General features: G+C 40.9%; 1 protein-coding gene across 2 annotated transcripts; it reads right to left on the minus strand.

Moving 5' to 3' along the window:
* Positions 1-12,712: 12,712 nt before the first annotated feature.
* Positions 12,713-62,770, minus strand: CASR (calcium sensing receptor). 2 transcript variants are annotated; one of them, XM_035000046.1, is made up of 7 exons: positions 62,743-62,770; positions 42,169-42,595; positions 39,594-39,900; positions 35,397-36,281; positions 19,722-19,952; positions 16,462-16,585; positions 12,713-15,146 (listed from the first exon to the last, which is right to left on the minus strand). In XM_035000046.1, the coding sequence occupies exons 2-7, from the start codon at positions 42,351-42,353 to the stop codon at positions 13,654-13,656; spliced, it is 3,225 nt and encodes a 1,074-aa protein (XP_034855937.1). In that variant the 5' UTR covers positions 42,354-42,595; positions 62,743-62,770; the 3' UTR covers positions 12,713-13,653. The 2 variants fall into 2 exon arrangements, with proteins under 2 accessions (XP_034855937.1, XP_034855934.1); XM_035000043.1 differs by lacking the exon at positions 62,743-62,770 and having other exon boundaries at positions 16,462-16,615; positions 42,169-42,794.
* Between the last annotated feature and the right edge of the window lie 39,970 nt (positions 62,771-102,740).

The raw sequence follows: 102,740 nt of genomic DNA on the forward strand, positions 1-102,740 counted from the left end.
TTTATTTATTTATTTATTTATTTATTTATTTATTTATTTATTTATTTTAGAGCATGTAGGAGGGAGGAGCAGAGGGAGAGGGAGAGAGAGAGAATTCCAAGCAGAGTGTAGAATCCTATGGGGGGCTTGATTTCATGACCCTGAGATCATGACCTGTGCCGAAATCAAGAGTCAGATGCTTAACCGACTAGGCCACCTAGGTGCCCCTGTAGTCAGATTGTACTTATCACAAAGACTATTTAAAAAGGGCAGTGGTACCAACAAGTTGGGAGACCTGGGGACTCAGCCTCACTCTATGGGTGGTATGACCTTGAATGAACCACCAGCTCTCTTAAATTTCTGACTCCTCTTTACCTAGGCAGGGGTAAAGACAATGGCCTGAGAACAGCTGATGACTGTATATGCTATTGGTATATACTACCCACTTACTGGGCACTGACAATCAGTCTAGCCAGAAGAGTAAAGGCAGCCAAGAGAGGATGATAAGAGTGGCCAGATAAGTTAGAGACACTTATTCCTTTTCACCTTTCCAGATCAAGAAGAGGGAGAGGGGTAGGAGTGAAAGAACAGACCATAGCCATTTCTCATTCTGAGTCTCTCAAGCCAAAGTTGGCCTGCTGATGGGATGAGGAGAAGGTGTGATCATTAAACTGGATTTGAAATTCAAATTTTACTAATAGTAGAATTTTTAATAAATAAAAGTGACTGGAAAGACATAAATTCTGCCCAAAATGTTGTTTAGGGGTGGGAAAAAAAGATTCAGCAAAGCCTGGTCAAAGACAGTGAGGGATGGCAGAAAAGCAAACTATTTGAGTACATAGCCCATTGTGTTCAGAATGTGCGGTAAACTGGGTGTATTTGGTAATCAGAATGGGAGAACTTAAATTTTTTTGTGTACATCAATAGAAGAAACAGAGATTCAGAAATGGAAAATTTAGAAGGAGTTTCTGTACTTTATTTTTATTATTTTTATTATGTTCAGTTAGCCAGCATATAGTACATTGTAAGTTTTTGTTGTAGTGTTCAACGATTCATTAGTTGTGTATAACACCTAGTGTTCATACCAACACATGCCCTCCTTAATACCCATCACCTGGTCACCCCAACCTCCCAGCCCTCTCCCTTCTGTAACCCTCCATTTGTTTCCTGGAGTCCAGAGTCTCTTATGGTTTGTCTGCCTCTCTGATTTCTTCCCATTCAGTTTTCTCTCCCTTCCCCTGTGGTCCTTCGCACTATTCCTAATGTTCCACATATGAGTGAAACCATATGGTAATTGTCTTTCTCTGCTTGACTTATTTTGCTTAGCATAATCCCCTCCAGTTCCATCCATGTCGATGCAAATGGTGGGTATTCATCCTGAGATACCACCTTACACCAAGCTAGAATGGCCAAAATTAATAAGACAGGAAAAAACAAGTGTTGGCGAGGTTGTGGAGAAAGGGGAACCTTCTTACACTGTTGGTGGGAATGCAAGCTGGTACAGCCACTCTGGGAAACAGTATGGAGGTTCCAAGATGTTAAAAATAGAGCTACGCTATGACCCAGTGATTGCACTACTAGGTATTTGCCCCAAAGATACAGATGTAGTAAAAAGAATGGACACATGTACCCCAATGTTCATAGCAGCAATGTCCACAATAGCCAAACTGTGGAAGGAACTGAGATGCCCTTCAACAGATGAATGGACAAAGAAGATGTGGTACATATATACAATGGAATATTAGCCATCAGAAAGGATTTTCTGTACTTTAAACTAGAGATTGATAATCTCCCCTACCTCTAGGCTTTTCCTGTAATTCAGTCATTCTCCACTAGGTGGCAGGAGATATCTTGGTTATGCTATCCACAAGCTCAAATTTTAATTTTCTGCTCAGATTTCATTGTAGATTTTAGCTGTATATTTTTCAAATAAAAACTAACATCATTTGAGTATTTTTTTAAGGAAAGATCTTTTCTTTTTTTTTTTTTTTTTTAAAGATTTTAGTCATTTATTTGAGAGAGAGTGCGCACATGAGAGAGCAGGAGAGGGAGAGGGAGAAGCCGACTCTCCACTGAGTAGGGAGAGCTGGATATGGGACTCTGATACCTGGAGGCCGGGATCATGACCTAAGCTGAGGGGAAGGCAGCCCTTTAACCCTCATTTGAGTACTTTAATAAAAACTTTAAGTATTGCTTTAATACAAATAGGAAATTTTGATCAATCTTTTTTAAAAGTCTAGGAGGCAAACTACATAGAAGTGTTTTTCATTGTATTGCTAACTAATTCTTTTCTTATCTCTAGACTGACTAGAATGATATTAATTCCCTCTGATGTCGTTTTATAGTAATATGTCAGTGGGAAATGGCTGGCACAGTTCTGAGACCAGTTAAATTGGATAACACAAATTTATTGCAGTTTCCCTCTGCTACTGGTTCTAGGATGTTGGGGTTTAGGGAATAATTTTTGTGTCTTTTTTTTTTTTAACTTGTCCATAAGTTTCCATTTCTTATTTTCAGAGTTTCATTTTTATCCCTTCCCTTGGCAAAAGCAAGAAATGAAAATCTCTGACCTGTTGAGACCAAAAATCCCCATTCTACCAGGTTACTTTCTTCAATTAGAGGGCAGTAATTTTCCACTGATTCATAGAGTGACATCACTTTTTTTCCCATCAGCTTTCTAACTGGAAACTCATTTAAACTACTTTACATATGATAGTACTTATCTTGCCATATCCTAGCCACAACTCTGAGTTCCTACAAATAATTTTAGAATGTTCTATACACAAAGGACATTTTAAGCCAAAATGTAAAGTTTCTGAGCAATAGTTCAACAAACATTTATAAACAGTTCTAAAAAATAAATTCCCAGCTTTTTATTACAAAGTTTCTAAACATTCAGAAAAATTGTGCAGTAAATTATTCTATACCACCACGCAGATTAAATAATATTTTGCCACATATTTAAATATATATCTTTTTTTGGTGAAACATTTTAAAATTGCAGATACTGTGACCATTTACCCCTAAAGAGTAGATACACATCCCCCTATGTAAGAGGACATTCTCTTACATAACTGTATTATTACCCCTAAGAAAATTAACAGTACTTCCTTAATTTTATCTTATAACCAGTCCATATTTACATTTCCCAAATTACCCTCAAGTTCAAATTTAACACATTACTTTTGGTTGCTGTTTAGAATATTATAATTTAGAAAGGTTTAAAAAATTTAAAATAACGATACTGATGTTTTGAAGAGACCAGGACAATTGTCTTATAGAATGTCCAATATTTTGGATTTGTCTAACTTTTCTTTATAGTGTCACTTGATTCTTTTTTTTTTTTTTAAAGATTTTATTTATTTATTTATTTGAGAGAGAGAATGAGAGAGAGCATGAGAGGGAAGAGGGTCAGAGGGAGAAGCAGACTCCCCGCCGAGCAGGGAGCCCGATGCGGGACTCGATCCCGGGACTCCAGGATCATGACCTGAGCCGAAGGCAGTCGCCCAACCAACTGAGCCACCCAGGCGCCCCTATAGTGTCACTTGATTCTAAGAGTATCTAGTCATATTAATTTGATGACAACCAATTCCTATTATCATGTGAAAGTTTTCAGAAGTTGCAGTGGTTTGAAGCCCCAAAATGATTTTACCTACTCTTCTGTCGTTCTGGAAGACTTGCAACCAGCGAATGTCAGAGCAGGAAAGCCAGCCCCAACTGACTCAGTATAATAGGTTCCTGTAACTGCTGTATGGCCGCTGTAACAATTTACCACAGATATGGTGGCTTAAAACAGTGCAGATTTTTTCTTGTCATGTTCTTAGGTCCCAACTAACAGGGCCACTTGCATGAGCAAACAGAGAAACCAGAAATACTGCAGAATGTTTGGGAGTGAGGAGAGTGCATCACCCACATTAAGAAACCTGCAGGAGAGAGGTCCCCAGCAATGGAGGGGGTCTCTAAGGAACTAGAAATACTCATGAGCGAGAGTAATCTGAAAACATCTGCTGGGTACCGATCAGTGTGGGGACTTCCCTGCCCAGTTTACTTTTTCTTCCTCTCTGTGCCCCATCGTTGGAGAGGATAGCCATGTGTGTAAGGAGGAAAGGGCATAGCACCTGTGGGATAAATAGGGAAATGGCTGACCATAGCCCCTTCCCTACTAATGGCTTCTCTCTCTGCAGGAGACCTGAGCTGAGGAAAAGGGAGGGGGACTAAATTAAGCCAAGAGCTTGACTCTAACAAGAAACTAGACATTTGAATTACTGATTAGGACCTCATACCACGTAACAGTTACCAGAAAAGTCATTCTCAAGTTTTTCACTTAGAGAAAAGAGACCTAGCTCCATGGAGCAGATTTAGGTGGATAGGGAAACAAAAATAGTTACTTTCGGATTATATCCTGTGAGTTTTGGGTTTTTTTGATGTGATTGTTACAGTTGTAAAGGTTCAGGACATAGATGTCTGGTGCCTTAATTAGCATGCCAGGGGAGAGGGGAAACGTCAGGAGACTGGAAAAGAGATTGAGGGATGCTAATAATATTGTTTGTTTTATATTTGGGTTAAAATTTACTTACCCACATCTGTATAACAAAGAAAGTGTGTTTTAAAATTATTTTTGGAATGTTTTACCTTCCACCTTATTTTTTAAAGTTTTTTTCTTTTTTTTTAAAAGATTTATTTATCTTGAGAGAGAGAGAGTGTGCACACAAGTGGGAGGGTCAGAGGGAGAAGGAGAGAGAACCCCAAGCAGACTCTGCAATGAGCGATGAGCCTAACATGGGGCTCGATCCCATGATCCTGAGATCAGGACCCAAGCTGAAACTAGGAGTCGGCTGCTTGACCGACTATGCCACCCAGGCGCCCCTAAGTTTTTTTTTTTTCTTAAAGAGCATGCAAGACAGCATAAGCATGGGGGGAGGGGCAGAGGCAGAGTGAGAGAATCCCAAGCAGACTCCTTGAGTGGCTCCATGCCAGGCTCCACGCAGGGTTCAACCCCATGACCCTGAGATCATGACCTGAGCCGAAATCAAGAGTCTGATGCTTAACTGACTGAGTCACCCAGGCACCCCAACCTTCCACCTTATTTAAGGTCACTTAATATTGGCCAGGATGTAGGGAAATGAATTAACACTCTTTTGTAGCTTATCCAATCAAGAATTCTGATGGATTTAGCTCAAGAGCCCACAAGTGATTTCTTCTCATCTACTGTCCACTATAATCTTGGCTTTATCAGTCCTTAAGTTGTAGCTAAAATACCACAGGTAAGGCTATGTTTCTCTTTCCCTCCCTCCCTCCTCCTTTTCTTCCTTCCCTCCTTTCAGTGATGTTATACAGCATTGCAAAAGAAAGAAGCAAGTAGACAATACTCTATTTTCCTTCCCTGTGTTTCCTCTTCTTCCTTTTCAATGAAACTTGAAACTTCATTTGTGTTATTCTGTGTGGACCCGGATTCTGTGTCCTGCTCTCCCCCTTAACATTGCTTCTAAACTTGATGATGGGTTTTGATATAGTACACACACTTGCCATATCTGTTGTTTGTGGGCTCTCCCACAATAGGATTATAGTGTAATTTCCTTAGCCGTGCCCTGGATGTTGGGCATCTGGATTCTTTCCTGTTTGTATCCCAGAACCTCAGCAATGTGTCAGTGCTCCCTTGGGTGCAGGCTCTGGGCATGTGGCTCAGGTGTGTTCTCATGTAGCTGGAACATGGTGCTGCTAATTAATTAATTGGATTATTTCCTTGGGAGTGTATACATAAAAGAGAAATTATTGCCACAAAGGCTGAGAAAGACCTTTGTAAAAACTTTTAAACCTTTTGCCAAAGGACAGTCCAGAAAATGAACCAGCCAGAAGTTAGTTCACCAAAGGGTAGATCCTAATAGAAGATGTTGGAAGATCTAGAGGGACTGGTCTTTCATCAACCTCCAAGAAGGCCTTTCTGATATGCTTCAAGGAATTACCCTTTGAACTTTGTTGTAAAGGTCTTAATTTTATTTAAATATTTTTGCTTTTCAACTAAGATTTTAGCTGGTTGGCAGACTTTCAGGTTCTTTTTGTTTGAATGTTTGATGGACTGACTTCTCTTGTGATGAACTGGGGCCGGTCAAATCACTGAAATTCTGTTGTGTGATTTTTTTGGCTGATGAATTCTTTCTTATTTTTTTGGCTGATTTTTTAACATTTTCTATTATGGAAATTTTAAAAACTTAACAAAAGTAGAAGGAGTAGAAATATGGAGCCCCATGTACTCATTACCCAGCTTCACAACGATTAACTTTCTGTTGTTCTTTCTTTTCTCCCTATATACTTATTTCTTCCTCACGTTGTGATATTTTATCCTATTTATTTATTTTTAAAGACTTGTTTTATTAGAGAACAAGAGCACATGAGTGCAGGGGTGAGGAGGGGCAGAGGGAGAGAGTCTTAAGCAGACTCCATGCTGAGTGTGGAACTCAACGTGGGGGCTCGATCTCATGACCCTGAGATCACAAACTGAGCTGAAAACGAGGGTCGGATGCTTAACCAACTGCACCACCCGGTACCCGAACACATTGTGATATTTTAAAGCAAATCCCAGACATCATATGATTTCACCCATAAGTACTTCACCCTACATCACATCTTATTAAATGACCACAGTGCTTATGGCAAAGCAGGAGAGTTAACAGTAAGCAAATTTGGGTAAAGGGATATGCGTGGTCTTTATAGTACTTATTTTTATAAATTTTCTGTAAGTTTGAAATTATTTCTAAGTAAAAAGTAAAACAAAACAAAAAACCACCCAACCAAACAAAAAACATGACCATGATGATATCACATCGGATAATCCAAGAACAGTTTTTTCTTGTTTTACTCTAAACCATGCTCTTGGAAAGAAAGTAAGGGAAAAAACTCAGATAAATATTAAAAAGAAAATAAAAATCACTCATAATTCTAACACCCAGATACAATCACTGTTTAATGATTATGTATTTTTCTCCAGGCTATTAAACAGACACAGATACACCCAAAATATGCCTATCATTTAGAAAGTCAAATAGTCTGATGGGCTTATAATCAAGCACATAATTCCTATCATCCCGTTCCCTCCAGTCTCCCCACCGGAAGTACTTCTTGCGTGCTCGCTCTTCTCTAATGGCAAAATACCAGCTGCAGCTCTGTTTTCAGAGTAGTACCTCCTTATCTGTCACAGCTGTTAAGATGAAAGGGAATCCTGTTTCTCTTGCTTTTTCTCAGGAGAATGTGTTTTTCGTTTTGTGTTTGATCTTAAAAATGCTTTGTTTGTGGGCACTGTGTACTGCAGATTGGCTTGTCCATCATCCGCTTTGACCTCCTCCTAGCAGGTCTTCCTATACTGTAGAGGCTGGACAGCAAAAGCCACACTTCCAGACTCCCTTGCAGCTTGGGTTTTGCACATAGCCAGTGGGAGGCCTGGAAGGTTGATGTGAATGGAGCCAAGCACAGTGGCAGAAGGGTTTGGTTCCTCCAGCTGCAGTGAAGAGTCCAGTGTCAGGTCCCCTGTGGCCTGGTTGCTAAGTGGAAGGCAGGAGAAGGAGTGAGGTTTTTGCCAGAAGAACCCCATGGAAGGATTAGATATTTCTTCTGGCTGCATTGTTCCTGATTGTGTAGCATCCCAAGCTTGGATTATCCTAAGTTTATAAGCATCTTAATATCCTATAACAGATCTTTTTTTTTGCTTAAACTAGCTAGAATGAATTTTATTGTGTCCAACTAAGAAACTTGATAGAAGAAATTATTGAATTCTATGATACTTCTTGAGATTCTAAAAGCAAAACCTCCAAACTTTAGTCATCTGTGGTTTTAATGATTTTCTATATTTTTCCTATACCCCTGAAAAGGGGGATACTCAGTTATTTTATTTGGCAAATAACCAATTATGGCAGGTAATATTGTATCCTCTTTACATAAGAAACTGAGACAAATGAATTTGGACATTAACTACTTCACCTAAGGACATATATAGCTTATCTGTTATGCTGTTTAGAATCCCACACCTGGTGTTTCACTACTCCAGTACTTGACCTTATTAATGACTAACAATGAAAAATAGTCCCTAAGAGTCCTGGAACCAATTATAGCACTAGCAAAACTTTATAGGAGTGGCAACTGACCTAACTGGGTAATTCTTATCTAATACAGTTTGCTTATCTGTTTAAAACGTCACTCATGGCAATTTTAAATTATTTTCTTAATTTTTCTGATACAATTTTGTGCTTAATGTACAAAATGTGGGAACTATAGATAATTCTAAAGAAGAAATGATTAGTCCACCACAAGCAGCAATGTCTATTATTTGAATGTTTTTCATAGGTCAGATAGAAACAAAACATTTAAAGAAAATTGGGAGGTTTTGAGCAATAACCACATCTTTGGGTTGATGTGAAGAACAACACATTCTTCCAAAAACATTTTCTGATATTTCTGTTAGGGATCAAATCCTGTACTGACCCTGAGGGTTATTCTTGGGCTTTGATCTCTTACCTATTTCCATTATACTCACAAACATTTGCACTCCTTGTGCTGGGAACTCAGTCCTAGAGTTAATTGTTTTATTGGTTCTAGCCTCCTACTCTAGCTAGTTATCCAGGTAGCTAGTGCCCCAATTTCAGAGGAAGACAGCTGGTAATAATCTCTATTGCTCCTCCACCCACTTCCTCTAAGCCAGCTCTTGGTATATATAGGTATCCTTACCTCCACTCCAAACTCCCCCCACTCTTGTGCATGATTCAGGGGAGGGGACGGATGGTCATTCTAGCACAGGAGGTGGTTCCCCTTGCCCACTTGATGCCGGGGTCACAGTTGTCCTGCTAGTCCCTAAATACACCTTCTGCTGGTTCTGCCCAGTCTCCTGCCCCTACTTGGCTTCTTCTAGTAATTTTCCACTTACACCCCTAGCTGAGTAGCTCCCCTCAAGGCGAAAACTTTTCTCCCTGTCCTTGGAATGCACCTTTGTTCCCGTGACTCATCCTACCCTGTACTTGTTGTATTCCTGACCCCTCCCTCACTCCTTGCATGATAGCAAAGTTCTCATCCAACTGCTGGTATTTCCCCATGATCCAGGACAAGAAAGCTAGGGTTTCCTGGACACCAGTGATCTCATTACAACAACTTTCTTCCACCTTCAAGATACACCTTTATCTCCAATGGACTCCTAAAATGACCATCCAGGCTCAGACCAGGGGTGATTAACCAGCACGCCCTATTAATGTTCTATTGCTCTGCTAGCTCAGATGTGTACAAATGCAGCAGATAACAGAGGAAAACTGGCTCTGTGCAGCGCTAGCCCACAGCTTCTAGGACTTTAGCCAGGCCCAGAGGGTAAATAACATTGCCTGGAAATGCAACTTCGGGAGAAAGACGGAGGGAAGTCTGATTTCCCCAGAATTGAAACTAAGGCAGTTAGACAAGTTCTGGTGATCATAGGGACTTTCAGAGTGATAATGTTACCTGCTGATTGTTACCTGTGAAGTTCTCATGTAAATTCTTAAAATCTTCTAGGTAACACTTTCATTTGAGTGAAAATCCTTCATAACTATATGATTCATTTTTATTTTCAAAAGAAAGATAAACAGTTTCCCATTGCTAGTGGACTCTAAAGAATCTTTTAAAAAACTCTTCTTTTTTTTTTCTAAAGATTTTATTTGTTTATTTGACAGAGGGAGACACAGCGAGAGAGGGAACACAAGCAGAGGGAGTGGGAGAGGGAGAAACAAGCTTCCCGCCAAGCAGGGAGCCGGATGTGGGGCTCAATCCCAGGACCCTGGGACCATGACCTGAGCTGAAGGCAGAGGCTTAACGACTGAGCCACCCAGGTGCCCCTCTTATAAAAAACTCTTGACTGACTTTATACAAGAGAGAAAACAAGCCCTTTTTTGTTGAAGCTACTGTTTTTCCAGTTTCTGCTACTAACAGATAATAGATTGAGAGCAAATGGCTGTTAATTATCTAAAACTGAAACCCAGAAAGACTAAGAACACAAGGTTTATACTTCCCCAAATAGATTTGAAGGAATAGAATATAGGACAGAACTTTCTTTGGGGAGGAGAGAGACAGAGCTAGTTGGTGGGGAGAGCACTAGAGTGAGAGCAGGTGGATCTCTGAGAAAGGACTTGGCCTGTTCCCTGAGCCGAAAAAGCTCAGGAAAGGGAGGACAGTAAAAATGGATTAGTTTTGCGTTGCTTCTGTAACAGTACCACAGACTTAATGGCTTAAAACAACATACATTTATTATCTTACAGTTCTGAAGACCAGCAGTCCAAAAAGGCTCCCATTGGGCTAAAATCAACATTTTGACAGGGCTGGTTCTATCTGGAAGCTCTGGGGAGAATTTGTTTTCTTGCCTTTCCCAGCTTCTAGAAGCTGCCTGCGTCTCTTGGCTCATGGTTCGCTTTCATATTCAAAAGCAGCAATCACCTGTGGAGTCTTTCTCACATCACATTATTCTGACACTGATTCTCTGCTTTCCTCTTCCACTTTGGAGGAGCTGGTGATGATATTGGGCCCCCCTGCATAATTCAAAATAATCTCCCCATCAGGGTCAGTAAGGTAAGCAACTTTAATCCCATCTGGAACCTTAATTCACTCTTGCCACATAATTTATCATCATAGGTTCTGGAGATGAGGATGTGGACATCTTTGGGGGACTGTTAGTCAGCCCTCAACAGATTCCTGTACAGATTTGGAGACACGTGCTCTGTTTTCCCTCTGGCGCCTTGAAAGCCAGTCACCATGAATTCTCCACACCAGCATAGGGAGGCAGCAGTGAAGTAGAGGTCAGGAGGGAAGGGCCTGGGAGCTGCCTGGCAGTCCCCAGGCCCCAGTGTTCTCTATTCAGGAGAAAGCTGGCAGGCCTGGGAGGAGCCTAGCGGTTGGCACAAAGTAATGCAGCTGTGAAAATCACCGTGGATCCCATGACTGGGGACCATATGGGGATGCCAGGCCTCAGAGGATGCCAGTGGAGAGGTGTAACAATTACTGAGGGCCCGATAAGAATGTTCTCAGAGATGTCAGTTGGAGTTGCTGATGTTTGAGGAACACCACCTCCCTTTTCACTAAAAGCCCTCATGGAAGGAGGGAAGAAACCTCTGAACTGACCCCCAGAAATGTGAGTTGATTCAGAAAACTCTGAAGTTACTGAGAAAACCCCAATCTAATTAAGATGAATTTCCTGTCACTAGGCTGAATGGGAATTTGAGATAGAGACTAAATTGTTACAGAAAAATAAAGTTCATGTTTTACACCCCTGATTTTGTCTGAGAGCTGTGCCTGCAGCATGTAAATGAGGACAATGATGTCGAGCCTCCCATTCTGACAAGAATATTGGGAAATACTACCTTATTTGTAAGCACGTGGTGAAATGGAGCTTAATGTAAATGTTGCACGTGTTCCTTGATGAGCCTCCTCCAGATCAGCAACATGGGTGAGCTGCATGTTGAAGGATGAGCCTGTGACATTGTGCACAGCGAAGTAACTGTGTTTCTACGTGGCTGTTTTGACAACATAAAAACCAAGCCCTCAAACTTTTCAACTTCCTTTTTTTTGTTTGTTTTTGTTTTAAGGTGAAGTAAAATGTCAAATTTAAGTCTTCACTCAGCTCTGTGCCTTGCTCAGAGGCATGACGAGGGCAGGAGGAGCAGGTGGGGCCTGTGGCCGGTGCCCTCCCTGGCTCAGGGAGCAGGTACCTCACCAACATCTTCCTGGGTGAGCCCTCCTTGGTGTCTTACAGTCACGCACCCACATGGTGCCCTTGAATGCCTTTTCATCCAAATGAACAACCCTCACATCAACAAGTTACTTTAAAAATCATGGAAAGGCAGCCCTTTGGAAGAAAGTGGTCAGAGGAAGCAGTCATCAAGAGCTGTGAAGTTGAGGCCTCACACAGACTTACTTGCTATATTTTGGCTTTGCTTAAGAGCAGCATTTAGAGCGATCCGGGAAACTGCTGCCAAACTGGTGACAGTCTTCCCTTGGTGCTGGAACCAGAGAAGCAGAGCATGGAGACCTCTGGGGGTCTGATTGTTTGGCTTTGTCACCAGGAGCCAGTGTTGCTAGGACTGACCCCTTGAACCGGGTCCCAGAGTTCTTGGGGTTATTATGAAGAAAGTTTTTGTCATCAGTGGGCTTGTCATTAAAATCTGGGTAAACAAATAAGGTTTGTTTTATATTCTAAGCAAGTGAAAAAAATAATCGCAGTATCAGTAATAATATTAACTAATATTTATTGAGTGTTTACTATGTGCTAGGCACCATGCTAAAGTACTTTACATACATTATCTCATTTAATTCACGTAAGCGCTCTGAGGGAAAAGAATGATTATTACCTCTATGTTAGAGACAAAGAAACTGGGGCTTAGCAAAGTTAAGGTTCCCTGCCTATGGTCACCCAACTTGTAAGTGACTGGCTTGAACTCAGGTCTCTCTGGCCTCACAGCCTGAACGCTCAGAAGTATGCCATTCAACCACTTTAACCACCCATGGGCAGATTCCCACTGCTGGAGGGAATACGTGTCTGGCATTTGGGGTGTGTGTGTGTGTGTGGCGGGGGGAGTGCCAGGCTAAGGTCCTGCGAGAGCTCTCTTGGAATCACATTTTCTGACCCCAGCAGCTGGTAGAGGCTAACGATTGGAAGCTTATTCTCCACAGGGTCAGGTGTGGATCTGGCTTCAGAAAGCCTTGGGGGCAGGATGGGGGCAACTTCTGGATTCCTGGGACTCACTTGGGCTTAGCTCATGGAGGTGAGGGTGGTGGGGTGGGCAAAGTTGGGGAAGGCGCTAAATAATACTGCCTTATATTAATCAGACTGTGACATTTTTTTTTCAGTTTGTATTATCCACGAACTATTATAACAGAAGCATTTTCTTAAAGATAAAACTACATATTAGCAATATTAATTACAGATACAACTCATTGGATTCATGCAGTCCCTTGCCAACAATCTGAGGTGATTCTTGTGCTCCTGGAATCTAAACATGGCGTCGTTATCACACTCTTGACCAAATGCAGTTGGTACAGGAGGGATGCTAACCTTCTAGATGTCACATGATAGCAGCAGCAAGTAGGAGACCAAATATCTTATGGTTTTCATAAATAGGAGGAGACATGTTCACCTTACGGTTTTGAACATTTGAAGTTCTTCCCATTGTCAGGGTACTGGGCAGCACTGGTGACATTCTGTCTTTCAGACTCTTAAATCTGGTGGTGGCCAGTCTGATGTTTTGTCACTCTGCACACTTCTGTCTCTGGGCCAGGGTGTCTGCAATGTTCAGAGCAGGCATTTCAGTGCTGAGAACAAAAGGAGGGAACAGGTGGGTTGCTTACAGCCTTGGTTTCATCTCTGGGCTGTTGGGTGGGATAGAACAGAGGAAGAGAACAGAGAAGGGACAAGAATGGCAAATCTTGTTATGGTGTTCTCAGTACTCTGACGTATCCAACCACAGCATCACGTGGCTCTCTCTTTTTTTTTTAATTTTAAAGGCAACATTAGTCAATTCACTGTTCTTTCCAACAGTGCAACTGAGTTTGAGGTGTTTGGTGTGTCTTATGCCTCCTTCCACAGAAGAAAGGAGTCGGGGGCAATTCCTCATCCCTGTCAGAGGACGCATTCCCAGGAAACCTGTGTGGCTCCTCCCTGACTGGCCACCTTCTTCCATTTTACGAACGCAGCATGTTTTCTGTGACGGTGCTGCCTGCGCTGCTGATGACAAAGCTTTGGGAACTGGACACGACGAGCGCCGGGGCCATGTCTTCAGGCTCTTCCGTCTCTGGTCGGCGGTCCCCCCCCACAGGCCCTTGCAGGCCCGTGTCCTGCACAGTCAGTTCTGAGGCCGCCTCCCCGCACTGCAGCGGGAGCAGTGCCTGGTGTCTGGTCAGGGTCTCGTTGCCTCTCTGGGCCTCCAGGGAGTGCTGGTGCGTGGAATTCCTGGGAGCCATGGCACCCTTCCGAGGCTCGTCAAAGCTCAGTGAGAAGGTGACGGTGCCACTGCCGAAGATGACCTTCTGCTTGCATCTGGGCTGCGGCCGTAGGGTCAGGGGTTGCCGTGGCGGCGGCTCTTGCTGGGGCAGGGCCAGTGGTGGCTGCTGCAGCTTCTGCCTCTCGGGCTGTGGGAAGGGGTCCTCGCTGTTGCTCTTGCTGCTGATGGAGGAGGAGGGCGTGGAGCCCGTGGAGCCCCCGAGGCTGCTGGACCGCTTGCGGGAGACGTTGCTGCGGCGCAGCGTGGCCCGGGCTGCCACCTTGAAAGCATGAGCAGCGGTGCTGCAGCGCACCTCCTCGATGGTGTTACGGGACGGCTTGAAGAGGATGATGTAGACCTTGTTGAAGAAGATGCAGGCCAGCAAGCCAAAGCTGGCTGCCAGGATGGCGATCACTTCCACGGCAGAGACAAACTTGCCGTAGGTGCTGGCGTAGGCTGGAATGAAGGAGATCCAGACGATGAAGAAGATGAGCATGCTGAAGGTGATGAACTTGGCTTCATTGAAGTTCTCTGGCAGCTTCCGGGACTTGAAGGCAAAGAAGAAGCAGATGGCCGCCAGCAGACAGGTGTAGCCAATCAAGAAGCCCAATGCCATAAGGGAGCCCTCATGGCATGTGATAAAGATGATCTCATCCTCCAGCTCATGGTTGCGGTAGCTTGAGGGTGGGGCGGTGTAGAGCCAGATCACGCAGATGACAATCTGCATGAAGGTGCAGAGGAAGACCAGCAGGAACTGCAGGTTGAGCCCCCACCATTTGCGGTGGAAGCTCGTGGGGATCTTGGCCTCAAACACCAGGAGGACACGGTTGGTTTTCACCAGGATGCATGATATGCAGAGCACGAAGCTGATACCAAAGGCTGGCTGGCGCAGGCGGCATGTCCAGTCCTGGGGCTCACCAATGAAGAACAGGGAGCTGGAGAAGCAGCAGAGCAGGGAGAAGAGGAGGAGGTAGGAGAGCTCTCGGTTGGTGGCCTTGACGATGGGTGTGTTACGGAATTTGATGAAAACACCAAGCACGAAGGCTGTCAGGAAAATGCCCAGCACGGCAAAGAGGGTGAGTGCAATCCCAAAGGGCTCTGTCCAGGACAGAAACTCAATCTCTTTGGCAATGCAGGAAGTGTGGTTTTCATTGGACCAGAAGTCATCGGGGCACTTGTCACAGGCACTTGCATCTGTAAATTATTCCAGGGAAGAGTGTTACTGTGTGGCATAGACTATAATTTGTGAGTGTGAATGTGGTGGTAAGGGTATACAGATTATTGGATGTGGTCACTTTAAATTTTCTTTGTTGATGAAATAATTGTGATTTTTACATTACAAACACATTGAACTTTGACTTATGTTTAATAGTATACTTATTTAATTTTACATAATTATAATAGTTCTCTTATTTCTTTCCTTCGTACACGGTGAGGGGTGGTGCTGCATGTTTCCTTTAGCACTACTTGCTGATGGCTTATAGCAGAGAATGATCAATCTTGCTGGACAGGTTGCTTCCTACACACTAGGGGTCTAGCATCATTCATCACCTTTCCATAGTGATTCGCACTCAGCCTGACTCATTTTGGATATATGGATGGGCTTTGTGGATATGCCAGAGCAGACTTCCTCTTAGATCAAGGCAGAGTACCCCGCACAAATGACCTGTGCCTTCCTTACTCCACATCGTGGCTTTCCAATGAGGGAGGCTGCAGACTCATTCAGTCAATAGATATTTATTAAGTCTCTGCTATGTCCCAAACAGCATGCAGTTTTGGGGAGTGAAAGGAGCATGGGCTTTCAGTCAGAGATTTGAATGGGAATCCTGGCTCTGCCATTTACTAGCTGTGTGACTTTGGTCAGGCTTCTTAACCTCTCTGAGCCTCAGTTTCAATCATCTCTGTAATGGAAGCCATAATCCTTTTATTGTGGTGAGGATGTTAGAGAATAACAATAATAACAATTATAGTTAATATTTATAGGGTGCCTCCAATATGTCAGGTAAGGTTTTTATTTAACATTTATCTAGAACTTACCACGTGCTATACCAATATTAACTCATTTAATTCCCCAAACTCTATAAAATAGATTTTTTATTCCCATGTTATAGTTGAAGAAACTGAGGCACAGGAAAAGCGTAAGTAAGACAGCAAATACAATGCCAGGCACCCAGCAGGCAATATATCATGGCCTATTAACTCTGTAGTCTGGAACAGACAGGACTTTGTCTATTCAGGGTTACTGAGCTGTAAGAAAAGGATTACAATATTGGAGAGTGGTATCAAAGTAAAAGAAAGATGTCTAAGCTTTTATAGTATTAGAAGACATCTAATATTTCTTTTCTGTCCCCCTCAGTGTCCGGCCCAGTGTGACTCTCATACATACCTTGTTAAATGAGAAACTGTGCTAAGTACCTTCTCAGCCTAGCCCTTTCAGGGACTTCGCTGACCCCAGGGCCCCCAAGTGGACCAAGCCTTGCATTGTGTCCATGAGAGCATGTTCCTTTACCTGTTTCATCACTGTACTCCCCATCAGGACACTCCACACACTCAAAGCAGCAGGTGGGCTCCCCCTCAATGATTCCTTTCCTGGTCCCTGCCAGGCAGTCTCGGCTGCAGTTGGAAAATGGCACCTGGAGAACCGAGAGCACAAAAGTGAAGGGCTGCAGCTGTGGGATCAGTTTCACAGCTCCTTTGACGTAAGTACAGGGAAGGAGTTTGTACACAAGGACCAGTACAACAGACTTCAGGCCCATTCCAGACAGAGGAAGCTCCAGAGATCCGTGTTCCTGTTATCTATGAAGGGAGAGATGTCCATGGGCAAGTGGCTGCACATGCGGATGCACACACACACACACACATTCATGGGATTCTGGGAAGATGAGTTGTTGTGACTCTGCACAGTGACCAAAATCCTCCTTAAATAATCCCCCGTTCCATTCCCTCCAAGTCCCAGAGTGGCACACCTGTTTACTTTCCATGGAAACAGAAGTTTAAGACAAACTAAAAGATACGGGGACATGGACCTACACACAGGACATTACAAGGGGAGATGCTGAGATGAGGAGAAGTTTGTTTGAAATAAGACTTTGAACTTTGCAGTGAATTGCAATTCCTGCAATTTTATTTTAGGCTTTATAGGGAGACTTCTGAGATACTTGCCACCATTCAGCAAGGCAGGCAGGACAGGCATAAAGGGGTCAAAAGTAAATGGATCAGAAAGATATGTCAGGCAATTACTATCCAAAAGAAATCTGCAATAGCTACATTAATTCAGATAACAGAGATTTTATTTGTTTGTTTGTTTGTTTACTTATTTCCTTAGTGGACTTCAGATGCATGGAATTTGATTGATCATAATCCTTGGTTTTTTCCCATCATTATTTATTCATGTTTCAATCACTTTTAGCCAGTCATTTTTAATGATTACCATCCAAAACAAAAGCTAGGACCAGAATAACCTACATGTAACTGTATGCTTTCCTCCATCCCTTGCTCCCCACCCCCCACCACATATTCATACCCGAGATGACCACTATTCTGTGTTTACCACAGCAAATAACACTAAACTTTCAAGGAACAGATGAATTTAATCTTATGTGACCTCTACCAAAGGTTTAAAGAAAAAGAAGGAACACCCTCTAACTCATTCTTATAAGGCCAATGTAACCCTGATTCCAAAACCAGACAAGAACAGTATGAAAAAGAAAAAAAAATTACAGGCTGATCTCCACTACTTTGTCTTCAGAGGCATACCTGAGTTGAGGATCTGTGTACAAGTAGTTTATAAAGAAAGTTCTCTCAAGGGAACCAGGAAGAGAATGGAGCAAGTCAGACACAGAAGGGAACAGGACAGCAGGGTGTAATCTTGAGCAAAGACCCTCAGAGAGTAGCTTCTGCCTGATCCCACAGGAGAACTCTGGACTGTAAGTTGTTCCTCAGAGCTGTCCTGACCTGAGGAAAAGGGAGCAGGAGATTTCATACTTCCACACCCCCACTCATTGTTAAGGGTCATCTTAGGGAAATGTAAATTCCTAGGCTTTTTTGCCTCTCTGAGCCTGTGAGCAAAGTGGGTTCCATTAGCCTGCTGGTAGTCTCCTGAAAAAGAGTGGTGAGTTTTGGTTATTGGAAGCAAAAATATATAGAAGTCCTGGAGGTATATATAAAGTATAGGAATCTGAAAGGACCTGGAAAGAGTACAACTATTTTTTACCACTTGAAAAAAGATGAAAAATCCTAAAACAATTAACAAACTCAAAGGACATAAGAAACAATATATACCATGATCATGTTGGGTTTATGCCAGGAATGCAAACAAGTTTATCATTAGGAAATCTATAAATGTCATCCCCTGCATTAATAAATTAATGCAGAAAAGCCATATATGATCATCAGTAGATGAAGAAAAAGCATTTGATGAAATTCAACACAAACTGATGATTAAAAACTGAACTGAAAAAGGAGTTAGGAAGAAATATCTTTAACTTGCAAAGGGTAATATAAAAAATTCTTAAACATCATTCTATATGAGAAAATATAAAAGTATTTCTTTTAAAACAAGAATGCCCACTATCGCCACTGTTATTAAACATTGAGTTCATAGCTAGTGGAATAAGACAAGAAAAATAAGGGCATAAATATTGGAAAGAACTCAATAAAACTATTTTTATTTGTAGATGATATATGATTGTCCACATAGAAAACTTACAAGAAACAGCAACCAAATTATTAGAAATAATTGGGGAGCTGCCCCAAGCTAAAATGCCACGGACTTTTCTTACCCAAATTTCATTAGTCTTTCTTAAAAAGACACTTCACCTTTTGTTTGCTTTTGGTTGATTGCCAGATCCTTAAATGGTTGTTTTTGACAGTTTTGTCCAGTTTATTGCTTCACCATTTCAGAAGCTCTACTTATGTCTCATTCCATATGATCATGTCAGATAACATGGAAGGGCTCATACTATTTCCAAAATGTCTCTTTAATGAGACTCTTCCCTTCTCTTCCCATCTACCTGCTTGGTTTGGAGACATCTTACAGAGTTAAGTGCATGGAAAACAATAAAATTTCTTTGCTCTAACAGAAAAGAAATAACTGGTGTGACAAGAAGTTTTTTAAAAATCTTGAAGATGATTGGCATTATCTTCTAATGAAAAAGGGATAGAAAGGGCAGTATTGAACCTGATGATCTCTAAGTTTCTTGGGGCCCTGGGGCCCAGGGAAAGGAAGGAAAAGAAATAGTGAAGGACAGTACACATTAGCGCTCTGAACCATAGTAACACAGTACTCTCAGAGATTTTATCTTTCCTAGGTTATCAACCCATTTGATCTAAGAAATTGTCCTTTTGATTTATAAGTCAATTGTTTTTGATTCATAAGTCCTTGAGCTATTTGGATGACAGGGAACTAACTCTGTGTGAATTGTCCAGGCCCTGCCTTGAATGATGTTTATGTTTGCTTAAGTATTTTGCTCTAGTTGGGGAAAGCTCTAAGTGAGGAAATTGTTAGTCATTTAGTCAAGGAGTCAGATTTATAAAGAATAACAAATTTTCCAATATAGTAAGTATGGGGCTCAGGTTCTGAGGATTCTCCTCTGTACACTAAACACTGATGGATTTCACAGAGCAACTTGGCAGTGCAGAGTTAGTGAGTTGAGGGAAGTGAACTTACCATTTTTCAAGTCCAGTGGTGAAGCCCAAGGCCCTCCCAAAGCCCAGCACAATTTCTTCCCCATGGTGGAGGCATCTGTTGTTCTGAGGGACAGCACATACCTCCCTGGAGAACCCACTCCACAGGATTTTCTCCTCATTGATGAAGAGCCTTTCTCCTTTCTTGGCATAGACGTTGTAATATCCAACTTCCTTAAACACTATGGAGCCATCCTCTGGGGAGAGGTGCCAGTTGATGATGGAGTAGTTCCCCATCAGGTCACCACATTCATCGAAAGTCACCTGCTCCCCCATATTGTTGGTAAAGTTTAGGTGCCGTAGGTGCTTCAGGACCTAAAGAGGAACAGAGATTCTGAGAACAAGCCACAGGGCTTCCATGTATGGTTGAATGTGTTGGGTACTGCACAAGGACAGTAAACTATCTTGTTCTAACAAAGTGGAAGGAACATAACTTTTAGGAAGAGGCACCTTTTTCTTTTTCTTTTTTTTGAAAGATTTTATTTATTTATTTGAGAGAGAGAATGAGATAGAGAGCATGAGACGGAGGAGGGTCAGAGAGAGAGGCAGACTCCCTGCTGAGCAGGGAGCCCGACGTGGGACTCGATCCCGGGACTCCAGGATCATGACCTGAGCCGAAGGCAGTCGCTTAACCAATTGAGCCACCCAGGCGCCCCGAGGCACCTTTTTCTAATTTACACTAAGGTACTTGCATGTGTTAGCGGCAGCCCTGGTAAGTCTTGGGCTTTACTTGGTATTCAGATGGTAACTGGGGTAAGAAACACTTTCTTGAAGTCAGGAAAGTAAAATGGGTACATCTCACTATGGCCCCTGGCCAAATCAAGTCTTCTGCAGGAACATCATCAACTGGTGGTGCCCCAGGAGGGGCAGGGTTTGTAAGCCAGAGCCATCTGTGGTGTATTCTAAGATGGGTTTTGGGAAAGGAGTGGAGGCATGAAGTACTCTTATGATTTGCACCATCTTTATGCTACTGCCTCTGTGGAAGTGTCTTGCTGCCAAAGATCACAGAGGTGGTGGGTGGAAGGAAGAAAGAAATGAGGCTGTGGGTGGAGCCCTTACTATATATGTCACATAGCTCTTGTGCAAAAAAATAATGATAATAATTATTATATCTTAGTAGTCATTTTACTACATTTTAGGCACAAATGCTAAATACTTTATATTCATTATCTAATCTTTACAACAAATAGTACTATCACCCCCATTTTATTGATGGGGAAAGTGAGGCATAGAAATGGACGTATCTTGTTTAGGGTCACACAGTTAGCAAGTGGTGCAAAGCCTGCGCTCTTAATGGCTGTGCTTTGTTGTAGCATCATTAGGTTCCTGGCTTTGCTTCCTGTGTGCCCCTGACATGGATCAGGAGGAGGCAGGGGACACTCAGCTCCTTTCATGTGGGACGTGCCAGGGGTCACCGAGCCACCAAGAGAGATTAAGACACGGTCCAGCCTGTGAATGTAGGGATGCTTGCTTCTGCTGCACCTCCCAAGTCCCTGGGCTTTATCACTTTCCAGCTCTGAGCATGTTTCCTCACTTTTGTAAGGAGAGTGTTGGGCCAGAGAGGCAGCAGGGTCTCTGCAAATTCTACCATGGACTTCTGTTCTGTGGTTTGGTGGTCCCAGAAGTACATCTAGAGGCACCTCTCCCTTTTATCATTATTTTTAAGGTACCTAAAAAACCAATATCTAATCTGACACTGGGAACAAGTTTGGGTTGAGTCTCTCTAATGGATGGCCTTACTGAGGCCTAGCACCCATTATCCATATTAATATGCATGACAAACTGAGCTGACTGAGCTAGACCTTTAATGTTCCACTCCTTGAGGGCACCTTTAATAATCCACTCCATTCCAGAACTGACACTGCTTTTTAACAATATATATCGGTCTTGAGTTTATTTTCAAATAAACATTTATTATAAGGAAAATTAAATGGGGAAAAGGAGTTAACTGAATTTGCTCATAAACAACTCTGGGACAAGTTTAGGGACAGAGTCTATGGGAGACCACATATGCACACAAACACACCACCCTGGGTGCCTCACCTAACCTTCTGTGTGTGATTTACTCCCTTAGCGTCCTCTTTGCTACCCTGGTAGACTCTGGCTGCCCTGACTTTTGCCCAGACCTATGGTGGAAGAGGGAGTGCCTCACTCCTTGCTATCTGTTCTTCTGTTCTGCAACCAGAACTGCCTGGCTATCCTAAAAAAAGATTGAGAATGAATCCTACTAAGGATTAATGCCACCTGTGCTCTCCAGAGCCTTCCTCAGTGGTCATCAGTCTTCTATTTTTTCCTTTATTTTTACTGAGCTCTTAAACCTGTCTGCAGAAGGGTGCCCCATATATGCTCCTTCTTTATACCTCCAGCTCTCCTTCCTTTTCCTCCTTGCTCTTGGAATGATCTGGCCTCTTCCTATACAGAGTGATGTCTGTGGTGTCACTTTTGCCTCTACCCCAATGCATCCCTGTCCTGACACAGCTTTCTTTCCCTGAGAGGAACATACAGTCCTTCTACTCTGTAAGGCTGACCCTCTCTTGCAGCACTTAGAACCTCATTCCTCCCGTCCACTCTGGAACCTTTCTGACATCGTCAATCTACCCTTCTCCATTCCATAATCATACTCTTCCCACATCCTGCTGGAGACCTATCATGGCTCAGATGAAATATGCTTCAAACTTCTCTAGGTAGCTTCCAAAACCTTCCATACTTTGGTCCCACATACCCACCATTACTTTTCAGTGCAAGGGTTTTATCCTAATCGTACAGTTTCCATGGTCCTTTCCACAATTGTGCTAACTCTGTCTTTGCTCTGATGTGTGTAAAAGGAGATGAAAAGAGTGGAGAGGCAGGGAACTACCTCTTAGTTATACTTCTATGTGCCAGGCATTGTACTAATGCTTTACACAGTATCTCATTTAATCCTCACAACAACTCTATTATTATCTTTATTTTATAGATGAGGAAATGGAGGAATAGAGAGGTCAAGAAACTTGCCAGTCATAAGCTGGGAAGTTCTTGAGCTTTGATTGAAACATGAGCTTTTCCTACTGCACCATCCTGCATCCAATATAAATTGTTTAGAGTGTCCATGGCAAGTATTTGTCAGTAATATTTCCTCATTAAATATATTTTTAAAAAGCATCACTCTTACTTGAAGAACAATTTTAAAAGCACATATGGCAGTAAAACTAGAGTATCTAGTATAAATTTACTTTTTATTCAGCTTTGATTCCTTGGTTCTCAATATGCCAGGCATCAAGCTTCCTCTCTCCTTTTTTCTGTCTATAGGTTCTCTGCAGTGAAACTCTGTAGGCATCCGTGGGTGAATAGAGAAGGGAACAGGGACAGTCATTTTATAATTCTTCTGCATTGATCAGATTGGGCAGAATAGTGATTCAAAGATCACCAATGGCTATAATCCTTTTGCATTCCATTGCTATTGACATGGGAATGGAGATTTCTACCATAATCTTGATTTGAATGAAGAAGGAGTTAATCAAAAACCATTTTCTTAAAGTTTCCATTAAAAAACTCATTGTAAATACAAGGTGAGATTTGTATGCTGTTAGAATCAATCAACAAGTAAATATAGACTATCCACTATGTTCTGAACTAGGCTGCAGTAGTATAAGGCATAGTAATATAGTCCTCATGGAGTTTACAAATGGGTTAGGGATATAAGGAATAAGATATAAATATTGGATGAAGTAACAAACCATGTGAGATAAAATATAGTTAAGTGCTAACTTATGGGGTATCAGCTCTAAATACAGCTAAAGTTAGGAGAGATGGAAATTAAAAAGGACTGAAAAGGTCAATACAGGCTTGAGGCATGGTAGAAGTTTGGATTGGCAAAGGACAGAAGGAAGGATGGTGTTAAGAACAGTGGGAATAGTATGGACAAAGATCAAGTTAGGAATAAACATGAAGTGTTATGGGGGCAGTAAAGAAACCAGCTTCTTAAAATTCGTGTATGTGCTAGAGAACAAGGGGAAATAAAGTAGATAGGTAAAGAGGAGCCAAGGCAAAGAGGCTAGATTTCATAATAAAAGGCACAGGACTAGATAATAATGGGTTGATGAGAATGTAGAGAAATCAGAATCTTTCATACACTGCTGGTGGGGATGTAAAATGGTGCAAACACTTCGGAAAACATTCAGACACTTCTTCAAAAAGTTAAAAATAGAGTTACCACTCAACCCAGCAATTCTACTCTTATGTGTCATCCCAAGAAAAATGAAAACATATATCCACACAAAAACTTGCACTCGGCTGCAACAATTTCTTGCAAGACACGTCTCTAAAGGCAAGGGAAACAAAACCAAAAATGAACTATTGGGACTTCATCAAGATAAAAAGCTTCTGCACAGCAAAAGAAACAGTCAACAAAACTAAAAGGCAACTTATTAAATGGGAGAAGATATTTGCAAATGACGTATCAGATAAAGGGCTGGTATCCAAGATCTATAAAGAACTTACCAAGCTCAACACCCCAAAATAAATAATCCAGTCAAGAAATGGGCAGAAGAGATGGACAGCATTTTTCCAAAGAAGACATACAAATGGCCAACAGACACATGAAAAAATGCTCCACATCTCTTGTCATCAGGGAAATAGAAATTAAAACCACAATGAGATACCACCCAACACCAGTTAGAATGGCTAAAAGTAACAAGGCAGGAAACAACAAGTATTGGCAAGGATGTGGAAAAAGGGGAACCCTCTTACACTGTTGGTGGGAATGCAAACTGGTACAGTCACTCTGGAAAACATTATGGACGTTCCTCAAGAAGTTAAAAATAGAGCTACCCTACGACCCATCAATTGCACTACTGGGTATTTACCACAAAGATACAGATGTAGTGATCCGAAGGGGCACTTGCACCCCAGTGTTCATAGCAGCAATGTCCACAATAGCCAAACTGTGGCAAGAGCCAAGATGTCCTTCAACAGATGAACAGATGTGGTTTATATATACAATGGAATATTACTCAGCCATCAGAAAGGATGAATACCTACCATTTACACTGACCTGGATGGAACTGGAGGGTATTATGCTAAGTGAAATAAGTCAAGCAGAGAAAGATAATCGTTATACGGTTTCACTCATATGTGGAATACAAGAAATAGTGCAGAGGATCATAGGGGAAGGGAGGGAAAACTGGGAAGAAATCAGAGAGACAGAGACAAACCACGAGAGACTCTTGACTCTGAGAAACAAACTGATGGTTGCAGAAGGGGAGGTGGGTGGGAGATGGGGTAACTGGGTGATAGGCATTAAGGAGGGCGTGTGATGTGATGAGCACTGGGTGTTATATGCAACTGATGAATCATTTAACACTACATCTGAAACTAGTGATGTACTATATGTTGGATAATTGAATTAAAAAAACTTGAACACAAATATTTATAGTAGCATTATTCATAATAATCAAAAAGTGGGAACAAGCTAAATGTCCATCAATTGGATTAATGGATAAACAAAGTGTTATATCCATATAATGGTATACTATTCAGCCATAAAAAGGAATGAAGTACTGATACATGCTCAACATGGATGAACCTTGAAAACACGGTAAGTGGAAGAAGTCAGTCACACAGACCACATATTTTATGATTCCATTTATATGAAATGTCCAGAAATATCCAAATATATAAGACAGAAAGTAGATTTGTTGTTATTTAGTAATGGGGGGGTGAGGGGGGGAAGGAGTGATACCTAAAGGGTATGAAGTTTCTTTTTGATGTGGTAAAAATGTTCTAAATTGATTGTGGTTATGGTTGCACAGCTCTGCAAATAATATCAAAAACCACTTTAATAGGTGAACTGTATGGTATGTGAATTATATCTCAATAAAGCTGTTTAAAAAAGGAGGTATGGAAAGGGATTTCAAATATCCAAATACGACTTCATTGGTGGAGCTGATATTTAGCAGTTATAGAGACCTTGACAACAAGGTAACCTTGAACATACTTGGTGTTGAGAATTTACTAATGAGACAGCAATTCTAGCCTCAAATGGGACAGGGAGATAAGGATAGGCAGAAAGTAAGAGCAGTACAAATATCTTATCCAGAAGAGGAAGCACCCAGAATCTTTGTGGCTAGAAATTTTATACCTAAGATTAGACAAATTTCCTCTAAAGAAGATTTATTCCTTTCTGTATCCCCAATGATTTGTAGAGGGCCTGAATTTTAATGGATACTCAAACTATGTTGAATGTTTGGTTAATAGTGTGGGCATTAAACTAATACTGTTGCATTTGTGAGGTAATGTCATACCATGATGAGGTTTTCACCAGTCTGAGGATAAATAAGAAAAATAAGGTCAACATGGTTTCTGTATTAGTTAAAAGAGCAAGTAAGTAGAAAATCAATAAAGATATAAAAGACCTGAATGATACTTGATCAATAGAATTGACTTAATTGCTATTTATAGAACACTCAACTCAATAGAATACACATTCTGTTCAAGGGCACATAGAATATTTACCAAGATAAACCATATTCTGGATCATAAAACAAGTTTCCATAAATTTAAAAATATTCATACAAAGTATGTTTTTTGACTCCAGAGGATTTAAGTTAGAAATGAATAACAGAAAGATATTTGGAAAATCTCCAGGTACTTGGAAACCAGTAACACACTTCTAAATAACCTATAGGTTAAAGAAGGAATGAAAAGGAAAGTTAGAATGTATTTTGAATTAAGTGAAAATGAAAACATAACATATAAAAATTTAGGGGATACAGCTAATGCAACATTTAGAGGAAAATTTGTAACACTAAAATTACTAAAGTTCTCAAATCAATGACCCACTTTCTAAGTTAAGAAACTAGAAAAAGAAGAGCAAAGTAAATTCAAATAAAGCAGGAGAAAGGAAATAATAAAGATCAGAGCAAAAATCAGTGAAATAGAAAACAGAAAAATAGAAAGTCACTAAAACAAAAGCTGGTTCTTTGGGAAGATCAATAAAATCAGTGGATCTCTCCCCAGATTGATCAGAAAAAAAAGAAAAGATGCATATTTCCAAAAAAGGAATGAGAGAAGTGACATCACTAAAGATCTTTCAGACATTATAAGGATAGTCTGAGAATGTTATAAATAATTTAATAAACAATATCCTAAACAAATTTATGCCAACAAATTTGACAACTTAGACACAGTCTTTGAAAGACACAAACTATCAAAGCTGTCTTCAAAGGTAACTAGAATAGCCCTGTATTTTTTTTTTTTTTTTTTGAGAGAGCGAGTGTGTGTGTGCCTATGGAGAGCTGTGGGGGAGGGACAGAGAGGGAGGGAGAGGGAGAGAACTTAAGCAGGCTCCACACCCAGTGGGAGCCTGACACAGGGCTTAATCTCACAACCCGGAGATCATGACCTGAGCCAAAATCAAGAGTCGGATGCTTAAATGACTGAACCACCCAGGTACCCCAGCCCTGTAAGTATTAAAGAAATAATTTGCAGCTCAGAATTTTCCCACAAAGAAAACTGGGCCAAGCTGGCTTTACTGACAAATTCTGCCACTTATTTAAGGATGAAGTAATACCAATTCCACACAAACTCTTTCAGAACATTGAAAAGGAGACAGTACTTGCTAACTCATTCTTTGGAGCCAGTATTACTCAGATACCAAAACCAGAACATAGAAGCAAATTTCCTAAACGAATGTTAACTGTCTACAAGAAGGTTACACTGTGACCAAGTAGAGTTTATCATAGGAATGCAAGGTTGGTTTATTTTTTTTATTTTTTTATTTTTTAAAGATTTTATTTGTTTATTTGAGAGAGAGAGAGAGAGAGAGAGAGAGAGAGAGAGAGAGAGAGAAACAGCATGAGAAGGGAGAGGGTCAGAGGGAGAAGCAGGCTCCCCGCTGAGCCGGGAGCTGGATGTGGGACTCGATCCGAGGACTCCGGGATCATGACCTGAGCCGAAGGCAGTCATTTAATCAACTGAGCCACCCAGGCGCCCTGCAAGGTTGGTTTAACATTTAGCTACATTAACATACTACAAAAGGGAAACCATATGATCATCTCAATAAATAGAGAAAAAGTAGTTGATAACATTCAATCTCCATTCCTGATAAAAACTCTCCATAATCTAGGAGTAAAAAGGAACTTTCTGAATCCTATAAAGGACATCTATGAAAACCCTACAGTTAACATTATGCTTAGTGGTGAGAGACTGAATGTTTTTCCCCCAAGATCAGGATGAAGACAAGAATGTCCATTCTCACTGTGGCTATACACTGTTGCTACAGAATGGAGGTTCTAGCCAGTACAGTTGGGCTGAATTCAGCTGATTCAGACTGAAAAGATGTAGTTCTAAGTTCTATACACAAACAAAAACAAATAAATAAACAAACAAAAGAACTTTCAAATAAGGTGAAAAGACTTAAGATTCACTTTTTGAAAAACTTCATTGAAGACCATAAAAATTAAGGCTTTTGTATAATCAGTTGTAACTTAAACCTGTTTTTAAAAGCAAAATACTTAAAATTATACTACAGGATAAAGGGCCAACACATTTTTCCCTTTGAGATATAACTGTAACTTAAGTTCTTACATTCTGAATTAAAAAGAAAAACATTCCAGATTTAAAGAAGCAAACAAAAAATTGCACACAAGTGAATAGGGAAATACTAGAATTTGTTTTAAAATGTGCTAGAAGATTTTACTTAAGAGTGGTAGGGAAGTCGTATTAGAAGAATTATAGTTTTCAGAGAATCAAATGTCAACCTCTTCATAGAGGGAAAAGATCCTTTTTTTTCCCCCATGGGGGAATATGTCTTTTTAGAAGGCTGCAGCTAGATATTATATTTTGCATGTAATGTTTTTGGTTACAGGCATATATTTAATTCTAAGTAAACATTCAAAACATGGGAAAAATGGATTCAAAAACTTCCACCACTTTCTTGAGGAAAAAGAAAGTTGGAATCACCATAATGTAGTAATGTTGGTGTAACAGCTGGGAGTGTCCTGAAGACAAGGGTCAGTCCCGCAAACAGCTGTTCCATGTAAGACTGATGACAGAGTATGCCAGAAGGCGAGGGGAGCAGCCAACACCTGAATGTAGGGCTGACAGTCCCTTAATAGAGAGACAACCAAAAATGCCAAAAGAGATTTTTTTAAAAAGCTTCTTTCCTCCTTTTAGGAATATTCATTGGTACAAATTAGGCTAAAAATTGTTCCTGATCAGATTCTTAGGAAGCCTGTGTCAATTAAAAATAAGAATAAAATTTAATGGTTTCCGTATCTTCATGTCTCAATAATCCTATTTACGCTCTTTTTTAATACTCTTAAAATACTTATTGAAGTGGTATTTTCCCCATCATTTATCTCATTGATAATGAGGAGGTAAGTTTCAGCCCAAATTTATGAAGTCAGAATTTTTTTTAAAGATTTTATTATTTATTTGACAGAGAGAGAGAGAGAGCACAAGTAGGCAGAATGGTAGGCAGAGGGAGAAGGAGAAGTAGGCTCCCCACTGAGCAGAGAGCCTGACATGGCGCTCAATCCCAGGACCTGGGATCATGACCTGAGCTGAAGGCAGATGCTTAACTGACTGAGCACCCCTGAAGTCAGAATTACTGTGGGTCTTTTTTACACGAGCGTTTTCTGCTGACTTCTTTCAGAGCACTCACCTTCTCTTTTATCTGTGCCTATGTCTCTCTACTGTTTTGTTGTTACCCACTTAACCCCTGCCTTCTCTCAGTATTTATGATTGTCCCATTCTCTCTCTTTCTTTTTTCATTCAACAAGTATTTATTAAGTGCCTAATATGGGCCAAACAGGCACTTTTAGTGACAAGAGATAACAATTATATTCAAGATGGACGGAGGGATGTTTGGTATACTCTAATTTGGTCAGTTGTGTCCACTCTTATTTGCACACTGTACTTTGTCTTTGTGTCTATATATGAATCAGTTTCAGGACGGTTGGTTTCCTCAGGTGATCACCCAGGTTGAAGGTAGAGACCACTTTCTTCACTGTGAAACCATTGGCTGACCCAGCAGCCGCTTAGGAGCTAGAAAGCATATGCCCAGAGGGACAGTTGGGTACTGGTTCTCTTAACAGTAATCTTGGTGTTATCAGGGGAACAGACTGCCTGGGGCAGATGTGGGCTTTCATACTGGCTAGATATATGACTTTGGGCAAATCATTTTGGCTTCTTTGGGTGAGAAGACAATCAAAAATGCCAAAAGAGATTTTTTTAAAAAGTTTCTTTCCTCACCTACAAAAGAATAATACTCAAGACTAATATTTATTGAGCACTTATTATGTATAGACAGTATCCTAAGCACTTTATACATATTAACTAATGTCATCCTTATAATGAATTTATACATTTCATTATCTCCACTTTTCAGGTTAGGAAGGTGAGGCACAGGCCCATTAAGTGACTGCCCAAGGTCATACAGCTGTTAAGTAGCAATTGGGATTTAGATCTAGTTAGTTTGGCTCTAGGGTCCAAGCTGTCAACCATTACACTATATACTATCTACTCAGGTGTAGGAGTCAGACTAGACGTCTACCTATTACATTGTCTATTGCTAGTTACAACAGGTTAACTAGTGTAATATTTAGGTTGAGATTATGGGCTTATTTTTAAAATGGGATCATGGAGACATGGTATAATGCTTGTGGCAACACAAGAGGCCTTAATCGGAAAACTGGTCCATACTGAACAACATCTATCTCCATGCATGGCCTGAACTTTCCCATTCCAGGGAATTTTCATTGTTCTATATTTTTAATCAACTATATTGAAGTATAGTTTACATAGGGTAAAATATGCCTATTTTAAGAGGATAGTTCTGACTTTTGGAAAATATGCCTGTGTAACCACCACTACTATCATCCCAAAAGGTTCCCAGATGTCCCTTCCAAGTTAGTCCCCACCCCGACTTGGAACCCTAGGCTACTGTGGATCTGTTTTCTTTCCACCATTAGACTAAGTGGATCTGTTTTCTTTCTATCATTAGAGAAAGGATATCATATAAGTGTAGTAATAAAAGAGTATGACTTTTTTTTTTTTTAAGTCTGGATTTTTTCGCTCAGCATGATGTTTTGGGGGTTTACCTACATTGTTGTGTATTTGCCTTTGCATTTGACATTTTCTCCAAGGAATAGACCTTTTCCAAAAATCTTGTCTGTCCATCCTTCAAGGCCCATCTCAGATGATATCATTTGTTTTCATCCTTACTTCAAATCCTAACCTGTATAGTATTGTTCTGTTTCACCCTCACAGCAGGTATATAAATAAAATCATGAGTATTGAATTTTTCTAGTCAAAATTTATACCTTGTCCATTAATAATCAATTATTTGTTTTCTAAGTCATATCTTTAAGTCATCTTTCTAGATATTTTTAATGTTTCTTTTGGCATGTTGACTTTCAAGTTTTGCCTTTGAACACTTAATTTTCTACATTAATACCTTGCATAGCAGGGAAGGTTGGGATGGAAACTGTTTCACCCTTAAAAGCAATGATAGGGAATCTTTAAATTGATAATCATTGACCCACAAAAGAACAACATACATTACAAAATAGTTTAAATATTTTCCCCAGAGAGAACACTCTTCTTTTGGAATTTTAAAAGAAGGCACTAATAGTTCTGTTAAAAAAAGAAAATATAAAATCTTACTTGAAATTACAATCCAGTATAATATGCCTCTAAACTATTTTACTTGGGGAGAAATGTGAGAAAAATAAGAATAAATGAAGGGGAAGAGAAAGGAAAATGGATAATGGAAAGACTTAAACATAAAAGATAATATACAGACAGAAACTAGCTCATGAAGAAAACTAAATACTGCGAAAGATGTAGTAAAAGAGGGACAGGTACTTACAACGTGCACACATTGAGATGGTCACATACTGTGTTTTATGTGGTACTATTTCCATCTTGTGGCCTTTTAGGGTATTTTCTCCAAAGGATTTTAAAGTCAAACTGTTGCTCATTATAAGCGTAAATGGGAACCACCTCTTGGCACATACTCTAATGTTTAATTGAAATAAACCAAAGATTAGAAGAGACTAGAAACCCCCCACTGTTGTCTAGGATTTCCAACTCTTACACATGGCATCATAGCACAGAGGGAAAATGTGATGGGATGTACAAAGCACCCCATCCACACAGGGGTGAATGAGGGATGGTTTACACAGGTAAGGAGACTATTATTTCTTGCCCACTTCTTGTACTAAGAGTGTTGGGAAGATCCAGGACTAATTCCCTTCTCTAACCTCAACCATATTTCCTTATCTACCCTCCATCTCTTCTGGTTTTCACCCCAATTCACCCCTCTCTCCAAATCCCAACAGTACTAGCAATTCCTGGAAAGATCAATTCCATCTGATTTCTGTTACCACCATGGTTCTGTCATTATGCATACCATTTTTTGACTAGTGAGTGGTTGGTATAAGGTAGGGGAAAGTAGGAAGCATGCCTTATGTACAATCATCCTGAGAGAAGGAAGAAGGTGGTTCCACACTTCCTTACGTGAGGTTCCATACAAATTTGATTGTTGGGCATGTGACACAGGCTTATCTAATCAGAGTCTAGAGTACTTGGACCAGAGTGATTGATTCAAGGATGGGTTGTTGGGTTGAACACTTTCCTGAAAGGACTCTAGTTGTCAGGCCAAATCAACTAGATTTCGATTCTTTCTTTCACTTATTCTACACATACGCAGGTGTCAAATGTTCTGGAATAGTGCTGAACAGTACAGTGGAGGAGTCAGAGTGAAGAGAGAGCTAAGGAGCAGTGAGAAGGACTTGGGTTCTCTGAGGAGGTCAGGAGGGAATTGTGTGTTGTGTGCTCATAAATTATCTGTTAGTGATACTTTAAGGCATATGAATTGATGGACAAATTTTAGGGGGAGCAAAGGTCAACAAAAGAAAAAACTTGTGATTGACCTAATTTAACCAGAAGTTTAATTAATAGGAACCTATTTCAGTCAACTGAAGAGTTACAGAAGCTTAAGTTGAGTATGTAAATGGCAAAAATGAGGAAGAAAGAGTGGCCATAAAAAGTGTGTGTGGGAGTATGACTTGCAAAGACTTCTAGGAGAAAGTCAGTTTTGAGAAAGAGTTAAAACTTTGTGGTAGACAGTGGATACAGGAAACAAAAATTGATGGCCTTTCAGGTGTGGGATATGATCTAAGCAAAAATACTATGCCAAAATCTCATAGATACTTTTGTGGGGGAGGTGTTAGGCAGGTTGGCTTAAAGGAGAATTGAGAGAGATGGGGGTGGAATTCCAGGCTGAGATCTTTGGATTAGATTATATATAATGTAAGGTGATAGGTTTCCACGTAGGTCTTCATAATGAGAGTGAATAATTGTCGGTCCATCTCCTGATAGATAGAGACAAGGCTTAAAGGAGACTTACAGCAAGTACACAGGACGTTTTGGCCAAAGACTACATATTATTCCTCCCTAGAGCTGTGACCCTATTTTCCTATCTGTCTCCTCTCCTGGAGGACTTGTGCCAGACTTTGTGTGAGCCAGGATGGCACATCTTAACCTGTACTTAACCTGTCAGCTGAGGTGTCTGTGTTGGATCTTAATTTTGCCTGCTTTGCCTCTCTTTTTTCCTCCTTTTGGTAACAGCATCCTGATTTCCCTTTGGGGATCCACTCCTCTTCTTACTCTCAGTCTATATAGTTTAAAAGGATTCCACTCCTAGCTTCAGGGATGGATATGTGATCCTGGACTGGTCAATCAATGTGGTTTCTGGGACTTTTACAGGAGATCATGGGAAGTAAGAGCCTAACAGTAAAGATTTTATGAGCCTGAAGCTACTATAGAGGCTGAAAACTACTAACCATGAGGAATAAAGAACAGAGATGGAGATGAAAGCATCTACTTGTATCTGGAATACTTCTCCAATTTTCAATATTATGAGCTGCTAATAATATGAGTTTCTTCTGCTTATGCCAATTTGGTTTGGGTTTTCCACTGTATGGAACTAAAAGTCCCAGTCTTGACTATAGCCTCCTTCTTACAGCTTTTTTCACATATGCCCAAGCTTTGGTCTTGACCATCTGGATCTTACTTCCGTGTTTGGAGAGGAGCCACTGAAGAACAGAACTGTCAAATTATGTACTGGAAGCCTCTTTCCCCTTCAACCTCACCCTCATCCTGTAGGCTTTTCAAGAGCTGGAGTCTTCCTTTCAGGGGACATGGAAGGAAAGGGAGGAAAGACAACAGTATTTACTAAAATATTGTCCTTTTATTCCTCCCTCTTAAAACCACTCTTTATCATTATGGCTCCTGAAGTCTTTTTTGTTTTTGACTATCATTGGAACTCCCCCCCCCGCTTTGTTTTTTGCTAGGGTGCAGGAAGGGGGTGGTGCAGTGCAAGGAAAGAAACTTTAAGTACCTCATAGAGATGAGAAGCTTCAGCCAACAATAACATCTGAATGAGATTTTCTCTACACAAGAAGGGTTAAGAAGTACTTGTGGTCCTGGCTCATTGTACCACCCTAGGCAGTCACTTCTGATCCCATGAGAGTCTCTAAAATGACTGACATAGGTTGTACGTTCTTTGTTTCTTGGTATCTTTTCCCAAGGGTCTGTGGTAGTTGGTTTCTACATACACAGTTGTTGTAGTTACCATTTTTTAACCTAACTGATAGCTTAATTAGAGGCATATTGAAATACTACTATAATAATCACCATCTATTTAAAGCTTGAAAATTTATAAATTGCTTTCACATATGTCATCACATTTCATCTTCAAAAGAACCTTGGGTGAAAAAGTAGGCTAGATATTAGGGCCATTTTACAGATGAAGAGACTGCTCAAAGCAGTGGCTTGCCAGGGGTGATGTAGCTAGTATATGGGGAAGCTGGAGCTGAAGCTGGAGGCTGGGTCATTCAACTCATGTTCAGGAATGTGCCCTTCCCCTCTCCCTAACGATCATGCACTCTCTGATAGGTCAGTCTAGAACTGAGGAAAATACAAAGGGAGTGTCAAACAAGGTTTGGTTGAAAAATCATGGTATGCAAGACATGGGCAGCTATGTAGGATTTAAGTCAGGCAGACTTTTATCTTCAGAAGTTCTATGAAATGAAAAAGATTATGATGTCTCTTTTATGTGTAATTCAAATCAAAAATACAAAATAAGACTAAACCATAAAATGAGGGTAGGAGTTCCACCTTCATCTAATCATTTTCTATGATAACTACTTCAGTATTTCTTTTTGAAATATCCAATATCAAATCTTTTTAAGAAGAGTTTTTTTTTTTTTCCCCTATGCCCTTGATTTGCTAGTGTCTTAAGCTTAGTTGGCTTACTGGGTGGTCCAGCACATTATATTGTAAATAATATTATGGTAATAGTGGCTAAACACAATAACACTAGTTTTATGCCCCTTAGTGCATGGAATATAATAGGTACTCAACAAATACTTGTTATAAGGGAACAATATCTGTAATTTAAGCATTGTAAAAATACTCCACACAGTATTAAATCTGTTCCAGGATATTTAAAAGCTTTTAGGGGCTATACTCTAGGTATTCTGAACCACTGGGCTAAAGATCCAAGGCTTTAAACAGATAATCAAATTAAATGACTATTAATTTTGCAGAAGTCAGTTGCTCAGATGTTTGAAAAGGCAATTTGAATCCAAAGTTATGTATAGCAATGTCATTTAGATACTGCCTTTTTGAGGTACCACTTTATCTGTCTTGCCTGAATCCGCCCAACTCTGCCAAAATACAAGTGAACTGCTATCTAAGTGAAGGATGTACCTGCCAAGCCTCAACCTTCTTGATATCTGCACAGGAACCGTTGGTGAAGAGCCCTCTTCCAGGTAAGCATGTGTATATATCTTGCAGGGCATGAGCAATGGAATAGACCGCTAAGTAGACATTGTAGGAAATTCGTAAGTGTGTATAATCCATATAAGGGGTCTCCACGCTGCTGATGTTCTCATCCCCTGTACAAAGAGGTCGGAAGGCAGTGGAGCTGTTGCTTATCCTGCCACCACCTTCTTCGTGACCTCTCAGGAAAGTGTCCATGGACAAAGGCCCTTTAGCACCTTCTTGGAGGTGGCAGTTAAATGTTTCTTCCCAAAACTCCTTGGCAAAACCATTGTGGATAGACTTCCTGGGATGGACTTTCTGCAGGAATTCCCGGAACCCTGGGATCTGCCCAGCCTTCAGAGCGAATCCAATGGTGCCTCCAACCACATGGAAGTACTCGGGCATAGCGATCAAGGAAGAACTGGCCCAAGCCTCACTGGCCAGCCAGATCCTCCCTGTGATATTGCGCCGGACGATCTCCTTGATGAGGGGTTCGAGGTCTGGGCCACTGGAGAAAACAACAATGACTTTGGCTGTGGAATTCTGGATCACCTCCACCACTTGCTGGATCTCTTCCTCATCAGAATACTGGGAGATGAGTTCACTGAAGTCAATGCAGATGTCCCTCTCCTCTGCTTCCTCACGAAACTTCTCAATCCCTGGCCGTCCGTAGTCATCATCAGCTGCAATTGTGCCCACCCAGTTCCAGCGGAAATACTCAATAATGTCTGCCATGGCGGTGGCCTGGTGTTCATCATTGGGGATGGTACGGAGGAATGACTTGAACTGATTCTTGTTGCTGAGGAGTCTGCTGGAGGAGGCATAGCTGACCTGGAAAGAACACAGGATGAATGAGTGAGTGAGGTACCACTGAGGGAGGCTGTGCGGGGTGGTTTTTTGAGCATTCATGAATTTAACTTATCAAACATGCTGTTCATGGCAGTTGGGATGAAAAGGTGAAGACAGCCAGAATCTGTTATCTCCAGGGTGGGTGTGAGCACTCAAGCATCTGTCATTTAGGGAGCACCATAATTCCCAGTGGGTGATTCTTCACAATGCTACCTTCAGAAATGGGTCTGGCCATAAAGTCAACCCAACAATAATGGAATCTACTTATACTTTCAAGGAGAGTCTTTATACACTGTTCCATAGTCGCTCCTAACTTCCTCTGTGCTGCCTCATTGGTTATAATATATCCATGTACACATCTTTTTCCTGTTAGGTCCGGGTTCTGACCTAAACGTTTTAGCTTCCCCTTCACTATGACGAACACTTTGTCCATGACTTACTTCTGGAAGGAATGAGGTTCCCTGTGGGTTATAAACCCAAGGCTCTTCAGAGGAGCCCCAAGGGTCCTCTTTCCTATTCTGCCTAATTTCTCTCTCCCAGTTTCCAGTTGTTCCCTCTCTTGGTAATGCCAGAGTGTTTAATATCTCTTGTTCTCCAGTTTTCTACAGAGATTTTAAAGGAAACCAAGTTGAAAAATTGGGGGGAATGTCCTTTTAATATTTCTCACCAGTTGAAATAGTTTTCTATGTTCAATGTTTTAAAATGAATTTTCCTTTTTTAGATCTTTTTTTAAAATTTAAATTCAATTAGCCAACATATAGCACCATTAGTTTTTGACGTAGTGTTCAATGATTCATTAGTTGCATATAACACCCAGTGCTCATCACATCATGTGCCCTCCCTGAATTTTCCAATATATTCCTTCTTACCAATGAATAGTTTCTACATCAAAAATATGAAAGACATTGGTGTATGAAAGTTCAGGACCAGGGCACCTGGGTGGGCTCAGTTGAATGTGTGACTCTTGATTTTGGCTCAGGTAATGATCTCAAGGTTGTGAGATCTTGCCCTGCATCGGGCTCCATGCTGGCCATGGAACCTGCTTAAGATTCTCTCTCACCCTCTCCCTCTACCCTCCCCTCTCCACCGCCTCTAAAAAACAAAACAAAACAAAACAAAACAAAAAAACCCACCAGGGCCAACTTTGCTAAGGGGGCATGATTTTTCTGATAAGAGCTTTGATTTTGGAAGTCATAATATGAAATTGACAATTTTTTCTTTTATCAGAATAAGCCCCTTCTTGCTGTTATGAGAGTTCATGAGGTGTAGGTAGTTAGATTAACTAATTTGTTGAGATGTTATTGTTTTTCAGAGCTCTACTTGCAGACCCAAACAGCAGGCTTCTGAATCAGATGTTTGCAAATGAAAAACCTACTCAGACGTTTTGTAAATTCATCAATTATTGCTTACTTCTTTTGAAAAGTGGGCTGAAAAGCACTTTAAAAGGATTAACATTACAAACAAATATATCTACTATGGATATGTTTCTCTTAAAATGCATTTATAATATTTGTCCAGTTTTTAAAAAGAAACCATAAAAATGGGGATAAGTACTACTTCATTACCTGTTCTCCCCACCAAAAAACAAAACAGAACAGAACAAAACAAAAAACCCTCAAAAGCACACAAAACTTTTTTTATTGTGAGAGCGGAGAATTTCATGAATGATTCAGAGAACTTCTAACCACAACTGTTCTAGCTGGTCTGCTTATTCCATCCACTTGGTGGCATGAGTGGCATAAGAAATACCTCTGGGCCTCTGCCCCCACCCAAGAAAACAGTGATTCCCAACTCTGCTGCAAATTAGGATTACCTCAGGAGCTTTCCAAAACTCCTGCCACCCAGGCTGCATCTCATATCAATTAAACCCAGATCTCTGGGGTGTGAAACCCAAGCATCGGTATTTTTAAAGCTCCCTGTATGATTCCAACATGCAGTCACAGCAGAGAACCACTGCTGTAGATACACGTGACATTGTTTTGACTGAGAATTATTATAGTCTTCACTTTTATAATTCAAATTTAGCTCAACCTCATCTTTCATCCAAACCACAAAGAATTAAAACCTTTACTTTGGGTTCTTTACTTGGTGGCAATTACATCTTATGCCTATTGGCTACAACAACTCACTTTAACTGTGTATTTAAAAAAAATTCTGTACAATATGCCAAAATTATAAGGTGTGTATTTGCATATTGCCCAGCACATTTACTGATAAGGGCATTGTTAGATCATTTTGCGAAAAAGTTATAGAGTCAGGGCTTCCCCATGGGAAACACCTTTAATTCCCTGAAGTAAGGATTCGGGAAATGATGACAAGACTTTTTTTAGTTGCCATATGTATATAAAATGATAATGTCTATCACCAAAGAAATGGAGACTCCCAACATATAAATGTGAATTTATGAAAGGTACTCTTACAAATTTTAAATATTAAACATCAAAAATGATAAATCAATTATCATTTATAATTGAATTTTAAAATTGTTATAAAGGACGTTCACAATTGAGCTGATTGTCCCATCCGTGGACATTTAGGTTGTTTCCAATTTTTCACTATTATAAAATGATGTCATAAATCTATGAATATTAACATGCAAAAAGGTTTACTTCACGGGGGGAAATATGCAAACTTGAATAAATGTTTATGATAGCACTTGTTTTAGTGAACTGTTTTCTAGAATTTGAAAATACAGACATCTCCTCACCGAGGTTGAGTTCCTGCAAAGTGGACACTATTTATTCATATATGGTCTATAAGTATTTGTTGAATGAAATAGAGTATTTTCCATTTCTAGAATGTGCAAGACAATGATTAAGTTCTTGTTCTGTGAGAAAGTATACTCTGCTTCCCCCTGAGCTAAACTCTCAGCCAGAAGGTAGAGAGGTAGACTTTTAAGGGAATAGGATTAGGGACAGATATTTTGAGTTTGAAAGGTGGGATTTACATCACATGGTCTCATTTCTTTTAGTAAAGGCAGAAGAATGGCATTTACCAAAGGAAGGGGATGAAAAATAAATAACTGAACACTTTGATAAAAAAGACAAAGTTTTGTACATGGTATGTTTAAAAGAATTTTGGAAGAGTCTTGAAGGTTTAGTTGACATGGTTGGTGTTGGGGTCTCAGAAATCCCAAATGGTCATGGTACAGTGCCCCGACTAATTGAAAGGTCTTCTGTGCTAATGTAAAGCCAGAGGTAGGAAAATAGCAAGCTGTATGGACAGTGGGCACAACAGCCCTTTGAGTCCTGATCCCTGCTTACACTGCTGCCCCATCTAAGAAGGCACATGTACCTGGGGGATGTAGAAGAGGCCCAGCAGGTTTGCCACTGCTGTGGAGATGCCTGAGCCAGTTGCTCCCACCACAGCGATGGTAGAGGGGATATGCTCTGAGCAGTTGCAGAACTCGTCAAGGTTCAGAGAATCAATTTTATTCTGTGCCACAAAACTCAGGGTGGCCTCCAAGGCTTTAGAAACGGTGTTGCAAGTGTCAAATATTCTGTATCCCAGTGTCATGTTGGGAAGAAGGGCTGGGCTGCTGTTGATTTCCTCGATGGCAAATATCATTGCTTGTAACCAACGAAACCCACGGAAATTGTACCTGGAAGAAAGAAGAAATGGAAGAAAATGGGAGGCTTTCTGGTCAATCGCTTGAGAGTAGGGACTGGGCAAAGCTGGGTTTGAATCATGGTTCTGTTACTCTGGTTTCATGATGTGTCTCTCTCTGTCAAATGGGGACAGTGCCTACCTCATATGGTGGCTGTGAAATGAGATAATTATGCAAAATTTTCAGAATGGTGCCTTACACAGAGGGAGTGATGATAGCAAAGATTGTTATTAGTAATAGAATGAATAATTTGTATCTGCTTCATCCAGCAAAGAGTTTGAAGTTGCTGATGTGAAGTATTAAAAATAATACAGAGATTAAAAGAAAGGATTAGGGAAAATATAAGTAAGATTAGAATTTTAGTAGGTGGGAGCCTAAAAATAACTTCAGGTTGGCCGAGTCACAAATTTAGATTATGACATTACTGGAGGTCAAAGGGGAAAGGGAAATGATGGGCCTCATCTTCGTAAATTAACAAACATATATAGGAGGGCTGTTTACAAACAGTGGTTATTTCTGGATGGGGGAGCAATGCGTTTTAAAATTGTGAGCTTTTGCTTTATGTATTCTGTTTTAAAAAATGAGCATGTATTGCTTTTCAAAGAACATTATTTTAAATAAATATTGAGCAAATTTAACAAAGAGAAGTAGGGTCAGTGACATAGTTTTCAGTCTCCCAGAATTAGGCTAGATAAGTGTGAGGGCTAGATAAGTGGCTGAATCAGTGCATTAGTGCCCAAAGGAAGAAATGGAATAACTCTGCAGGTTACCTCTCCACCTGGTAGGTTACAGTGACTCAATGACAGGAGGTAAGGAATACAGTTTGCTATACTCCACTGCATTGTTTAGGTTCCTAACTTTAATGTGACATTTTCTCCTAGTCATTTTCTTTATGTTTCCATCTTTTTTTGTTTGTTTAGCTATTTGTTTTAAACCTGCAAAGTTAAGAGAGATTATAGAATATTTCTTTACATAAAACACTTATACTGCTTTTGCTGTCTTTCTTTAATATAATTTAAAATATAGTGTATTTCAGGGCTTCTTGCTTGATCTTACATATATACGTAGCACACGCACAACTCTGTCCAGTAGAGCACAACAAAAGGATATTTGTCCACATGGGTTATATGAGGGATATAATCAGCATAATTGAAATTCTGTACTTAGTTTTTCTGTATTCATGAGAAAAATGTGAAAATGTTATCTAATTTTCCAGCTTTCATTAGAAACATGAACAGAAGTCAGTTTTGTTGGTACAATTGTAGTTTTCATTTTCATTTTACAGCAATCAGGAAGAGCAGGAAAAAAATGCTGGATCCCTTCTGAACATTGCAAGTCTTAGAGAGAAAGTGGTATTTTCTCTTGGAAATTGGGTAAAAACTTGGGGTGCAGTCATGGTCTCCAATATCCTGGTGATGGGAGGTGATATACAGTCCATTCTACTCTGCAGAAGTCAGATCTTCTTTGAAGGAATTGTGCCTAATTCTAGATGCCGTATCATAGTCATGATAAATTAGGGAGCATTAGATGGAGGGCGATGAGAATGGTGAGGGGTCTAGAAATCATGTCATGAAGTAATTGTTCAGAAAACCTTGACTCAGGCCTGGAAAAGAAGTGATTCAGTGGGACGTGTTAGCTGTCTTCCAATGGCTGAAGAGAGAGTTCAGTGAGACACTTAGATAGATTCTGTGTTTTCTTCACTGGTGTTAGGCGTATCTGTGTTAAGCAGCAGGATTTCAGCCTTCTATAAGAAGGACTTCCACAATCCTGTGGGCTGCATTTTGAAGATGCCTGGATCATGCCAACCACTGAGGTTTCTTTCAACTTTAAAATCCTTTTTTAAAAATAGTGAGAGTGAGGCAACCAACACTCAGGTATTACTGACCTTAATACCTAGGGCACTTAAGGTAAATGGGAGATTTTACTACTTAGGTTTGCAAGACCTATAATAAATTTCCTTCTGGGTACTTAGTCTTTCATTCAGCAACACTGCTGCCAGATGAACAATGACAATTCAGTTACCAAGTGACTGGACACATACCCCCAACAGGCCATGGATTTTTTTTACTCAACATTTTTGACATTTTACTATTTGAAAAATTTCTTTTAAAAAGGGCTGGTGGTGGAATAATTTCAGCATGACTACTAATCACCATTTTTGAAAAGAGAGAGCCAAGTTTGAAAAAATTACTTTGGGTTTGGTACAGTTTTTCTACAACGACCAGAAGAGAAGAGACTCTTGCACATGGCTCCTTTCCTTACCTGATACATTCCACAGATTCCGGCCTTGACTTTAGATCTTGATCTTTGGCTGCTACTCCAAAATGAATAGGAAAGAGCCCCCCGAGGATAATGTCCCCTTTCTTCTGGGCTCGTTGGTCAGGCCCATAGGCAGAAGTGCACCAGGTAATTGCCAAGAAGATCAAACAACATCTATTAAACGCCATAGTTCTGCTTTTTCTCCAGGGGGAGAGACAAGAGTGTTGGTGGTTTGGGGGCCCCTGGAACTTTCCCCCTTGGTGCGGTTCACTCTCTGTACTGGGGGAACATGTCTACAGAGTGATTAATAACAGAACAGAGGCTGTGGGGTTTGAATATCCATTTCTGCCTTTGCCATTGCAGACTAGTAAGATGGGTGGTCCTTGAGTCTTTAGAAGCCACATCATGTAAAGAGTGTCTGTGATGCTTTCTAAAAGAAAAGAGAGACAAAATGAATTCAGCTAAGCCTAAATCCCATCTCGTTATGATGACTGCAACTGACATGGCTTAGAATTTCCATTTAGAGAGGCTGAGGGGTAGCAGGAGGGGAAGGCATGACTTAGAGTCTCATTTTTATAGCACTTAGTGTAAGATACAGAAAACTTTACTTTCCCATATTGGGGAAGGACTGTGTTCAGTTGTGAGGCCACATTTTAAAGAGGTCATTGATAAGCTAAGGCCTCCACTGATGTTGCTGGATTTTAATTCATTCATTCTTCTGCGTGAATAATGCATAGAATTTTCTTAGTAGAAGCAGTTCCTTGCATTATTGTAATATAAATGATATTTTATTCAGCACCTATGTTCTTATAGAAAATACAGAGTGAGTCTTATTTACATTTAAATCTGGCTTTGAATAAAAAAAAAGTCAGAAAAGGCCATTTGTTCTTTATTCTTTATTATGGTAGACTCCCTTTTTTGTACCTTCTTATCACAGATCTCTGGTTTCAGTTTATAATATGACACTCCATAAACCTTTGAGGAATAGTTCTTGTAAAGGATGCAGATAAATCAAAGGTCAGATTATGTTGATAAGGCTCAACAGCTGGATCGGGGGAAAAGTCCTTCTGCCAGGAAATCTTTGTTCTTCTCTACACTCTCTCACTCACTTTCTGGGTCAATTACCAATGATATGTTGATGTTGGGTCACTATACAGCTTCTCCTGAGGTTCAGAGCCAGCACTGAACTGTCACCTGGCCATCTCCACCTGGATGACAGGTGCTTCCAACTTGAGAGGCTCTAAACTCACCTTCCTCCCAAACTTGTTACTTCATTGTTTTTTAATCTCAGCAAAGGATGCACCATCCACAAAGACACAAAATAAGGAGTCATCCTAGCCTCCTCCCTCTTCTCATCATTGCCTTTCATACTCAAACAACCTCCAAGTCCTGTAGATTGTGCTTCCCAAATCTCTGGACTCCATCTACTCCTTTCCATTTCCAAAGCCATCTTAAGCCTGCCAACATTTCGTATCTGGATTTCTGCAATTATTTCCTAATAGGCTTTCCTGCCTCCAGTTGCATCCCTTTGCAATCTGCCTTTGCAAATCTTCGGATGCCACGGAACACATGGTTTGGAGCACAGGCTCTGAAGTTAAATCTGGCTTTGAATCATAGTTTCACTGTTTTCTAACATGACTTCAGTAAAGTCATTCTGTGATCTCAATATAATAAAGCATGGAGGGCCATTAACATAGTGTAATTAGTAAACTCACAGAAAATGCTAGCCGTGATCCAGTTTCACTCTTGTTGATCTTCTCTTTGAACTCCACACTCCAGTCATCCCAAAATTCCTTCAGTTCCTCAAGTGCACCAGGCCTTTTGTAAAATCCCCAGACCTCACACATGCTGTTCCCCCTCCTTGGTCCCTCTGGCCTAAACTTTGCCTGGAAAACATCTACTTATCTTTCAGTTTTTAGGTGCTCATAACCACAGGTGTAGCTTGGCAAGCTGGAGCCTTTGTGTGAATGGAGAAAATAACTCCTCTGGGCCAGACACAGCCCTGCACTAAGGCATCCATCTTGGGAGTGGAGCATAGCCTGGATCTCTACCCACACTAACCCCTCAGTTGTGCAGTGAGCAACTTACAGGACTCTTCAAGGAGGCCTTCCCTGGACCCTCAGACTAGGCAGGTCCACCTGTTATAGTCTTCTACATCTTGGATCTTGGAGTTCTCCTCTTGGGAGATTTTTCATATTTGACTGTAATTATATGCATAGATGTCTGATTCCAGAGCCCGAACCCTTAATCATTGTCATATGCTGCCTCTTGCCCTTTAGGAAGCCTACCTCTTCCCATAGCCATTCTAGCAGAAGCTACTGGGCCCCACGTGGAAGGAGTACCCCCACAGACACTCAGCATTCATGGAATTGTCTCCAATAATGTCTGAACAGCCATGATCCATCCAGAACTACCATGGAGTAGTTTTCTGACTCCAGTCCTGCATTTAGATTTTTGGCTTCATTTCTTGGACCTTGGTCATGCATTCATTCATACATTTAATAAGTACATGTGTTAAGGACCGGGAATATAAAGGTAACAAACATATGCATGTTCCCTGCCCTCAGGAACTCCCAGTCCAGTAGGAAGGCACATTGGTGTAGAGGATCAGAATTTACCTCAACATTCAGAAGTGAAAAAAAAGGATATTATAACTTTGGTTTCAAGAACTAAACTCAGCTGTGCCCCCTAGCACTTGGTCCAGTGTCTGCACTAGTAACTGCTGAATAAATGTTGAATGAATGCACAAAAAAAAAAAAGAAAGAAAGAAAGAAAGAAAGAAAGAAAGAAAGAAAGAACGAACGAACTTTGGAAGGAGACAAAAACTTGCATTTATTGAACCAGGCATTGTGTCATGTCCTTTAAACATCCAATGTATTTTAAATTTCACAACTGTAGTACCAACTCCATTTTCTAGATGGGGGAATAGATTCTCCATATATTCAGCTTACTCAAATGAGAAATTCTGGCACTTGAATTAAGAATGCCTCAAGAATTAAGAATTTTAAGGAGTCCCGAGTAGTGTACTGAATTAGGAGAGGGAACATTATTACTGGTTAAGGTAGGTCACTAAGACCTGTAAAATTTTCCCTGTGAAAGATTAACTACTTGGAGAAGTTTATTAACTTAATTAGTCCATTCAAAAGAAAATTCATGGCAAGAAGTAATAGATCAAGGAGAGATTTCAGGTCAATTTACAGCAGTTAACTCCACCAGTCTAATGCAGTCTCCAAACTGCCCTTTTTAAGTCCAATTACTAGGGTCTAATTTGCTTTAAAGCTAAATCATTCTAGATCCTCCCTCTCCCTTTCCTCCAATATCCAACCACTTTGTCCTGCTGATTCTACCATCTTTCTCCCCCGTCTTCCCCTTTCGACTGCCGTTGCCGATGCCTTATCCAGACTCCCACTGCCCCCTAATTTCCTTATTGCAAAAGCTTTCTTTTCCTTCTCCCTCACTCCTGCTGTCATTGATAGTGACAGAGCAGTACCAACTGTGATCATAGCACAGTGGATTAACAATTGGAGTTCATCATTGTGACTTCAGCTTGCAGGAATCAGAATACAATAGTCCTTGAAGAGTCAACTAACACTTCAGCTGCAGTATCTGCAGTGGAGACATCTGATTGTATCGCTCATGTCTGTACTCCTTTTATGCCACACTAAAATCGTTTTTAGCTGGACATGTAGTTATCCAGAATTAAAACCATTTCCCCCAACTTCCTTTATAATCACGTGTGGCCGGTGGGATGTAAGCTGAAGTGCCTGTGGCAGCCTCCAAGAAACTGCTTAGGAGTTAGTGTTTGTCCTTTGTCCCTTCATCCCTCTTCCTTCCTTCTGCTGCATGGAGGTCTCGGTGACAGCTGGAGCCCATCGTGACCCAGGCACCCTATCTTAGGGAATGATGGTACCATGAGCTGATGATTTCATGGAGCAGAACCTCTGTATCAGACTGTTTCCGGACTTTTACATGACAGATAAAAAGAGCTTCTAGTTTGTTTAAGCCATTGTTATTATATTTCTTCTTTCTGTAGCTATATTAACAGTATCTATCCAAGAGTCGCAAGTAAACTCACTTGTTTTCCTTACTATAAGTTCATTTCATTTAAATCATATATAATCATATTTGCCCTCCTGCAAAAAAGTATTGTAAACACAAGCTGAAGCTAGTATTTGTTCTTCATCTCAATGGCAAATATATTTGGAAGAAGAAATGACCCGTGTACCAGCTGGTTTTATGTTTAGAAGTTCCTTGAAATCACAAGGAGTGTTGCAGTACTAACAGATGACTGATCGTTGAGTTCCTAATCCAAGAGATGTGGGATGGGGGGTCAGGGCAGACTGGTCTATGGCTCCATAGGTTTATTAATTTGTAAATTCATGCAATTATTTATTCATTCAAAAACATTTATTGAGCTCCCCTATGTGTTAGACATTAGGGAGTGCGAGGCACCCAGGAGAGAAAGTTGAGATTGTCGTCTTCAAGGTACTCATGGTTTAAAAGGAGATAAGGATATGTATTATAAGTACAGTGATGTAAGTGCTAGAAAGAGGCATGAAGTAGGTGTTGAGGGAATACAGAGGCGGGAGATAACTGCCAGGAGAATTAATTCAAAGTGGGGGCCAGAATCTTCCTGAGGGTATGGCCTGTCTCTTCTCATCCCTGTAGCTTGGCACCCAACACAGTGCCTAGAACTTAGTATGTGCTCCACAAATATTTGCTGAATGAAAATGAATGAAGCATGACCAGTAAAAACCAGGGGTTGGTTGGGCAATTGTAGGACAAAACAGAGAAGGGCTGGCATTCCCAGCACTGAACAGGGAACCTGGTACTGAAAAGTGTCAATATCTGTTGAACTTGCATTTGTCCCCAAAGTTCCAGAGTCAAGGGTGAATTGACAGGATAGAAGGGCAAGATTAGAAGGCAACATTGCAACATTTCGATTTCCATCAAAGTAAAAAACCACCTTGGCTCTTGCCCCTTGGCTTTAACATTTCCAGAAATTGTATAACTCTAGAGAAGAATGATTTTACCTACATTCCAACCAGATAAAACCTAAGCATAGACCTCTAAACATAAAACCACTCAGAAATAAACAAACAAACAAACAAACAAACAAGAAAAAACCACTCAGTAAGTTAGAGGCATGGCAAGCTCAAAAACTACAATTTGTTGATTCCTAGGCTGCAGACATAAAAATTCTAGGTTGCCTAGAAAAAAGGTGGTTATGAGACCAAAATTGATTTCCAGTAGAAATCATTTATCTACATAGGGTGAGTACATTGATTTGTCTGTGATTTATTGTACTATAATCTTTGCCCTCCTTTGTCATACTGATCATTAAGAACAGTAACAGTAAGGTGCAAAGCCACCACTGCAGAAAGGTGAAATGTGTATGTTTTAATGAGGGTGAATAGGGAAAAACCTGAGAAAGTTCAACCAATAATCACAAAACCCGTGTACCTGGCTCTGGTTACAGCTTTACCTCTTGCTGAGGACACATCCACAATGTGGGTTTTTATATGCACCTGGTGTGCATTTGCTAAAGAATTAGGGACATCTTATCTGTCATCATTAATGTGACCATCCTCAGGTCTGTGTCAGACTTTATTCCTTCTGTATTAAAGCAAGGGACATCTTGTTTCAAAATGAGGGCCCTCTTTCAGCACTGGTGGGAACACAAGCTCCCGAGTCACACTCGGCTGCCTCCCTCCAGCCAGGCTTGCTGTTCGCCCTCCAGCTGCACAGGTTCTTACCCTCCATCTCCCTGACGACAGGTGTGACTTTTGGAGAGTCCATGCCTCATTTAGCCCTGGTAATGGCTTAATTGAGTCGGAAAAATGCAAGGACAGGAGCGTGATAAAAACCAGCTGAGCTGGGTTCCTGTTAATCACTGGAAAAAGCTATCAAGGAAGGGAGGAGAAAGGATGAACAAGAGTGGGGAGGAGCAGCATGCGGTGTCAAGCAAAATGGGGAGAAAGAGCCAAGACAAAGCAAATAAAGGAGATAAGTAGGAGAGGAAAGGAACACTCATTAATGTTGTACTATGAACTCCATGACAACATGGCCTGGTCTGTCCCGTTCGTGGCCCAGAACCCAGAGGGGCTCCATAAATGATTAGGTGAATGAATACGTATGTGGGCTGCCCACATCACAGTAAACCATCTTGGGAGTTTATAAAGCTATTTCAAGAAGAAGGAAAAAGATAGAAAAAGAAAAAAAGAAATAGAATGGGAGCTGAGGGAAGGTGAAAAATTCAAGGTTAAAAAATGATGAGAAATGCTCATTCTCTGCTGTAGAGTCTTATGAGTTGAAATGTGTGCTGGCTTTGGGCTTTGACATTGCCAATGCCTGGTTTCCAAAACAGGACAGAGTGAGTTCCTGGGGACACAGGCCACGAGTTAAGAAATTTCTTGTCCTGAAATGATTCCCTGAATGCCTTAAGTAAGCTCTGCTGATGGATGTGTGGACACCTCTGGACTTAATTAAATGATTCAGGTGAAAAGCAAAGACATGCAACTCATGTTTTTATAAAGAAAAAATGCCAGAGCTTCAAGTCCTATGTGAAAAAAAATATTTCTGTGGAATAATATCCTGGTATTACCTTTCAAAACTGTAAGGAACCCTGATTAGCCAGGTGTTTTTCAGCCTGGTGTCCCAAGATGTGCTATTACAGTGTCCTTGGGTAAAGTAAGTTTGGGAATTGATGTACACTCTGTGCCACAAGGACACATTTGCCTCCCAACAGCTCTGAAAAGTCCTGCAGTAAAGATAACTTTAATCCACTCATTCCCAAATTTATTTCAGCATGGGACTTTTGTTAACAATGCTGTGAAACACAGGCTTGGGAAATGTTAACCTCATGGAAAGCATAAAATCCTTCACTGGAGCTTCCCCGGTCTCTCTGGATGCATTTTTGAATGGGGAGGTATGTCCGTCCCTCACTGGGCATAGCATTTCTTGTAATCCCAGGAATGAAATTCCAAAGGGTAGGATTGGAAAGAAGGAAGGACTGAGGGAGTGGGGGTAGATAATGCTGATGCATACTCCAGTCATTCTCTGATCTCGGGCATAGATGTTTAGACTCTCTTCTCCTGCAGGATGTTTCTACGGCACTCAGCAAGCTTGTACACCAAGCCTCTCTCCCTCCCACTTGCAGCAACTCTGGCCTAGAATAGTGTTTCCCTACAAGGACTTTTAGAACATGCATGGGTGCGCTGGTAAACTGGCTCTCTGGAGGCAAAAGCAAATGAGAGAGAGAGAGAAAAGGAAAAAAAAATGAAAGAAAAAATGACCTGATTTGTATATCTGTAATGTATTTGAATATTCCCATCACGGCAGATTTCAAGCTACCAATGATTTAACAACCAACTTGTAAAACTCCTTGCTATGTAACCATTGGCTCCCATGGGCTGGTAGAGGAAGCCTGTTGCCACATACTGCTGGGACACAGCTCCAAGCAAATGGAAATACAATCTTTGGAAAAACTGGCCCCAATTATTTTATGGGCATTATGAATCTTCTCTTTCCTCCCGTTTCCCTTTCTGCTCCGCCTGCTAGGAAAGCTGAAAGCAAATTTGAGGCCCAGCTCTAGATAACATAGAGCTTTTTTTGTTTGTTTGTTTGTTTGTTTTTTTGCATTTTTGTGTTCTAACATTACTCAACATATTACTTTTTCTTCCTGTGCTTATTTCACCCCCATTTCCTCACCCTGTTACATCTTTCATTTGTATAAGCAATGATAGGGATATAAACACAAAAACAAACATATATCGGGGGTTCTGCTATGGGGAATAAGAAGCGTCTCCAGAGAAGACTCCCTGTGCAGTTAGGAGGAGCGGGTCTGGGAAAGCCATTCTTGCCTCAGGAACTGAGTGGGTAGATTTTAGCAGCTTTTGGGGCGCCTGGGTGGCTCAGTCGGTTAAGCAGCTGCCTTCGGCTCGGGTCATGGTCCCAGAGTCCTGGGATTGAGCCTCACATCGGGCTCCCTGCTCAGCCGGGAGCCTGCTTCTCCCTCTGCCTCTGCCTGCCGCTCTGCCTACTTGTGCTTTCTCTCTCTGTCAAATAGATTTAAAAAAAATCTTTAAAAAAAAAAAAAATTTTAGCAGCTGTTTTAGGAGACCAGGTCATCAATCTACACTGGGCGTTATACGCAACTAATGAATCGTTGAATGCTACATCAAAAACTAATGGTGTACTATATGTTGGCTAATTGAACATAATTTAAAAAATAAAAAATAAAGTGTGGAATTTTGAGGTAGAAGGGACCTGGGAAGCATAACTGGTTCACACTGAAACCTTCTGACACCTCAGTGTTTAGATCACGGTGGCTACTCTTATCAAGTATAAGAGTTGGAATCCAGAACCCATGGAAAAAACTGTGTGAGATTCAGCAATGAAAGGGAAGGGAAGTCATTTTCTTGTTTCCTCTGATTTGTCAGTGCACCCTAGTGTTGTCTTAGTAATAGCATTTTAGGTTTTTAGGAGACTAAACTTACTTTCATTTTCAGCATAAAAACTATTATGGGAATTCCTGGAGTTTTAACTGGCCCTTAGATGCATAGAGTTGGATTAATCATATTCCTTGGTTGGTGAGACATCCTCACCATTGGTCCATGCCTGCTCCATTTTTATTTATTAAGTTATTTTTATTTATGAAAAATTTTTTCTGTTCCTGTATCTTTCCCATTATTCTATCAGAGTTTTGGGCTTTCTCCCCTCAAATTTTAAGAGTTCTTTATATATTGTGGATATTAGCCCTTAAGCTAATATCACACCTTAAGCTGTGAGATATGCTACATATATTTTCATCTAATTTGGCAGTTATTTGACTTTATTTTACCATGCAACTTTAAAAAACATTTTTATGTGGTCAAAGTTATGAATTATTTCCCTTATTGCCCCTGGATTTTGAATTAATGTTAGAAAGCTTTTCCCTACACTGAGTTTATAGAGGAGCTCACCATATTTTTTTCCACTTCATTAATTTATTTTCTATTTTATTTATTTATTTATTTATTTGTTTGTTTGTTTATTTATTTATTTATTTTACATTTAGTTTCCTGATCAGTGTGGAGTTTATTTTTGTGTATTGGTATGAGATATGGGTCTGCTTTTACCTTTGTTTCCAAGTGGCTACCTAGTTGTGCCAGCAACATTTACTAAAAAGCTCATCTTTAAATAAATAGCCCATCTTTGCTTCTGTGGTTGAAGATGCCACCTTTACCTATTCTATCCTTGTCTGTATGGCTGTTCTTACGGGCCGTGGCAGCAACACCCTGTTTTTGTTTCGAAGTAGGCTCCACGCCCAGCATGAACCCCACCATGGGGCTTGAACTCATGACCCTGAGATCAAGACCTATGCTGAGATGAAGAGTCGTACTCTTAACCTACCGAGCCATGCAGGTGTCCCAGTAGCACCCTGTTTTAATGATGGGGATGCATAGTATAGTTTAATACCTGGTAGGACTAGTCTACATTTATAGTTTTTATTTCTTAGTGTGTTCTAGGCTAGTCCTGCATGCTTGCTTTTCCTTATAAACTTTGGCATCAACTTGTCCAGCTCCATAAAAAAAGCTTGTAGATATTTTTATGGGGATTGTGTTACATTGACATCTTTATGGTGTTGAGTTATCTTATCCAAGAACTTCAAGGATGCCTTTCCTTTTCTTTCAAGTCTAATTTTGTGTCTTTCAAGAGTGTTTCCTCTCATTGGTTTTGCACATTTTTGTTAAATTTATTCCTAAGTATTTAATTATCTTTGTTGCTATTATAAATGGGGCTTTCTTTACCATTATGTCCTCTAGCTGATTATTATTTGTGTTTATGGAAGCTGTTGATTTTTGTATGTTGATTATCTATGTTGATAACTTACTGAGTTCCTTTATTATTTAAATTACCTCCATTGTTCATTGATTCTCTGGTATTTGGAGATATTTTTACTTTTTTTTATTGAGATAGAATTGACATATAACATTGTATTAGTTTCAGGTGCACAACATAATGATTCGATATTTGTGTGTATTATGAAATGATCACCACAATAAGTCTAGTTAACATCCATCACCACACATAGTTACAATTTTTTTTTCTTGTGATGAGAATTTTTAAGATCTACTCTCTTAGCAACTTTCAAATATATGATACAGTATTATTAACTATATAGTCACCATGTTGTACATTACATCTGATGACTTATTTATTTTGTAACTGGAAGTTTATACCTTTTGACCACCTTCACCCACTTTTATTTCTTTATTTCTAAGTTATTTTTAATAGTGAATAAGCATCCCAAAGAACATTAGTAGTACCCTACCTGTAGGTTCCCCTCCTGCATCCTGAGCTCCTGTGTCTTTCCCACCAAAGAAACATCATCCTGAACCACACGTTCATCACTTCTTTGCTTTCCTCTCCATGCCCTCCAAGCCCTGCTTTAAAAAATTTTTTTAAATCATAATAAAGACTGAGAGGATACACATCAAAATGTTGAGTGATTTGTTCTCAGTGGTAGAATTATGGATTTCTTCCCTGTTTTGATTTTTGCTTTTGAAACTTAAAAAAAGGTATTATTTTTTAAATCAGAAAAGATGTTACTGCAAAACGTTATTTAAAAGGTTGGGATATGGGGTGCCTGGGTGGCTCAGTCGTTAAGCATCTGCCTTCAGCTCAGGCCATGATCCCAGGGTCCTGGGATCGAGCCCCACATGGGGCTCCCTGCTCAACGGGAAGCCTGCTTCTCCTTCTCCCACTCCCCCTGCTTGTGTTTCCTCTCTCGCTGTCTCTCTCTGTCAAATAAATAAATAAAATCTTAAAAAAAAAAAAAGGTTGGGATAGGCTTATTTAAATTTTCCTTATCCCACATAAATTCATAATAAAAATAAGGTTGCCTAAGGAAGAAAAAATAAAAGGATGGCTATGTAAATAGACATAAACATTAAACACGAAGGTAAAACATTGCAAAAATGATTTTACTATCTAGTCATACTATATACTTTGAAATACATTTTGAAAAATATGCTTATGGGTACTATTTTTTCATATCTTCCATTCTTTTTTAATAAAAATTTTACCTCCCTTTTCTCTCTTCTCTCTCAAACTTTGAATTGAAATATAAGACATCAAGACATATACACAAGTGAATTTTCACAATGTAAACACATCCATGAAACCAGCATCCAAGAAACTAGATTGAGAAATAGAAGCAGAGCCCCAGAGGCCCCGCTCATGCCTCCTCCCAGTCATTATCCTCATCCAGAGTAACCAGTAGCCTGACCTTTACCATCACAAATCAGTTTTTCATGTTTTTGAACTTTATATACATGGAATTATGTAGTATATACTCTTTTGTCTCTGGTTTCTTTTTTTCACCGTATGTTTGCAAGATTCATCTATATTGTTTTGTGTAACCACGGTTTGATTTTTCTCACTGTTGTATAGTATTTTTATATGATTATATTGCACATTATATATCCATTCCCCTGTTAATGAACAGGTTTTTTTTTAAAGATTTTATTTATTCATTTTGAGAGAGAGAGAGCACCCAAGGGAGCGGGGGGCAGAGGGAGAAGGAGAAAATCAAGCTGTCTCCACACTAAGCACAGAGCCCGATACAGGGCTCAATCCCATGACCCTGAGACCATGACCTGAGCCGAAATCAAGAATCGACTGAGCCACCCAGGTGCCCCACAGTTTGGGGTTTTAATGAATAGTGCTGCTGTGAACATTCTTGAATATGTCTTTTTGTGAAATATGTTGAGTACATGCCTGATGTGGAGTTGCTGGGTCATAGAGTTTGTGTATGTTTAACTTAGTAGGTAATACCAAAAAGTTTTTCAAATGGTTGTAACCAGTTTATCTTCCCATCAGCTGTATATGAGAATTTCCACTGATCCATATCCTTGCCCACCTGTGAATATTGCCAGTCTTTTTCACTGCAGTCATCTCTTGTTTTCCTTTTATATGGTTATGTTGTATTTACCTGTATTCCTAAGAAGCATTAAAATTTTGTAGTTGTTTTAAGCATTATAAAAGGGCATCACGCTATATGTAATCTTCTGAGACTTACTTTTTTCACTTACTATTATATTAATATGATTCATCTATATTATTATGTGTGACTGTAGTTCATCATTTTGACTGCTGTATAATAGCCCACTGTGGGAATATATCACAGTTTATTCATGCACTTTCCCATTGATGGGCATTTGGGCTGTTTCAATGATAATGGCAGTTCTTTCCTTCAGGTTTGCTCCTGTCTGTGCATGAATCATGGAAGAGTTCTATGAAATTCCCAACTGCTAATAGCTTCTTGCAAAGTCCAAGGCCAAAAATGACATACCCCCGTCATCCTATTTTAAAGGACATTTTGCCTTAAAGTTAACCAAAATCACAAATATTTTAAAAATTAGGGCCATTTCCTTTTGCTTACTTTATCACTGCAGCAAAAGACCAGAAGCAGAAAACTCTAATTTATTTAAAGGAGCAACAGAGTTGCCTTCCTTTTTTTTCCAGGCTTAACAACCCAAATTTCTTTCAAGCCTTTCTGCTTAGGGCTATTTCATATTTTTCTAGAGATATATGTTACTATCCTGTGAACTTTTTCTAACTTCTTCATGCCATTATTTAGAGTATGCTAACAAAAATGGGACCATGCTTGAGACTGACTTGAGGTTGAGAGGCATTGTGTCCCAGCCCTTTTGTGACAGATCTCAGGACATATTTGTTGCCTTCTGTCCACACACTATAATTTGGCTGACTCGCATCAACATTCTGGTCATCTAGGTTCTCCTTGTTTTTCTAATATATATTTGCTTTCACAGTCCTTTCAGAACCTAAAAAATCTCCAGATATATCCCATTGCAGTTGTTCCAACTGAATTTTATTTCTGAAGAACTATTGTCCCCTGTTAAATTCATTTTGAATTTTGTTCCCATTTTTGAAGGACTATGTCCCCCAGGCAAGAAATGTCAGGAGATAACTGGCCTCTCCAGCTTTGTATGTGTTGGAGAATCATGAATTATCATTTAAAAACATAAATCCTGGAACATGCTACATTCTGTTGCCCCCCTGAGAAGACTCTCCACTGGACACCTGCCTGCAGCTGTTCCGGAGGAAGACTATCTCAAAGTATAATAACACTTCCCCCAAATAAAGCCATGTATGTTTCCATAAGCCTGACGTTGAAGCTGTATCCAACATACACTCACACATGGTAGAAACTCATCCAATTTCCTGCGATGTGGTAAATCTCAGGCAGGTATGTAGTGTTATTGAATAGATTCTCGTATCTGTTAGGCACTGGGCTGGGTGCAGGGCAGTGGGTCTCAAAGTAAAGTCCCTGGACTACCACCACCAGCCATATCATCCCCTGGGAACTTGTTAGAAATACAAATTCCTGCATCCCACCCTGACCTACTGAATGAGAAACTCTGGGGGTGGGGTCCAGCAATCTGGTTTTAACAAGCTCTGTACTTAATGTATACACAAGTTTGAGAACTGCTGCTAGACTATTGGAACAATTCTTTTAATCTGCATTGGCATAGGTTAATAGTCTGTTCTTGGCTCTGAAAAATCTGGTTCCTAAGAATAATTTCAAAATGAACCTTTTTTTTCCCAACACTATAACTTTTTTTTCTAAGCATAACCTAGCAAGGCAAAAATGCACAATAGTTTCCTGTCAAAGTCAATTTATTCTTCAGTTTCTCTGATATTTTTCTCATATTTTCTCATACAATAATTGTAGACATCTTATGACACCAGTATTCCAGGAATCATAGTTCATAAATCATTGCTCTGTAGCTAGGATAACTTTCTGAATCTATAAAAAGTATGCCTGATTTGTGAACTAGAGAAAATGGCCATTAACCACAGATTGGCCACTTCTTGCCTTCTCTCCCAGCCAGGGGATTTACCTATCTAGTGATCACTCTCTTCTACCCTTCTTTGGCAGACTCTTGGGAGCTCTACTTTTAAACTTAAATCTTTCATTACTAAATTCCTCTTTCAAATTTGCCAAATGGATATTTATTCCTCACAACCAGGGGATTAGCTCCAGATAGGAAGGTCCAGGATCCTGTTTACATGTGACCATTAGAATTCACTTTCAGAGGGGCACCTGGGTGGCTCAGTCGGTTAAGCGTCTGCCTTCGGCTCAGGTCATGATCTCAGGGTCCTGGGATCAAGCCCTGCATTGGGCTCCCTGCTCAAAGGGGAGCCTGCTTCTCCCTCTGCCCCTCCCCCCTGCTCATGCTTGCACACACTCTCTCTCAAATAAAGAAATAAAATCTTAAAAAAAAAGGTCACTTTCACAAATCCCCTCTGTCCAGCACCCGCTGTTCTCGTCTGCTCTCTCTGCCAGCCCTTCTGGGGGCTCAGAAAGGCCTCTTCTACAGGAGCTGGAATGGTCCTGAACATTCCGCGATCTGTGGCTATCCAGTGCACACTCCGTGTCGCTCGGCCTGCTTCTGAGCCTGTGTGAGAGGCCCCTGAAGACCTGGTCGGGGTAAGAGGAGGCCACAGAGGCCTTACTTACTAAGAGCTCTTTCCACTTTGATGCCTCCATTCCTCTTTTGAAATGAAATCCTATTTTATTTTGATTTTCTTCTCTCTTCTCTCCCTCTTTTGCTTTCTTTTGTCTTTCAGAAATTTTCAAACTTTTTTTTTTTTAAGACTTCTCCCAGTCGCTCTGATGAGAAACAAGCTCTTTTAAAAGTAATGGTAAAGGTTATTATGTTCCTATCTAGATATGCCCATGTGCTGACTATATTAGACCAGGAGCAAACTATGGCCAGATTTGGCCCACCTCTTTTTGTAAACATTTTATTGAAATATATGCATACCTATTCACTTGCACATTATCTATGGTTGGTTTTGATCTGAGTAGTTACAACAGACATTGGCCCACAAAGCCTGAAGTAAATACTATTTGGTCCTTTACACAGAAAGTTTGTTGACCCCTGAAGTAAACTGAACACAGAGAAAACTCCATCTTTGCTATGACTGTATGCTGACGGCTTTGGAAATAGTTCTCTGCCTGGTGTGCACGATGGTTTCTGCAAGTTCAAAGGAGCTGATTCCATTAGACTTTTCAGTTAGAGCGATGAATCCAACAGCCTGTTTTGTGACCAGAGGAACAGGTCACTTCTTCTCCTTGGTTGCCATCTGACTCAGGAGGCATCAAGGGTCTTGTTTGCCATTTTCTCACATGAAGAGAACAGAGTGGGTTGTGTGGTAGGGACTCCCCCCAGTGAAAAAACTAGCTAAAGATGGGAAGTCCAAGCTGAGACGCTGAATCACCAGCAGCAACAATTTTTACCCCCTTTGATGCTGCCAAATGAGTCAGTTCCCTGGGAACCAGCTGACTTCCTGTGAAGATGACCTTAGAGTATGATTGGTGTGGTTTGGTTGGGAAACAGAAATACCACTACTGCCCCTGTAGCCCAGGCATGGTCTGGGCGGGGTGGAGGCCTAAAAGGAGGAGGCCCAGCACTTCAGGTGAGGGAAGAAACGTTTGCTCCGGAGAGATCGGAGAGATTGCTTTCATTCTGCTCTAATTGATGGATGCAAATTCCCCTGCAAAGTTGTCCTCTTGCATTTCTCTCATTTTCTTCTCCTTCTCCACTTCCCAACATCCTGAGGCTCAGAGTGGGGCTCTTGATGTGAGATTAGAGAGCATCGGAAGGGGAGGGGACTTCTGTCAATGCCCTTCAGCCAGGCACCACCCGGACAGAGGGCACGGAGGCACAGAGGGTGCAGAATTGGAGAGGCACCACTTGTGGCCGGCCCTCATCCTGGCCCTTTGGGAGGAACGGCCCTATGGTTGGACAAGTGTGGTTTGTTACTCTCTGCAGAGAAGTAGAGCTGTGGGTCATCTCAGAGAAGGTAGTAGAAAGAACGACAGGGCTGAGGCTTGTGTGAGGGGGATTTGGGGAGGGCATCTTAGTGACTCTTGTCTAAAGGAAAGGAAGACTAGAGTGAGGCTGAAACTGTAACTGGTAAAGACACAGTAGTTATCTGACCCAGGATAGGGCGATGTTTGGTTGTTTTTGTGGTTTGGATAATGGTAAGTTTTTTCTTTTTTTAATCTGTGCTGAGACATGATTGTGGAGTGCTTTTATTTCTGTCTTTGTCCTTCACAGTCACAAAGTGGTCTTGTTTGATGGTGATGTTCTACGAAGTTACATACGTCCAGCAGGGACACGTCAGGGCCTCACTGACAGTACCACCCAGTGCCCCGGGAGCAGCAGCCAGTTTTCTCTTTCTCACTGACCAGTTAGTCTCACCGACTCACTCTTTGTCACTTTCCTTAAAGTCACCAAATCACAAGATAGTGGAGCCAGAAAGGACTTTAGAATAACCATCTAGTTTAAACCTTGCATGTTTAAGTTAAGGAAATGGAAGATCAGAGATGTTGCCTGCCTTGCCGTAGGTTCTGGACATAGCAGGTCCTCAGTAATGAATGGACACTTTACCCCAAGCCTGGTGGAGGTTCCACCACTAGGATTCTTTTTATAGTACAATAAAAAAAAAAAAAAAAAAGGATTCTGAAATCTTTTCTTGGTGCCTCTATATAAACTTAGAGTCTAGTTGCAAGTAAAGAATACAACAGGCTAAAGCAAAAGTGCTGAGGTATTGCAACTAGGTGGAGGATGAATTTGATGACCCCATCCCAAAGCCGTCCTTCCTGTGATCCCTATCTGGGCATGCGGGTGTGCTGGAAAGGCCAGCATGCAGCCAGGACCCCGTCATGTCCCCGAACCAGAGGGCAGTTCCAGAGTCTGAGGCTGCTAGTGCGTGATTCTTTAAAATGTTATAAGACGGTGTAGAATAGGCTGTTTGGCAAGAAAAAGGCTATAAAGATGAGATGGTCCTGGCAGCTTATTTATATGGATCTCTGTGAAATGCTGATGAAAACTGCTCTTCCCAGAAAAATGCACATCTGCACACAATTCTGTGTTTCAGGTGTTTCGTATACCTGAAAAGCAAGGTTATGTGATTTGAGGTTTTTCTCCCTGTGGAAAGGTACTTCTCTGTTACCTCTGTGAAGAGGCAGGGCAAGAACAGAAGCTAAATTTCCTTATTCCCCACCTGCTATCCTTGCCCCTAACATCAAAATGTTCATTCCATCATGAGACACAATAGGGCATAACAGTTGAAGGCGCAGGCTCTGAATGAACCCAGGCTTTGACAATGACTAGTTGGTGACTTGGGGCAAGTTGTATAACTTCTGTGCTTTTGTTTCCTCATCTGTAACACAGGAATAATGATGGTGGGGTTGCTGTAAGGATTACATTAAAATTATCTTGTAAGAACTTACCACAGAGCCTAGCACGCAGTAGACACCCGATAAACGTTAGTTCTTAACATGATGATAGCAATGGCCCCCACCTCTCCCGTCTTACTTGAATTGAGCAGAGAGGTCACTTTGCTGTTTCTCTCTGGTCCCAGAACACACCTGGGTTAGCTCCCCCACAGCATGGTGACCTTCAAACAGCAAGTGTATGATGATGAGACAGGACTGGGGCAGAAAGTCAGGCACGCCACCTGACAACTGGATTAGAGATGCAGTTAGCATCCTGTCCACAGGGTGGATATTAGCTGTATGACACACTCCTACAGTGGGATCACGATCAGGACGTTTTCTGATGTCTCCCAGGGTGACCACAGGCCAGAGCATGACACTGAGAAAGCTGCAAAAGGTCTGAGCTGATGGCAAGCAGATCAAGCAAGGAAGGGCTGCTGTAGATCCCCTGGGGAGAGATGGGTTTCAGGTTTCAAGTGTGCAATCTCTGATCCTTTATGTATCAGTCTGGTAGGTCAGTGCAACAACTTGGAAGCATGTTTGTGGAGAAACCAAGAAAAAGCCCTTTGGCTGAAAAACCCTGTTGGAGACAGAGGACTGGAAGGGGTCAGGAGACCCTGGTTCTAGTCTGGGCTCTGCCACTCCCCCTGGGGGACCAGCTGTTGTCCTTCTCTGGGCTTTGGCCTCTTTATCTGTAAGAGGATTGAGTTGGGCAGCACGGATTTGGGGAGTCCTGCAGGCGGAGCCTCAGTAGAGGGCTGGGCTCAGAGGTGGCCACTCTGCCTGTCCCCTCCCCTTGCTTTCTACGGGAGGGGCTCTCCCTCCTTCCCTTCATCCGGCCCCGCGGGCTCAGCGACTATGCTGTGGGGGCGGCGGCGGCGGCGGCGGCGGGGGCGTGGGGGGGTGGGGGTGGGTAGTGGTGGCGGGAGGCGCGGGGAGAGGATGCCCCTCGCGGAAGCCGGCTCCTTTCTCCGCGGTCAGCAACCCCCGCCGCTCGCTCTGGCGCAGCCCGCCGTCGTTCCGCCCGCGCGTCCACGCGCCCGCATGGGCCAGGGGGCCGGCTGTGCTGGAGCAGAAAGATCGCAGATCGATTTCCAGCCCCAGCCCGGCCGTGGCGTCAGCAGGGAGCAGAGGTTGTTTTGACTTGCAATGCGTGGAGCTGGGGGAGAGGGCCTCTATGGCCTTGGGCGCGGGCCCCGCGGCGAGAGGGGACGCTGCCTCTGCACTCCTCTGCTCCAGGCAGGCGATTCCTGCAAACGGCCGCCCCTGCGCGCCTCGGACCGGCTTGGGGGGTCGCGTGCCAAGGCCTTAGGCTCCTCCAGGAGTTATTAATAATTTAAGACCAGAGACACACTCTGAGCAAAATAAGACATAATAGGAAGCCAGTAAAACCCAGGCGGCACGTCTATGTTTAGTCTAAATCTGCCATTTACAAACGGGTTAACTGAGGCTCAGGGAGGGGAGGTGACTTGCCAAGGGCACATGGCCAGACTTCAGCAGTGCTAGGAGTAGACTGTGACTGTTCATTCCCTCACTTCATAGAGCTTACTTAGGTAGGAATGGAAGGCTTCTTATTTTTAATTTTTAGTGTGCAAACTTTTTACAAAAGAAAGTAAACCACAAAGGAAAGATCCATCGCGCTGGAACATTAAAATATTATGTCCAAATGATACAGAATCTAAATTCTAAATTCTAAGGATAGTAGAGGTCTTTTAGCTCGCTGCCTCATTTTAGTATCAACTGCTTAGTGTAGACACCTGTGGACACCCTCTGATGCCACAGTTGTTATTAAATAAGCAAACTCACCTTAACAGAAATGCAAATGAATCCCATAAGCACACTCCAGTAGGAAAGTAGGAAATTTTGCTTCTAGTGTGTGTCCTGATTTTGAGGGTGGGGTGGAGCTGGGAGAGACAAATATAGAGGCTGGCAAAAAATGTCCAGCAGACTTAAAGTGTCTATTTTAAATTTAAGACTGTTTACAATAAAATAAACATTCAGCATAGATTATCTTCATAGTATTGTGGGATTATTGAATTTTAGCAATACTTTCAGAAAAACAGGAGTTTATCTTGTAGGCACTTTATTGCACATAGGCAAGGCTGTGTAAATCAACTGTAGTAACCCAAAGAATCTGAGAGTTAGATCATTTATAATAAAATGTGAAATATGTCATTGGGAATTCCAGATAGGATAAGTCAGTGGGTATCTGGGGGATGTACCTGAGAGGAGTAGGGCATTGGGGGATGGAACACGTAGACGGGGGAGGGAAGGGAGGATACCTGCTGGAGAGTAGAGTGGGTGAAGGCACGGGAACCAGGGGACACAGCGGTAGTTCTGGTCCCCTCTTAGCTTCACCTCTCACGCTGGTAGCCATGAGAGCCGATTCAGTTCACCCTTGCTAGGGCAGCTATAATGGGGACAACCCTACTTCCCAGGGTTGTTCTAACAGACATAAAAGTGTCTGTACCGCAATTCCCAATAAACAGACGCATACAGCTCCTGCCCTGTTCTCCTGAGCCTCTTCCTCTCTTCTAAGTGACCAGTCCTTCAGTCCTTCCTGTCTTCGGGGTCTCAATTCCAGCCAGAGACAGATGTCTGTGTTAGAAGCATACAAGACGTGCGATCTCGATTTGAGAAGCCCAAGTTCTTTCCTTTTCTCTGCATTTGGCAACACTCTCCCTGCCTCCCTCCCTCCCTTCCTTCCTTCTCTCCTTCCTCCCTCCCTCCCTCCCCCCTCTTCCTTAAGATTTTATTTATTTCTTTATTTGACAAAGAGAGGGAGAGAGCACAAGCAGGGGGAGCAGCAGGTAGAGGGAGAGGGAGAAGCAGGCTCCCAGCTGAGAAGGGGGGCTGATGTGGGGCTCGATCCCAGGACCCCAGAATCATGACCTGAGCCAAAGGCAGATGCTTAACCAACGGAGCCGCCCCGGTGCCCCAACACTATTTATTTCTAATAGCAAAAATGGAACTCTATGTCCAACAAATGAGGATTGCCATGCCAAGATGGTACAATCTCAGAAGACTGTGCAGTCCTTAAAAAACAGGTAATAAAACCACCTAAAGACTTAGGACAAGACTCATGCTGTTAAATAAATTTAAAAACAAATTTACAGAACAGCATATACAGTGAAACCAACTGGTCTTAAAAATATGAATAGACATAGAAAAGATGGAGCATTATTAACATCTCCATGAGCTAGACAGGGAAGGGATTCCTAGTGTTAGGCCCATAATGCTGAAAACAAATAAACAAACAACCAGAGCAACAAGATTACCTGAGACTGAGGCAGATTAAGTGATTTGCCCAATATCACACAGCTGGTAACTGGCAAAGCCTCAGTGGGAACCAGATTTCAGATTCCCGATTCAGTGTTCTTCCACTGGACCATTCTAATCCACTCCTTCCTCAGAGAGCTGGTGTCCCTCATAGGTATATACATTTCAGGAAGGTCTTGTTACTTTGAAGTAGTCACATTGGCCTGGCTAGAGAGTCATTTAGATGCCAATAGAAAAACAGTTTTGTTTTTGTTTGCTTTAAGAACAGATACAGTAATGTGCTCAACAGACATCCTTCCCGCTTCCTGAGCCTCTCATGGGCAAGTGATTCAGGCAAGCTGCCAGGCACTTTCTGCACACACCCTGGGTATGTGGGCTATCAGAGCTGGTGGGGACTTTGGGAATTACTTAGCAATGAGAAAACCAAGGGTCAAGACAAAGGAATTATCTTGACCCCCAGCTGGGCATGGATCCTCCCAAGGGCCTTCATTACCTGAGACTCTGTAGAATCTGTTCTGAAATAATGATGTTGGCTTTTAGAGGCTTTCTCAGAAAAAGACCAACCCCACTTCAGTCCTAGAAGAACGTGGCCAGCCCAGTTCTCCCTGTCTGGTAGAATTCTCAGTTAATGTGCCTGTGGCAGGAAAGAGGGGTTTGAATAGCTGTGGATTCAGGTGTTTGTGTGGAAAATGTGCTAGCTTCATGGATCTAAAAGGAAGTGGGAGAAGATGGGAGTTAAATGACAGATAAGAAAGAGGTGAGTAAAAGGTATTTTATATTTGCCATAGTTGTTCACTAAGATTCATGGAGTTCAGGGTTCAGTTCTCAAGGTGGCTTAATAAAAACTGCAAAAATCGAGCCTTTTCCATACCACCAGGTTCATTCTTCATATTCACTGAATGAAACGTTAATGAATTCAGAGTTCCCTCTGAACCCCTGTTAGATCCCCATTCTGCCCCATGTGGACTATTTAGGTGAAAATTTGCTATGGCTAGAGATGTCCTAAAGCTGGGGTAGGGAGAGGATGGGGCTGAACCTAAGACAAGAGAGACTTTATAGCACCAAGATGGCAGCTGGAATGGTGAGCTTTGATGATTCTCCAAGGAAGAAAATGAAGGGAAAAAAAATAAACGATAGCCTTAGAGTATAATTTCCCAAAGTGTTCTTGATCAGATATATAAGGAAAAACTGTGTGAAATAAAAGTAAACATGTCTGTTGACTGTAGGACTTATCAGTGCCTTCAGTAGTCTAATGTGCATTGTAGAATCTCCAAGAAAAGGACACAGTAAATAAGGTTGAAAGGCAAGACAAATATAATTTCATTCTGTCAATTTTCTTATTCTTATTTTTTCACTTCTCCTGGATCTCAAGTTCATAGTGCTGTAAATCCTTGGTGTTCTATGATTGATTGATTTATTTGTATTTAACTGTGATCATCAGGGATACTGATGATGACTAACAGGGATGCTGCTCTGTATTTCTCTAGAAATTTTCAGTCTGTGTCACGCTGAATTCCCAATAGTTGGAAATAATCAGTACTATCTGACACTTCAATGGACCTGGCTTATTGTCATAAATTGCCAACCTTTCTATATGTTGCTGGGTACTGTTAACATTGGCTGGGAATTGAGACTGGAAGCAGGGCAGGAAGCAGTGGTCAGATGCCAACAAGCTCTGAGAGGAGACACATTGCTGCTCCTTGGGATTGATACCAGAATGGACCATCCTTCTTTTGTCTTGTCTGCTTTGGGTTCAGGTATCTCTTCTATTTCTCTCTTTAATAAAAACATTTTTATTGAGGCATAACTTGCATATAATAAAGTTCACAAATTATAAAACTACAACTTGGTGAATTTTTACAAATGTACAACAGCCATACAAACACCATCCAGATCAAGACATAGAACATTCCCAGCACACCAGAAGACTCCCTCATGCCTTTTCCCAATTATACCCTCAAAATTCTATTCTGATTTCTATCACTCTAGATTAGTTTTGCTTATTCTTTAACTCATAGCATGCGTGGAGATGCTTGTTGCCCTGCAAGTTAATGCACCTGGATGTAACCTCAGCTGCCACACATGCTCATCATGGTTAATATAATATGTGTCTATACATATGTACATGCAGACACAGCAGTATGGCAGCACTGAGCTGAAACTTGTCACAGAATTCTGAATATTTTACCTTATGTGCACAATGTTGTTGAGATGGAGGGAAACAGAGAATGGGATCAGGAAGGCAAGTAGGTTCCTAGTGAGGCTGCCCAAAGGCCTCACACTCTAGATCAAACCAAGTCTGTAAGGCAGGAACTCCTCTTGTCTAAATCACAAGAAGCTAAACAGCACAAAGATCATAGTATTTGGTATTCTACAATAGAGCTCACATGTCTGAATCATCCACTAAATGTCTCGTCTAAACTGGTATCATAGATGGTACCTCTTCACCCCTCTAACCTTGAACTGGTGGGTTTGCCACTCTAACCTTCATGGTTGGCCCAGCCCTGACCCAGGTTTTGAACCAGTTCCTGCTTCTGGCTCCGGGAAGGCACCTCTTGTATAGACCTAGCTCAACAGATTCCCCCTTCACTTTGGGCTGCTGTGACTTTGGTGACCTTAGTCTTGGTGAACCCTGATCCCAGTTACCCTGGTGCCAGTTTTGGTCTCTGATCCCTGATCCAGGCTGGGTCTCCCTTGTGCCAACAACCTGCTCTTCTGGATCTTGGACAAATGCAGCCCCACCCTTGCCTGGACTCAGGAGATGAATTGTAGATCCTGTTTCTATAGGTAGGTTATACCATCCTGACAACCTCTGCAGCGGAGTCAAGTCACCACTGCTTTAGGGGCCATTTAGATCTTAAATGAAGCTAGTTGGATTTATCTCCAAATACATCTGTGCACCTCATATCTGTCTACTTCTCCTTGGTTCACACCCCTAGTCCAAGCCATCATTTTCTATCATCTGATCCTACCTGATCTCCCTTCTTTTACTCTTGCTCTAAAATCATCCAGTTTTCTCCATTTTTCACATATCAGTTAATCTCTTAAACCCTGACAATGATCTGCTTCTGTAGCCCCATTTTGTATGACTCCCCCTTTGTTCAATATTTTTAATCATCCTAGTCTCTTACCTGTTCCTGGAACACACCGAGCTCTTTGGCGTCACTGTTACCTCTACCTGGAATGCTTTTCTCCTGGCTGCTTCCTTCTCATCCTTCGGGTCTGACCTTAAATGTCACTTCTATTGGTAGGTCTTTCCTGACTATCCTATCAAAAGTTGCCCTCACCCCCACTGTCTGATATCCCTGTGTGTTTTTTCTTCATAATACTTATATCTATAATCACACACTCTGCAACATGTAATTATAATTTGCAAATGCAAACGTGATTGTTTGTCTGTTTGCTTATTCTCAACTCTAGCTCCAAATCTAGATTGTAACCCCTTGAAGGTAAAGACCTGTCTGTCTTGTTCACACTTGAATCCTCAGTAGTTAGCACAGTATCTGAAATTTAGTAGGGGCTCAGTAAATATTTATGATGAATGAATGAGTAGATTATCCATACCCCTCCTTTCTTACCTTCTATATCTAGTTCATCATGAGATCCTGTAGATTGTACCACTTAAATAACTCTTAATTCTTTCCACTTCTTTCCAGCTCCACCACTACCACCCTAGGTCAAGCCACCATCAACCCTCATGTGACCTGCTGTGATGGCTTCTCACATTGCATCCCTGCTTCAGTTGGGCTCCCCTCCATTCCATTCTTCTCCTTGCAGTGGGAGTGATCTTTGAATACAGAAATCTGGTCATTTCATGTTCTTGCTTAAATGACTTCAGAGGCTTCCTTTGCTGTGGAGGTCAACACCACAATCCTTGTAGTGGTCTGCAAAGCCCTGCTTGATTTAGTCCCCTCCAGTCTCCAACCTCATTTTCTGCTCTACAACCTATTATTCTCACTACTCCAGATATGACTATGCCCTGTTCCTTCCAGCCTCAAGGCCTTTGCATCTGTTCCTCTGCTGGGAATCTGCTCCTCCCCATTCTTGGCTGCATCAGTCCTGTTCATTATTTGGATTTTAGCTCACATGTCATTTACTTAAGAAAACTCCCTGAATCCTTCTTGTCCACTCCCCCTTCATCCCCACAAGATTGGGTCCACTGAGCTACCTGACTTCATAGAATTATACTTTCCCATCATTGCACTTAAAACAAGTTCTAATAGGACGTTTATTTCCATAATTTTTTGTTTACTGCTTGTTGCCTTCATAGTAAGCTCCATGGGGATGAGGGTGATGTCTGTTTGGTTCACTGTTGTATCTCCAGTGGATGACACAGTGCCTTATATATAGTAAATAGTCAATAAATACATGTTGAATGAATAAAATATAAATTGTAAAACAATTCCAAATGGTGAAATTAAATCTATATATATGAGTAACATTAGCTCATTATTGCTGAGGTACTCTTTCATGTGCCAAAAGTCACTGATAGTGTGTCCTGACATTTTATAACTTAGAGTCTATAAATTCCAATCTTTGTGTTAATAATAACACCAAAAATACTAACATTTATTGAGCGCTTTTTATGTGCCAGATAACTGGCTACATAAATAATGCCTAAAATTTAGTCCTCCCAACCACCTATTAGGATGGTACAGTTATTATTCCCATTTTTGTAGATGAGATAACTATAGTTTTTAATCTTTCTTGCCCTTTTTGATGCCTCATGGGAACTCCTAACTGTTCTCAGATTCCCTTGTTCTGTGAGAGATAATGTTAAAAAAAACCTTTCAGGTAAATGATAAATTGACCAGATCCTTTGAAAATTCCAAAACAGACATCCCAGACTGAGATCATTTACCACCCCCTTCCCACCCCCCACCCCTCAGACCCCTGAAAGCTAGAAATGCCAGTGGTAGTGATTCAAACTATATCCCTCCAGTTCTTCTCTGATTTCCCTTGCCCATGCTCAGGTACTGGGAAAATCTGGTAAAATGATCATGAGGTCAAGGGCAAGGCAGACTTGAAGGGATAAACCTGCAGCCGAAGGAAACTGGAAGGGGAGAGAACAGTCCTACCCACTTACGCTTTGATGATGTGGCTGTCCATGGAGACTCTGTGTGTAGGAGGTGTGCCCATCAAGAAACAAGATTGATTTGACACACATACTTAAATAATAGTGCCTTACATTTGTACAGGGCTTGACAGTTTGCAAAAGTGCTTTCATGTCCATGATCAAATTAGATTCTCATAACTGCTCATGAAAAGTGGACATTATGAACATCCCATTAAAGATGAGCAAACAGAGACTCCTCACAGGTAAGGACCTGACTGAGGCCCATAGCTCTCACAGCACAGTCCTGGCTCAGTTTCAGAGTTTATGGTTCCCAAGGTTTCTGCCGCGCCATGCACACATCCTGCAGAGACAGCCCCTCAGAGGGTAGCTCTTGCTGGACTTCAGAGCACTTCTGACACAGATGCCTCTCTTAGAGCCAATTTCTGAGCTGTGCAAGAAAACCAATTACACCTGACTTGGCACCAAAATCTTGTCACTCAGCTTACTCATTACCTTATTCATCAGACTTAGCTGGCTCCTGGCAACTTTGACCTATTTCCAAAAATCAAATCCTTCCTCAAAGGTGGAAACTTTGTCAAAACTGATGATATTCAAAAGAATGGGATATATAGAGAAATTCCTGGAATCTCCACAAAATATTAATGATGGACTTTGAGGTGTTTAAAAAACCTTTCAATTTTTGTTCTTTTCTGCATTACTTGAAATCTCTATAATAAGCCATGTTTTGCTTTAATGAGAAACAATAGAAACAGATTTCTTAAAGAAAAATATTGGAAGCAAATATGGCAAATATTAGCAGCTAAGTCTAACTTGTAGATATAGATGATTGTCATTTGTGTACATGTGTGTTTTCCCACACCCAACTCCCCCCAAATTTTTCGAGCAACAGAACCATCATGCAATAAGTGGAAAGCCTTTCAAGGGGCTTTACTTAAAAGGAGACCCTACTCATTTGGCTGTGCGCACACCAGTGTGTTGATTTAAAATAAATTAGTAAGTTCTTTTATGCCTTGTTCATAGCCCAACTATCCAGTTGTGCCTTTGGCTCACTCCTGGAGACAGGGGACTTTAATCATAGCATGGCTCAGCTTTCTCATATGTGTGGGCAAAGACTCTCTATCCATCTGTTATTCAGGGTAGTGAGGTGGCCATATTTGCAAGTAGGATAAACCTACTTCCTCATTTCTTTCCACCCTCCCCCTTAGTGGTCCAGAAAACTCTGGTTTATGTCCTTCCAGTGGCAAAGATTAGTCTCTTGGTGATGCATTCCACACTCCTGAGGTTAATAAATGACTTGGAAAAAAAGCAAGTCATTTATCATGGACTTTGTGTGACCCCTAGGCCAGTCATTGAAAAAATACTGTGCTATGGGTGCTTTCAAATAAGGAATTGGTCTTACTGCTCTGTTGCCAAGTGTCCAGTTAGGGGACATTGGTCTTTTCTTTGTTACTTTCATTCCAACGACTCCTTAGCAGCCAAGAGAGATTTTATTTGGCTAAATTCTCACCATTAGAGTCTAGACTGTAAAGCGTGCCTGTACAATCCAAGTACAGAGTGAATGACAACTGAGATTACCTGAATAGTAGTACATCTTTCTCTGTTGGGCCAGAGTTGGGGTTCAGATGTGTTCAGCATGTGTCATTCAATGATCTTAATGTTCCCAGTCCATTCTCACCCCTCCTGCCTCGTCCACTATCTCCCTGGGGTTTTTGAACATTCTGAACTAAGAGAGAACAGTAAGGTTGCATTCTCTTCTCTTAGTCATACAATGAGAGATTGGAGAACTTGATTCTCTTCCAGCTCTGAAACTGCTTGTCTGTACCCCCTTTTAAGATCCTATAAGGCTACTGTAGCATATTTTTAGAGAAGTTCTGAAGAAAGCTTTTTTTTTTTAGAAGCCAGCACAAATCAAAGACTTTAATGAGCAAAATGGATATTCTCCATTAAAGACTCTTAAAAGGATCTTCAAGTGGATACTGTAGGCAGAAAAAAAGAGAGCAGAGTCATAAAGTAGAATCAACTAACCTAAAAGAGCAAATAAAAGAATCTGGTAAATGAAAGATCAGAGGGGCAAAGGGATAAAGAAATAGTATATGACAACAACAAGAATGCAAGTACTTCCAAAAGTCACCTTGGAGTTTTCAAGAAGAGGGGATAACACAGGGTCAAGTGTTGAGGAGTTAATGTGGGCAGACAGTGCACCGATATAGGTCCAGGGCAGTTGGCAGAATTTGGCCAAGAGGAACAAGCACATGGAAGAAATGAGAAAGACATCTGCAAGTGGAGGGCTTGCACCTCTTAGAAACCACAGCTGAAATAGTCAGGAACCAGCTTGTGCAAGTCATCTTAAATTAGGTTTGACCTCTCTTTGCTATGGTTGTCAAATTGACAGATAAAAAATGAGTGTTGAGGGGCGCCTGGGTGGCTCAGTCGTTAAGCGTCTGCCTTTGGCTCAGGTCATGGTCCCAGGGTCCTGGGATCGAGCCCCGCATCGGGCTCTCTGTTCCGCAGGAAGCCTGCTTCTCTCTCTCCCACTCCCCCTGCTTGTGTTCCCTCTCTTGCTGTGTCCCTCTCTGTCAAGTAAATAAATAAAATCTTTAAAAAAAAATGAGTGTTGATTTGAGTAATTTAGATAGGTGTTTTTGATACTGGCTTAGCAACTATACTCAAATAGGAAGAAAAAAGATAGAAGGGGTCTTTAGTGCCTCTAGGCAATATATGAGTCACAGGGTCAGGTGACTACTAAAGCAGTGGGTTGTTAACAAGGACCAGAAGGACCAAGAACCCTATCGTACCTAGCCTTGGCCTACACTTCCTGTTACATGGTGTCCAGATATGTATATTTCAATCTTAGAGAAGGGGATCCAGACAAGTTGGCTTATGTCCAGAGAAGGCAAACAGGACAATGAAAGCTTGAAAATGAAGCCATGGGGCTCCTGGGTGACTTAGTCGGTTAAGCGTCCCACTCCTGGTTTCTGCTCAGGTTCTGATCTCAGGGTCATGAGATGGAGCCCTGCATTGCCAGGCTCTGAGCTCAGTGGGGAGTCCACTTGTCCCTCTCCCTCTGCTACCCCTGCTCCCCAAATCATGCTCTCTCTCTATCAAATAAATAAAATCTTAAAAAAAAAAAAAAAAAGAAAATGAAGCCATAAGGAGGAAACAATTATGGGAACTAACCCTGATAGTTTTTGGGAGAAAAGAACTCTTAGTTGGAACATGATTGGAATCCTCAGGATGCTGAAGAGGTCTTAGGTTTTTTCTCGGTGGGTACCAAGAACAGAACTAGACAGACAGCCAGAAATTCCAGGGAGACAGATTTTGGTCTGATGTAAGAAAGAATTTTCTAACTATCAAAACTGTACAAGGTACAAACCTAGTAGGTTTCCAAAGGCATGAGAAAAGTTTCCTATTAACAGTTAGGACGATACAACAATGGAAATATATGCCTCCCAAAGTGAGGGTGTAAAATTGTTCAGGAAGAGGCTGGAGGAGTAGGTGTGAGGGAAACAGAGGGGACATCTGGCTGTGGGTGAGTGTGGACGGGTGATCTGCATGTCCCACTGATAAGGGAAATCTGTGTCTTAAGATGGCCAACTGAGCCAGCAAGGGAGTCCCAGCCCCTGCCCCGGGGCTCTTCAGGATTCTTCTCTCTGCTCTGCTTCCCACTCGGCCAATCCGGGTTCCTCTCCCTGCCCTGCTTCCCGCACATGCCAAGAGTGCCCAGTATGTGGAAGTAGAAGTGTATAAATTACCCCCTTTGTGCTCAGGGCTCAAACCTTTGGAGATCACTCTCCTCTGAGCCTGCCGGCATTAAGTAAACCTCCTTTCCTCCAAGATCTCCGAGTGTTGCTTGGTTCTTCCATCGGGCGATCCAGTCCAGGTTCCGTAACACCACTAGAAGAATCTACAATGCTAAGAACTATCTTGAATTTATACTGCACCTTTCTTCCTTGGAAATTAAAGTGCTTTTACTTCTAGCCTCACAAGAGCAGTGAATCACAGAATAATGAAGCAACTTGCTTAAAAATTGTTTGAGCTAATTTGGGATCAAAATCCTTCAAAGGGATATAATTCTTTCTAATGGTTTCTATACACTTCTACACATGAAACTCAAGTAATTTACCTAGAGGCAACATGCTACATATATCCAAGGAAAGCTTTTCAGATTTTATAGGGTAAATATGGAGATACTGATTTATATGTTTTAATATGTAAATAAATTGAATCAAACAGTCCTGACAACAAATATGTAAAATAAAGTAAATGAGTGCATTTAGTCAGGTTGACTTTTGGTTAATCACTCCTGCTGTATGGGTCCAGCAGGTGAGGACCACCTTTGTGGTTTCTTCCTTCTAGCTATGAGATGTTGTACACTATCAAAGCCAGAGACAGCTTTAAAACATGATGTCCCAGAGAGCCAGCTAGCCCTTGACAGGAAGTTGGCTGGCAGCAGGTATGGAAGGAGAATGAAGAACTTACACCCTTCTTATTTTTTATCAGTTGCTTATTTATACTGTAGGTGAGTAAAAGCCCAGTATCAAAAGCATCGGATGATTCCAGTCTTATGTGCAGAGTTAGTCTTTGGCTCTCCCTGGCACTTCTGGTATTGCTTTCCCTCCAATAGGGCAATGAATCCAACTTCTTCCTTATGTGATTCTCCCTGTCCCAACCCTGCTACTTCACTGGCCCTGAGCCCAAGTAAAAGCATCTCTGGCAGGGACTGCAGCTCCTGAAGTGATGAACATGAATTTAAGGCTTGTCTGCTTGCAGTACCTTACCTTTTCTTATCTACTTTAAGAATAAACCCAATTTATCTGCTTAATAAGAAACTTGCATTAAATCTGTTACTTCCTGGGGCTTGGGTTCCTGATTTATCCAGCACTTACTATCTTAGTTGGCAGGGGCCCATCTCTTTGTGGAACAGATCTTAGCAAGGAATTGTCACTTAAATGGCCATCCTGTTACTGTCCTTCCCAAAAGCTATGCAGGTCTCACTGCCATCCTTCCCCTCCATGTCCTTTGTTGAATGGGGACTGATTAATCAGCCCCACCTGATTTATTTGCTTATTTGTGGTCTTCTTCATACTTTCCTATGAGTTCCTTTCATTGTTCTGTCCCAAATCTCCCATTTCCTCCTGTGTTTCCCTCTTCTTTCATTTCTCCCATGTTTGGAGGGGCCATCTGTCATCCTCCAGTCATGGAGTCCAGGGCTGGTACTCATGGTTGCAGTCTCCCTCCTTCCTTCGCACTTTAATAATTTTGTTTCCTTGTCTCTTGATTGTCACTGTTGGGATGTTTTAAGGAGGTGGTATTAGGACAGTGTTTTGTTTTTGTTTTTAAATAGGCTCCACGCCCAGTGTAGGCTTGAATTCACAGACCCTGAGATCACGACATGTGCTGAGACCAAGACCAAGATATGAGGTGAGATTGAGAGTTGGATGCTTAACCAACTGAGCCACCAAGGCTCCTCTAGGACAGTGTTTTTCTAAGTGTGGCTCTAGGACCTGAAGCATCAGCATCACCTGGGAACTTCTTAGAAATGCATATTCTCAGGCCCCACCCCAGGCCTGCTGAATCATAAACTCTGGGTTGGGGCCCACCAATGTTTGATTCTGATACCCCCACTGCATTAGGATGTGGTTTTGGCTGGGACTCAGAACTACTCAAATCCTGCCCCAAGGTTTCAGAGGAAAACGTCTATACAGAGAATATGAGGCTTTGGCGCCAAACCCCAATGTCAAATTCTAGTGGGCCACAGAGAAAATCCTTTTTCTGTACTACATTAGCCTAAGTAATTGCTTAAAAATTGTTTGAGCTAATTTGGGATCAAAATCCTTCAAAGGGATATAATTCTTTCTAATGGTTTCTATACACTTCTACACATGAAACTCAAGTAGTTTACCTAGAGGCAACATGCTACATATATCCAAGGAAGAGCTCGACTTGAGTTGAGCTCTTCCTAATCAAGTATGAAAAAATTGTGCTCCAATATATAAGGCCTCTCCATGCTATGGGTACCAAACACTATATGTAATGATGAAATGTTAAAAGCCCTCCTTTCAAAATTAGAAACAAAACAAGGGTGTTCCATCATCATTTCTCTTGAACATTTTCTCAGAGGTTTTAGACAATTTAGTAATACAATAGGAAGGTATCAAAAGTGTAAGATTTAGAAAAGAAAAGTAAAATTATCAATTATAGACAATATAACAATCTTAGAATCTACATACATATAACTAGAATTCATAAGGGAATTTGCATCACCAAGAGACCTCCTTCTGGTGACTATATATACACATACATGTATAATTTTACAGAAAGGGATCATGTTATACATTCTGGACTGCAACCCAATTTTTTTTCATTCACCAAATGTATTTGTTTCCATAAATACTGACTGCAAACAGGAAGGGGATAGTTGCAGCAATGTAACTGAAAAAGGAGTAGTATTCAAATGTACAGCATTCCTACTGAAAGAAAAATAGAAGCCTCCTAATGGAAAAGCAATGGCCAAAAGACATGAACAGGCGTTTCAGAGGGAAAAACATATGAATAGACAAGGAAAGAAACACATACACATCGGTAATCAAATTAAAACCACAACAATTTGGCAACAACTCAACTGTTGGCAAGGATGTAGATAAATGAGAACTCTCATACACTAATCGTGGAAGTTTAAATTGGTAAAATCCCTTTGGAAATCTATTTCACATTGTCTAGGAAACATGAAGATGTGCATACTCTAAACCTAGCACTTTTACCCCTAGGTAGAATGCCCTAGAGACTCTTGCATATGTGTCAAGGAGTCATGTACGAAACTGTTTATAATAACATTTTTTAAATAACACCAGAGAACTGCAAATACCGACTGCTGATCAACAGGAGAATAGATAAACTTTGGCACACTCATAGAGTGAAATTCTATACAGCAGTGAAAATGGATGAACCACAGCTATAGTCATTAACATGGATTACTCTCACAGATATATTATTTTTAGAAATGCGCACTGAAGTATGCAAATAGCATGATTCCATTTGTATAAAATTCAAAACAATGCAAATTAAACAATATTATTAAGGGATATAGGTGTCTCTGATATAATGTAATATATGTATTAAAAAACCCTCATTCTGTAGAACCATGCATTAACAGTAGCAGAGATTATGGACTATTTTCCTATGGAAAAAATAGAAAAAAATTCTAGATAACTTTGTAAACAGAATATTAATAAAACCAATAAAAATCCTCATAAAAACATTAGTATAGTTATAAGGCGTATTACATTCTTAATAAATAAAGATGTCTGTAGATAATAAGAATTGATCTTATATAAAAGAGGAAGATAGCTTCTTAGAAGAAGACTGAAGGAAGGTTAAGGAAGCTGCCTTGGGACAAAGATTCTAAGCCTGTGTAATAAACACTTCCTAGATAGGCACAAGCACTTCCCAGACAGAGTGAGGCTAAAATGAGCCAAGAGAAGAACTTGGGGTGGATAAGTTTTGTGTACAGAAATCCACAGCTTGCTGCGTTCAGCCTTGTGTGTACTTTGCAGTTAGCTACTGCTCCTTAGTAGTACAGGACATTTATGTGGGGAGAAAAATATATAAACAATGTGACTTTTGTGTATATTGACATAATTCCCTTATTTACTCATTACATATGAACTAGTGTGCATTAATGTAACACAAGTTGTAGCATAATCAACTGAACATATATATGTTTCATAAAACTATAAGGTAAGGTAATGTGAAGTACAAATTTGGCAGTAGTTACCTCTTTGGAGGAAGGAACACGATGGGCTTGATTAGAAGCACAGAAGGGTTCCAAAGAATTAGTTTTCTTAAGCTGATTATTTTATTATTACTCTTTAAACCATACATATATATTACATATCTCTAGTATGAATGACATATTTCATAATAAGTCAAGCAATGTTTGATATTTTCATTGTAAAATGTTAGGAAAATATAAAAGGAAGAATCAAAAATTGAAGTTAGTTATGTAATCTACTAAGAAAAGAAACTAATTTTTTAAATTTAAAAACAATATTTACTAACTGTAAAATATATAAGCAATGTACAAAAGCATAAATAAGACATCAAAAGAAATAGAAAATTAAAAATCATCCCAAAAGAGCATCACCAAGAGACCTCCTTCTGGTGACTATATATACACATACATGTATAATTTTACAGAAAGGGATCATGTTATACATTCTGGACTGCAACCCAGTTTTTTTCATTCACCAAATGTATTTGTTTCCATAAATACATAACAATCATATTTAACAGCTTCATAGTGATTAATGGTATAAATGAGTTAAAATTTATGTAACCAATCATCTACTGCTGGGCATTTAAGATATTTCTTCTTTTTTTCCTATTACAAACAATATTTCAATTAACCTATCTTCAAATACTTCTTTAACACTTGTCTGATTATCTCCTTAGGATTACTTCTTAGAGGTGGAAATACTGTGTCATGAGCTTTTTTTTTGGTCAAGGATAATTTGCTCTTTTCAAAGATGACTTGCTTTTTTTTTTTAAGCAATATATACATTTTTTAAAATACAGGGAGTGCCAACTGATGTTTTGTTTTAGTATTTTATTTTCTAAGGTTAAACTATTCCTTCTACAATTGATTATGCTCTGAAGAAAAAGGCATGAGTCAGAAAGCTCCACATACCCTTCAGGAGCCTGAGTGGTGGAACTTGTTTTAAAAATATCTGAAAAAACACTTCAGAGAAGGTCCAAATCAAAGGGTGAAATGATTAGACTAAGGATTACCAGCTGAATGGAGGATATAAATAGATGAGAGACAGATAGGTGGATTCTCTAGAAGAAGAAATGGGGACTGCTGAGCGGTCAATGAAAGAAGTCAGCAGAGAGATGATCAAAGCGATGAGCGCAGAAAGCAAGCAAGAATGGGAGGTGCTTTCCAAAGACACCCTGAGACCTGAAAGAAGGGGAGGCAATGTGATGAGGATAGGAGATGTACATGAGTCAGCAGCACGAGGCAGTTAGGAGGTGACCCGGTTAAGAAACCAAAGTGCGCTGAGTCAAAGAAAAAAAAACAAATGAAAACTTGCATGAAGGAAAAAAAGTTATTAAAGAAGCTGAGAAGATGGAACTCGAGTATCTGTAGAAAAGGTTGTTTGTGGAGGAAATTATAAATATAAAAAGAGCACTGGTAAATATGAACAGCAGTCAAAGATCTTGTCATAGAAAGAAGTGTGACATTTTCTTCACAGTGTGAGTGAAGGTAAGGAAAGGTGGCTGTCTCCTGCTCTAAAGGAAAAATAAGGGCTGCCAGGCACAGAACCAGGTAGCAGAGGGAAGAGGAGAGGGGGTTTAGTTATTTTAGACCAGGAAAAGGATTTGGACCAAACAAGCTATAAATTTGCTCCCTGAACCACAAGGTACAAAACACCAAAAAGAGCTTAGTTTCCTGCAAATATTTCCAGCACATATGATCAGCTCCCCAGCTCAGAACAATCCAAGAAGTCTTGGGATAAAAGCACTAACAGAGGGAATGACCAAGATGCAGTTCCAAAGACTCTATGTCTTCAAACAACACACAGGCATTTTTCCAATTAAAGAAGAAAAATAAGTTTAAAAAAAACCCCTCAATGTCAATTTAAAAAGTGCACAAAACGATAAGAGAAGAAAATAAAAATTAGTCTTAATTCTATCCCATTAATCTCACAACTCTTCGCATTTTTTATATGTACTACATATCTGTGTCTCTAGCTCTGCATCATTTCTGTTTGAATCTATTTTGTCATATCTGTTTTTACAAAAATGCATGTAATCTGAAATTCTATAGTATTACTATATCATGAACACTTTTCTATACCACTGAATATTCTTTTTCCAAATAATTTATAATGGCCACTTGGTATTTCATTACCTCTATGTATCATACTTAATTCCCTTTTGTTGGACATGGAACCTATTTCAAATTTTTCATATTATGGATATTGCCTCACTAAGCTTCCTTAGGGTTAAATCTTTCCTTAGTATAAATTCAGGCCTGGGAATTGTTAGATTAAAGGATAAGAACATTTTAAAAGCTTATGATGTGTGTTGCCAAACTGCCTCCCAATAAGGGTGTTTCCTTTTACACTGTCATGGAAGTACATGAGAGAGCTTTTGGCAAAATCATCATATTTTTTGAAGAATGGAACAAAGCTCTGAGAAACTAAATTTTGACCATGGGCTTTGGAATTATGTGACATAGGTTTGAATCTAGGCTGTTCCACCTACTGGCCATGAGACCTCAGGCAAATCACTTAACCTCATTAAACCTCAGTTTTTTCATTGTATCGGGATAATACCTAACTAAAGTTTTTGATAGGATTAAACAAAGCAAGGTATGAAAATGCTTAGCACAATGTCTAATACATTGCAAACACTAAAGAAACAGTAAATGGTATTTCTTAGAATTTTTTTTCTTATGGTTTCATATCGAAGGCTACCAAGAATAGCACATGGAATGTGGCACCACGGAGAAGGAATTCAGATTACAGGGAATACTAAAGGAAAGCATCGGGCCATTACGAAACTGGCTCATTAATGTGGGCCAGAAAAAGCCTTCTTCAATTAGAAAACTAACTGGCTCTACAATTATGTCCTAGTGGTGTCATTTTAGCAGCATAGCTGCATGAGGCTGCAACACAAACACAACGAGCACTTTCCTACTGATGGACAGGGAGGAAATGAAAGCGCTATGGGAAATCTCACCCCTTTGCTATGAGGCCCAGCTGCTCTGCAGACCCCTTACAAGGAGATAATGACAAGTTTTGGGAATATTACAAAAGGAAGATTTTAAGCCCCGAGATGTGTAAGCTGTCATAGTGGGTTGATAACACCACTCAAGCAGTAACAGGAATATTGACTTCAAAAAGAAGGAGGAAGGCAGGAATGGAAAGAGGCAGGGAATGAGGGGAGAAGGGAGGGGAGAAAATAACCAAAGTGTGCAGACCAAATGAATGGGTGCCACCATACTGGCCCTAATAGATTTCATTAGGGGGCAAGTAGCTCCACAGGTGTACAAACTGGGAGTGGGCAGTTGAGAACTCCTGACATACTTGAATGAAGACATTCAATGAAGGATGCAGAGTGAAACTGGGAAGTAAAATAATGGAAATGGAATTTGAATAAGTATGGAAGGAGAGGAAGGGTGTCTGGAAGCCCTCAAAAAGAACCAAGGGTCACAGGACATTGCTAGTGTTATTCTGCCAAACACAGGGTCTCAGAAAAGTTCCTTCTCCTGATACTGTGGAACAACAGGGCAAACACTAGCAAGTCACCCAAAGCTGCAAATTAGGAAGGGACAAGGTAGAGATAGGGGGCTAGGTAAGGAGAAGAGTAGGAAGGGGGGTGTGGGTAAGGGGAGCAATCAGTCCCCACAATGGCTACTTGAAGGGGAACCCAGAGATGCAGGAGATGGGCCCTGCCTTCAAGGAGTTTCAAATTCAGTTAGGAAGACAAAATCCCTTAATATGAAAATGCAAACATATATGATAAATGGCCAGGTAAGAACCTAAGATGTGGTGGGGTTTTGGCTGTGAGCAGGTGTAAGTTGGGAAAGCTTCCTGGCATAGCAGGCCTGGGTGGGTTCTGGATAGATGATGAGGAGAGAGGGGTTTCTAGATTGGGGACTTGGCAGGAGCTAGGCAGCTGAGGCAGGACTGAGAAGGCATGTTGACTGGAGACCTACTGACATGTACCACATGGACAGGACAGTAAAATGGAAAGAGTTTGGGCTTTGGGGCCAAGAGGACTTGTTCCTCCCACTTACTAGGAGTCCTAGGACCTTAGTTTTCTCACCTCTAAAATGAGGATTGTTGAAAGGATGAAAAAAAATAATATGAATAGAACACTAACACAGTTACTGGAGCATCATAAGTGCTTAGAAAGTGATAGAAAAATTTATTATATGACTACTTCTGGAGATAAAAGCACAGCATAGGAAGGAGAGGATAGGAGAATGATAACATAAAAAACAAGTTGAAGATTTCCAGAAATGTAAATGTTCAAATAAGAAAGGTACAATGTAAGGGGTGATAAAAGTTAAAGAGGGGATGGATCCAAGCAGGGCTACCTAAAGTGTGGTCCATGGATCAGCATCCCCAGCATCACCCTGGGAACTGGTAAGAATTACAGACATTTGGCTCTACCCCAGAACTACTTAATCAGAATTTCTGGGGGTGGAGCTCAGCAATCTACATGTTAAGAGTATCCCCAACCTTAAAGTTTGAAAGTCCTGGAATGGAGGAATCAAAAATTTCTTGGTCAAGAGATTGGCTCAAAGTAGATACACCTGATTCCAGTTAGCTTTGACCTCAAAGTTAATCTTTTCACAAGTGCATGAAGATTATTAATTTATAAAGAACTTCAAAGATCCTGTATGGAAAGTAAAACTATAGAAAAAGGTTAAGATAGATGATAGTCACAGAATATGGGTACAGTAAGTGGGATTAGGTTATGTCAGTTTATGTCAGTGCAATTATGTTTTGTTGGTAATAAAGTTATAAAAAACCTTTAGCCCCAAAGGTTTTTAGGGCTTTGAGGATTTTGGAATTGTAAATGATATTGATTCATTTAAGCCACAAAACAAGCCTGTGTGGTAGGTACTCTTGTGTAGATGAGAAAGGTAAGGCACGGAGAAGTTTCCAAAGTTACATGCTAAAACGAGGCAGAGTCGGGATTTGGACCCAGATGGTGAGACTCCAGAATCCATGCTTTTAGCTGCTAGACTATGCTGCTTCCCCCCACTCCTCGCCCACCATAATTGATATAACCACTCCCTTACTATTGGACATATAGGTTGTCTCCAGCATTTCACTTTCATAAATAAACACTGTGGAGGACCTCTTCAGGTATGAGACTCTAACCATATTCCTGATAACTTCTTTAGGACAGAATCCCAGAAACTGAAATCCTTGGTCAAGGGCCACAATTTTAAGGCAGTTGTTTTCCAGATAATGTGTTATGAGGGTAGCCATTTCATCCTACCCCACCTATATCATCTTTAAAGTCTTAGTATTCTTTTATTTTTTTAATTAACATATAATGTATTATTTGTTTCAGGGGTACAGGTCTGTGATTCATCAGTCTTACACAAATCACAGCGCTCACCATAGCACATACCCTCCCCAATGTCCATCACCCAGCCACCCCATCCCTCCCACGCCCCTCCACTCCAGGAACCCTCAGTTTGTTTCCTGAGATTGAGTCTCTTATGGTTTGTCTCCCTCTCTGGTTTTGTCTTGTTTCATTTTTCCCTCCCTTCCCCTATGATCCCCTGCCTTGTTTCTCAAATTCCACATATCAGTGAGATCATATAATTATCTTTCTCTGATTATAAAGTCTTAGTATTCTTAATAAACAAACTAGTATATCATTTTAAAAAATTCTTCTTTCTTTTATTCACGTAAAGTTAAAATATTTGTATATGTTCACCAACCACATGCTTTTCTTTATTTGAAAACTGTTAAGTCCTTTGGCCACTTTTTTAGTGTTCTTCCTAATAAATTCCATGTGCTCTTTAGATACTGAAACTTTTAACATTTTGGCATATTTGGTATGATTTGTTTTAGTTTTTTTTTCCTTTTAATTTAGTTATGACTTTTATACATAGTATTTTAAGTGTTTATGTATAAAATCGATTAATATTTTCCTTCATGATTCTCTGCTACTTTCACACTTAAAAAGAATTTCCTCATTCCCATAAACAGTCCTCTGCTTTCCTCCCCACACCCCCATAAAGAAACTTTCCAAACTTCCAGTTTAGCTTGAAGTTACAATTTGAGGGAGTATATTTACAGTAAGAAGTTCATTTCTTCAGAAAGCTAAAAGAGCTATGTGTGTTCACTTTTGCTATTAGATATTCGTTGAGTTCCATGAAATCTGCATACGATCAAGAGACAGCCAGATCGTGGGAAGAGTCAAGGGCTAGAAATAAATGCACTCGGGAGCATTAATCCACTGTGTCATCTATGGTCATGTTTTCTCTGGCAAGTCATTCCACCTTTCAGTGCCCTGGTTTTCTCATTTGTAAGATGGAGACGATGATACCTACCCTGTTCATCTCCCTTTTTTACCTCCTGAGATGTACTGAGGATCATATGAGTTGATCACCACTGAGTACTATACCAGTCTACATCTTGAGATTTGTTCCTTCATTCAGCTCCTCCAATGTACTAGGCACCAAGCTGGACTCTGGGGTTTCAACACTGAATAAGACCTGCTGTCTGTGCTGGATGAGGTTAAACAATGTGTATTAGATCTTTTAAGTCTTTTAACAACCAACGAGTGGGTGAAATGAGGTGGGTGAAATGGGTGAAGGGCGTCAAAAGGTACAAACTTCCAGTTATAAAATAAGTCACGGGGATGTAATGAACAACATGGTGACTGTATTGCATATTTGAAAGTTGCTAAGAGAGTAGATCTTAGTTATCACAAGAAAAAAATTGTTTATGGTGATGGATGTTAACTAGACTTATTGTGGTGATCATTTTGCAATATATACAAATATAAAATCATTATGTTGTATACGTGAAACTAATATAATGTATGTCAATTATAACTCAAGTAAAAAAAAACCCCAGTGAAGTAGGTTTAATAATAATTCCAGTTTATAGATAAGGAAACTGGAGCACAGAGAGGTTAAGTAACTCGCCCAAGGTCACACAACTAGAAAGGTGTAGAGCTGGGACACAGGCCCAAAGTCCAGACTTTTAACCATGAGGCTGTGCTTCCTCTCAAAAGGTGAAGGTGATAATTCGATAACTGCAGAGTGAAACTTTATTTGGAATATTTTCATTTTTAAGAATACAGGAAGAGAAGGCCATATGGCCTCCTCACTAGCTTTATCTCTTGATCTCTCCATTGACAAACAGAGCAAAAGGGCTCCCTTGGACAGGGGTTTGGGGTGTAGGGAGGAGCAGACTAGAATCCTGACCTGAGGGAGCTCATGAGCTGATGGACTGGGGGTCTGAAGCTGTGGTAGAGAACCTTGGTCTGATGGTTGCGCTCTCACTGGCTCTCTCTGATCAGCTGGCACGTCCCCTCCTCTCCCTTCCCACCCTCTTCCACAAGGGCTACCAGACTGGAGATCTGGGTATCAAGACTGGCCTATCTGAGTGTGTAGTGCTAACTGAATGCCTGACAAGCAGCTGGAGCTCAACCAATGCCTGTTGAACTAAACTAAAGGCTTATGTCAAATTACAGAATATTGAGAAGGACTAAATGGAGGATATGATAATTTTTTCAACCATCAGCTTCTATTAAGAGGAGAAAAACAACTTTTTTCCTAAGGACAAACAGCTCACAATTATTGTTGGGGGGTGGGGGAAACAGTAACAGTATCTTTGAGCCTGCTTCTTTCTTTGTACATGAAAAACAAAAAATAAACAAGAAACATGCTTGTTAGGAACTCCACGAACAAAAAACATGGGAGAAAGAAGTCAAATCACATCATTTTCTTACTGTTAGTAATTTTGCTTGTATGTATGTGAAAGACTTGTCGAAAGAATAGCTAAAATTAGTTTTCTCCCTGCAGGTATCATATTACCTTTGCCCCCATCATACTGATAAGCACTCCCCGAGGGTGGAGGAAAACAGGGTTCCACCCCAGTTCCTAGGGAAAAAAATCAATTACAGATGAGAAACACATAAAAGCCAATTAATTCAGGTTACTTAACCTATGAAATCTTCCTTCTTCCTGCTTTATCAGTGTAAGGAAAGATCTCAGACAGGAGCTGAGTCAAAGGATGCGGACCAGTTAAGCAGCTACCATATGCCAGGCATTGTGTTAAGCACTTTCCACATATAGTTCATTTAAACCTCACAACCACACTTTGAAGGAGACATTACCTCTGTTTTACAGATATCCGAAGGAATATCCACCAGTAAAAACTGAGGCTCAGAGAGGTGCGATGTGTTGCCCAAAGTCACAGAGATGGACAGTCCACTTTCATCCAAACTCTAGACTGTCTAGGGCAGAGGCAGACCTTATTTTTCCTCATTTTACACTTTACCACCTCACTCACTGGCCCTGCCTAATTATAATGTCTGTTCATTTCTCTGGCTTCAAGTAATTATACAGTTGTTCAAGCAAGTGAATTCAACATTCAGTCAGCATTTCCTAGGATCCACATTTGGGGGAAACAGGCACAAAGTTCCCAACCACTGTTCAGCAAATGCTACCACACACATTTGGATTATTTTCCATCTTATGAACGGATGATGTGGTCACCAAGACTACATTGCATTATAAAATAGGAACCACCTAAATCCTCTGATTCTCAACAGCTTTAATAGAGGCACCTTAGCCTGTATATATTGAATTGTGAGAGGGCATTTGAGAAAAAAGGAGAAAAAATTCTATCAGGTTAGTGTCAGGCAAGAGTAAAAACAAAACTATCAGGCATGAGTGAGTGTTGTACGTGCCCCTTATGACAATGGCAAATGGCTGAAATCTAATGTTCACTCACCTTGAACTAAAAGCCTCCAGAGATGAGAGACACAGAGAGAGATAATGGCTTTTATTTGTTATGGATCAACTAAGACTTCCTGATACTATTTTATGTTTTAACACAGAAGTTGTCAAGGAGTCTTCTCAATTACAAAGACAGCTTTTTTTTTTTTTTTTTTTGGTTCCAATCATTAAGTCCTCTGCACAGAAGCACTTCCTAGATACCTGATCCCTGGTCCTGGTTGATACCTTGTTTCCTTTTGTTATCCTAAAACCATTTAGATGACAGAACCAAAAAATGACAGACCAGAATCCCACTCCCCACAAGTAATGAGTAATTGAGTTTTGTGGAGTTTACCTTGCAGACATCTCAAGCCTTGGTTCCTTTTCTCCATGGCCACTGCCATGGCCACCATGGTTTGGACTATCATCATCATCATCTGAATGGGTATAATTTCTGTAAGTGGTTTCTCTGTTCCAAACTTGCCCCCCTTTAAGTCAGCATCCTTATGCAGCCAGAATGATTATGGTCTAAATAAAAATGCTCATTAAGTCACTTCTCTACTTAAAACCCTATAGTGGCTTCCTTTGCATTAGGATAAATAATGAAAAAAAAAGCGCCAATAATAACTAGATGCATAATCTGTGCTGGGTACTACATGACTTATCCTCAGTTCTTGCAGGAACCCAAAAAGGGAGGTACAATCTTCATTACCATTACTTATTGAGGTCAAGTTACTTAACCAAGGCCCCACAGCTAGAAAGTGGCAGAGCCGTGACTCAAACTTGGGTCTGTATGTCTTCACAGTGCATATTTTAAAACCACCGTCTACCGTGTGATAGCATGCAGGTTCTCTGTGACCCGGCCTGCTCACCACTCCAGCCTCATCTCTTCATGAGCCCCTTTTTGCTCCTTATGCTTCAGCTCTTTGAGCCACTTGCATGTCCTGGACCTTGACATGCTGTTTCACGCTTCTGTTTTTGTTTGTTTTTGCACACAAATCCCTTCTTCTATTATGCCCTCTTCCCTTTGTTTATCTTGTGGAATGTCTCGTCTTTTAAGATTCATCTCAAGTGTTAACTCATCCATGAACCTTCCCTCAATCCCCTCCTCTCCTTGGTGGAATTGACCCCTCCGCTCCCTGTGTATCACTGTCCCCTAATTATGCTTTCATTATGGCAACCACAATGCTTTCCCATCCTTACCTGAATAAGTATGAGTCCCCTGTCTTAGACTTCTGTGAATTCCTTAAACACTGGGACTGTGTCTTACTAATCCATTTTATCCATAGTATCTAGCACAGTGCTGGGCATATAGAAGGTTTACTGCAAATATTGTTGAATAAATGAAAATACTTGTTTGCATGTGAAGTAGGTTGCTTCGTCAGAGCACCCCATGCCAATATATTGTGAGATCTATATTGCTTTTACTTAGAGCATCAATGCAATTAGTAATTTTTTTCCTTAACAAAAGGACTGAATATGAAATTCTGAAGAGGTACATTCAGCTTTAGAGTGACTAAACATTTTGACATCCTACCAATTAGAGCAGTGGGTAAGAGTGGAGAGAAGATATTGTAGTCTACCTGCCACACTTCTTTTCACCTGGGGAAGTACTGGGAAAGTGATAACAGTGAGTTGTCACTGTACAAACCAAATTTGGTATGACAGTTACATATATATATCTACCTTAGCAATGGGAATATGGATGATTCATATTTGAACCACAATGCACATACTTTATTATGCACAGTAAAAGAAACTGATAAGAATGAAATTAAACATTTAATTTAAAAGTAAGAAAAACAGCAATGGAAAACCATGACCAACTCAAGACAGCACAGATGATACTGTGATAGCAAGGAATCCTTTCCCAAAATCCCAGAAATGCCAATTCTACATGTATACACATGCCGTATGGCAAACACTACGTGGCAGCCAGACTTCTTGATTACTAGCAGCCAAATGCAATTTCTAGCCAATACATTCTGCTCCTATCTCAAAACCATATATATCTTCAGTATTTCCACCTACTCTTGACTCTCAGCTCAAGGGAAACCTCCTTGAGAAAGCCTTCCTTGGTCTTGCAGTACAGTCTGAATACACCCTTGAAGAACTTTATTTCTCTCCTTTAGGGAACTTATTTTAGTTTGTAATTACATATTCAGTACTTTGTTATTTTACTAACAGTTGCTTCCCTAAAGCATCTATAAACTCTAGGAGATCAGAGATCTTGCCTGGTTTTATTCACTATTTTTCCTCCAGTGACTGACACATAGCCAGGCACTCTATAAACATTACGAATGAATGAATGAATGAATGGATCATTGCCATGTCTTAAAAATTATACCTGATTCCTTATGAGACTCAAGCTGGTACTCAATTCATTCCTTCTCATTATTTCCCTACCCTACCACAAGGATCAGTCCTTATTTTCAAATCTACTCCCCTGCTAACCTCCATTCAAAAAGGCTTCTTACAAGTGGGGTCTTCTAACCAACCTGAACTTTCTGACATGTGTCGGATCCAGGTCTAGGTCATGCAACATGAAAAAAATGAACAAAATAAAGAAAATGTTGTGACTTAGAGTACTTATTAGGTTAATTAATTAATTAATTATTAAAGATTTATTTATTTATTTCAGAGAGACAGCAGGAGGGAGGGGGAGAGGGAGAGAGAGTCTTAAGCAGACTCTGCACTGAGCACAGAGCCCTACTAGGGGCTCCATCCCACGACCCTGAGATCTCAACCTGAGCTAAAACCAAGAGTCGACTGCTTAACCAACTGTACCACCCAGGTGCCCCCTATTAGTTTATTTTAAACACTACATAACTCCTAAAAAACCTATTAGTTCATTAAAAATAATTTAAACTACTTCTATTTTATCATATAGATAAAAATGGGTTTATTTACTGATTTTCTTTCCATTTCTCAATACATTTTGGCCTTGTGTAGTAAAAGCCTTGGGACAGAGTTGCTTGTGCTAATTGTTAGCAAGAAGTTAAGCCACACATGTGGTCTTATAGCAAAATTATCTGGAGATTATTCCTAAATGACAGGGCCCTGTGCTTCAGGATTCTTCTCCACTCAAGAATCTTGGCCTGCTCCTCCCTTCTTACTTCTGTGTTCCTCTCTAACCCTTCTTCTACATCTCTCCCCACCACCTCCCCACTCCGTTGTCTGCCACAGAGCTATGTCCCTGAACCCCTTCACAAATATAAAACATCCATCTTTCGAGGTTCTTCCAGAGGAAGAATCCTATGCCTGCCACTCTGCTGGGCCTGGGTGGAGAAGGAAGAGGCAATGTAAAGCTGTGATCTTAAGCAAAGTTCTGCTTTCAAGAATAGGAACTCATGAGGTGTTAATTCCTGGAAATCAAGCGCATTTTAGGAAATACCCTTCATTAATTCCCCTCAGTACCAGACTCTACTTAAATCACACTTGGAAAGTCTAGTTTAAGGGAAAGAACATAGTATAGCATTCATCATGGATTCTTCCCTAATGCTGGGAGAGTTAAGGAAAGTAAGTGAAGTGTCCTCTCACTAGTGGGCTCCCTACCCCAAGGGCCACCCCAGTGAAAGACTTTGAAGACAGCAGGGGCGGTGCCAGTGGGGAACACTGGAGATTATGGGATGTGGGCAGTGGCAGTGATGTCATTTTCTTCTGGTACTTCCATTAGGCAGGAGATGGGATAAAGAATCAAAAGGAGGGGACAGAGCAAGAGTAAGAAAGGACATGTGTAAAAGAAAAAAGAGCTATAAACTAGAAGATAAACTTTTGCATTATTTGATTTTAAAACCATGTGCATGCGTTATCAGTTAAAATTATAATTTTAAAACAATCTAAAAATAAATAAAAGACCCCACCTGTCTGCTACCTTTTTTTTTTTTTCTCCCCAAGGAATGTGGCAACTGGTGATCAGGTCTGACACCCTAATTTGGTGCCACGGATGCAGTGTCCTCAAGGCACCTAGAGGCTTGGGCCAAGGAGGATGGGTGCTAACCCTGTGGCCCTCCCTTTCCTTTGCGAACACACTAGAAAGCTGCCCGTTCCCTTGTTAACACGCAGGGAAGGGGAATTCTTTCTGACGGCGCCACAGACAGAAACAAGGCGCAGGCTCAACACACTACCCACAGCCCGTGTCTCGGTACGCACTCCCGTTCATCCGAGAGGGAGACCCCCAGCAACTTCTGTGGGTAACTCAACAGTCCGGTCCTCACCTGGAAGTCTTTGGTCTTGTAACCTTGCCCTGCCTTCCCCCACGCCGCGCGCCCGATGTTCCCAGGGCTGAGCTGTTCCGGCGGGCGCCCTTCGTTTGGCTCCTGAGCCCGTGCGGTCCCTGCACCCCGCCGCTGCCCATCCTGCTTTGGGGCGCTTTCCGCCCGCCCTCCTCGCGTACCTTGATCCTACCTGCCGCCCTGGCCCGGGTTCCCTCACCACGGGCAGCGCCGGCCGGTTGGCTGCAGATCTACCGGAAGATGGGCTGGAAGTTGAGCTCAGGACGCCAGATGGGCCCAGCTCCCGAGGCCAAGGTCACGGTCTCGGGGAGGCACCAGCTGTCGGGGCCGGCCACAGCAGCCCCCGCAGACCCTCTGGGCCGCCGCCGCGGCTCGGGCCCCGGAGCTCCGCCCCTCTCCCGCTCCCCGCCCGCCTGCCCCCTGGGGATCCCAGACTGCGGAGCCCAGCTCCCTTCGGAGCCCACTCGCCCGCTGCTCTGTAACCTCGTACACCCGGCAGCCCCAGGACCCTCACGGTCTTCCCAGTCCAGATCCAGCTGCGCTAACTCCTCCGGAGCCCGGCGCCGAGGGCGCCCCTTCTCTCCCCCGGGGGCCACTCGTTGGGTCTGGTTCCCCGGGGACACGGGGCCCCGCGCTCGGGTCTTCTCCTCTCCTCTCCGCACCAGGAATTCCCGGACCCCAGATACTGCTCCTGCAGTCAGAGAGAACCCCTTTCCTCCTCCTTGGAAATGGGAAGAGGTTTAGACGTTGGGGGCTTACGACTGCACCAACGTTCTCTGTGCCAAGAGTGGGAAACTTTTTTTTTGGTAAAAGGCCAGAGAGTCAGGGTAAAATAAATACAGAGCCCATGCCCAAACTCTTACTCATTCTGCAAGACTCGGGTCAAGCGCTGCCCACGCTGCGAGACTTGCTCGGTGCTCGAAACCAGCTCCCTCCTCTCTTCGGTCCACGCTCCGGCGCCAAAGGGCTCTCGGTCCTCCTCGACCAGACGCAGGCACCTGCAGCGTGTGGTTTCCTGTACCGAGCCGACCCTGCGCTCCTTGAGGACCGGGACCCATGCCTTGCTCATTCCAGTCCCCAGTCCCTGGCATGGCGCCCGCCACCTATCAGGCGCTCGAATATTGTTTGAATAGGAAAAATTAATTTCTTTTGTAGAAAACCAGTGTTTTTCTTTTTATTCTCAAACAACACGTACTCCTTTGAGTGGGCAGTTTGCTAGTATCTATAAAGAACCACAAAAATTATTATCCCTTTGATGCAGTAACTTCATTCTTGGGGAAATTTCCAAAACAAAATAATGTTCTTGTGCAGATGTTCGTAGCAAGATTATTATTTTTTTTACATAAATTAATAGTAATAAACACAAAAAGCAAACAAAGCCAAACTGTCAACAATAGGAAATCGGTTAAATAAATTATGGGAGGATAACTTAATGAGATATTACACAATCCTTAAAATGAAAAATATCAAGGCAAGAGTGCCTCAAAATGTTTTTAGAACAAGAGGGAGTATTTATTTTTAAAGGAAAATATGAAGTAACAGGATGAAGTGTTTACAAAATAACATTAAGCCAAAAGAGTAAAAAGTTGCATAGTTACTAAGCTTAACCAACAACTTCAAGTAAAAAACACAGATTTCTTCTCTGTAAAATGGGGATAACACCTTGAGGGATTCTTGGAGTATTAAATGTAATTAAATATTTGGGGGAAATGCCTGATACATAGTGGTTACTCAGCAAAAAGTTTCCATTTTCTTTCTTCAAAGGAGCACAGACTCACATCTAGTCTCTCAAATACCTCCTCATCACAGCCAAGTTCTGCCCATTGACTTACTTCCCCTCAAATGCAGCATAAGGGGGGTTGAACAAATGTTCAAGTACCAGGGTAAAGTGAAGAGGAGAATCTAGTTATTAAGAATAAATGTCGAGTCCTGCCTCGGGCCCAAATGCCCAGCAAAGCAAGTTCAAAGTGCGGGATTTGGCTCAGTAGCAGTCCATATCCAAAACGTCTTAAAGTTTGTAGCTGGTTACCAGCACAACGGAGTCAGTGCCCAGAGGCTGAATTAATTCCGCCTCAAAACTGAATGACACTGCAGCCTTAGGCTGAATTAATACTTTTCGGTGATCAACTTAGACCTGGGCATAATGTTCAAATGTCTTTAATTAAGAAAGTGTCACTCTGAAGAGCTATTATTACATTTTAAAGGTGAAGAAACTGAAACTTATGGCAGTTAGGAGGTGGCAGAAGCATGACCTGAGATCTGATTAGTTTGACCACAGCCAAGGTGTTTGACCCCTTTGCCAGTGAGTCCCAGTGTGTACATCTCCCACTGGGGGTATAGTAGATGGTTTTGAGTGGTATACGGGTGATGATGTTAAATAACAGTGGATCACATGGTGAAAAATGCTATGTCCTTTTCAGTTCTCTTGATTCTATGGATTATGTCTAGGAAGGACATTTTTGTGATTCTTTGTCTTTACACCTCTCTGACACTTGCTAATCTCTTTTTAACAAAGAGAAAGCCTGCCTCAGTCTCAGCACCCTTGCTAGGCAACAGTTCCTAAGTAGAATTTAATATCATCACTTTCTATTCCTTCTGATACTATTCCTTACACTGTTAATTTCTAACTGACACAGGTTTTCCACTTACAAGGTGTTGTGGTTTTCATTTAAGGTAAATTTACTTACATAAGAAAATTGGGCAACTTCAAAGAAAGATATTAAAGAACGAATAAGACCAGTGATATTTGGATATGGTAGAAATGGCAAAATGGTGAAGGTGGTACACAGATGCCTGACCTTTGGGAAATCCCGCCTCACACTCCATTATGACCAGTGGACAGAAGGTATGGCGGTTTTAGTTCAGAATGAATGGGAATCTCCTGACAATCAGAGCTGTGTGGGAAGATTTGAAAGGGCTGCCATCGGGGTGTTTACCACATTGCCTTCCCTCCAGGAATTGAAGCAGAGTTTAGATGCCTGCTTGTCACTGGTGATGGCATGGGAAGTCAGACACTCTAGACAGGCTATAAGCTTTGAAGTTCCTGCCAACCAGGAGAATCTGAGGTTCTTTTTTTTTTTTTTTTTTAAGACTTTATTTATTTATTTGACAGAGAGAGAGAGACAGCGAGAGAGGGAACACAAGCAGGGGGGGAGTGGGAGAGGGAGAAAGCAGGCTTCCCGCCGAGCAGGGAGCCCGATGCGGGGCTCAATCCCAGGACCCTGGGATCATGACCTGAGCCGAAGGCAGACGCTTAATGACTGAGCCACCCAGGCGTGCCTAAGAATCTGAGATTCTTGACAGCAGAGTTTCCCAGAGACCAGACCACTGGAGAGACTGCACTTTGAAATAAGTTACATTAACTCCCCTTGAAGACAAATCCCAAAGAAGGGTTCCAAGTGAGCTTTGAGCCACAGCAGCACCAATGTGACAATTGTATGATGTATGGAACACTGGCAGATTATTCTCAAGGTAATTGCCTTGAAAGAGATAACGTTTTGAGGGGTTTGAAAATGTTAGGGTGTTTGTTTACAATTCAATCATTTGCTCTTTAATTGCACTTTCTTCTGGTGTAGTCTGTATTCATAACCATCTCCAAAGGCCAGGAGGACAAGGCTGCTCTTCCTTCTTTCAAATATCAGCATCTCCCAGCCTCAGGCTTGTGTGGTGTCTGCTTACCCCCAAACAGCTGCGCCTGCTGTTCATTTTAACCCATTTGACAAGTATAAAAATGCATGTGTGATGAAAAAGGTACACAGCAGTTAAAAAGTTACTTCGATGTAGGAAATTTACTTTGCAACTGTATGGGCTAAACATTCGTGATGTACAGGATCATGATCGGACTGCCTTAAAGCTCCAGAATATTTGGCATGTGCAATATCTTAGAGGTCACCAGGGCCTATTGCCTCTAAGGGCAGGAATCCTCTTAGGATCTTATATGACAGGTAGGCTAGAAGGAAAAGAGCATTCAGATAGAATGAGTAACTGACCACATTAGAATAACTGCATTCAGGGAAGCTCATTCAATAGACAGCTCTTTAGGTTAGAGAGTTCTTTCCTAAGGCATCCCTGAAAGACCTCTCTTCCCCTCACATTCCATACCCAATCCATCTGCAAGTCATGCTGGCTCTAATTTCAAAATACAGCCAGAATCAAACTCTTTTCTTCACCTCCACCACTACCAGCTTCATCCAAACCAGAATGTCTTAGAAAACCTCCTAATCTTTCCTGCATCCACCCTTGCCTCTCTGCAATCTATTCTTCCCATAGCAACTGGAGTGATACGTTTGATACAACTTGGATTATGTCATTTCTTTGTTCAAAACCCTGTCTGTAATGACTTCCTATCTCACTCAGACTAAAATCCAGTAAAATTCATGGCCCATAAGAGCCAGCATCATCTGGCTATTTCTCTGATCTCATCTCATAATCCTTCTTGGCTCCCATACACTGGTTTCCTTGTTGGGTTTTTAACTGTGCTCAGCAGATCCTGCAATCAGAGACTTTCATTCACTTTTCCCAGTCTGGAACATTCTTTTTGGTCTCTATTCAAGAGTTACCTTTTCAGAGATGCATTCTTCTGGGATTCCTATCCCCTAATAGCATAGCCCTTCTTTCACCCCACATCATACCTGTTTCTTTATTCTGCTTTGTCATTTTTTAGGGTGTTGTAAACTTTATTTATGGCTTGAAGGAAATAAAGTTGAGGGGGAGTGGTGATGGGGCCAGAGAAGTTAGAGCAAATAGCAGCACAGAAAACAACTTAAAAATGAATATGTTATATTCTGTTCTTTACAAACATGTAGGAATTCAGATGCCATGAATTTCTCCTTGGCCGTTTTTCCTCCTGGGGTCCTAGTTTCCTGTCTCATTGCTAGAGGGTGTTCTCACACTCTCATCTCTAGCCCACGTCCTCTTTTCACCCTGATCCCTCTCAAGATACACTAAGAAACTCAGATGGGGCTTAATCATTTTGTTTTTGTCTTAATTAACAAATTTTATTGAAGTGGAACACATGTTTAGAAATATGTACAACTCGGTCATCACTTGTACTTTTTCCATTCTGTAAAACCCCTAGAAAGTAACCATTGTCCTGACTTATAACACCATATTTATATTTATATTAATGGAATCATTCACTAACTTTTTTCACTCAACAACTTATGACATTCAACCATATTTTGCAGTAGTTTGTTCCCTTTCATTGCTGTAGGATATTCTCCTGTATGATTGTATCACGCTTTATTGATCCATTTCACCTGATGGGCATTGAGTTACTTCCAGTTTTGAGCAACTATGAATAATGCTGCCATGAATATTTTTTTGGTGTACATGTGCTTGCATTTCTGTTGGGCAAAAACAGAGTAGAATTACTGGGTTAATAAGATAAATAAGAACTCTCATTTACTGGCCAACAGACACATGAAAAAGTGCTCAGCATCGCTTGGCATCAGGGAAATCCAATCAAAACCTCAATGAGATACCACCTCACACCAGTCAGAATGGCTAAAATTAACAAGTCAGGAAATGACAGACGTTGGTGGGGTTGTGGAGAAAGGGGAAGCCTCCTACACTCTTGGTGGGAATGCAAGCTGGTGCAGCCACTCTGGAAAACAGTATGGAGGTTCCTCAAAAAGTTGAAAATAGAGCTACCATATGACCCAGCAATTGCACTACTGGGTATTTACCCCAAAGATAGAAATGTAGTGATCCCAAGGGGTATGTGCACCCCGATGTTTATAGCAGCAATGTCCACAATAGCCAAACTATGGAAAGAACCAAGATGTCCATCGACAGATGAATGGATAAAGAAGATGTGGTATTTATATACAATGGGATATTATGCAGCCATCAAAAGGAATGAAATCTTGCCATTTGCAACGATGTGGGTGGAACTGGAGGGTATTATGCTGAGCGAAATAAGTCAATCAGAGAAAGACATGTATCATATGATCTCACTGATATGAGGAATTCTTAATCTCAAGAAACAAACTGAGGGTTGCTGGAGTGGTGGGGGTGGGAGGGATGGGGTGGCTGGGTGATAGACACTTTCAAATATATAGTACTTTAGTCATCATGGTGTACATTACATCCCCAGAACTTATTGATCTTATAATTGCAAGCTTGTAACCTTTTGACCATCTTTGCCCATTTCACCCTTCCTCATCCCCAGCTACCCCTTGCCCAACCCTGCCCTGCATCTGGCAACCATCAGTCTGTTCTCTGTATCTATGAGTTTGGGAGATTTTTTTGGTGAGCTTTTTTTTTTTTCTCTAGATTTCATATATAAATGAGATTATACAGTATTTGTCTTTTTCTGACTTACTTCACTTAGCATAATACTATCAAGGCCCATTCATGTCACAAATGTCAGAATTTCCTTCTTTTTTGTGGCTGAATAATATATATAATAATAATATAATAGTATGTGTTGGTGAGGAGTTAGAGAAATTGGGATTCTTATAAATTGCTGGTGGGGTTGTAAAATGGGTATAATCACTTTGGAACACAGTTTGTCAGTTCCTCAAAATGTTATAGAATTATCATATGACCCAGTACTTCCAGGTATGTATAACTGTATATACCTATATCCTAGGTATATGCCCAAGAGAATTGGAAAACATATGTCCACCTGAAACTTATATACAAGTATTCATAACAGCATTATCATAATAGTCAAAAGTGGAAACAGCCCAAATATCCATCAGCTGATGTATGGATAAATGACATATGGTATCTCCAATTAATGGAGTTTATTTGGCATAAAAAGGAGTTCAGTTCTGATAACATTCTGCAACACAGATGAGCATTGAAATCATTATACTAAGTGAAAGGAGCCAGACACAAATGGCCATGCATTGTATAATTCAACTTATATGAAATGTCCAGGATAGGCAAATCCATAAGACATAAGGTAGATTAGTAGTTGCCAGGGGCTAGGTGGAAGAAAGAAATGAGGAGTGACTGTTAATAGATATGGAGCTTCTAATTAGGGGTGATGAAAATCTTCTGGAAATAGTGGTGATCAGTGCACAACTCTGTTAATATACTAAATACCACTGAATTATACACTTTAAAAAGATGAACTTTATAGCATGTGAATTGTATCTCAATAAAGTTGTTATAAAAAGATAATCAAGACAAAGTGAAAAATTTGAAGATATCAATAGAAATAGAATAGAAAAGTAGTCCAATAAATAAGTAAATGGAGAGTGATGCCATTTTATGCACAGAAAGATTTAATATTATTACCAGGGTATATTATCAAGGTGTATTATTTATCCCCAAATTAACATATAAATTTAGTGTAATCTCAATGAAAAATAATTGCTTTTTAAAAAGGTAATCCTTTTCTAGATGATTCTAAAGTTTACTTGAAAACATAGACAAGAATAATCAATAAAATTTTAAAATAGGAAAGAAATCAAGGAGATATTTTCCTCTAGTAGGATAAAATCTGTTACAAAGTTAATAATTAGAGAACGTAAAACTCAATCCAAGAAGACTATGGATTTAGTTTGTGATAAATGGACAACTGCTCATCTATTTTAGAAAAATAAAATCACACTTAGCATATACAAAACAAAATCCCATACAGTTTAAATAGCTAAATATAAAAAATTATTAGAATAAAACTTTTGAGAGTATTTTTATAATCGTGGTGGGTAAGACCCTCCTAAGCTAGATAAAAACACAGGTGCCAAAAGGGAAAGACAGATGGATCTGACTATATAGGAAAATTAAAATTTTTTGTATAATAGAAGGCATTAAAGAAAAGAAGGCAGGAAATATTTACAATATACATAATAGGCAATGTATTTTGGTAATATTTAGAGGACTTCTGCAAATCAATAAGTAAAATATGTACAACTTAATAGAATAATGGCAAGATATGTGAACAGGCAATTCACAGATGAAAAAACACAAGTAGCTAATAATTTGAAAAGCTAGCCTCTTTAGCAGTTCTGAAAATGTAAACTAAAATGATATGATATTTTTGACCATCAGATTGACCAAAAATAGTTATTTTGAGTTTTATAGTACCCATGGTCTACAACCATGGGAGGAATGAATATTTTCATAGGTGGTTGATGTATGAACATTATGGTTGGGAGTTTAAGTGGTATATTCTATTTGGAAGGTGATTTGGCGTTGTCTCCCAGAAGTTCAAATATGCGTACTTTTTGACTTAGCAATTTTATCTTTAAGAATGCAGCCTCTAAAAATACCTGTCAGTCTAAGAACATCTCCCTCCAGGGAATAAATGGAACTTAATAGAGAGCTTCCCTTGTGCAGAGAAACTGGGATCCCCATCAGTATTGATGCAAATAAAAAAATACATATCAATATTTATCAAAAGTTCAAAAATTTCATACCATTTGGCCTGGTAAATGCCATTGCTGATAACGTACCATCAGGGAATTATCCTATGATAAAAAACTTTATTATTTTTTAAAGATTTCATTTATTTATTTGACAGAGAGAGAGAGAGAGAGACAGTGAGAGAGGGAACACAAGCAGGGGGAGTGGGAGAGGGAGAAGCAAGGGAGCCGGATGCGGGGCTCGATCCCAGGACCCTGGGATCATGACCTGAGCCGAAGGCAGATGCTTAACGACTGAGCCACCTAGGCGCCCCTGATAAAAAAATTTTATACAGAATGATATTCACAGTATCATCATCCTTTATAGCTAAAATTTTGAATTTATTTAAAAGTCTATTATAGGGAAATATTAAGTAAACCATAGCACATCTGCTCAGTAGACTATTTTGAAACCATTGGAAATGATATTTATGAAGAGAATGTATTATTAACGTAGAAAGTACTTCTGAGTTATATTTTGCAAAAAAGTCAGGGTACTAGATTATACATGAATTATCACCACAGATTCATTAAACAAATAAATGTCTACTGTTTGGAAAGCCCCTCACCATATAATAGCCCTAAGGCCCTCTACGCTCACCCACCTGTTTCTCCATTCCCTCCCCCCTTTTCTTCAGGATTCTCTTATGTCTACTTCTCTCTGAGTTTGTCCACTCTGCAGTCTGCCTCTACTGTTTCCTAGCTTCTACCATTTCTTTCTGCATCTGTGGTCCTCTCTCCCCTGTGCTTCATTTCACATAGGCACCACCATTCTTCCTCCATTCCCTAAGGCAGCAGGAATATTAAGGTGGTTGTCTATATTAGATTCTGACTGAGGAGTTAGGGAGCTCAGAGGGGAATTTGAAAGTAGCACTGAGGGCGCCTGAGTGGCTCAGTTGGTTAAGCGACTGCCTTCAGCTCAGGTCATGATCCTGGAGTCCCTGGATCGAGTCCCGCATCGGGCTCCCTGCTCAGCGGGGAGTCTGCTTCTCCCCCTGACCCTCCCCACTCTCATGCTCTCTCTATCTCATCCTCTCTCTCAAATAAATAAATAAAATCTTAAAAAAAAGAAAAGAAAAGAAAGTAGCACTGAAAAGAGTGCCAGAAGAATGTACATTACTGTTGCTGGAACTAGTTGGTCTCTTCCCTCAGTAGAATTCCATGCTAACTCTTGAAATAGTAATGTGTTTTCCTTTCCTAGTGAAAAAATAATATGAATTTGTTGAACTGAAGAAATATATGGTGGTTTTAATCACACATGCCTATTCTGGGGGGCGGGGCTGCCAAGAATTCTATATTCTGAGGTTGGGCTTAGGTTCAGTGAGAAAGATTAGTGCTGCTTTCTGCCATGGCCCAGGGAGGGCCTCCAGTCGGCCACCTTACTCAGGTTAGTGTTAATAATCTGTGATTAAATAGGGTCAGATACTGAGCCCACTGCCACAGACAAGAGAGGAAATCAAATTTTCCAGCCTCAGAATAAGGACAGCTTGTGCTGTCCCAGAAGCACATTAAACAATATAAAACAAAATTGTCCTTTCCTGTGAGATGGTGCTGCCCTCATATCCATATGCTGGAAGATAGATGAATCATGGCTCTGTGCCCTGGTCAGCCACGTCCACAGGCTGCTGCTGGGAGTCAAGGACAGGGCAGGAAATGACTCTGAGTTGCTTACCACAGTTTGTTGCTAGAGAGGAAAGCCGCCAATGTTTTCAGGATATTTAAAGGGGGATGCAATCTTATTAAGCTCTTGTTAATAAGCACAACTTCCTTATTTATCAGGATAATGCCATCTGGGATTAGAGAGAGAGCCTAGTCTTTAGCTTTCAGGAAAGAAACAATTTTTTTTTTTTTCTGTTTTACCCCACAGCTGTGAACCCAAGATTAACCATTTTACTGTCACAAGATTGACCTTAACTATGATGTATCAAACTCATATCTGAGTGTTTTTGTCTCCATTTTTGATTTATAAAATTGTTGCCATCTGATTCCTAAGAAACCCGTAATTATAAATATCAAACTTCCTTTCCAAAGAGTGGCTTAGGCTCTTTTGAGAAGAAAAATTCTGACCTTATTTTTCTTTGTGGTACGAGCAAATCTCCTTGAATTTTAGATGATTTATTGGTTAGGTCCATCAAATTTTCCATCAAAATTTCTAAGGTGAACTTTACCCTTTCAGGTGGGGAGCCCTGCAGAATGTCTCTCCTTCCCCGAGAATCCCTTCTTATTCTGTGTCACAGACTGGTTTGGGACCAAGTGCTGTTCAGAGGGAGTCTCCTTCTACCCTAGGTACCAGGCCCCCAACAACAGAGTTGCCTGTAGAGCTAAAGTTTCCATTAAATACTAAGGGAAGCAGCCAGAGGTGGTGACCTTGCAAGCAGCTCCTACCCCATCCTCTGACAGCTCATGATTTGACATTTCATAGCTATGGAAGTGAAGCAGATGACAGAATAAAGAAGATAATTTCTGCTGCTCCATGGGGAAAGTTAAAACATACGAGCTGGCTGAATACCCCCAGGGTGTGGGATAGAACTCTGGTCAGGAAAGAGGTGTGGGGCCTGGGACTGGATCAGTGGTCTGTTGTGTAAAGCTAATACCATGCAACTGTTACTGGTAGGAGAGTCTACATTGGGAGGGGAATGGAGGTCTTGGTTCTTGGATTCCCCATGAAAGATGTACATGAGGATCTGTCCTTGAATAAAGACAGCCAGAAGGAAAGTAGTAAGCACAAAGCAGTTTATTAAGGACAGTATACTCTCAAGAAGGGAGAGCTGGCAGGCCCCTCAGGTGTGCCCTGAGGCTACAGGGGTCTTTTCCTTTTATGTGAGCGGGGTCTTGGGTCATGGAGGGTGGTCTCTAATGAAGGCTGCTTCCAAGCATTTGGGGCACTCCTCTCACAAGTTGGGAGGGGGAGTTTTTGACCCTACAAGGTTTGTACCAGAGCAGTCATGACAGCCCGCCCCCATGGGGGGACTAAAATCACAGTGCAAATGCATTGTAATGACTCTGTGGGTTACCCTGGGTCAGATATGGAAGGGGAGAGTGCCTGTGCTGCACCCATGGCTCTTGGTCTGTTAGTCCTGGGGTCTTGGAAGCCACAAGGCCAGGATGTTGAGGGGTGTTGAAAGCCACAAAGTCAGGATGCTGTGCCTTCAGTCTTCTAGTGGGTAACCTGTTTATCAGTGTTCTTGCCTGCAGCTCATGTCTAACTAACTGCCTACTCTATCAAAACCTTATATGTTGAGCAGGTGGTTGGCAAAGCTTCTCTAGTCAGTTTGAGTTTTCCTTTTAGCTCAGCTCGACTAAGAATATTTATAAGCATTATCCAGTGTTATTTATTTATTTAAAGAATATGCAAATTACTCTGTTTCTGTGACTGTCTACCAAGGGAGGTGGAAGATAAATGGGTCAAAGCAAGGCACCTGGCCTAGGTAAATGGAGGAAGTCTTTTCTTTTCCATGCTTGGGGGCTTAGCTGGGTGAATATGTCTTGGAATGCCCCTGTGTCACTCTTTGCAGACCTGGTCACCAGGCCTCTGAAAGCCTCAGAGACCACCTACTCATTTATCTTAGAGATGCATCCTCACTGTTTGAGAGAGGCCCCAATAATAAAAGTACAGCTAATAGAACAATAAAACATTTATTGAGCATCTAATATGTGCTCAGCACTGAGCTGGATGCTGAAAAAATTATATATTATAAAATTATAATGCCTATTATATATTAAGTATTAAAACCCTCTAGAAGGTCCATTATTATTCACATTTTATGATGAGGAATTGAGTTCAAAATGAGTAAGATTAAACAATCTCCCTGAGACCATGAAGCTGGTGGAGCAGAGATTTGATGGTAAATGCCCTTAGCTCAAAGAAGACACTGGAAGACCCTTTCCTGTCATTTTAGGACTTCTTTTAAGGTCCTGAAGCCCTGAGGATATAATGGCTTATTTTCCAGACTATGATGTTGGGGAAAATGTGAATTCATTGACTGCGTGTTCAGTCTTCTGTTTTTTCACAGTCCAAATATTTAGGTTTGGTGTTGTCATGAGATCTCTATTACTGTGAGGGCTTTTCTCAAGGCACAGGAGGTATTTATGTGCCACTGTTTCAAAGAGTACTCAAAATGTACTTCTATTTACTTCACTATCTGTTTGCTCATCTAAGCACAGAGTATTTTATCTGGATCAGGTTCATCTGACAACTCCAGAGTGATTTTTCCACCCCTACATGCTCCAAATCCCTTACGCTAGGAGTTTTATTTTTCTCTCACCTCTTCATTGGCTCAGTTTTCTCAGAACTTTGTTTCTCAGAGCAAGATGACTCATGCCATGCTAGGTCAGCAGGGCGGCCAGGGGAAAGGGAAGCCGAGTCAAACTTGGGTGTATCCCTATTAGGGATGATGGCTCAGAGAGGAATAGTGTCAGACAAAAGACAAGTTGGTAACCAAGGAATAATAGCCACAGGTATCAGACAGACAATAAATCATGATATGAGCTTTCGTGGAGATAAATGAAGCACAGTGGAAGCTCCAACACCCATTCTCTCTCCCAACATTTTGTTTTTCTCTTTCATCATATTTACTACTGTATGAAATGAATGTGCAATTTAATTACCTCTTAAATGTATGTTTTTTCTACTAGACTGTGAGCTCCACGAGGGCAGGGGTTTTGTCTGCTTTATTCACTACTGTATATCCAAGTTTATTCATCCACTGTGCCTGATACATAGTAAGTATTCAGTATTAATTAAATAAATGAATGAATGAATGACAACCATTCTCTTCTGAGAAGGACCAGGAATTGCATAGTAGATACAACATAGAAATGTTTAACAACAAATTAGATATAGGTAAAGATATAGTTAGTGAATTACAAGATAAGGCAGAAAAAAAATGTCTAGAAGAAAAAAAACAACTGGAGAATACAGATGAAAAGTTAAGAGGCAAGGAGGATGGTATGGGAAAACCTAAATCAATTAATCAGAACTGTAGTAGGAGAAGAAAGAGAAATTTGGAAAAACAATATATGAAGAGATAATGGATCAAAATTTATTGGAAATGAAAAAAGAAATATTAATACAGCAGTTTAAGAAGCTTAATGAAACCCAAGCAACATAAATAAAAAGAAATACATACCTAGACACATCATAATGAAACTTCAGAACTCCAAAGACAGATTTTAAAAGACGCCAGAAGGAAAAAAAAAAAAAAAAGATTGCTTTCAAAGGAGTGACAGATTGTCAGTTGACTTCTCAATATAACAAGGAGAGCGAGAAGACAGTGGGGTAATATCATCAATGCACCAAAAAAAAAAAAAAAAAGCCAACATAGAATTTTATATCTATCAAGAATAAGGGTAAATAAAACAGAGTTTTCAACAGCAGATCCTCACTGAAAGAAGGTCTAATGCATATAGCTTAGAGAGACTGAAAATGATCCTAGAGGGATCCTTAGAGGGAAGGCCTACAGTTTAAGAAGAAATAAAGAATGTAAAAGTAGTAAATATGTGGGTAAATTGACTATATAAAACAGTGATGATGTCTTGTGGTATTAAAAAAAAAAAAGAAAAGATACGGTTAAAGTACATGACAAAAATAATATGTAAGGTGGAAGAGGTTTAAATGGTATTAAAAGTGTCTTGGGCTTGGGGGCGCCTGGGTGGCTCAGTTGGTTAAGCGACTGCCTTCGGCTCAGGTCATGATCCTGGAGTCCCAGGATCGAGTCCCAGGATCGAGTCCCAGGATCGAGTCCCAGGATCGAGTCCCCCATCGGGCTCCCTGCTCAGCGGGGGTCTGCTTCTCCCTCTGACCCTCTTCCCTCTGACCCTCTTCCCTCTGACCCTCTTC

The sequence above is a fragment of the Mirounga leonina genome, unplaced genomic scaffold (genome assembly GCF_011800145.1).
Source record: "Mirounga leonina isolate KUSES-001 unplaced genomic scaffold, KU_Mleo_1.0 Mir_115, whole genome shotgun sequence".
NCBI lineage: Eukaryota > Metazoa > Chordata > Mammalia > Carnivora > Phocidae > Mirounga > Mirounga leonina.

Coding starts and splice junctions, on each gene's coding strand:
- CASR (XM_035000043.1), bottom strand. CDS start 42,353: ATGGCGTTTAATAGATGTTGTTTGATCTTCTTGGCAATTACCTGGTGC. Junction 39,901..42,168: donor GAATCTGTGGAATGTATCAG/GTAAGGAAAGGA, acceptor TCTTTCTTCCAG/GTACAATTTCCGTGGGTTTC. Junction 36,282..39,593: donor GCCTCTTCTACATCCCCCAG/GTACATGTGCCT, acceptor TGTTCTTTCCAG/GTCAGCTATGCCTCCTCCAG.